Consider the following 144,179-nt stretch of genomic DNA (forward strand, 5'->3'; position numbering starts at 1 on the left):
CCTGGTAATGATGGTTAGCTTATATGGTTTAATTGAAAATGGACAAATTTGAAGCAAAATATCACCCTCCTGGGCCTTTTATTTTTATTGTAGGGGAGTGCAAGGAAGGAAAGGCAGGTTTTAGACTCAATTAGAAATTATTAGAAAGGTGGATAGGGTAATATGCCGTAAGAACCCTCCATGCCGAACAGTCTGCTGCTTGCCTGGTGCTAGGGTTCGGCATGTGGTGGAACGAGTGGGCAGATTATTGGGAGGGGCTGGGGGAGACCCGGCAGTTTTGCTACACATAGGTGCCAATTACAGAGTTAGAGGAGTTGGTGAAGTCCTCAAGAACGATTTTAAAAAACTAGGTGTAAAGTTGAGGGTGAGAAATTCCAAGGTAATTTTCTTAGAGATATTACCTGTGCCATGAGCAATGTTAAGAAGAGAGCGGGAGCTTAGGGAGATTAATGCGTGGCTGAGAGATTGGTGTAGGGAGGAGGGTTTTGGGTTTTTGGAGAACTGGGCTGATTTCTCAGTCGGCCACAGGCTCTTTGCTAGGGATGGGCTGCACCTCAATGGTGATGGTGCAGCTGTTTTGGGGGAGAAGATGGCTAAAGGGTTGGAGGAGATTTTGGCATGGGGGGGGGGGTCAGTAAAGCATTCCGTGGAAGACAGGTTAGATAAGGTAGTGGGCAAAGAAAGGGAAAATAGGGGAAGAGATTTGGTTGGAGGTACTGTTAAGGATAGGGAGGACCAAATGTAATATGTTCAATATGGTAAAAAAAACCTCTAACATTACATAAATTTTAATTTTGATAATGCGTCCCATGTGCGCACCACAATATGTGAGGAGTGACTCCATGGCCATGAGACATGTATTTCAGTAGTATATTTAAAGTACAGGTATGGGATCCGTTATCCAGAAACCCATTATACAGAAAGCTCATAATTAAGGAAAGACCGTCTTCCATAGACTCAATTTTATCCAAATAATCCAAGCTTTTAAAAATGATTTCCTTTTTCTCTGTAATAATAAAACAGTAGCTTGTACTTGATCCAAACTAAGATACAATTAATCCTTATTGGAGGCAAAACCAGCCTATTGGGTTTATTTAATAATAATATTTACATGATTTTCTAGTAGACTTTAAAGTATGAAGATCCAAATTATGGAAAGATCCTTTAGCCCAGGTTCGGGCATTCTGGATAACAGGTCCCATACCTGTATATTGTTTGAGTTTGTTTGAACTATTATGGTATTAATATGGTGAATGGGGGCAATTCTAATTATTGTACAGGTATGGGATCCGTTTTTCGGAAACCCATTATTCCAAAAGCTCTGACTTAGAAAAAAAAACATCTCCCATAGACTCCAATTTAATTTCTCTGTAATAATAAAACAGTAGCTTTTACTTGATCCCAATTAAGATATAATTAATCCTTATTGAAAGCAAAATCAGCCTATTGGGTTTATTTAATGTTTACATGACTAGTAAACTTAAGGTATGAAGATCCAAATCATGGAAAGACCCTTTATCCGGAAAACCTCAGGTCCTGATCATTCTGGATAACAGGTCCCCTACCTGTACTACTGTTGTAATTTTACACTCAGGATTTTTTTTAAGTGTTTGTAAGGCTAAGCCTATATCCATATACACAACAGCTGAAAGCTAACAATAGGCACAATAGACTGGCAGTGGTAGTAACACGATCAGCAGAAAAAACTGATATTTTCTAATATGCAAGAGGCTTGTAGATTTCATGACATACAGCCAATATAATGGCTGGTAAATGATGACATTACAAATAGGAGGATTGCTGATGGTGAGCACAGAACATTCTCTCCGTGCTTGCCTTGGCCAGGACCTATGTGCACATTAAGCAACTTCTTTCACTCTCTAACTAAGCTTCTTGAGAGTGTTCCAACTGAGGCCTCTTTGCTAGACGTCTAAGTACTTTATATGTAACGGCTTTAGACATTCTGAAACGTCAAGAGAAATCACTAGATAGCACTAAAAAACTGTTTAACAGATGAGAACAGCAGGACTAGGTTTGCAGGAGGAATGAGCAGCAAACGTGGGCAGAACATACAAGCAGAAGGACGAGAAACTTTCAGGCAACATGAAAAGACCCATAAAAGAAATTGAGATATAGGTATGGGACCTGTGCTCGGGGTTTGCCGGATAATGGATCTTTCCTTAATTTGGATCTTCATACCTTAAGACTACTAGAAAATCATGTAAATATTAAATAAACCCAATAGGCTGGTTTTGCCTCCAATAAGGATTAATTATATCTTAGTTGGGATCAAGTACAAGCTACTGTTTTATTATTACTAGGGATGCACCGAATCCAGGATTTGGTTCGGGATTCGGCCAGGATTCAGACTTTTTCAGCAGGATTCGGATTCGGCATAATCCGAATCCTAATTTGCATATGCAAATTAGGGTCTGGGAGGGAAATCGCATGACTTTTTGTCACAAAACAAGGACGTTAAAATGGTTTTCCCCTTCCCACCCCTAATTTGCATATTGCAAATTAGGATTCGGATTCGGTATTCGGCAAAATCTTTCGCAAAGGATTCGGTGGTTCAGCCGAATCCAAAATAGTTGATTCGGTGCACCCCTAATTATTACAGAGAAAAAGGAAATCATTTGGATTATTTGGATAAAATGGAGTCTATGGGAGATGGCCTTCCCATAATTCTTTCTGGATAACGGGTTGCTGGATAACGGATCCCATACCTGTACTAAAAACCTCTGAATCCCAACTTTTTGCCCAATTCTGCTGTTTTGTTTTTACTATGGCATTTTCCTAATTTACCTGGGACAACGCTGGAATTGGAGAGCGATGCGCAGGGATGGCACTTCTTTATTCCTGTGCCCCTCAGGGGGGATGCAAGAGTTTTGAATCCCGGAACTTTATTATTGTTATACCCGGGCATTTGTTTTCTCCACCCCACTGCTGTATGTAAATAGAATGGAGAGGATGATCTATACAAAGAAAAAGAGCATATAGAAGATAAAAGGGGGAAAAAATACTGCTGGGTGAAAAGTAGAGAAGCGATAGAGAAGTGTTATATCAATGAAGATGGTGGAGGCAACAGAGAGGGTTATAGAGAACAGAGAGATGAAAAAAATAAGGGAAAAAAGAGAAAATGAAGGTAGAGAAGGGTACAGGTATGGGACCTGTTATCCAGACTGCTCAGGACCTGGGGTTTTCCAGATAACAGATCTTTACAAAATTTGGATCTTCATATATTCAGTCTACTAGAAAATCTTGTAAACATTAAATAAACCCAATAGGCTGGTTTTGCTTCCAATAAGGATTAATTATATCTTAGTTGGGATCAAGTACAAGCTACTATTTCATTATTACAGAGAAAAAGGAAATCATTTTTAAATATTTGGATTATTTGGATAAAATGGAGTCCATGGGAAACGGCCTTTTTGTAATTAAGAGATTTCTGGATAACGGGTTTCTGGATAACAGATCCCATACCTGTACTTTGAATATACTACTGAAATACATGTGTTTCATGGCCATGGAGTCACTCCTCACATATTGTGGTGCGCACATGGGACGCATTATCAAAATTAAAATTTATGTAATGTTAGAGGTTTTTTTTACCATATTGAACATATGGGGCCCATTTACTAACAATCGAATTTCATTTTTTTCCACAAATCTCTAAAATGTTGTAGTTTCACTATTTTTTTTTTTATAAAGCTCTAAAAATTCGACATTTATGACGTTTAAAAACAATGAAAACTTGGGCAGGTAAAAGTCGTCAAGTTCCTATAAAAGTCAAGCTTTATGATCCAATTGGACTGTTTTAAATTAATTGGACTTTTAGAGGTTTTCAGATTTTTTATCACTAGGAGTTGTCCAAAAACTCGAATTTTAGAGGGTTTTAGAGGTATTTGTATTATTTTCAATTTGTACTTTTTTATGCAGAACTTTTTTTTATTCCAGTTTTAGAGAAAGAGAGTTTAGTCGTAGCTTCAAAAACCTCTAAAATCTGACCTTTAAAAAATAGGCCTCCACTTCTCTAAAACCACGAATGGCAGGAAAGTTATAAAAAGATCAGAGTATAAAAAGGACGAACAGAAACATACGCTGAATGATGCGCTGAAAAATGCCAATATCTCTAAAACCTATAAAAATTCGGACAATTACTTGCGAAAAAATCCGAAACCTGAATTGTTAAATTGTTAAATGTCCAATAGGATCAGAGCAGCTCCCATTGACTTCTTGGGTACATCAACTGCTTCTACTTGCTGAAGTTTTGTATTAGAGTTTTTTTTTTGTGGTTAGAGAAAATATATGATGTGTGATAAAAAGGAAATCCAAATTTTAGTAAATAGGCCCCTTAATGTAACATTCTTTAGGGGGTTATTGATAAAAGGTCGAATGTTAAAGGTTTTTTTACCTCGAATGCACTAGAAAGTTTAATGGTGTCTTATTTAAAGGGATACTGTCATGGGGAAAAAAAAATTCAAAACACATCAGTTAATAGTGCTGCTCCAGCAGAATTCTGCACTGAAATTCATTTCTCAAAAGAGCAGTTATTTTTATATTTATTTTGAAATTTGACATGGGGCTAGACATATTGTCAATTTCCCAGCTGCTCCCAGTCGTGTGACTTGTGCTCTGATTCAGTCACTCTTTACTGCTGTACTGCAAGTTGGAGTGATATCACCCCCTCCCTTTCCCTCCAGCAGCCTAACAACAGAACAATGGGAAGGTAACCAGATAGCAGCTCCCTAACACAATGTAACAGCTGCCTGGTAGATATAAGCACACAGTAGTAAAATCCAGGTCCCACGGCGACACATTCAGTTACATTGAGTAAGAGAAACAACAGCCTGCCAGAAAGCAGTTCCATCCTAAAGTGCCAGCTCTTTCTGAAAGCACATGACCAGGCAAAATGACCTGAGATGGCGCCTATACACCAATATTACAACTAATAAAAAAAACACACTTGCTGGTTCAGGAATTAATATTTTATATTGTAGAGTGAATTATCTGCAATGTAAACAGTGTCATTTAGAAATATAAAAACCCGATTCTGCAAGTTCAAGTCCTGCAACCTGAAAACTTGAATTAATCGAGTTTTCGGGGGGAAAAAAATGATTTGAGTTTTCGGGCAAAACCCTATGAAAAACGAATGCAGGTTATTAACGTCTTCAAATGGTTCAAGAGACCTCTGCAATTGACTCGTACAGGACCCTGACAGGGTTTAGATGGTGTATTTTTGGATTCTAGCTATTTCCAGGGTCGGGGTATAATCAATATCAAATATTCAAGTTTTTTTAAACTTGAAAAACTCGAATTTTCAGAGAAAACACAACTTGAACCTTAATAAATCTACCCCTAAATGTGTGTTCTTCTAAAATCAAACTCTATATACCCCAGTCGATTTTTCAAAGGAAAAAGTGATTTCAGCCCCACACACACCATCTAAATAGCGAATGTGCGATTATACACTTTCAGTGAATGAAGTCTACACTGTTTCTTGGTGTCCCTTATCCTTAAGATCAACATACTGACAAAGCAATTATATGTAACGATACGCATGGAAGGCTAATGTGAAACAGCCACCTTTTCCAATAGCAAAATGCCTGATTTTATTGTAATTATAGCCAGTAACATTGCAGGGTATTTACTGTAAGTGATACAGCCCATAGTCTGAGAACATGGGTCCTGCATTTTATAATTAATGTTCTGCTTCTTGTTTTGTTCTCTAGCAACCCTGCTTGTTTAAAGTGTGTGTGTGTGTCAGTATAGTTTCAAAATGTTATTTTTGGATGATGCAAACACGTGATGGAAGAAAGAGAGCCAACTGTCATTTCTGATTGGAAACAATAAATATAATTTCAGAAGGCAGCAATAATAAAAAACATGCCGAGTTTTTCATTGTGGCTCCTCTGATCTCTGTTTTCTTCCTCCAGTTGTTAAATAAATCAAAAGCCTCTTGTGGTTTTGACCTGTAATTGTAGACCTCCAAAATGTCTGAACTCTGCTTTCAGCAATCATTCATAATAATGTGTCACAAATGACAGCCAAACCTGGACGCAAACGGCTCTGCGGGCCTTTCCAATCCCAACAATCATTAGAAGACAATTCATCAAACACTTTTTCTTCGTGGAGAGCACATTTTAGTACATTTCCACTTATTTCCTGGAACCACTAGAAAAGATTAAGAACGGTCAAATCCAAAAACATTTCTAGTGGAAAAAAAGGCAAAGAGGATAAATTTGTTGGATTATTTCACTGATACACTAACTTAGCCCTCACGTCTCATAATGTGCAAGTTCAGCAAAAAAGTGTCATCGTTGGCTCATGTGTCATTAGGTTTATTGGATATGGGGTAGAGTCCTGTGTAGAACCAATTTTTGAAACCCGGACCTGCATCCAGCATTTTTACCTGCTTGGACCCACTACCCGACCCGCGACTGCCTCACCCACAACGTGATTGGCGACCCACCGCCACCATTAAACTGGAAGTGGTGTTGCTGCTGGAAGTGACATCAGCAGAGGTGGGCAGGGCAGAAAATTTTAGTGGAGTAATATATCAATAATATAGACAATATAAGATATGAAATCTAGATATGACTCACAACCCAAACTACAACTCTCCAACATCCAACTTACCCACGTTTTTGCAGGTACCCGACATGCTGCTGGACTCCAATATTGAGTGTTTCAACAGACCTTGAAGACTAAATACTCACTTGATGGGAGTTTGGTTTCTCATGTTCTTCCTCCATGTGTTGTCCCGTGTTCGACTGGCCTTAGGAAGAAACAACCCATTGGGTCATCTGTCTCACCTATTTACACATGGCTTGATCCATTGTTAAAAAGTGGTATGGGATCTGTTATCTGGAAACCTGTTATCCAGAAAGCTCCAAATTCTGGAATGCCCATCTCCCATAGACTACAAATAACAGAAAGACCCCTTATACAGAAAACCTCAGGTCCCGAGCAGGCCCGGACTGGCCATCTGGCCATTCAGAAGATGCCGCTCCATGAATGGACCGCTGAAGTGAAGCTGCCGAATGGGAGCCGAAGCCAACGAGAACGAAGAAGCTAATGTTGCCTAAGAGGAAGAAGACTGCCTGTCAAATTTTAATGGTAAGTTTCCACTGAACAGCATTTTTTTAATCCCTGGCCACAGTGGGGTTTTTTTTAAAAAAACTTTTATAGGGGGAGAGCCCTGACCACCAATTTTTATTAAAATTTTTTTATTTTAATTGGGGCCCTAGCCACCAATGTTTTTTTAACTTGGGGGGTGGCCACCAATGTTTCTTTTTAACTTTTACGGAGGAGAGCCCTGACCACCAATTTGTATAACTTTAATAGGGGGCCCTGGCCACCATTGTTTTTTTTTTTTGTTGTTTTATTGGGGGGCCGTTACCATCAATTTTTTTTTTTACGTGTAAACGGGGCCACCATTGTTGCACATTTATATATGGGCTTTTTTGCCAGGGCTGCTTTTTACTCCCAATCCAGCCCTGGTCCTGAACCACCTGGATAACGGGTCCCATACCTGTACAACAGAATTTTACACTGGGCTTCACATTAATTACACACCTTGACAAACAGATACAATTTTACACAGTGTAGCATGGTGTTAAAGTGGGGATACAGTACGTTGTGTGTTTTTATTCCAATACACCTTAATAAATAGACGCCCTTGATTTGAAAAGCCTGAAACTTTTTCATGGTTATGGGGGAAAAAAAGAAACTTACTTTGTTCTTCAGTCACCATCCCGGCGAAATAGACTTGACGTAGGAGTTTGATTTCTGTATGAATTTCATTATTTTATGTTTGTAGTTTGTTCAAATACACGTGTGGGAACAATGGGATAACTGGTAGCATTTCTGGGTTAGAGGGAATCTATGCTTAACTCATAACTTGTTTAAAGGAGAAGGAAAGGCTTGGTGCACTTCGGGGTACCAAATATTAGGCACCCCCAAGTGATTGTATTGACTTACCTGAAATACTGGGCCGGTGCTCCTATCAGCAGAAAACTGCACCGCCCCGGGGTTATCACAGTGAGCGCTACGGAGCAATCCACTTCTGTCTTCTTATTGCTTCAAATTTCCCGGGGCAAACACATGCACAATTGAATGAAATAGCTGACTTTTTAGATAAAGTTCCCATTCGTTCTACACGCAAAGACAGAGGAAGACGGAAGATCATCGCTCCGTGGTGCTCACTGGTATAACCCCGGGCCGGTGCAGTTTTCTGCTGATAGGAGCACTGGCCTGGGGTTTCAGGTAAGTCAATACAATCACTTGGAGTGCCTAACATTTGGCACCCCCAAGTGCACCAAGCCTTTCCTTCTCCATTAGAAAAGACCATTCCTGGCTGAAGTGTGTAAAGTAAACTGATACAGGTATGGGATCTGGAAACCCGTTATCCTGAAAACTCCAAATTATGGAATGCCTGTCTCCCATAGACTGTTTTATTCAAATTTTTGAAAATGATTTCCTTTTTCTCTGTAATAATAAAACAGTAGCTTGTACTTGAGCCAAACTAAGATATAATTAATCCTTATTGGAAGCAAAACCAGCCTATTGGGTTTATTTAATGATTCCATGATTTTCTAGAAGACTTATGGTATGAAGATCCATGTTACAGAAAAATCTGTAAACCCCAGGTCCTCAGCATTCTGGATAACTGGTCCCATACCTGTACTTGCATAAGCAATGGAAAAAAAGTGTATGGAAACCCTTCAATATAAAACATCAAAATATTAAGAAATTAATTTTACCTGAAAACAAATATGAAATATCGTGGGAAGTAATTGTTGTTTGGAAAAAAAAAGTGGTTAATCTTACCTTGGAATCCCCTACCTGGTTTCATGGCAGGAATAATATATTTGTTCAGGAACAATTTCTTTTTTTTATTGCATCACCGCTTATATCACTGTGGGATCACTTTTATTTATTGCAGTAATTTTATGTTTTTCCATGTTGTTGATAACTTGTTTTTTTACCTATAACAATTATTATATCACAGTGAAACAAGTGAATATTTACCACTAATCTCATTAGACAACGACTTTTGAAATGAATTGCATTTTATGAAATTTTTATGGCCTGAGTGTTCAATGCCCGTGTTGCACCTGCACTTCTTTCTCGAATTGTCACTAAATTCTCCCCATAGACGCGACGATTCTTATTCCCGAACGACCGATTTTAGCGAAGTCCGACCAATCCTTCGAAATTATCGTGCGGTTAGTTACGATTTTTCGGGCCGACATCTGTCAGGAAATTGATCGGCCAGGTCAAAAAATGTTTGTCGGTCCCAGTGCAATCTATCTATGTCTGCAGGGCCAAGCACGCAGCTCCCCTTTGTTTTCCTGGCAAATTGGTCTTTTTAGTTGATGGTAAATTCGTACGATCGTTCCGAGAAAATCGTGGTCTCACAATGAGGATCTGATCTTTTAAAAATCTCAACATCTATGGCCAGCTTAACACTCAGCAAAAGCAGCAATTCTGAAGACACTGCAAGAAAGTTACTTTGTGTAAAAAGCGCTATTATGATTACAAATACATTTTATATAGATGTTTGCAGTAATCTGCTCCCTTTGTTGGGCGGATTAATCCTGTTTATGATATTCTGATGATTCCCATCTGATCGGCATCCTAATCTGTTGTGATTGTTCTCTTTGGTCTTTCTCCTGGAATCACATATTTTTCCTGCACAGACTTCCCGTGACTGAGAGGGGAAGAAACAGTCACATCTAAGGGATACATTTTGTCTGATCTCATGTATGTAACATTTCAGTCTGTAAATGATTCAGTGGAAATGGGAATAACAGTGCGCTGGATTCTAGATATGAAATGGGTTTGGATAATCCTGCTCAGATCTGCAGCAATGCTCTACTGCCATTCAAGTACCGTGGGGGTGGTTCATATTTATGTTAACTTTTAGTTATAGATTGGCTAATTCAAAGCAACTTACAGGAGTATCTAGGTGAGCATGCTAGTATTTCTCCTAAATGTCACCTCATCTGGCCTTTACACTGTCCACTACTGGGGCTCGTCCAAGAATTTAGGAGCAACTGCTCTAACCAATTGTATATTCACTTTTATGGGATCTCTTTACAAAAATTGAAGCAAAAATCTACAGTGGCTTAAGGTGGCCATACACGGGCCGATAAAAGCTGCCGACAGACCGTGTCGGCAGCTTATTGGCCCGTGTATGGGGGCCCCCGACAGGCTTCCCCGATCGAGATCTGGCCGAAAGTCGGCCAGATCTCGATCGGATGGGATTAAAAATCCCGTCGGATCGCGGCCGCATCTGTTAGTTGATGCGGTCCCGCGATCCGACCGCCCGTTTGGCGAACGCTAGGATCCGATCGTTGGGCCCTAGGGCCCACGATCGGATCAGCCCGATATTGCCCACCTCAAGGTGGGCATATCGGAGGGAGATCCGCTCGTTTGGCGACATCGCCAAACGAGCGGATCTATCCGTGTATGGCCACCTTTAGTCTATAGTTGCCTCCTTGATACACTGTCCAGCATATCTCCTTAAAAAATTCTTTCAATCTCCCATCTGCTGCCTTCTACAGTCCACCAATTGATCTGGGACTCAGTTGGAACTGTAAGAGGCACTGTTTTTTTTGGCTTATCTATTGACATAACAAAAGATCTATATGACAGTGGAAATGGTCAGATTCACTAATGAGCAGTCTATGGGGCAGATTTACTCAAGGGCCAAAATTTGCCAGCAACCGATTCGCAGCCATCACTACACTTCGCCAGGTGAAAATTTGCTCAGACAACTTACAATTCCCTGAAATGCGGAGTTTCGTCATGGGCGATGAACGCTGTCATTTCTGCCTAGCGCAAATTCGCTAGAGGTATTCGCTGAGGCTAATTTAAATAGGCAAGTCTGGCAAAATAGGTAACGTTCAGTAAAACCCGCATTTTAGTGAACTTGCGGAGTAACGTCAATTCGCCAGACAGAGTTGTCGCCTGGCGATAAGAATGCGAATGAGCACTAGCGTCTGTCTCTTTCACTAGCGATGTGATGCCTGCGCCCATTAGTAAATTGCGGCTGCAAATTGACGCTAACATTAGCCACTTCACCCTCAAGTAAATCTGCCCCAAAGTCCTTTCCCTTGAACTATAGTAGAGTACTGCACGGATTTTTGAAACCTGGACCTGATCCAGACATGCAACCTCCATTTTTACCCACTTGGACCTGTACTTGACCAAACTGTAACCTAATCCACAACCAAATGACCATCATTAAAGGAGAAGGAAACCCCCTGGGAGCAAAACCCCTCCCCCTCCCCTGTGTTGCCCCCCCCTCCCTCCTGGCCTACCTGTCTCCCTGGGCAAATGCCCCTAACTTGTTACTCACCCCTCTGCGCAGGTCCTGTCCACGGAGTTCATAGTCGCCATCTTCTCCCACGCGCGTCTTCTTCCTGCTTTGACCGGCATCTTCTGGCGCATGCGCAGTAGGAACATTTACCGGTACAGCTCTACTGCGCATGCGCCGAATGTCACGAAGATCGGAAAACTTTGAGACATTCGACGCATGCGCAGTACCGGTAAATGTTCCTACTGCGCATGCGCCAGAAGACGCCGGTCAAAGCAGGAAGAAGACGCGCGTGGGAGAAGATGGCAAATGTGCACTCCGTGGACAGGACCTGCGCAGAGGGGTGAGTAACAAGTTAAGGGCATTTGCCCAGGGGGACAGGTAGGCCAGGGGGGAGGAGGGAGGGGGGGCAACACAGGGGAGGGGTTTTGTGCCCAGGGGGTTTCCTTCTCCTTTAAGCAGGTAGTGCTGTTGCTGCAAACTGGAAGTGACATTGTGTGGGCGGGGCAGAAAAAGCATTAAAACGTGTGAAGAAGTAAAACCTTCTATAGTTAAGACAAGCAAGCCGACATGCAAACCCACATCTATACCCGCATCCAAAAGCCGTAGCGCAGCTTGCAGATTACCCACTATTTTGCAGGTTAACAGCAGGTACTCGAACCCTCTGTAGGACTCTACACTATGGATTCTTGGTCTCCTCTGGAAGCTCTTTAGATTTAAGTGTTGTCTGTCAGACATGGTACAGTATTGTTTAGTAGGATCAGATCACATTACATAGGAGCTATGATCAAGATCTCTGGGAACTGAACACTTAGCTAGAAAGATGGACAGTAACAATATTTATTTTGTGCAGCAGTTAATTACAAGATGGCCGTCTCATTTGCTCCTTATATTAAAGGAATAGTTCAGTGTGAAAATAAAAACTGGGTAAATAGATAAGCTGTGCAAAATAAAAAATGTTTCTAATATAGTTAGTTAGCCAAAAATGTAATGTATAAAGGCTGGAGTGAACAGATGTCTAATAAAACAGCCAGAATCCAACTTCCTGCTTTTCAGCTCTATAACTCTGAGTTAGTCAGCGACTTGGAGGGGGGCCACATGGTACATTTCTGTTCAGTGAGTTTGTAATTGATCCTCAGCATTCAGCTCAGATTCAAAAGCAACAGAAATGACCCATGTGGCCCCCCCTCAAGTCTCTGATTGGTTACTGTCTGGTAGCCAGGGTAACCAGTCAGTGTAAACCAAGAGAGCTGAAAAGCAGGAAGTAGTGCTCTGACTGACTTGTTATACATGAAATCACTCCAGCCTTTATACATTACATTTTTGGCTAACTGACTATATTAGAAACATTTTTTATATTGCACAGCCTATTTATTTACCCAGTTTTTATTTTTACACTGAACAATTCCTTTAAGACTGAGTACAAACTCTCTCACTTTGTTATAGTGTATACTGAAAGTCCAGACATTTTTATATAAACTATTTTATTTTCTGTTTTTTTGACGCTTGAAATTGCTGTGTTTTGTTCTTCACAGATTTAAGCAACATGGACAGCGCTGGGTCTGTGCCCTTTTTCTGTTGGGTCTCCAGTTCAGCCGCGTGCCTCTTTACTGCCTCGGACCGACTATCCTGCTCCTTCTCTCTCCTCCGGGCTTTCTCCTCCAGTACCCTGCCCATGGCTTTGGTCTTCTTGTAACTGGGATCCGAAGGGTCGATATTGTAGAAGTGTGACGTATACATGGCCTGAAATCTGGAATCCTCTACATTTATCTGCAGAGAGGGATGGGAAAAAAGTGATATTCTCAGACAATTTGCAATTAGTTTTCATTTTTTAGTATTTGTGAGTTATTTAGCTTTTTATTCAGTAATAATCTCCAGTTTGCACGTTCACCAATCTGGTTGCTAGGGTCCAAATTCCCCTAGCAACCATGCACTGATTTGAATAAGAGACTGAAATATGAAACATGTATTGTTATTGTTAGCAATAACAATACATGTGCAGCCTTACAGAGCATTTGTCTTTTAGATGGGGTCAGTGACTCCCATTTGAAAGTAGAAAGAGTCAGAAGAAGGCGGCAAATAATTCAAAACTATAACAAAAATAATAATAATGAATTCTAATTGAAAAGTTGCTAAGAATTGACCGTTCTGTAACATACTAAAAAAATACCTTAAAGGTGAACCACCCCTTTTAAGCTTTTTCTGCCCTGTCCTTGCCCAGGTCAAAGAGCAGGGGGTGCTCAGGTCAGACATTTATACAATTTATAAAAACTGCTAATATTATCAAACATAAAAACAATAGAACAAATGTAAAAGTGGCCAGCAGAGCAATTTTACATGAAGTTATAAGTAGGGGTTTTGCCCACTTTAAGCAATTTTGTTGAAACCAGACTTTTGACTTAGGGTCAAGCCCTTGAAAGTCTTCTCTTAACCCGAACCATGATATTGGGTGAATTAAAGTGGTGATTTAAGGGGTAGAACATGTAGAGAGACTAACTCCTGATTTATACAGCTAAATAATCCACTATGTGATAATGTATCAATAAGTGAGAAACACTGGCTATAAAGATAAAGTCAGCAAATACATTGTGCCTTACATATCACAACTTTCCTTTCCAGTTTGCATTTTTTTCAAGGAGTTTTAGCCATTTTTAAGATGAACTTGAACACCAAAATATACATTTATGGGTATTGCTGGAAGAACGTCAGACGTCACGACAACAGGGTATATAGTTTGAAGCGGATGTTAAACGTGCTGTGTTGCACAAGCAGATGTATGCTTTGCATTAGCTAGAATTGCACGTTATGGTAACTGTTTAAAAACAATACAGGGTGGGGCGGCTTGCTGGAGGAAGTGAATAATAGCACCCGTAATAATCAAATGGTTTCACTTCAATCAAAATGATTTTACCAGCGCCGTCTGCCAAGCAGCTTCACATCAAACAATTTGAAGGGAAATTCCTTATTTATAAGGAGGATTTATCTGCCTTTTAATTTTCCCTAAGGCCGGGGCCAAATGAGCGACTTTACACGCCACACAACAGAAGCTTGAGATGCCAAGTAGGGCCCCGTCTGGCTGAAAATGACCTGCAGCTCCAACACCGACCTGCATGGAGTGTAAACTCCTCGCTGCTTGTTAGTAGGGAAACGTAGCATTAAACTGCTGTGTAACTTGTGTGTAGTGTATTGGCCCTCACACCTCTCTCTTAAGCTGCCCATACATTGAAAGGTCTACTCAGAGAAGATCTTTCCCAGTATGCCCACCTTGAGGAGATAGACTGATTCACTCATTTGTAGGGATGCAATGAATCCAGGATTCGGTTCGGGATTCGGCCTCTTTCAGAAGGATTCGAATTTGGTAGAATCCTTGCTCCTGGCCGAACCGAATCCAAACCCTAATTTGCATATGTAAATTAGGGGCGGGAAGGAAAATCACGTGACTTTTCTTCACAAAACAAGGCAGTAAAAATAGTTTTTCCCCACTTTTTCCTTCCCCGCTCATAATTTGCTTATGCAAATTAGGATTCAGATCGGTATTCAGCCGAATCGTTCAGGAAGGATTCGGCCGAATCACAAATAGTGGATTCGGTGCATCCCTATTCATTTGACCCCAGTGCTGAACAATCGCATTACAACAAAGGGGATATAGGCTATTGGGATGAGGGATATATCAACTAGCTGTTGTGGTCATGTGGGTGATGCAGAGTTTTTTAAACCTGTCCGATTAATATGTGGATAATTTTCAGGCAGATATCAGCGGGGTAGGCCTGTGGGAGAGCCCCATACACGGGCAGATACACATTCGGGGAGATTTTGTCGCCTGGCAGCTAATCGCCTCGTCTTTTGAGCGATTATCTCCCCGAACTGCCTCAGCGTTTTTCCCCATAGGCTACAATGAAAAGTCGCCTGCGCTTATGCACACGCGGCAATGCGTTTTCAATAGTCGTCCAAAGTTGCCAGGCGACAAAATCTCCCCGAATCTCTTCGTGTGGACTAGCCCTTACTCACAGTACTACTCAAAATATTGTACAGCACTAAAGATACCTGGAATTCATCTTCTACCAGCTCTTCTTTCTTCTTCAGCTGTTTCTTCTTTCTTTTGCTCAGATTTTGCTGTTCCACAATTTGGTCGTAATTGAAATGCTTGCGATCATCTTCAACGTCATCCATCATGAGCAGAGCGATCTGGGCCTGCAATACAGACAGATGGTTAGTAGGTATACATAGTGAATAAAGTACCCCCTATTGTAAAATATAAGGATATTATAAGTCACCGAGGAGTTCCATGACCATATAAAAACCCGAGGCCGAAGGCAGAGGTTACTTCTAATATCCTCATATTTTCCTACAAGGGGTATTTTCTTTATTATAATACACAAATTTTAGTGAGTCATGTGACAAAAATGACATCACTACCCACCTTTTATAACTGATGACATCACTAGTAACCATTTATAAGGATATCATTTACAAGATATTCATGGCTTTTGTGTATTATAAGTATATATGCCCAGCAGCGCACACTTACATTGTCTTTTTAACATACATGCCCAGCTATACTGAAACACTCAGACACACACACACCACATTTTACTAAGTCCTGTCGTAGCTCCAACTCTCTGTAGCAAAACGTCACGTTCTCCTTTATAAAAAATATTTTTGAAGTTAGACCCCAAGATGTCACTGAACTAAACATCCCAGCATTCTTCCTCTTTTAATCGAGGTTTAAAGAAACTGAACTCCATCATCACCTTGGGACTCGAGGTTAAGAAACAGAGAGCTAAGCAGAATTTGGTAAAATCCATATCCTGCAAAATGTACTTGGATCTCTCCCAACTCACAAGCTTAAAGGAAAAGTATACCCCTCAAACAATGTAGGTCTCTATAAAAAGATAATGCATTAAAGAGCTCATATGTAAAACCCTGCTTCATGTAAATAAACAATTTTCAAAATAGTATACTTTTCTAGTAGTATGTGCCATTGGGTAATCATAAATAGAAAATTGCCATTTTTAGGGCCGCCCCCTGGGATCGTAGGATTCACGGTGCACACAAACAAACCATACATGTAAGGTCACATGAGCCAATTAACAGACAGAGTTCTGTCTTTTGCTTCCACACTTCTTCCTGTTACAGTTAGAGTTGTAGTATTTCTGGTCAGGTGATCTCTGAGGCAGCACACAGACAATCATAAAATGGTGGTTCAAGGCAAGAAATGTAAAAGGCCAATATTTAATATAAACTGTCTGTTGCTCAAGTATTCATTTTGGGGGTATAGTTTTCCTTTAAGCCAAAGCTAAAGTCTATGCCTAAACTTCTTCACTGAATTCAGTGCCACGCATGCACCCAGCTTCAAGGGCACAGGGGATGTCTGGGACGCCGAACATAATGGTAGGGTGGCACCCAAGTAAAGGTACCCAAGGCCAGAGCATTTGTTGAAGAGGAGGAGCGGCAACTCATGGTAGTAGGTAAACAACTAGAATCACTGGGGTGTGCTAATAACCTGGCACCCCCTCAATTCTACCTTTGCTTCTCCTTTAAAACACGTGACCCTCCTCTTCAAGTAGTTCCTCCCCAATCCAATAAGCTCCCAGTGCACGAGGGGGGACATGTTGATATGAAAGGAAATTGTGAAGGTCACAAAGGGGCCTGTGTATGTGGCTCCAATCTGGGGATCGTCTATAGAAATGATATGTGGCAGGTATGGCTTGAGGCAGAAAGTTTCTCTAATTGGATAACTGGGTTGTGGCCTCAGCGGTCATGAAAATGAACTCCCCGGGCACCGACATGTTTCATTTGTGTAGTAGCGAGTGTCCTGCCCTGCTGAGCTGTAACTAGAGCGGACTCACCTAAGTACAAGAGACAAGAAGTCTCCCAGTGAAATAAGTGAACATTTTAAGCCTGTGCAGCGTTTACCCGTCTGAAAATAACCATGTGATACAAGTAATTATACAGTGTAGTACCGCTGGCAATCCACAGGCATCTCACATCATTCAATGGAAAAATAAATAAAATGGGGGTTTTACTGTATTTAACTTGACTGGAGTTTTCCAGCCTTTCTATAGGGACCCTGTTCCTCGTTCACCTGCCATAACGCAAATAAAAGCAACACACATATAGTGAATACAAATATCAGTAAATGAACCCCAGTGACTCACCACTGTAATAGATTCCTCCCATAAAGCAGCAGTAAACCCCCCCCGTCCATGTTCAACATGAGTGCAATGGACATACTTTTTGCCGATTGTTTTAATTACAAAAAAATCGATGTGGTTTTTTTAATTAATATTTCTTGAGCTAAACAGGAAAATTGCAGCTGCAAAACCCACCCTTTGTTGTGACTGTTTTGATAACAGGAGTTGATGCAGGGGGATTATTTTTTCTCTGGCAGTTTAATTACCTACCTCACAGCCCAAGAAAATAAAAAAAAATAAAAAAAAAAAAGATTTTTCGTGATTGAAAATCACAAAAACCCTAGGGCATGGACGTTCATTGAACTCATGTTGAACAAAGGGGTACACTGCCCTGTTAATTTCAACATTAAGGTGCAGATTTATTAACGGTCTAATTGAAAATTCTAATTTTCGATTTTTTTTTATGGCCAAAACTCTCAAATTCAAATTGTGAATTATCCAAACTCAATTAGAGTTTTAATTCAAATTCGAATTTTGAAATTTATCACACTCGGCCCTTTAAGAACTCGAATTTGACTATTCGCCATCTAAAACCTGTCGAGTTCATGTATAAGTCAATGGGAGAGGTCCGGTGCCATTTTTATGCTGTTAGTAGCCTTCCTGACAAATCAAATTTGTTTCCAGTTTTACGGGTTGAGAATATTTGTCTGAATTTTAGATATTCGATTGATTTTTTTTATAAATAACCCCCAGTCGAATTTCAAGTATATTTGAATTTAATAAAGTTTAAAATAAAGAGAGAAAGGGAAATCATTTTTAAAACATTTAGATTATTTGATTACAAAGGAGTCTATGGGAGACGCCTTTCCGTAATTCAGAGCCTTCTGGACAATGGGTTTTCGGATAATGGATCCGATAACCTAATAATAATTCAGTAGCTTGTACTTGATCCAACTAATATGTAATAATCCTTATTGGAAGCAAAACCAGTCTATTGTATTTATTTAATGTTTACATGATTTTCTAGTAGACTTAAGGTATGAAAATCCAAATTACGGAAAGATCAGTTATCTGGAAAATCCCAGGCCCCGAGCATTCTGAATAACAAGTCCCATACCCGTACTTTCCCATGATTTAGCTTTTTAATAAATGCGTAGGCTTCAGAGATAATTATGGCTTAGGTCAATGACACTCACATACCTTCTGTTTTTCCTTTTCAGCTTCATCTTCTGAGGACACATTATCCTTTTTGCTGCTGGAAGATTTTGCCTTTAGACCTATACACATGAATGAGAGCAATGATAATGCATGAGCAAAACATAATCTAAATGAACATGCCTATAGCTCATGGGATTTCTGTACTACTGCCAATATCAGGATCGCCACGAGAGGATCACGTGCTGATAACTTGGCTTGGCTTTATTATTTCCCCAAAAATGATTTGTCACTAAAAGAAAAACACGGCCCAATGCATTGGATGTTGCCAAGTGCCCTGCTCATGTGGCTTTGGCACCGAGCGCAACATAAATGAGAAGCAGAATGTGCTGAGCCCGGAGTCAGTTGTGCAAAACAAGCCTTGATCTCAGAGGAATGCACTTTGCTTCCATTTTCCGTGGGGGCGGAACAGAATCCTGGAAATTCAGTTGCACTGGCAGACTTCAATTGGCTCCCGTCAACTCTGTGTCAAGTCATTGGGGAACGTTCACTTTGTACATGTGGGGGGCCCCCCAGCAAGAGCCGAAAACGCACAGGTATAAGAGAAATGCATAGAGGGTAGTATATATATATATATATATATATATATATATATATATATATATATATATATATATTTATACACAGAGAAAGGCCCCTAGGTGGGACCGAAACATCGGATACAATGCTGTGTTACCAATAAAAAACACCTCATCACAATGAGTTTGCCGATCTATTATCACTGACTATTATGAATATTGATCCTGCACCTCTACTCTACCTAAGATTGAGTGCAGACACCCTGAGCATCTGCATCTCTCTCTTCGAGAGAGCGAGAGAGAGAGAGAGAGAGAGAGAGAGAGAGAGGCCAAATGATTCACAGTCATGCCTTACATTCACTCACTGGTGGGAAACCTCAGCTATACTGCACCGTCCTCCACTGGTGAGATGTGGACGGTTACTATGGTGCGCAGTATGCTGGTTTCCAGACAGATGGTGGTCCGTGAACTGTGGTGGTTACTGGTCTGGAGGACAGTTAAGTATAATGGCCTGCTAGGTGTTTTAGGGTCTTCTAACATTCTCCGCAGGTTTAACAGGAAAGGGAGGCTTGTTTGCAAGTGGAATGGCCGCAAAGGAGACCATCAACACAAATGGTGTGTGTGTGTGTGTGTGTGTGTGTGTGTGTGTGTGTGTGTGTGTGTGTGTGTGTGTGTGTGTGTGTGTGTGTGTGTGTGTGTGTGTGTGTGTGTGTGTGTGTGTGTGTGTGTGTGTGTGTGTGTGTGTGTGTGTGTGTGTGTGTGTGTGTGTGTGTGTGTGTGTGTGTGTGTGTGTGTGTGTGTGTGTGTGTGTTAACACCCCTATATACTACACATTGGATAGAGTATTTGCATTAGGTGTACCCCCTTTCAAATTAAACTGGAAGTAATCCACAGCAGCCAATCAGAGTTTTGATTCCATTAGTTAAAGGCCTTCTGCCCACTGTATGTGTTTGTATGTGATGGTGGCTGATCCCCCTGCTTCTATACAGTGGACATACAAGCAGATAAGTGTCTTCGCAGGGGCACCAAGCACTTGCATCTATTCCATAGAATGGCCATGGCAAGTATAAATATATTTTTAAGGCAAGTCTGATGCCCCTGCAAGAGTCCTTCAAGGACTCCTACTGATATGAGAGCAGCCGGATGGACTACAATCACATGTTAAATGCACATGTGCTAGAAGCCTAATTGCAGTTGACAGATCAGAGCTATTTGTGAATTGGTGCAACTCGTTACTACTTAGGGCATAAATGTTTCACCTTGTTTTTTTGTTTAATTCCCCCCAGGCGACTACAAAGAAAAGCGTGAGAACGTGTTCGGCATCTCGCAACCCAATCCTGCTCATCTGCATTAACAGATTCTAAGACTCGTGCCAACGGGATATAAATGCCACAGCGTGTTTCCTAATTCTGTGTGGCAGCTGCTGACAGTTAAACAGGCTGCTATCAAAATGCATTTGGCTTATGGTCACCCCACTGAAGAACCACATTAATAAGCAACGTGTCTCCCCCGGGCAGGAGGTAGAATGATGCCGAGTGCAGAAGGGGAACGTGGGAGTTCTTTTATACCAGTGTGTATTATTTGCATGCAGGTGAGGTGCTTTAACTGATATCCCCCCTATTCATTCCCTACCTGGCTTCTTTAACTCCTCTGAGAAGTATGGATCATTTAAATCCACATCTGAAGGTATTGCATCGTCATCATCTTCTTCTTTAGCATCCTCCTCCTCTTCTTCTTCTTCTTCTTCTTGATGCTGCTGAAAAGAGAAAGAAGAGGGTTAGAGAATTACATAGGGGTCGCCTGTATCTCCTATATCCGCCAGTATTTGTATGGTTGGTGTATACACCCTCATTGTACAGCACTGTAGGATAGTCACATAAACAAATACAGGTATGCGACCTATTATCCAGAATGCTCAGGACCTGATGATGGGGATAACTGATCTTTCCGTAATTTGGATCTTCATACCTTAAGTCTACTAGAAAATCATATAAATGTGAATTAAACCCAATAGGCAAGTTCTGCTTCCAATAAGGATTAATTACTGTATATCTTAGTTGGGATCAAGTACAAGCTACTGTTTAATTACAGAGAAAAAGGAAATTATTTTAAAAAAATCAGGATTATTTGGATAAAATGGAGTCTATGGGAGATGGCCTTTTCGTAATTTGGAGTTTTCTGGATAACAGGTTTCCAGATAAGGGATCCTATACCTGTACAGGTATGGGATCTGTTATCTGGAAACCTGCTATGCAGAAGAAGCAAGAAAGCTGTCTCCCATTTTAATATAAATAATGGAATTTTTTAAAACCGATTTCCTTTTTTCTCTGTGATAATAAACCAACACATTGTATTTAATCCCTTTGCTGGGATAGAAATGGCCACTTCCAACATCTAAAAGCTAAAATGTTTCTGTTTCAGTACACAAGTAGTTCACGACTAATACAGGGCTTTGCTGTATTTTTTACATCCTGCCGATTCCTTCCCTGCTTATTTGCATTTATACAGTGACGTCTCCCTAGGGTGAAAGAGCAGCATTCTTTTATGGCTAGAGATGCTGTTGATATATAGTGTTATATAGACAATAAACTGACTGACAAAAGCAATAGGACATGGCCAAACAGTTGCTTGTTAGAGGTATAAACATAAGTCAATGCCATTATGGTTTTAACAGTAAATAAATTTGGAAAAACATCAGAAAAGTGTTGAAAAGGTTTGTTCGCCTTAAAAATTAACTTTAGTATAATGTAAAGAGTTATATTCTGAGACAATTTGCAATTGGTTTTCATTTTCTATTTGTGGTTTTTGAGTTATTTAGCTTTTTATTCAGCAGTTCTCCAGTTTGCAATTTCTGCAATCCTGTTGTTAGGGTCTAAATGACCCTAGCAACCACACATTGATTTGAATACGAGTCTGGAATATGAATAGGAGAGGGACTGAATAGAACGATGAGTAATAAAAAGTAGCAATAACAATACATTTGTAGTCTTACAGAGCATTTGTCAGTGACCTCCATTTCAAAGCTGGAAAGAGTCAGAAGAAAAGGGCAAAATAATAAAAAAAAGAATAAAAAAGGTCAATTGAAAAGTTGCTAAATACTAAAAGTTAACTTAAAGGTGAACCACCCCTTTAAATCTGTCGCAGCGTTATGAACGAATTTGCCTTTGATTAATGGCAGAGAAATGCGGGAAAATAGCAACTCTATTGCTACTTTTTATTACTTTCTATTCAGGCCTCTCCTACTCATATTCCAGTCTCTTATTCACATCAGTGCATGGTTGCTAGGGGAATTGGGACCCTAATTTGAAAACTGGAGAGCTGCTGAATATAAAGCAAAATAACTCAAAAAACACAAATAATAAAAAATAATAAAGAATGACCACTTAGGGCAGAGACACACAGTCAGATTCCGGGAGAATCTTCTTCGGGGTGACTAATATCCCCGCAATTGAAAAATCGCCGACGGGATGGCACTTGGAGCGATTTGTTTTCCGAAGTCGTGCGAAATTGCCTCACCAGGAAACTGATCACTCCGACTGCCATCCCGCCGGTGATTTACATTCCAGCTGGCGGGAAGGCAGTTCGGGGAGATTAGTTGCCCCGAAGAAGAGGAGATTTGTCGGCAGGCGACTAATCTGCCCGAATCTGAGTGTGTGTCTCTGCCCTTATATAGAAATTCTGGATTACTAATGCCAAGAGTGGTAAATAAAAGAGAAAGTGATCTAATTAAGGCTCATTATTTATAACGACTGCTGCAAACACATGTGATGATCACTGCATAAGATGGAAAGCACAATGGCTAACACATTCTGAGGGCAAGATGAATGGGGAGGGGAGAATATGAAATAAATGAGAGATAAAGAGGGAGATATTTATGTGGGATTTGCTGCAATTGTGCAGCCCTGGGCCTCGGTCAGCCCGGCAATCATTTCAGATCCCGTGATATATTCTCCTACATAAAAAAAAAAAAAGATCTTTCTGAGGCCTCTCCAAGATTCCGAAACATAACAAAAACAAAGGATCAAAGGGTGAGAATGGCTACAGCAGTAACAAGCGTATTTTTCACTCTGTCACATATGTTTGTGATTGATGTTCAATCTGACTGCCAGGAGGAGATGAAAACACGTGGCCTCAGTCGTACACAGTTTGTGCAGCTCAGGGAGATGTCTGGCCTTGGCGCTTAAAGGAACAGTTGAGTGTAAAACTAATAACTGGGAAAAAAGATAGACGCAAGGGGGGCCTCTCCTTCTAAATACATTTTTCTTCTTGGCAGAACTGAATAGCAGGTGGAGCGGTTGCTTTAATTCAATAAGAAGTATAAAATTGCTAATATCTTGAGAACTAGAAAAACATTTGTGAAAACTACTTAGAAGAGCAATGTTACATGAATTTTATTATCAGGTTTACATTGACTTTACAAAGCTAAAGGTGACTAATTTAGAATGGCAGCGCTACCAGACTATGAAAAGTACCTTTTTAAATAAGGATCACTAAACAGGACAGTAAAATAGTGTTAAATATTCTGGGCTAATGCAATCAATGTTTGAATTCACTTACCTTATCCTTCTTCTTCTTCATTTTCCTTTTGTCTTTCTTTTTCTGCAGGTATTTCTCCCATGGAGTCTGTTGGTCCTTGCCGTCCAGCTTGCTTTTAACCATTTGCTCGGCACTTTCTTTAAGCCCTTCACAAAATGCAAGAAAATAATTAATATTGCACTGTAAAGGAGACATATGTAAAAAAACAAGAATGTGCCAGTGCATTATACGCTCTCAAATATAGAAGGAATCAGGGGCATAACTACAGAGGAAGCAGACCCTGTGGCTGTAGGGGGCACAGGAGGTATAGGGGCTCCATGAGGTCCTAATTCATTTACAATTTCAATAAATATTGGTAAACAGGTCAACTTCTGGAAGGAATGCACTGCAGTTTCTGGTTACTGAAAATTTCTGTGAAAACCCTACTAGTCCCGCCCATCTGTACCACTTCCTGCTGCCTCCTTACCCAGGCTGTGCAGGGATGCCGGCAGCACTCAGCACACTGCACTGTAGGCTAGGAACCAATCAGCAGCTAGGCTGATCTGATAGGGAACTGAAGCCTGCCTTTGCTTGTGTGACTGCAGGGCTGTGATTGGCTGGCCCTGTCCTACTGTGCATCTGACAGTTAGGAAACGCACATTGCTCATTTGAAACACAGGCAGGGAGCGTGGAAGATCTAAAGGGAGCTCCAATATAAGAGCATTTTTAAAAGAGAATATTAAAGGTGAACTCCACACAAACATAACTTAAGCTTTCTAAAAAGTAAACATAATTTCAAGCAACTTTGCAATATACATCAATTAAAAAATATGCAGACTTTTCACGATTTTAATGGTTTCTGACAGTTTCCTAAGCCTAGCCCCCTGCTCTCCTGCGCTGATCTGTCTGACTACTTTGCTGAGCTGGCTGACTGGGGTTTCTGTTATTTGAGCCTCTTTATCAAATTTGGTTTGGAAGCCTGATTTCCTTTTAGCCCTAATATTATTCAATACTGCCTACAAGATTAGGATAGGTTTTAAAAAGGCAGAGTACTGGCCTGAGATGTCGCATTTTTCCAGATCAAAAGTCATGTGATGGGTATAAAGGCTTTTTAATATATTCCCTTGATAGTGCTGTCTTTACATTGTGATATTTGGAACTTGCTGAAGTGGTGACGCCGTGTGACTTGAACCCTCTTGAAAATGTAAAGTTTGCCGAGTGCTGAACGTTTGCTTGTTGGCTTTTAAGCTTTGCTATATGTCTCCTGTAAGCAATAGACAGCAGCCTAACAATTGCATATCTCATGAATAACGATGGGCGAATTTCTCCCAAAATTCGCAAAACGGCAAAAAATTCGTGAAACTCTTAAATTTCTGACGCCGGCGTTAAAGTCAATGGGCGTCCGAATAGTGTTGACGCGCAACGTTTTTGATGTGAACGACTTTTCCAACGCGCGAATTAGTGGCGAATTTTCACAGGACTTTTGCAAATGCATTTGCCCGTGGCAAAATGTGGAAATTCGCCACTAATTCGCTCCTGCTGAATTTATTCGCCCACCACTAGTCATGAATGCATGGTATCCTCATGTAAAGACAACCTGAATTGTTCTCCCCAGGACATTTTCTCTGGGTGCATGCACTTGCTTACTGCCACCCTACTCCTCTCCTACCCGCACCTCTAACGCTGTAATCTAAAACTATTCAGACACTGGTTCCCAATCTGTAAGACTACACCCTCTACCCCAGGGACAACCTGGAGCGATAGTAGATGATCTTAAGGCCAGTTAGGATCTGAATACATCCAAAAGTTTTGGGGGAAACAATTATGTGATCTTCTATATATTTAAAGAAACAGTAACACCAACAAAAATGAAAGTGTTTTAAAGGAATGACAATATAATGTACTTTTGCCCTCCACTCGTAAAACTGGTGTGTTTACTTCAGAAACACTACTGCAGATTATATAAACAAGCTGCTGTGTAGCCATGGGGGCAGCCATTCAAGCACAGTATACACAGTCAATTGCAGGTAAGTTCTAAAGAATCCCATTGTATACTACAGAGCTTATCTGTTATCTGCTGTGTATCCTGTGCCTTTTCTCCTTTTTCAATTTTGAATGGCTGCCCCCATGGCTACACAGCAGCTTGTTTATATAAACTATAGTAGTGTTTCTGAACCAAATACACCAGCTGTACCAGTGTAGCTCAACAGTACATTTTAATTTCATTACTTTAAGCCGCTTCCACTTTTAAGGGTTACAGTTTCTTTAAATTATGGCTGAATGGCCAATACACCAATGTTCTCCCATATCTGTGGGCTGGGTATATCTGAGGACCCTGACCAATGGTTGGGCTCTCCAAGGGGGGTTTTTACATAGATAAAACGGCTTGAAAAAAGACAAAGTCCATCACGTTCAACCACTCCAAATGAAAACCCAGCATCCACACACACACCCCCTTCCATACTTTCACATAAATTCTATATACCCATACCTATACTAACTATAGAGCTTAGTATCACAATAGCCATTGACATTATGTCTGTCCAAGAAATCATCCAAGCCCCACTTAAAGGCATTAACAGAATCATCACAACATCACCCGGCAGTGCATTCCACAACCTCACTGTGAAAATTATAGAGTCAGCCATTTTTTTCAACCGCTTTTCCCAAGCCAAGCTCCAATATCAAAATATCTGCAAGTCTGGGGCAGTCACTGGTCAGTAGCCCAGGAGTATAAATCGCCCTATGAAGGCCTGACTGATACATAATTTCTATACATATATGTAACACAGATCATCTCCTCTAAAGATTTGCAGGAGGTTACACCAGGCATATTCTAATGGTACTACGGTACCTCCCCAAAATCCCGGTTATCCTTCATAACTCTTTACTTTAAACCCCGCTTTTCCACTTTGAATCGAGACAGTTTAGTCTATTTTCATTTTGGCACTATAAAAAGTGGACTTATTCCACAAGTTGGGTTCATAAATCAGTTCAGTAGAAGCCTATGGGAACCTTGCTCAACTCGAGAAGAATTTTCTTGGGCGTCTTTTGTGCTCTCGAAGGAAACGTGTCAAAAAATAAATCCAGGAAATAGACTTTCACTAAACTTTATTTTCCTATAAATGTTTAGGAACGTTGTCCCTCAGCGTAGGAGCCAAATGTAATAGGCAAACTCTTATATAGAGGCAAGACATATTCTCAACCCATTAATAACTTACAGGGTTGGCTTGCTGCAATGGCTCCAAGAACAATGGACATTACACCAGTGAAACCACCCAACAGGGAAAACTCACACTTGGAATTCTAAACAGCAGACCATGGGTAGTTGTTCATTTATTGTCTTAACTAAAGCTATAAGGATTTTTCAGTAATATATACATGCTTTTCTTGCATTTGATGGCTTCTCTAATCTCAAGCACTTCGCAGTCTCTCTCTCTCTTTATTTATATATTAGAAATGAGCTTTTAGATTTTGCCAATATATTTAATTGGCAGATCTTTTGCAGCGGCTCATTTAGCAAAGAAGATGGAAATAAGCTGTGCAAGGCAAAGAAAATCAATGACATTTTGATTACCTGTGTAAAACAGAGAAGCTTTCAGAGTCAAAAGTTAATGAACCATTTTTTAGGTTTTTATTTTGGATTTGATTTTTCTAACATATCATGTAATTGGCAAACGTTTTCAGGCCAACATGATTTTAAGGGGTCGTTAGCATTTTTTTGCCCACACGAGGGGCCTTTTAAACACCATTGTGCTCAACCAGAGAACAGCTCTCCCACCCCTGAGGAACGTTTCTGCAAAACTCACTGTATGGCATCCGTTATCCGGAAACCCTTTATCCAGAAAGCTACACTTTACGGAATGGCCATCTCCCATAAACTCCATTTTAGTCAAATAATCTGCATTTTTAAAAATGATTTTCTTCGTAAAACACTGAACTATATAGACAGACATCGCTAGTTTTAAATGTGTAGTGGAGTCACGAAGTCACTAATCACACTCACTAAGGGGCAGATTTATTCTGTGCTGTAAAAAACGGCGGAATGATTCGCCAGAATGATTCGCCACACATCAACGTATAAAAAACAAAAAAAGGCATAAAAATAGCGTAATTTTTTTCCGTGCATTTTCTTTGAGCAAATTCCGCCAAAACTTACTTACAAAGGCCTGAAGCAGTGTAAAATAACAGCGGCAAATCTGGGGTTCACATGGCGTAAAAAAAAAAACACACCTTGTTAAATCCACCATTTACTTTACACAACTTTTCACACCCTTTATTTGGCAAATTTTGTTTTACATAGTATAATAAATAGACCCCTAAGTTGTTTCCGATTGTAGGACAAACCTATGCCTGCCAACAGACTCTTCTATTCACCAGAATAGGACACCCAGTTTAGCAGAAAAGCTCATGTTTAGGGGGTTCTGAGTCAGTCTAGTGCCCTAACCCCCACACAAAATGATACTCAACTAGGTTAGAAATTGCTACAAACTGGTTAATGCCAAGGGCCAAGCTGCCATTTATAATCAGGGTTGCCACCTTAAAGGGATCCTGTCATCGGAAAACATGTTTTTTTCAAAACACATCAGTTAATAGTGCTACTCCAGCAGACTTCTACACTGAAATCCATTTCTCAAAAGAGCAAACAGATTTTTATATTCAATTTTGAAATCTGACATGGAGTGAGACATTTTGTCAATTTCCCAGCTGCCCCTGGTCATGTGACTTGTGCCTGCAGAGAAATGCTTTCTGGCAGGCTGCTGTTTTTCCTTCTCAATGTAACTGAATGTGTCTCAGTGAGACATGGGTTTTTACTATTGAGTGTTGTTCTTAGATCTACCAGGCAGCTGTTATCTTGTGTTAGGGAGCTGTTATCTGGTTACCTTCCCATTGTTCTTTTGTTTGGCTGCTGGAGGGGAAAAAGGGAGGGGGTGATATCACTCTAACTTGCAGTACAGCAGTAAAGAGTGATTGAAGTTTATCAGAGCACAGGTCACATGACTTGGGGCAGCTGGGAAATTGACAATATGTCTAGCCCCATGTCAGATTTCAAAACTGAATATAAAAAAAATCTGTTTGCTCATTTGAGAAATGGATTTCAGTGCAGAATTCTAATGGAGCAGCACTATTAACGGATTTGTTTTGAAAAAAATGTTTTTTCCCATGACAGTATCCCTTTAACGACCCATGTGGTGGAGGTGGGACAGAGGGTGCGCTATGATGCCAATGGGGGCGGAGCTGGGACATTGGTAGCCAAAGGGGAGGCAGAATCAGAGAGAGAAGGATTAAAAGAGATAATGAGATAGATGGAGGGGGAGTCGGGGTGTGGCTATAATGCAAATGGGGGTCGGAGCTAGGGTTGCCACTTTTTCTGGAAAAAAATACAGGCCTTCCTATATATTTACGTTTTTTCCGTATTAATAAAATTGGGATCAACCGGCATTTTTACCGGCCAGGTGGCAACCCTATTGGTAGCCAAAGAGGAGGCAGAATCAGGGAGAGAAGGATTAAAAGAGATAATGGCTGAAGGGGAGTCGAGGGTGGAACAGGGGCAGGCCAGAGGCAAAACAAATAGGTTTTACAAATTTATTGGCAAGTACATAGAGGGTAAATTTGTAATACCTGCCCGACCCTGCCACTGGCTGGGGTTACCTGCCAGCGAAATACCGGCAAGGTGGCAACTCTATTTATAATAAGCCCAGTCTCAACACAACCCCTACATGCCTCACCTGAAACATCATGCAGAACACAACAAAGTATAGGTATGGGACCTGTTATCCAGAATGCTTGGGACATGTTTTCCATATAAGTGGTCTTAATTTGGATCTCCAAATCTTAACTCCCTTAAAAAATAATTTAAACCCAACAGGCTAGTTTTGCTTCCAATAACAATTAATTATATCTCAGTTGGGATACAGTACGAGGTACTGTTTTATGATTACAGAGAAAAAGGAAATAATTTTTACAAATTTGGATTATATGGATAAAATGGAGTCTATGGGAGATTAGCTTTCTGTTATTTGGAGCTGTCCGGATAACAGGTTTCCGGATAACAGATCCGATAACTGTATTAAACACAGTTCTTTTGTTGGTAATACAGAAATGTCTGAATTAGAAAAACATTTGTGTACGGATGATTCAGGGGACCCATGCAGTTGTGGAGATTCTCTCTTGTGGAGATTACCTTCCCATAACGGGTTTCCGGATAATGGTTCACATACTGCATTTAATAGAGTTCTTTTGTCGCATTAGGAATACAGAAATATCTGAATTCATATACGTAAGGATGATTTAGGGGACCCATGCAGTTGTGAAGATTCTCTCTTGTGGAGATGACCTTCCTGTAATTGAGAATTTTTTGGATAACGGGTTTCCGGATAACAGATCCTATACCTGCACAAACCAATGCACAACTATTTCCACTTAATGTGTGGTCTCCAAGTTCCCCTAAAAAGCATTTAGTTGCAGAAGTTGGCTGCACATTTTAATTTAAGGTCTCCAGGCTAATCCTTAAGGGGGAAGAAGTTTCCTGAATTAACGAGAATACCTAAACGATGCAATTTATGGCTTATTTGCCGAGTCTCATCATATTGCCTGTAAATGTTCATTTTACATTGAGCAGCGATGCAGGCTGACGGATCAAAGTGCTCCAGAGGAACTTTTCATTCCTCCTTTGGAGGTGCAATTATCAGTCCACGACTTACACCCAATTCTCTCTGGTGTCCTATTATCAAGCCTCTTTTCCAAGAGGGGAAAAAAAGAGAAAACTATGATTATATTAGAGTTTCCTGTACTGTCAACAGTGAGAGAGGCTTGATGTCAGGCACTGGGTAATGTTGAGGGATACTTCCTCTGCTTTTAACATTTGAAGACGCATGACTGCCCAGGGAAAGTTCATAATTGGATACACCAATCCCACAAGGTTCCCAAAATAGACCATGTAATGCTAATCCATGCTCTGTACACAAAGTCAACTAGAGCTCACCAGCGACCTTTGTGCAATTCCCAAATCAGCCATGTGCGGATGGTTAAATGGAGAAAAGACTGTTTTTTTTTTTTGTTTTTTTTAAACAAAATTGACAAAATGTCAAACTTTTTTTTTCTGCAGCAAAGCTTTGTTTAATACAGGTATAGGACCGGTTATCCAGAACGCTTAGGGACTGGGGTTTTCCAGATAACGGATCTTTCCATAATTTGGATCTACATTCCTGAAATCTAATAGAAAATTGTGTAAACATTAACTAAACCCAATAGCCTGGTTTTGCTTCCAATAAGGATTAATTATATCTTAATTTGGATCAAGTACAAGCTACTGTTTTATTATTACAGAGAAAAGGGAAATCATTTTTAAAAATTTGGATTATTTGGTTAAAATGGAGTCTATGGGAGACCGCCTTTCCGTAATTCCGGATAGCAGATCCCATACTGTATTAAATAGTTAGAGTGAAGGAGTGCCACTCAAACACATATGCCTTGGTAGTTCGGCATGACATATCATGCAGCAAGGGCCCAGAGCATTAAAGATACAGCCCTCCATGACCCTTTCACTGACCAACAGACAATGTTGTTATTATTGTTAAACGGAATGTTTCACCTTTAAAGGAAAACTATACCCCCCAAACAGCATATTGCATAAAACAGCTCTAATGTTAAAATCCTGCTTCATGTAAATAAAGCATTTTCATAATAATATACTTTTCTAGTAGTATGTGCCACTGGGTAATCATAAATAGAAAACTGCCCTTTTAAAAAAATAAGGGCCGCCCCCTGGGATCGTACAATTCACTGTGCACACAAACATACCAACAAACCATTCTTAGGTCACATGGGCCTATTAACAGACAGAGTTCTGTCTTTTACTTCCAAACTTCTTCCTGTTACAGTTAGAGCTGCAGTATTTCTGGTCAGGTGATCTCTGAGACAGCACACAGACCATCACAAAATGGTGGTTCAAGGCAAAAGATATAAAAGGGCAATATTTACTGGAAAAATATATTCCAGTTTGGTAAGATTCTTTAATATGCCACTTAATACATTATAAACTATCTGTTGCTTAAGTATTAATTTTGGGGGTATAGTTTTCCTTTAAGGTAACTTTTATTACATTAAAGAACGGCAAATTCTAAGCAACTTTTTCAATTGGTTTTCATTATTTATTATTTATAGTTTTATAATTATTTGCCTTTTTCTTCTGATACTTTGCAGCTTTCAAATGGGCGTCGCGGACTCCCTTCTTAAAACCAAATGCTCTGTAAGGCTACAAATGTATTTTTTTTGTTACCGTACTTTTTATTACTGATCCTTCTATTCAGGCCTCTCTTCTATTCATATTCCAGTCTCTTATTCAAATCAGTGCATGATTGCTGCGGTAATTTGGACCCTAGTTACCAGATTGTTTAAGATGCAAATTGAAGAGCTGCTGAATAAAAAGTTAAATAGCCTTTAATAATAAAAAATGAAAACCAATTGCAAAGTGTCTCAGAATATCACTCTCTACATCATACTAAAAGTTATCTCAAAGGTAAAAAACCCCTTTAAAGGTGATATGGCCCTTTCTGTATCTTATCCTACCCCCTGTATTCTGTTCCACGTCAGTGTGGATACACACAGAACCAATGATAGAAGTAATTATTCAGCAGGAGGTTATTATGGTTACTTCCAAACAAATTCTTTTATTTTTAAAACTAACATTTTAGGATTTATTAAAACTGGAGACTCCATCTCAGGATTACTTAATTATAGAAATAACTAAACTATAGACATTTTCAGTCCAATGCCAGCGCAAAATGACAATTTTCAGTTCTTTTCTAACCTGTGTGTATTGTGTGTTCTAATAAATGCATGTTTACATCCCCCAATTAGTGCATAGGTCATATTTGTACTAGGGGCAATTACAGCAAATATTACATGGCCTGTATATGTCGGCACAGGACGAATCAACATTCACAGTGAGATCATCTGTTTCTGAAAGGGTAAACAATTTATAAAATCCAAGCAAATTATCCCCAAAAGTCTTGTTAACGAGACATCATATTGATAGAATATACTTATTTTAAGCTGAAAATGGCAAAAAGGTGATATTTAATGGCAAGCAGGGTTTTCAGCAGAAATAGGTGAATTTCATTATGATAGGACCAATTAACCAGAATCCCGCTATACTGAAATATCCTAATTATGGGAAGGCCGTCTCCCATACACTCTAAAAAATAATTCTGTCATTTTTTTTCTCTGTAATAATAAAACAGTATTTGGTACAGGTATAGGATCTGTTTTCCAGAATGCACCAGACCTGGGATTTTCCGGATAACAGATATTTCTGTAATTTGGTTCTTCATACCTTAAATCTACTAGAAAATAACAAAAACAATAGGCTGGTTTTGTTTCCAATAAGAAATAATTATATCTTAGTCTGGCTTAAAGAGATGCTGACACCAGAAAATAACTTTTTTTTTTATATCTAACATATTATTGTCTTTGCATTCGATTTATAATTTTGCCATAAAAATATTTGGCAGATGCTTTTACATTACCTTTCTTACCCCCATGTTCCTCTATGAGGGGGCTGCCATATTTGTGCAGCAGGAGTCTGTTAGAATTAGAATCTCTAACTGTCAGGCTAAAAAGGGACAGTCAGGTTGGCAAAACAGTCAGGTTTAGGAACTTCAAGTAACAATTACTTACAAAAACAGAACTATCAGTGAAAAATGATCAACATGACCTATAGGTAACTTTTAATGTAGATTAATAGTTTGAAAAGAAAATTTTTATTGTCAGTATCATTTTAAGTAGAAACTACTGTTTTATTATTACAGAGACAAATCAAATCATTTTTAAAAATTTGGATTAAATGGATTCTATGGGAGATGGCCATTCTGTAATTCGCAGCTCTCTGGTTAACGGATCCCATACCTGTACTTGAAAAATTGTGCGTTTCGGCACCAAAATCTGCAGAGTATGTTTGTGATGTATCTGACATAAGGTTTCCGGACCCGAACACAGAAGAGAATTCTGCTAGTGGTCGGAAGTTGAAATCGGCCTGGGGATATCAGCAGGCTGATTTCTGCCGGCCCGTCTGGCCCTAGCCTAACCAGAAAACCCAAGCATTCTGGATAACAGATCCCATACCTATATAAATTAAGCTGCATATTCAACTGATGAGATCTACACAAACAGGAGTTATTCAGTAAATAGAAACGGTTGACCATTCTACTAACCTATAGCAACTGTTCAGCAGTTAGTTACAGGCACAGTGCAATTAGAATGTTGAAAGCAAATGTCTGATTGGCTACAGGGCCTTTGCAAAACTTTACTCTATGGTATTACATAGCCAACCAACATGCCTTAAATTGGTTCTCATTAGTTACACACAGTAAAGGGGAACTGGTCATCAAATTTAGCTCAACCCTTGGCCAGCAGCTGCCAAACCCACTTTATAACTGTGCAGTTAGAGAGCGGGTACTTGGACTTTTTCACAGCCAGTAATGCGTTTAGGGAATGGGCAAAGGATCAAAAATGGAAAGTGGGAGTTTAGTTCTCCTTTAAATGCTATGGCAAAAACATAACAGTATTTATTTCCTAACAAATATTCCACAAATGAGTTAGGAATGCATCAGTTGCGTAGCTGATAGCGAGCATTAACCAAAAGCAGAGTTAAGGTGGCCATACATGGATAGATCCGCTCGTTTGGCGATGGATCCGCTCGTTTGAGGTGGGCAATATCGGGCTGATCCGATCGTGGGCCCTAGGGCCCAACGATCGGATCCTAGCGTTCGCAAACGGGCGGTCGGATCACGGGACCGCATCAACGAACAGATGCGGCGCGATCCAACAGGATTTTTAATCCCATCCGATCGAGATCTGGCCGACTTTCGGCCAGATCTTGATCGGGGAAGCCCGTCGGGCTCGGTCTGTCGGCAGCTTTTATCGGCCCGTGTATGGCCACCTTTAATAGCAAGAATATCTGCCAATATAAAATGCTTGCATGGATAAATGTGCACTAGTGACATGCACTCAGATGTATGCGTGTCTGTGCATGTGTCCAAGCATGTGAAACGAGAATCCTGGCTTTATTTGGAAGATGACAGCGACACTCGGTGGTGACTTTTTTGAATGACACCCTAGAAGTGTGCTTTGTAAACCATACAATACTGATGCAAGAAAACCTACGAATTTGGTGGGGCATCGTTATCCACAAAAATGGGACAAAAAAAGAAAGCTTTCTTGAGGAAGATAACCGGGTATGAATGAAATATACAGTATATTTGATATATACACAGACATACATACCAGGAACCCATTTAATTTCCATCTCCATATCATTGTCCTCCTTTTTGTCCTTATTGTTTATGCTTTTCAGCAGCTCCCTGTAACGGGTTATTTGCTCCTCGTCATCCTTTGAGCTCTTCTTGGACTTTGTGTCTTCGTTCTCTCCCATATCTGGTCAGGGACACAAAGAGAATCAAATGGAATAGGAGCTAAGTGTGAAAAAGCATCGACACTGGATGTGCTACTACCGATGGAATACCGAATGTACTAAAGTGCTGTTTCTATAGAAAATAAATTATTCACAAAGGTTTTGCCGGGGAAAGAAGGGATATTGGATCAACGCAATAAAGGGGAACTCCCACAATAAAGGGGAACTCCATAACAACATTGCTGGCATAATGAAAGAAAATGGCACTCATTGTAACGTAACTTCACAGTTGACCTGCAATGTGTCTGTGACTAGGGATGCACCGAATCCAGGATTCAGTTCGGGATTCGGCCTAATCCTTCTGCCCAGTTGAACCGAATCTGAACCCTAATTTGCATGTGCAAATTAGGCTTCGGAATCGGTTCAGCCGGGCAGAAGGATTAGGCCGAATCCTCGAACCAAACCCTAATTTGCATGTGCAAATTATGGGAGGGGAGGGAAGTCGTGTGACTTTTTGGCACAAAACAAGGAAGTAAAAAATGCTTTCCTTTTCGGTTCGGTATTTGGTTGAATCCTTTGCGAAGGATTCAGGGTTTTGGCTGAATCCAAAATAGTAAATTCGGTGCATCCCTATTTGTGACTATTGATGAATTCCTATCATTGCTTCGACGATTGGTCTGCATGACAGCAAAAGAGGCAGCAATTAGCAAAGAGTCTATTTGTAGCCCAGTGAGGCGCCTTAAACAAGGCTAAGTAATTCTGTTGTTCAAATATTTTATTGGATTTTACACAAACTAAGTAATTCTGTAGTACCAGTCTCTCTGTAGTGAGTTAATACAGACTAGGCGACAATACCTGGGTGAGGCAAGCTTCATTGCTACAGACGAACCATATGTTACTCTTGGCATTCGTTTCACTTGTAAGTACAGGTATGGGACCTGTTATCCAGAATGCTTGGGACCTGGGGTTTTCGGATAAGGGGTCTATCGGAAATTTGGATCTTCATACCTCAATTCTACTAGAAAATTATGTAAACATTAAATAACCCCAATAGGCTGGTTTTGCTTCCAATAAGGATTAATTATATCTTAGTTGGGATCAAGTACAAGCTACTGTTTTATTATTACAGAAAAAAAGGAAATCATTTAAAAAAATCTGGATAAAATGGGAGTCTATGCGAGATGGCCTTCCCATAATTCAGAGCTTTCTGGATAACAGATCACATACTGTAACAATAACACTATAAGGCTGACAGCACCCCTAATATAAATGGCAAACACTGCTAATTAAAAAGAAGCTATTTATATACCAGCTGATCCAGTATATATATAAAAAAGTATTTAGTTCATATGTTTAATCACTTGTCTCAATGGTTCAGAATACAAACCAGTGGCTTCCTGTTTAACCTTAACTCAGGAAAGGCTGGAACTAAATATTATGTGCGTAAAGGAAAGGTAAAACCTACCTGGATCACTGTCCTCCTCCTCCTCTTCACTAGATGATGCTAAGTAAGCCTGAAAATCCATGTCCAGTATCTCGGTCTTTTTAAACGGTCTGTTCAGAGTGGTTATTCTGTCGTGGTCTGTCTCATCCCAGGTGATTTCTACCTTTATACACATGGCAGTAAAACACAAATACAGACATAAATTCTTACACAGCCCAAAACTGGCTACACCAGCTACTCACTTGTAAGCAGTATTATATTGGCCTCACTAGCGCCACCTTAAATCATCATTTTTTTCTATCACTGTCCAGACAGGGGGTTATGTATCAAAGGTTGAATTCTAGACTTTTTTATACCTCGAATGAACTCAGAACTCGAATGGTTTCTTATTTAAGAAAAAAACTCAAAATAAAAAAAACTGAAATCAGCGAGTCCAGGGTTAACAACCATAAAACTCCAATTGATCGAGTTTTGGTCAGGAAAAAACTTGAATCGCTTGAGTTTTTGGGCAAAATACTTGAACATCGTGAAGGCTATTAACATGGTTCAAGGGACCTCTGTCATTGACTTCCACATGACCTCGAGAGGTTTTAGATATTTTCAGATTCAAACTATTTCCAGGGTCGGGGTATAATAAATCTCAAAAGATTTGAGGGTTTTTTTTTTACCTGAAAATGTGAATTTTGACCAAAAAATTTTTCCTGGAAAACACAACTCAAACCTTAATGGCAGACACACCTGGTCAGATTCGGAGGGATTAGTCGCCCGGCGACAAATCTCCTCTTCTTCTGGGCGACTTATCTTCCCAAACTTCTTTCCCACCAGCTAGAATGAAAATCTCTGGTGGGATGGCAATCAGAGCACTTCGTTTTCCGAAGTTGCCCGAAGTTTCCTCGTGAGGCAACTTCGAACGACTTCGGAAAACGAAGGCTAGACTGAAAAACACCAGCAGAAAGGCAGAGGAAGGCAGCTTGGGGAGATTAGTCGCCCCAAAGAATAGGAGATTTGTCGCCGGGCGACGAATCTCCCCGAATCTGACCGTGTGTCTCTGCCCTAATAAATCTGCTCGAAGTATTACACTATGTTATCTTTCCACTCCATGAACATACAGGCAGGATATTGCTTTCTGATAAAATCGATCATAGTGTGTGTGAATAGGAACCTACAATTGCAAGCTTCACTGGGGCAGGGATTGATGTAAATCATGTATAATCCTTGTAAAAGGAAATCAGCACTATACTACTACTACTACTACTACTACTTCTAATAATAATAATTTAATACATTCAAGAATACAGACCCCTATTCCCTTTGCAAACCAAACAAGTAGCCCTAATAAACATTAGGGCCTAGGTGATGTTTTTAAGGTAAAGGAAGAAAATCGAAGTAGACTGTGCGTAAGTTCATATGAGATACAGTTCCAAAAAAAACTGCATGTCCGACTCCATGGATACGATCTGGTATAAACAGACATGAGCCAGTACCTTGGATGTGGCCACAGCAGCAGTGGTAAAAAGCTTGGGTTTGTAAGCAGACAGGTCAACATCAACGGCAGAGTCTTTGGGCTCATCACTAAACTGCACATCATTAGGGATAAACCTGCAAGGCAGCAAAAGGAGAATTCTGTTATCTGGAAACCCCATAGACTCCATTCTAATCAAATAATCCAGATTTTTAAAATTGATTTCCTTTATCTCAGTAATAAAAACACAGAACCTTGTCCTTGATCCCTAACTAAGATATAATTAATCCTTATTGGAGGCAAAACAATCCTATTGGGTTTATTTAATGTTTACATGATTTTCTAGTAGACTTTAGGTATAAAGATCCAAATTACAGAAAGATCCCTTATTCGGAAAACCCCAGGTCCAGAGCATTCTGGATAACAGGTCCTATAAATGTACATACTAGTGAGAGGTATACAATGGAAAATGTGTGTGATACACGGACAATGGGGACACTCCGAGGAAAAGCGATATTTATTATAAACAATGCTTCTAAGCAACTCCACCCCAATCTACATGACCTTTGTTATCCATAGCTTAGAAATATCACCATTTAGCTTTTACCTCAGATCCACAAAGGAACAGCTGCTTTCAAACTCCAGACCATCGCATTCTTCATAGATTTTATTGGCTGTCTCCAGAGTGTCGCATTCTACCACGGCATAGAAGTACTTCAGTCGTTTAAACTGGTATTCCCTCAGTTTTTCCTTAAGATTCCTAAAATAAATGAAATCAACTTTATAGCATTTTAAGTATTTTTTAAAAAAGTCGCTCCACTATGGCACGGCACATGCATGCTTGTGGCCGACCGGGTTGCCTAAGCACCTGGTCTAGTGATGTGCGGGCCAGCCCGAAACCTGTGGGTCAGGTATGTCCGGGCTAGCAACTGCAAAAGATATTAGGGTCGCCCACAACTTCACGGTGCCGGCTTTTAGCTTCCAGCCCATCGATTTATAACTCGCACCTGCCCCGCCCCTTTTGTGGCATTGCTGCAGGGCGGGTCTATAAATAGAGGGGACAGTGTTCCGGGCCAGGTTCGGGTTGAGAGGGGGCGGGTGCAGGTTGAGGAAAACTCGACCCACACATCACTAGCCTGGGTGGCTTGGCCCAGCCTTGATATAAATATTATACATTATATCTCAAACAGGACGATATAAAACATAAAGGCCGTGATTTTCTTCTGTACGACAGTTCCATTTGTACAATATAGGAATGTAATCATTCATTTACTTTTAAGAATGTGTTAGGAGAATGGTGGGTAGCACCTTCCATTGATTGAGATACTGTATGTAAACAGGTAAGTGGTGTGCAGGGTCAAATGATCTATAGAAAGATCAGAAGAAAGCATGAACCATAGATTTGCACCCTACCACTGACGGAATGTAGAGAGTTAGATTGTAGCTTGATTGATGGTATCAATTAGTACAATTTCATCTCATAATAAGCAAAGTTTGGTTAAATCATGTGGTTATGGCGAAGTCAGTGTAATAGGGATGATAATCACCCCCCGTACACATTCTTAGGTATTGAAATAATGCCAAGAAACATGGTTTGTGTAGAGTGTTAGCATTGATTCTTAATGTGCTTGGAATTCAGCACCACTGATTTAATATACACGCTTCAATTCGCCCATTGTACTTGTAATATCGCCCACACAGTAATACAAATGCACTTTGAATAATATACAGCGGGGTTCGCCGCACCGATCTCTTACTGTGCTGGAATTGAGTAACCCTGATTACGCCCACACAGTTCCTTTAGTGTTCCTTCCAGGTCTCTTCAGCCTTTTTGTGGCGCGTGAACTACTGGGATTCCAATGCGTTTAGGATCAAACACCTTGGATTCCACCCGCACTGAACTGTAAATATACCATTAAAAACTAGTTGCACCCTCATAGTGCTTCTAGTGTGTGCGTCAGCAGGTACTATAGAGGGAGGTTTCTAGGTCTCTGTAGGTACAGACTCTGCCTCTTACCGGCGCATGATCCACCCGCTTCCTCCCGCACTAACCCTTCCACCCATACACCAATCAATTGCTCACGGACAGTCTCCCTGCCTAATAGATTTAAAAAGTACAGGAGCGCCTGACACGCGTTTCGATTGCTTGTGCGCGAGCTTTGCCAAAGGCTAATGGTGTAATCCACGGTGCTGAAATTCAAGCACACTACTAAGGGTAGGACTCGACGACGCGATTGGAGCCGACACTTCGCAATGCGACTAAACACCTGCGACATGTCGGATGTTCTAAAGAAAACTGAAGGAGAAATCACAGGTAACAACTAAATTTATCCGACTGTCCAGATGAAAATGCAGCGCACCTGTTCAATACCTAAGAATGCGTACAGGCGGTGATTATTATCCCTATTACACTGATTTTGCCATAACCACATGATTTAACCAAACTTCTTTTATGAGATTATTAGGAGATGAAATTGTACTAATTGATACCATCAATCAAGCTACAATCTAACTCTCTACATTCCGTCTACAAGCTGATGACCTTTGAGTCGGGACAGCTTTCTCCTCCGAATCTCCTTTTAATTGACTTTCAATATTGGTATTTATTTTAAAATGGTTAGAATTAAAGGTTAGGTTTTATCCTAATTCCATGGTGGGAATTCAGACGATACAGTGGGAGGGTGCAAATCTATGGGTCATGATTTCTCTCTTCTGATCTTACTTTTAAGAATGTGCTGCATGTTTCCTACTAAATCACACAAGACACTGTAGGCCCCTCTGCTAGAAGGAACATGTTTGATTGTGTGCAGAAATATTCTGTATGTGGCTGCTGAGCTGCACAAGAACTCATGCTACACGGCATCATTATTTAGATGGGGGTCCAGTTCACCCCAGTTTTGCAATAAAATAAATTGACTTGACTAATTGACAATCATACAGATATATCTATGCAAATCCATGCAAATAATGTTGAAAAGCTTTCATATGAACAACAAACAAGAAGTGTTAAAACAATTAGACCTGTTCTCTTCTTTATGCCCCACTGTCAATATAAAACATGTACAAGGCACTGCCCTGGCTACGGATTTTTTTTCTTTTTTTAATGCACCAGCAGCAGTAGGTAGAGAGGAAAAGTGTAACGGGAGGCAAGATAAACACAATTATAACACACTGAAAAGCCATATAATATGCATTATGCCAATCATTTTTAACACCTATGAAATTTGAAACCCACAGGGAACTTTTTTTCTGGTTTTGCTGTCAACAGAGAACATAAGGTGCAACAAACTTACCCCTGCTCATCTGCAACATCTTCAGAAACATTCTTAAGTTCCTGGGGGCCGTGAAGTTCTTCTTCCTTCAGTCTCTCTTTCCCATATTCTGAAGGGTAGATCTGAAAGATTAAGAAAATGGGCAAAGGTCTCTCCAGTACCTGCCTGCTACATAATACAGGTATCAAAACACAGAACAGTACAATGCTGTGCTGACAGTTACCCCATTCTCTAAGCCAGGGATCCCCAACCTTTTGAACCCGTGAGCATCGTTCAGAAGTAAAAGGAGTTTGGGAGCAACACAAGCATGAAAAATGTTCTTGACCTGCCAAATAAGGGCTGTGATTGGCCATTTGGTAGCCCCTATGTGGATTGTTAACCTACAAGACAGACTTTATGTTGCGTTATTCAGCATAGGAAACTATTTAGCTGTGTAGTGAAAAGTCATTGGCTAGATGTTCATACCTGCACCTCTACCTGGCACAATAGTTTGGGAAGGTTAACAGCCATTGGTGGACAGGAGGCATCAATCACCCTGTATGGACTCACCATTAAAGTTGAAATTGTAGGCAAAATTTCTTAACCTACTGTCGGAAATGTATCACAGTAATATAAGTATATCCAGAGGATGTAAAACTGCATTATCCTCTTTCCACAACTACTGTCCCATTAAAAGGAGTGTATAGATCAATATGGCACAGCAGATATATATATATATTGGCCTTACCTTTACGGAGAATATGATGCCCCCTTTTGGTTTGAACGAATTAAACAAGGCAAGCAGGTCTTTAGCTTTCAATCTATCCCAGTCCATGTTACAAACAGCTAACCGGTTGGTGACCTTGAGACAAAAAGTAATATAAAGTAGCAATTAAAATACATTTGTAGCCTTACAGAGCATTTGTTTTTAAGGTGAGGTCAGTGACCCCCATTTGAAAATGGGAAAGAGTCAGAAGAAGGAGGCGAATTATTCAAAAAACTATAAAAAATAAAAAAGAAATGTTGCTTAGAACTGGTCACTCTATAACATACTAAAAGTTAACTTAAAGGTGAACCACACCATTAAGGTTTTATAATTGTCAGTATTATTTTTCAGGTTCTGAAATCTGACCCAAAGCTTCGGCAAAAGGAATATTTGTAATGTTGTGTAATTAATTAAAAAAATAATGTCAAATTGATGACATTTCCATACCAAAAGGCTCCTGCTGTGTTTAAAAGAGCACACGGCAGAGTTAAGCCACAATTTCATTCAACATTTTACGCTTCAATCAACTTGGCAAGGTCCACTGAAGAGTACAGCAGGGAAGTCAAGTAATCTTGTATAGTAACCAATATATTTTTAAAAATTGCATAGAGACTATGGTAGCTATTATAAATTATATGAACTATGACAGCTAAATATGATTTTTTTGAAAGCACAAAAAATGGGATGTGTAAAAAAAGTATAGGACCTGGTATCCAGACCTGGGGTTTTCTGGATAACGGATCTTTCCATAATTTTGATCTCCATACCTAAAGTCTACTAGAAAATTATTCAACCATTAAATAAACCCAAACAAGCTGGTTTTGCTTCCAATAAGGATTAATTATATCTTAGTTGGGACAAGGTAGTTTTTTATTATTACAAAGAAAAGGGAAATGGTTTAAAAAAAAATGTGAATTGTTTGATTAAAAAGGAGTCTATGGGAGACGGCTTTCCCGTATTTCTGAGCTTTCTGGATAACAGATTCCTTACCTGTACATATAAGTATGCAGCAGTGAAAGCAGGACTAAGTATCTGTGCTTAGTTACAATTTGCTACTTATAATAATGTTAGGAAAATGTATCGTGTAAGTGTTGTCATTTAGTCCCCCCTTGATAAGAAATTACATTTATTTGGTGCTGATGTCTATGCAAATTGCCTTGGCTGCAGCAAAGTGTCAGCTGATACTTCTATAAAATCAAGTATTGTGAGAACATGTGTTCTGTGCCAGGGACACTTTATTAAAAGAGAGGAAACCTCTGGGCCTGATGTGTCACCATAGGTTGTTGCGGTGTTTATACAAATAACCTGTAGGTGTCACTGTGTATTGTGCTTTATTTTACATGGTACTTTCTATACTGCTAAAGGTGTAGAGGTTCCTGCTAAATGGATGAGCAGAGCTGTTAAAGGGGTGATTCACCTTTAAGTTAACTTTAAGTTTGTTACAGAACGGCTAATGCTCATGGGCTTCTTCGTCTGACTCTTTCCAGCATTCAAATGGGGGTCATTGACCCCATCTAAAAACAAATTTGGCAAGTCAGAGAAACAATGATGCACATGAACACCAGCACTTTCATCTATAAGACCGTATAGCAGAGACTATTATGGGGTTATTTATCAAAGGTCGAATTTTAGAGCTACGTGAGCTTTTTTAGACCTCGAATTAACTCAACTCAAATGGTTTTTAATTTAAAAAAAAACTCAAATCAGCAAGTTCGGGGTCAACAACTCAAAAAAAAATTTTGTCTAAAAAAAAATCTCAAATTGATTGAGTTTTTGAGCAAAACCCTCCAAAAAAACCCTCTAACATCATGACGGCTATTAACATCTTTCAATGGTTTGACAGGATTTGGCTGGAGTATTTTCGGATTCTAGCTATTTCCAGGGTCAGAGGATAATAAATCTTGAAACATTTGAGTTTTTGTTTAAACTGAAAAATAGATTTTGACTCAAAAATAACCTCAAAAACACAACTCAAACATTAATTTCGAAAAGCTGAGATGTTGGGATGCAGTCAGAGTGGGGGCTGATGTGTAGAGTACAGCCAGGAGGCTTTCTCAAGTCAAAGATGGCCTTTGAATAACTGAGGGTCTGCAGATCAAGCAGGAGATAAGGGGGGAGGGGATTGGTCTGCATATGCAACTCTGATATCATAATAGTGTCCTGCATCCTAGGGGGACACTTTAAGACCACATTTTCTGTGTCCCCCATACATGGCATAAATATATTACTTCATTGTGGTCCCAACCAGACCAAACCCTAAGCCAGCAATGAAACAAAAATGTCCAAGATGGTAAATATATCACCCTTTTAATGGCCTGTGTCTAAAGACAAACTTTCATGTCTGTCCTGCATCTTTATGGCTTCTAATAATATGGATCAATAAAACCGACGCAACACTGCACATGTCAGGTCAGGTAAGAGATGCCTGTGAAAGATACGGTGCGACTGTCTCAAGGCAGATGTTTGGGAGTAACCAACTGCAGCACAATACAGATGATTTCGGTGGGCATATAGCAGGTCTGCCTTTCTTGAACTCTATAATCTGCTCTGCATTAACAAATAAGCACTACGTCTCAAGCAATAGTTACCTGGTCACCACGTGGTGCATCCTTGTCCAGTTCTCTCCAGTCATGTTCAATTTCAGGCTCCTTCTGGAGTAACTCATTGGTGTCATCTTCATCTTCGTCTTCATCTTCCGAGCTAGTTTCAATGTTTCCTTTTCCTCTGGCCAGATCAGGACCACTATCACTCTCCTCTTCATCCTCTTCTTGAGAACCTTCTTCATCTCCTTCAGATTCTTCCCCACTTTCATCATCAGATTTGGCCTCCTCACTCTCTGCATCACTCCCAAGGCTCTGCCCTTCAGAATCTTCACTGTCTGACAGGCTCTCTGATTCACTGTATCCTTCACTCTCGGCCTCATCTCCTGTGCATATAGATCAAAGATTCAGCATTCCCCTGTTTGCCCTTTATTTTTGTTTTTTTCCTTTCCCCATTTCTCCCCAACCTTTCAAGTACAGTATAATATATACGTGACAATGCCTCAAGATGTTGACTTTGACTCTTGTACTACTATTATATCACTGTGAATAATTAACAATTGTTTGAGCTGGCCTGTACCTCTATCACAAATCCAGGATTCGGTTCGGGATTCGGCCTCTCTCACCAGGAATCGGCTTCGGTCCGAATCCTTCAGCCCAGCCGAACCAAATCCCAATTAGCATATGCAAATTAGGGGTGGGAGGGAAATCGTGTGACTTTTTGTCACAAAACAAGGAAGTACAAAATGTTTTCTCCTTTCCACCCCTAATTTGAACATGCAAATTAGGATTCAGATTTGGTTCGGTATTCGGCCGAATCTATCACGAAGGATTCAGGGTTTTGGCTGAATACAAAATAGTGGATTTGGTGCATCCCTACATTTCAGAATTGTTTGCTTCTTTTAAGACAAAATAAAAAAGATTCATTCTGCACTTGCGGCCTACTTTACTATGTCCAAGATATTGACATGCAGAAGGTTTGAACTGAATTGGCATTTGTTCTACTTCCTGTTGTAAAATAGAAAGACAGAATAAATCACCTTGGAGTTCTATGACCTCTGTTAGAGCCCTTGACCTGCACCCCCTTGGCCACTAACATCCTTTTATTTTACAACAGAGGTCACATTTTTCATTCAACAATGGAGTACAAAATAAAATCACAAGCTCCCTAATTGGATTGCACAAAATATACTGTGCAGGGTATAAGAAAACATAGGGGGTTATTCCTGCTGGAGCTAAGGTTACTGCTGTGCATTTTCAGCTGGATAAGGCTGCCTTCCTGCTTTTTACTTTAGACCACAATTCCTCTTCTGAAAAAAAAAACACTGGCCAGAGGTAGTTACACTTAAAGTACCATAATCCATGATTATATATTTCTTCACTGATGTATATTGTATAGGATATAAAATATTCAACCAACCCAATTCTTCTTCCTCAGTCTGTGTCACGCTTTTGGCACTTGCTACTGATGTGATTTTAGTATCACTCCGGAGGATGTGTGTGTCCTTTTGCTTGCTTTGGATGAGTCCAGCCTTTCCCTTTCCTTTAAGACGTGGCTCACCTTCATCTCTGCTGCTTTCTTGTGTTGTACTTAACTTGCCATTTTTAGCCTTAGATTCCTTCGCTTTTGTTTTCCGAGGCTCACTTTCCAAATCTTTATGTGTTTTAGTTTTCCCTTTCTGCTTCACAGTTTTGGAGCTTGAGGGTCCCCTGTCCTTCTCACCCTCCTCATCAGAATCTGACAGGTCGTAGAATCGCTTCAGATCCTCAGTTGTGTTGTGGTTAATAGGCCGGCCCCTCTTATCGACGGTGTACTTGAGATTAAACTTCTTGTCGTGGAACATGCCTTGGAAACGTTTGTCAATTTTGATTTTCTTGTCTTTTTCAGGCATTTCCCAAAACCTGGGATCTTTTGTAACTCGGCTGAAGCGCTGGTCTGACGCAAGATTCGGTTTGGACGTCATCTTTGCAGATCTATTTTCTTCTCCAAATGCAATAAAACTGAACCTAAATAATATAAAGAACAAGCAGTTATTTACTTGCAGCTCACAGTTCTTCACCTAGCACCCTTAGTTTAATTAATGTCTAAAATATTCTTTAAAAAGAATGCAAACCCAAAAAAAAAACTTTTCATAACAAAAAAAATGTAATTCTTAGCAACCTTCCAATACACATTCATAAGAATGTCTGTAATTTTAGAATAAATGTATTTGCTATTGAAAGCAGTGTTGGTCTGTTAATTTCTATCCCATGCACTGTTGGCCCAGACTGTTGAAACAATGTAGCATTAATCACCTGATAACTGCCCTGCGAGGAAGCAGGCAAGGCACTGAATGGAGATAGTCAACTCTGCTCCAGCTGTTTCAATCAGAATCAGGAGTACAGAAAAAAACTGCTTTCAACTGATATTGACAGTTTTTAATTAAAGTATATTGGGAGAAAACTGCCTATATTAGGCACAATTTTATGTTTGGGTTCACGTCCCCTTTGATTCAGTTTTTGGTTAACATTTGGCACAAATGTCAATTTTGTTTTGTTTAATCATGCATTATTTCTATGTCAGAATGTAAGGGATCTGGCACTTGCAGGGCCCAGGGTATTTCATACTGTCTTACAGTTGCTGATAGCATTGGGGCTTAGGTTCATAATTTATCCATTTTCCTTTCACTTAAAGGAGACCTATAGGATAAATGAAAAAAAACTAATTTTGTAGGCAATTATAAGTAATATTTTGTGTTGCTTTTACATGGTGTTAAAATTAATATTATCTTTAAAAATAGCCCCTTTATTAGAGCTCCTTATAGATGTTCTCTGGTCCCTGTCTGTGTTTCAAATGAGGGGTTGGAGTGTCCTAACGGTCCCTGGCAGAAGTACAGTAGAAGGGGGAGCCAATCACAGCCCTGCAGTCACACAGGCACAGACAGGCTTCAGTTCCCTATCAGGTCCTGCTAGCTGCTGATTGGTTCCTGTCCTACAGTGCAGTGAGCTGAGAGCAGCCGGCTCCCCTGCACAGCCTGGGAATTCAGGGAGCAAGAAGTTGAAGAGAAGGGAGGGATTATTAGGGTTTTTGCAGAAATATTCAATAAATCAGCCTGAAACACTACTTTTTCAAGCACAATTCTTCTATATCTAAATGACTATAATGCACTGGTACTTTCTTAATTTATGCACAAAATGTCTCCTTGAGGGCAGAGACAGACTTGTTGCCCGGCTCTTCTTCGGGCGACTAATATCCCTGATCTGCCTCCCCGCCGGCTACAATCTAGATCACCAGCGGGATGGCACTCGGAGCGATTCGTTTTCCAAAGTCGCCCCCGAAGTTTCCTCCTGAGGCAACTTTAGGCGACTTCAGAAAACGAATCACTCGGAGTGCCATCCAGCCGGCAATTTAGATTCTAGCTGGTGGAGAGGCAGATGGGGGAGATTAGTTGGCAGAAGAAGAGACGATTTGTCTCCCGGAATCTTCTCGTCTGTCACTGCCCTTAAAGGGGCAGTACACCCCCTATTACAACACAAGTGCAATGAATAAGGCTTGGGCTGAACATACTTTCCACCTTTTGGCATTTCTTGATGTAAACTAAAGGGAAATTGTAGGTAGTGCATGTTTGGTTCTCGTGAGGCAGATAGATTGCCAGTGCATGATGCAGGGGACATAAACACACACGCATCAAACAAAACTACTTATTACAGATGTTAGTATATGTTTATTATTGTGGAGGAGGGGCAGAGAGAACCCTGGTCAGGGTTGCCAGCCAAATTGGGCTACTAATTTAAAGCCCATTGGAACGTCCGCACCACTGAAGCTGTCGTCGGACTACATATCCCAGAATGCCCCCTCGATAACCAAGCGGTTACAGCCAGCGATTAGCGTCCAATAAAATGCCTCCTTACAATATAATACAGGTGCTTGTGAAGCCCGTACCACAGCTACACGGCTCCCGGCACAAGCCTAACATATGATTCCCTTACCTGCTCGCAGCCCTGAGCCTTCCGCTCTTCCGAAGTTTGAACCACGTGCTTCCTACCCACAATCCCTCGCGCCGACGTAACCTCGCCTCCGCTGACTGTAGCCGAGAGGGGTCAAAAATATAGAAGCCGCATACTGTAGTGTCCCTCTTCAATTAATATAACACTGTGTCCTTGGATAGAGGTCAGATTCGGGGGGCACTTGTGAGTAACGGGGAGTCGGTGTCTGATAGTAGTGGCACATGCAGGTCAGTTGTGCAGAGAGACTGCTGAATACAGTGACTGGGTCAGGACTTGTTATACAGCAAAGGGGCTACTGAATACAGACAGGTGACAGCAAAGGGGCTACTGAATACAGACAGGTGACTGGGTCAGGACTTGTTATACACAGCAAAGGGGACTGCAGAGATGCTGTATAGCAGTGCAGGGAGGCTGCAACAAGTGTGTGAAAGCTGCTTCAGACTTTGTAGTAGATTGTATATAGTCCCCAGCACCCCATGGTTGCAGAGGAGGTTGCATGTGGCCCCTAGCACCCAAGGGTGGCACAAGAGATTGCAGGTGGCCCCTGGCACCAAAAATTGTCAGAGGGCTCCTATGGGATATGACAGAGTATTGGGGACAGGGTGGAAAACCAGCTTATCCTGCAGAAGGTCAGGCAGCTCCAAAGCAGGCAATGTGCTCAATGTGTTTGACAGACAGATGAAGAGAAGACAGAAGGACTGGGCAGTATCCCAGCCAGGGGCCCATCAGTGCGACTATCTGAGAGAAGAGGTAAGTGGCTCTCACACTCAGAATATCTACATTCCCTGCCGTAAGGCAAAGCTGGGCTGATTTTGTTTTCCAGAAAGGAAATAGATCCTACAGGTAGGCATAACTGTGCCAGAATTTTTTTACAGCAATATAAAATAAGTAACCACTTGTATAATTTAGTGGTGTGTGTGTTAATTCTCCATTGTCACTGTGGCAATTTTGCCGTCTTTTCTAATCTTATATCAGAGAACCCTGGCATTATCAGTGATGGGCCCTATCCATTAGAAGGTCCGCACCACTGAAGCTGTCGTCGGACTACATATTCCAGAATGCCCCGTCCTATATAGGCTTTGCACCTCAGTCCCTTTAATAAGTGAACACTTAACCCTAATGATGCTGTATGGATTATAAGCAGTTTATAAAATGCCTCCTTGTCTGCAATAAGAGCAATCTTCTGCATGTATCAAATGAATTCATTGCAAGCCCATAATGTTCATTTCTTTCCACCTTGTACAGGTAGGAGAAAGAATTGCTGATCGAGTGTTTGATATCGCAAGGTAAGAAACCACAGCATTTATACTGTTCATAAAGACTGTGACATTTGGGGGCAGATTTATCAAGGGTCGAATTTTCGAGTTCATGGGAGTTATTTAAAACTCCCATGAACTCGAAATGCAGCCAATTGAAATTCATAAAAAAAAAAAATCTAAAAGTCGGGTGAAAGGATCGACCCGAAAATTCGAATCGAGTTTTTTCTGGGGAAAAAACTTGAATGTCAGGAAGGCTGCAAACAACTCCAAATTGATCCCAGGAAGTCTTCCATAGGCTAAAACAGCGATTTGGCAGGTTTAAGTTGGCGAATAGTTGAATTCGAGTTCTTAAAGAGCCAGAGTATGATAAATCTCAAAAAATCTAATTCGATATTTTTAAAAAAACGCAAATTGAATTTTAATGATTGCCTAGTCGAATATGACAGTTTTGGCTATACAAAAAAAAAAACTTGAAAATTTGAAATTCGAATTTTCTCTTCGACCCTTGATAAATCTGCCCATAGGTCTGATTTCACTCATTATGTCAGACTGTTCCTGTTGCCTAGCAACCAGCTGATCCAGCGGCAAACGTTGAAAGGTGCTTTATGTTGCAACCTTGGTCCAACTTGATCAGTCTCTCGGGGGAAACTGCATCTCCATTCAGAGAGTAATCAAGAATGAAAAACAAGTAGTGAGTGATGTTGACTCTCTTATGCATTGCCTGCAGGCAGTATTCTGCACTGACTGACAGAAGGCATTACCATTTCTAGGTGTCTTTGCTTACTGTATATCAGTACTAGGGATGCACTGAATCCAGGATTCGGTTCGGGATTCGGCCGAGATTCGGCCTTTTAAACCAGGATTCGGCCGAATCCTTCTGCCTGGCCGAACCGAATCCTAATTTGCATATTAGGGGTGGGGAGAGAAATCATGTGACTTTTTGTCACAAAACAAGGAAGTAAAAAAAAATTCACCTTCCCACCCCTAATTTACACATGCAAATCAGGGTTCAGGTTCGGTATTCGGCCGAATCTTTCGCAAAGGATTCGGGGGTTCGGCCAAATCCAAAAAAGTGGATTTGGTGCATCCCTAATCAGTACTAGCATTTCTCACAGGCAATACAGAAATATCCCTACCCCCCGGATAGAGATTATTATTATAATACACAAGAGCCATGAATATCCTCTAAATAATATCCTTATAAATGGTGCTTAGTGATGTCATCGGTTATAATTGGAGCTTAGTGATGTCATTTCTGTCACATGACTCACTGAAACGTGTGTATTATAATAAATAAAGTACCCCTGTTGCAAAATATGAGGATATTAGAAGTCATCTCAGAGTTCCATGATCTGTTTAAAAACACTTGGCCTTTGGCCTCATACATTTATATGGTCATGGAACTCCTCAGTAACTTATAATATCCTTATAGTTTACAATAGGGGGTACTTTATTCACTATAGTATCTGGTTTTTGGAGTGTGGGAGGAATTTGGGAAACCCATGGGAAGAACATACAAACTCCCCTACCTGCCCAGACTGGAAATGAACCTCAGGACCCCAGAGCTGCAAGGCAGAAAGGTTAATCACCAATCCGTTCAGACGCTCCTATCAATGTGAGCAGAATATGCCTGTGATCTCTTTGAGCTGCATAAGCTTCAGTGCAAGTCATGGAGTTATTTGTGTAAGATAAAATTAGTAGGTAAAAAGGGCAACATGTAAACAAATTTAGAAAACTTTTTGTATGTCTTTTGTCATTTTCAGGACATTTCCTTTTGCTTTAGATCTCGGAAGTGGAAGGGGTTATATTTCACAGCATTTAACAAAGGTAAGTGTAATATTGTGTATCAACGTGATATTCAGTAGAAAGGCTGAATATGACGTTGATTTCCAACAGGTTTTCCAACATTAGCCCCCCTTATTTCATCTGATTCACCGCATGGGCTCTGCAGCTGTTTTTGCTTAGGAAGGGACCAACTCATGGTATACATGTATGGGATATAGACACACACTCACGTGCACACCCGAGCCCTAAGGAGTAGTAGACCTGGTGCTCAGACCCTAGGAAGTCGGCACTTCCACGATACTGCACGAAAGAAGGAAGCAGGTACCGGCACACAGGTGCAATTCAAGTAGGGGAATTAACCCTTACGTGTTTATTCAGTCGACACACAACGTTTCGGGGGGGCACTCCCCCTTCGTCAGGTGATACAGCCATACAAGTGAAACAGGTTTAAATACCCACAAGATACTCCCCCCAGGATCCCATTGTCCAATGTCCAGAACGGAATGCAAGATTGTCCAATCCTGGGGCAATCCCAATTAGAAGTTTCAGCACCATATGTGAAAAAAATCCAAGGTCCTAAACGAAAAAACCTGTTTCCAAAACGAAAAAGCGTAAACAAAAACCAAAAACATTTTTTATAAAAAAACATTTAAAACAGTAATCTAACGAATAAGGAAGATAACTTTCCCTAATAAATAGAAAAAATAGAAAAAAGGTTATGCCTCACCCTGGAAGTACATGTCATGTTTTTCATTCTAGTATCTGAAAAAAGTAAAAAGAAGATGGTTAAGCAAACGGAACAATATATCCAGGAGTCCTTATTATATAAAGCACATTAAACTGAATTCCTCATTCAACCCTTTAGGAGTCTGAGTCTGTAAGGTCCATATCCAATAACTTTCCCGTTGTAATAATTTCTGTTTGAAATCCTGTCCATGTTTTTTATTCACTTTTTCCAGGATTTGCCAACGCAACTGTGATACCCCATGTTTGTGCTCATAAAAATGTTTTGCCAAAATCGTTTTGTGTTTCTTCTTAATTTGTGTATTCCCTACCTCTGGTTGGTAATTGCGAATTACGGATTTGTGTTCGTTCAGGCGCACCTTTAAAGATCTTTGTGTCTGGCCTACATATGCCATGCCACATGGACATTTAATACAATATACGATCCCTTGTGTGTTACACGTATGTATCCCATTGATTTTATGGGGAGTACCTTTCAGGGGATGCATTACCTTATCACCTTTAATGATCCCATTACAATGGCCACAGTTTTGACATGGATAGGTGCCGAAAGGGATCTGCCTTACAGTTGGAGGGGCCTTTTTTCGCTTAATTAGATCCCCAATATTTCTCCCTCGTTTGTAGGAGAAGATGGGTGGAGATTGGAAACAGTTACCAATTTTAGGGTCGTTCCTAAGGACCCCCCAATATTTTAGAATGGTTTGTTTAACAAAATTAGAGTTTCTGTCATAAGTTGACACAAATGGGATTCTCTTAAATGTTTCTTTTTTCTTTTGTTGCAACAATGTTTCCCTGGGGATTTTTGCTATTTCGTCTCTCATTATTTTAAGAGACTCCTGTTTGTAGCCCCTTGCAATGAATTTGTCCATCATATTATCAGATTCTTGTATGAATAATTCCTCCGTAGAGGTAATTCTTTTAACCCGCATCAGCTGGCTTTTAGGTAACCCCTTAAACAGACCTGGTGCATGGAAACTCGTTGGTCTCAACAAATTATTTCTGTCAGTGGGCTTAGTATATAAACTTGTATAAAAGGTTCCCTCTTTCCATTCTACACTTACATCCAAAAAGTGAATATTCTTAGCATTGCATTCAAGTGTGAATTTAATTGTAGGATGGACTGAATTTAAATACAACAAGAAGGAGTCAAGCTGATCCTTAGTGCCTTTCCAGATGAAAAAGGTGTCATCCATATAGCGCATATAGGAGTCAATAAATTGGACAAATTCATTGTTAGAGAAAATAAATGCCAGGGAAACATTGTTGCAACAAAAGAAAAAAGAAACATTTAAGAGAATCCCATTTGTGTCAACTTATGACAGAAACTCTAATTTTGTTAAACAAACCATTCTAAAATATTGGGGGGTCCTTAGGAACGACCCTAAAATTGGTAACTGTTTCCAATCTCCACCCATCTTCTCCTACAAACGAGGGAGAAATATTGGGGATCTAATTAAGCGAAAAAAGGCCCCTCCAACTGTAAGGCAGATCCCTTTCGGCACCTATCCATGTCAAAACTGTGGCCATTGTAATGGGATCATTAAAGGTGATAAGGTAATGCATCCCCTGAAAGGTACTCCCCATAAAATCAATGGGATACATACGTGTAACACACAAGGGATCGTATATTGTATTAAATGTCCATGTGGCATGGCATATGTAGGCCAGACACAAAGATCTTTAAAGGTGCGCCTGAACGAACACAAATCCGTAATTCGCAATTACCAACCAGAGGTAGGGAATACACAAATTAAGAAGAAACACGAAACGATTTTGGCAAAACATTTTTATGAGCACAAACATGGGGTATCACAGTTGCGTTGGCAAATCCTGGAAAAAGTGAATAAAAAACATGGACAGGATTTCAAACAGAAATTATTACAACGGGAAAGTTATTGGATATGGACCTTACAGACTCAGACTCCTAAAGGGTTGAATGAGGAATTCAGTTTAATGTGCTTTATATAATAAGGACTCCTGGATATATTGTTCCGTTTGCTTAACCATCTTCTTTTTACTTTTTTCAGATACTAGAATGAAAAACATGAAATGTACTTCCAGGGTGAGGCATAACCTTTTTTCTATTTTTTCTATTTATTAGGGAAAGTTATCTTCCTTATTCGTTAGATTACTGTTTTAAATGTTTTTTATAAAAAATGTTTTTGGTTTTTGTTTACGCTTTTTCGTTTTGGAAACAGGTTTTTTCGTTTAGGACCTTGGATTTTTTTCACATATGGTGCTGAAACTTCTAATTGGGATTGCCCCAGGATTGGACAATCTTGCATTCCGTTCTGGACATTGGACAATGGGATCCTGGGGGGAGTATCTTGTGGGTATTTAAACCTGTTTCACTTGTATGGCTGTATCACCTGACGAAGGGGGAGTGCCCCCCGAAACGTTGTGTGTCGACTGAATAAACACGTAAGGGTTAATTCCCCTACTTGAATTGCACCTGTGTGCCGGTACCTGCTTCCTTCTTTCATACATGTATGGGATCCCTTTATCCAGAAAGCTCCAAATTACGGAAAGGCTGTCTCCCATTGACTCCATTATAATTAAATAATCCAAAGTTTAAAAAACTTTCCTTTTTCTCTGTAGTAATAAAACAGTAGCTTGTACTTGATCCCAACTAAGATATAGTTAATCCTTATTGGAAGCAAAACCAGCCTATTGGGTTTATTTATTGTAGACACGATATTCTAGTAGATTTAAGGGATGAAGATCTGAATTACGGAAAACCCCAGGTCCCGAGCATTCTGGATAACCGGTTGTATACCTGTACAGTGTATTTATAATATTAAATTCATGCTCAAAGGTTATTAGTAATTTATTGGGATTCGCCTCTGAATGAAATGCTAGTGTATACATTCTGCATCAGAAACGATTGATAGTCATCTCTGTGCCATGAGCCTCTGTGATAAATAAAACTTTATTCCTGCTAATGTTTTGATGATTTCAGACGACTCCTAAATTTGACTTCTCTGCAGTAGCCCAGGACATACAGAGCATGTGCACTGATACTCAAACAATGAAACCAAAATCACATTTATTTATGCTGAACATGAATATATATTGTAGTTAACAGTGAAGTTTATAGATTTATAAATATAGATTTATAAAAATTATAAATGGCCAGTAAAGTAAGTGGTCATAGGGCATTCTGTATTGAACTTAGAGTCTACTTTTTTTTATTTTTATTTGAGAGACAATTTATTACTTAGAAATGGTGTTGAGTGTATTTATAGGATTTCCAGTGCTGTAGTGGGAGAAATCTGGGGCAGATTCCCTAAAGGGCAAAGTGAAAATTCACCAGCGCAACGTCATTTCGGAACTTCGCCAGTTTTCTAACGGGCGCAGGCGTGACTTCGCTAGTGAAGGACGCTAGCGTTTCTTCGCACTGTAACGCCAGGTGAATTTTCGATCTGGCGAATGGACTTTACTCCACAAATTCACTAAGATGCGGATTTTACTGAATGTTACCTCATTAACCAGACTTGCTTTCACCAGCTCAGACCAAGCGAAGTGCAATGGAGTGCATTTTAGTGAATTGACGTTGTCCAAGTGAATTTACGCCTGGTGAAGTGTTGCGATGGCTGCGAAGCCGTAATTTTCGCCGGTTAGGGAATTTGCCTCTGTGTGACTTCTGTTAGAAGTAGGGTGAGATCAATTGCTTATATTTTCTTTTCTCTTTTGTTTTCTGTTTCTTTGCAGGATATCGTAGAGAGATTTGTCCACACAGACCTGTCTGAGAAGGCTTTGGTGAGACGATTGCCCCATTCCCCAATGTTGTGTTACACGTCTTCCACTTGTGCTAATTTCTCCTACTTGTTCTTCACAGAGAAATCTGGCGGTGTCTGAAATTCCATCCGTGAGAGTTGTTGTCGATGAAGAATTCATCCCTTTTAAAGATAACACGTTTGACCTTGTCGTCAGCAGTCTGAGGTATTATTATTTATTTTATAACTTGGCTTTCATTACTTTCCAGTTTAGGGTGAGATGGGCAACCTCTGTAGACCACATGACTTGAGATCTATGATTGTGGCCATCACTGTGAGTTGTACAGTGCTCCAGAGACTACACAGAGCTCACAGTCATCTCCACTCTTTGGACTGAGCTGGAAAGCTTTGGTTGCACCGAGCATGTGTCTGTGAGCTTTAGAAGGCTCAAGAAGTCGGCCTTAGAATTCGTCATTTTGTGTTTGTGTGTGTTGTTGTTATTTAGTTACATGGGATGCACAGAATCCACTATTTTGGATTCAGTCGAACACGCAAATAATTTGAGAAAGATTCAGCCCAATACCGAATCCTGATTTGCATATGCAAATTAGGGGTGGGAAGGGGAAAACATTATTTACTTCCTTGTTTTGTGACAAAAAGTCACACAGTTTCCCTCCCTGTCCCTAATTTTCATATGCAAATTAGGATTCAGATTTGATCGGCCACGATGGAGGATTAATATTCCCGCTTTGGTCCTTTTTCACAGGTAGTGTGAGTAAATCTCTACAAACATTTACATCCCCTGCTCCCCTTTGTATAAAAAAACAATGTTTCCAAAATGACGTTATTAATAAGTGCAATTCACAAAAGGTGTTTGCCATAGGATATAATAAGTTGTGCAATATTGCAAGTATCCACATGGTGTTGCTGTTTATCCTTAAGTTATAAATCCATTTCCAAACATGTTAGTGTTTCTTTTGACCACCAACATATGTGAATGCAAGCAGTTACCATTATTAGTATTAATATCTAAATAATTACAAAATTGTTACCTCTGCATATATACAGTAATGCCCATTTCTTTTTACCTAAACGATAACCGTGAACCTTAGTGGTTGAAATGTTGGAATACTCACATACACTCAACATAATCTTCACCTTGGGCACCCAGATGTTGCTAGGCTACAGTTCCTCGGAATATTATCAAGGGTTTATGAATTCTGGGCATTGAGCCCAGGAACATGTGGGGACCCGAGGTTAAGAAGCAGAATCTCGGTTCTCAAACAGGCAAGTGTATTGCACAAGGTTTAGTAGGCAGAGGCCGTCAGGATATGAAATATTCTTCATCATTACTGTTAATATAATGTGGGATAAGATAAAAGTAATAAAGTTGATACTACAGGTGTGGGACCGGGTTATCCAGAATGCTCAGGATCTGGGACTTTCCAGATAATTGATTTTTCTGTAATTTGGATCTTCATACCTTAAGTCTACTAGAACATCATATAAACATTAAATAAACCCAATAGGCGGGTTTTGCTTCCAATAAGGATTAATTATATCTTGGGATCCGTACTGTTTTTTAATACTACAGAGAAAAAGGAAATCCTTTTTAAAAATTTGGATTATTGGTTTATAGGGGAGTCTATGGGAGATGCTCATTCTGTAATTCAGAATGTTCTGGATAACAGGTTTCCAGATAACTGATCCCTTACCTGTATTAAGTTTTATGTGGCCTATTGTCTGCATTTGTGTCTCCCGACCATAGACAATGTGTGCTAGTTACCCTGGCAATGCATCTCCTAACTGGGGAGATAAAAACAAAACAGGAGTAAATTGTGTTTCAGATTAGTGTCCCAGAGCCACTGGATTTGTGTTTATCTACAGAGCTAATTGCTGAGGGATTAAGGGTCAGTCCACACGAGCAGATTCAGGGAGATTAGTCGCCCCAGCATCAAATCGCCTCTTCTTCAGGGCGACAATCTCCCCGAACTGCCTTCCGCCGGCTAAAATGAAAATCGCCTGCGGCAATGCACACGCGGCGCTTCGTTTTCGAACTTTCCTCGTGAGGCGACTTCAGAAAACGAAGCTACGTGTGTGCATCGCCGCAGGTGATTTTCATTCTGCTCATGTGGACTGATCCTAACACTGATCCAGTTTTGTGTACACCTAGGGTTGCCACCTTTTTAATAAAAATTTACCAGCCAGTGGTGGGGGCGGGAACTAAAGGGGCGGGCCCTGACACAAAAAGGGCAGAGACTCAAAAGGGGGAGGGGCCACGTCACACGAGGGACAGATGACGAAGAAAAGGTACGTTTTCACCGGAGGACAAGGGCTTTTGTTAAGGGTATTACAAATTACCAGCAGATACATTGCTGGTAAATTTGCAATCCCGGCCCTGGCAGGTGTTTTACCGGCTAGGCCGGTAAAACACTAGCCGGGTGGCAACCTTATGTACATCCCAGTATCTGTACATGTCTGTGCAATTCCACACACCCAGCAGAGATGTTAGACTGCTCAATGGGCACGGAAAAAAACACACTATTTCACACTAACACAGACATTCACATATTCATATGGCGAGAACTTTTAGCCTCTTTCATAGTACAAGTATGGGATCCATTATCTGCAAATCCATTATCTAGAAAGCTCCGAATTACGGAAAGGCCTTCTTCCACAGACTCTATTTTAACCAAATAATCAAATTTTTAAAAATGATTTTCTTTTTCTCTCTAATTATAAAACAGTAGTTTGTACTTGATCCCAACTCAGATATAATTAATCCTTATTGGAAGCAAAACCAGCCTATTGGGTTTATTTAATGTTTACCTGATTTTCTAGTAGAAAGGGTATAAGGATCCACATTACAGAAAGGTCTATTATCTGGAAAAGCCCAGGTCCCTAGCATTCTAGATAACAGTCCCAATACCTGTATACATTCCCTATTAAAACCAAATTAAATCCATATGGTGGAAAATGTACCGACTACTGCCTGACTGGACTGGAGCAGGAATAGCTAGAACTTGCAGTAAGCTCTTGTTCCGGCCATTACATCAGTAAGAATGCTGCAGGTTACTGCTAAAGTCACAAATAAAGCAGAAATAGTGCCATTCTGGGCTAATCCTGTCCCATTAATTTGTTCAATGGCTTTTCTCCCCTCCCTTCAGCTTGCACTGGGTCAATGATCTCCCACGAGCTTTCCAAGAGGTGAGTGTTGTTTAAATAAATGCCTCACAGTGGGATTTTCTTTTCTATGATCTTCTTTTGTTCATCACTTCACTCTTCTAATACCTCTTTCTGATTTCCCCTTGTACCTGCCTTATTTGTAGTCCCTGTGTCTTTAATGGGGTGGTTTGCCTTTACATTAACCTTTAGTATGTTATAGAATGGCCAAGTCTAAGCAACCATATACTTGGTCTTTATTATTTATTTATTATAGTTTTGGAGTTATTTGCCTTCTTCTGATTCTATCTAAAAAGCAAATGCTTTGTAAAGCTACACATTTGTTGTTCTATATTCCAGTCTCTTATTCAAATCAGTGCATGGTTGCTAGGGTAATTTTCTGAAACTGCAAACTGGAGAGCTGCTGATTAAAAAGCTAAATAACTAAAAAAAAACACAAATAATTATTAACATTTATTTATATAGCGCCAGCATATTTCACAGTGCTGTAAATAATAAAATATGAAAACCAATTGGAAATTATCACTCTCTACACATCATACTAAACGTTAACTTAAAGCTGAACACAACCCCTTTAATTTACATTTTAATTGCTGGCTGTCAGTCCCCAACTGCCAGTCTCCTTTACTTTTTTCACAGTGAACCATCATATTTCCATCTCCTCTTTACCTGTGTCAATTCACCACCATATATAGACATATTCTCCTATAATGATTAGTCTCGTTATGACTAGCAGCCATGAAGTCGGCAAAACACTTACCATATATCTAACTGTACTGACCTCCTATTATACCAAGACTCAAAGCTGCACAGTTTCATTCGCACATCATGTGACATTTATGAATGTTGTAAAAAAAAAGTCTTTCTACCAAAATTACAGGTTCCCAACACAGCCTGTCTTCCTACCTGATGGTTACATAATTAGCACAATTACCTTAACTTTGCTGCTATTATACAGCTTTCATATTCGTCTGAATTAACTTGTAACATTATCCTTTCCACCACCACCACCACGTTACATCTATCAGGGCTCATTAATATCTTTTCACCACTAATGAATGAATAGACTTTATGTAGGCTAATGGCTGATTGCAGTGAGTTTCCAATAAGTAGTTTCAAGCTCTTAGAGCTGCTTTTTAGGGCCAGGGCACACGCAGCTATTTCGGGAGATTAGTCGCCCAGTGGCTTCTTCTTCGGGGAACTAATCTCCCCGAACTGCCTTCCCGCCGGCTAGAATGTAAATCGACGTTGGGGTGGCACTCGGAGCACTTCCTTTTCCGAAGTTGCCCCACGAGGAAACTTCGGACGACTTCGGAAAGTCAAAGTGATCCAATGCCATACTGCCGGCGATTTACATTCTAGCCAGCGGGAGGCAACGTGTGCCCTTACTGTTAATGATACTCTGATACATAGTCTGGCTGTGCTGATTGAAGTGAGTCTACAGGTTAAAGGGGTTGTTCACCTTTGAGTTAACTTTTAGTATGACGTAGAGACTGATATTCTGAGACAATTTATAATTGGTTTTAATGTTTTATTATTTGTGGTTTTTGAGTTATTTAGCTTTTTGCAGCTCTCCAGTTTGCAATATGGCTGCTAGGGTCCATATTACCCTAGCAACCATGCATTGATTTGAATAAGAGACTCTAATATGAATTGGAGAGGACCTTACTAGAAAGATGAGAAATACAAATTAGCGATAACAATAAATTTGTAGCCTTGCAGAGCATTCAGCGATGCCCATTTGAAAGCTGGAAAGAGTCAGAAGATAGAGGCAAATAATTATAAAACTATAAAAAATAAATAATGAAAACCAATGGTCAATTTGCTTAGAATTTTTACTTAAAGGTGAACCACATCTTTAAGTGCTCCGTTCTCCTGCAGCAGGCCCTTGTTCAAATTCCAGTGGCATCTCTGGAATCCCTGGGCAAGTCACTTAATATTCCAATGTCTCACCAGCCTTAGTGTTTGTGGGGTCACTGCCTTGAGTGCTGGAAAGACCTAGGAATGTGCCAAGCCAAATTGGAGAAGATATAAATATTTTAAATTATTCTCCTTTGCATTTTTGCAGCATCTTTATTGAGTGTTCTACACATGATTATTTCTGGGTTTAATCTCTTCTTCCCCCCCCCCTTGTTGTTCAACATTACACTGCCCCCCATTATCCCTTAAAGTGCAGTAAAGCTTTGACCTTCAAGTCAACTTAAAGGAAAACTATACCCCCAAACAATGTAGGTCTCTATAAAAAGATATAACCTAAAACAGCTCATATGTAAAACCCTGCTTCATGTAAATAAATCATTTTCATAATAATATACTTTTTTAGTAGTATGTGTCATTGGGTAATCATAAATAGAAAATTGCCATTTTAAAAAATAAGGGTCGCCCCCTGGGATCGTAGTATTCACGGTTCACACAAACAAACCATACATGTTAGGTCACATGAGCCAATTAACAGACAGAGTTGTGTCTTTTGCTTCAGCACTTCTGTTGCTTAAGTGTTCATTTTGGGGGTATAGTTTTTCTTTAATTGTTCCTGCTGTCCGTCATTTTGGGCCGCTACAGTTTGCAAACCTCTGCTTCATATCCTATATTCATGTCTGTCACTTTATAATATATGTCACATCTTTCAAAGCCCATAGTAGCTGTAGTCATTTAATTGTTAAGATGAGTGAAGGTAAGTAACGACATTCTCAACCATATAAGCCAAGATAACGTCATGGGGCTGAATGGTAGAGTTACCCTTAGCAACCAACCAGATTTAATTGTCTTGTAATAAAATATAATTTACACAATATGCCCCTATAAACCAGTATAATTTTCTTCTCATCCTCTAGATACATCGTATCTTAAAACCCGATGGAGTGTTTATTGGCGCCATGTACGGAGGCGAGACCTTGTATGAACTGCGCTGCTCTTTACAACTGGCAGAGATAGAAAGAGAAGGAGGATTTTCGCCCCACGTATCTCCACTCACTGCAGTCACTGACCTGGGAAACCTAATGGGACGCGCCGGCTTTAACATGCTGACTGTGGTAATGCACAAGTGAAATGTTGCCCCTCCCCCATCATGTAGAGCATCATATAGTAGCGGCGTGTGAGCTGAGATCCCCTATGCTACAAGTGTACACAATTCACCAGAATCTATAGCTCTTCACATAGGGGAGGCTAGTGTAAGAACAAAGGCAGATTATTTAGATGCTGTGTTTGTTACATTATATTTGTAGTTGTTCTGGCCACTGCAGAAAGTGCTGTTCTTAGATCTAGTGTAGTAATACCAGCTTGCACACCCTGGCTCTCCGTGTCGCGAAAGCTCGGTGAAGAAGACTTCGGTATCCTCCAATACAGGTAAGTATAATAGATACAACCGGCACACGGGTCCAAAATCAAGCAGGGACAAGCCCTTGCTGCGTTTATTTGCAAAGTGCAACGTTTCGGGGTAAACCCCTTTGTCAAGCTTGAACAAGCTTAAACGCAGCAAGAGCTTGACCTTGCTTGATTTTGGACCCGTGTGCCGGTTGTATCTATTATACTTACCTGTACCAGGCAGCTGATATCTTGCATTAGGGAGCTGCTATCTGGTTTAGGGATGCACCGAATCCACTTTTTTGGATTGTGCCGAACCCCTGAATCCTTCGCAAGAGATTCGGGAAAATACCGAACCAAATCCTAATTTGCATATGCACATTAGAGGTGGGAAGGGGAAAACATTTTTTACTTCCTTGTTTCGTGACAAAAAGTTGCGCAATTTCCCTCCCCACCCCTGATTTGCATATGCAAATTAGGATTTGGTTCAGCTAGGCAGAAGGATTCAGCCGAATCCGAATTCTGCTGAAAAAGGCCGAATCTTGGATTGGGTGCATCCCTAATCTGGTTACCTTCCCATTGTTCTGTTGTTAGGCAGCTGGGGGGGGGGAGAGATGGGGGTGATATCACTCCAACTTGCAGTACAGCAGTAAAAAGTGACTGAAGTTTATCAGAGCACAAGTCACATGACTGGGGGCAGCTGGGAAACTAAAAATAGGTCTAGCCCCATGTCAGATTTCAAAATGAAATATAAAAAAAATCTATTTGTTCTTTTGAGAAATGGATTTCAGTGCAGAATTCTGCTGGAGCAGCACTATTAACTGATGTGTTTTTGGGGAAAAAAGCATTATTTCCCATGACAGTATCCCTTTAAGTAGAATAATAAAGGCAGTAGCTGATTCTGAGAAGAGATTTGATGGTAATCTAGGGCCCAGAGCTTCATAATAGCATGACTAGCAGTGTCTTATGCCCTTTATTGGTCTAGCTATAAAGATCAGGCTGGGTATGTACGACTTATTAAAGGGTGGTTCACCTTTAAGGTAACTTTTATTATGTTATAGAACAGCCAATTCTAAGCAACATTTCAGTTGGTTTTCATTATTTATTTTTTATAGTTTTATAGTTATTTGCCTTTTTTTTCTGACTCTTTGCAGCTTTCAAATGGGCATCGCTGACTCCCTTCTAAAAACAAATGCTCTGTAAGGCTACAAATGTATTTTTATTGTTACTTTTTATTCCTGATCCTTCTATTGAGGTCTCTCTTATTCATATTCCAGTCTCTTATTCAAATCAATGCATGGTTGCTAGGGTAATTTGGACCCTAGTTACCAGATTGGTTAAGAAGCAAATCGAAGAGCTGCTGAATAAAAAGCTAAATAACTCAAAAACCTTTAATAATAAAAAATGAAAACCAATTGCAAATTGTCTCAGAATATCACTCTCTACATCATACTAAAAGTTATCTCAAAGGTGAATTACCCCTTTTCGACTATTTTATTCTTCTACCATTGACCCCCAAAAATAACAATACATTTGTAGCCTTACAAAGCATCTGTTTTTTAGATGGAGTCAGTGACCCCCATTTGAAAGCTGGAAAGAGTCAGAAGAAGAAAGTAAATAATTCCACAACTATAAAAAGGAAAAATAAAGGCCAAATGAAAAAGTTGCTTAAAACATATTCTATAACATACTAAAATGTAGCTTAACGGTGAACCACCCCTTTATCTGTACAGGATACCACCGACATACGTTCATGTAGAAAACCTAACCTAAACCTAAAGTTTTCTTTGCTGACCCTCCGTGTATAATCCATTCTCTGTTCTGTGACTGTGCAGGATGCAGAGGAAATCCAGATTCACTATCCAGGGATGTTTGAAGTGATGAAAGATTTGCAAGGTAAGTACTGGGTATCAGAGCTACTATTTCTGCCCGAGCCTCTAGCTGCACATCTAGCTGACTATGAAAGCAACGATGGGCTGAGGAAAGCTGCAGTTAGAAGTACAGAAGCTTTGGGTATTAAAGGTGAAGTTTAAAAACCACCGATCACTCACAGACACAGTGCCACTCGTCACCAATGCAGTAACCCTGGCTACTAACCAGCAACTGAATCTTGTCTGTCACTACTAGGGTTGCCATCTTTTCTGGAAAAAAATACCGGCACACATATATATATATATATAATTTCCCTATTAATTACTACACATACTGTATCTAATACAATCTACGCCTCCTAATACATAGAAATTGTATAATTTTATATATAACCCTTTAGATTTTGTTCCACTTTAGTCCCCCTGCCACAGTTGCCAGTGACCTCATAAAGCAGTAGCGCTCCAGGTTATGCTTTAAAGGAAAACTATACCCCCAAAATGAAATAGATAGAACAGACCACAGAAGTGGCATATTAAAGAATCTTACCAAACTAGTATATATATATTCAAAGGGGTTGTTCAACTTCAAGAGAAGTTTTAGTATGATGCAGAGAGTGATATTCTGAGACAATTTACAGTTGGTTTTCATATTTTATTATTTAAGGTTTTTGAGTTATTTAGCTTTTTATTCAGCAGCTCTTCAATTAGCATTTTAAGAATTCTGGTAGCTGGGGACCAAGTTACCCTAGGGCCTGAATAGAAAGACGAGGAATAAAAAAGTAGCAATAACAATACACTTGTAGCCTTAAAGAGCATTTGCTTTTTAGAAGGGGTCAGTGACGCCCATTTAAGAGCTGCAAAAAGTCAGAAGAAAAAGACAAATAACTATAAAACTATAAAAAAGAAATAATGAAAACCAATTGAAAAGTTGCTTAGAATTGACTGTTCTATAACATACTAAAAGTTACATTAAAGGTGAACCACCCCTTTAAGTAGATATTGCCCTTTTACATCTCCTAACATTGTGTGCACCGTGAATCACATGAGTTCTTAAAATGGCAATTTTCTATTTATGATTACCCAATGGCACATACTACTAAATAGTTATAATATTATGAAAATGGTTTATTTACACGAAGCAGGGTTTTACATTCAATATTTCATTTACATGAAGTTGTTTTATTCAATATATTTTTTATAGAGACCTACATTGTTAGGGGGTATAGTTTTCCTTTAATTGGAAGCTAACGAGGCTGCGCTCTTGCGCATAGTTTTACACAGAGCAGTGATCTTCATCTTGTTGCACTACATCTCCCACTATCCCACCAACAGCCCCAGTTCCTAGCTGATAGTGTTAATCAGACTCCGTTACCAACACAGGACAAATATGCACCTGGGCAATAACCTATAGCAGCCAAGCTTATTTTTGCTTTCCTTGTTTGCCCTGCAGCTGGCTGAACAAAGGTAATCACATTGGTTGCTATGGGTTAATGCCCTGGTGAAGCTTTGCCCAGTGTTAGTAAATGATCCCCATGTGAATCTTTTCAGTCTGTTAAAATTCCAAATTGGAAAACTTCCGAAGAGCACATTTCATTAATTGAGCAATCACTAATTTATTTTTAAAGATTATACTAATTTATACAATCTATGCCGTAACAAGTCAGGTGACTGTTCTCATTTATACTATTTTATTCTAAAGGCCTGGACCATTACTGCTATAGGAATAACCTCTAGGCTGGGGCAGTAGGTTCAGTAAATAAAAATATGGCATTTGTAGCCATATTTGTTTTAGGGTTTAATGAAAATGTAAACATTTTCATTATCCTTCATCAGACAGGAGATAACGTTCAGTATCATTTTTGTTACTATAAAAATGTTCCCTGAAAACCACATTCATTGAAAGAGGAATAAATTAGTTTTGTCAGATACTATTAATTGTGACCACTAGATGGCGCCTAAAGTATTTCATTCCACAAATACTGTTGTCATGATTTTTGGCTTTGGCCATGTGAACATTTGTGTGCCTCCCCCTGGCTGTCCCACCTCAGTAAAGTGCTGCTCAATGCAGGCAGTGCTGTATTCATTAGGGATTGCAGGTCCTTCACCCACATAGTGCAAAAATGCAAAAACTTTGACCTTTGCGTCCTGCCCCATGCGAGATTAAATGAACATTCTGATTTCACCATGGACACAATTTTCCTCCAAATTTAGATTTGAAAATAGTTTTCAACTTTCCCTACACTACAGGGTGTAAATGGACAAAGAGAGCACCAATTTAAAGATAAGAACAGACAAGATTGTAAAGCAAATGAAAAATTGGAGAGAACCCTACACCACATAGACCCCCTCCCTCCTCGCCCCCAGCATAGCTGCTGCCCCGGGCAAATGCCGCTAACTTTTTACTTACCCCTCGGAGCAGATTCAGGGATCGGAGTTCACGGCAACCATCAAAATGTGGATTATTTGGATAAAGTGGAGTCTATGGAGACGGCCTTTCCGTAATTCAGAGCTTTCCGGATAACGGATCACATACCTGTAGTAACCTTTAGCAATCAGATGCTTGCTTGCTACCTGCTGATAGGTTACTATGGGAGTTTTTGCACCTCTTAATAAATACCCCTCCCCAAGTAGTAAATTCACGGTCTATTTGCTCCTATGGGAGGAGAGGGGATGCCTTACCAAAACAATCAGAAATGTATGTAACTGCCTTTTCCTGCATTAAGTTTTAACAAAATCTTTTCAATGATATTATATGGAGTAGTTGTAATAATATAATGAGTGACAGGAGTGGATTTTATGGTCCAGGCGTAGAACACAATAATAAATATCTCATCAGCCCGTGATAAAACTGCATGTTGGACGACTGTGATGTAAAATGTTTCTTAAAGGAATTGTTCAGTGTAAAAATAAAAACTGGGTAAATAGATAGGCTGTGCAAAATAAAAAATGTTTCTAATATAGTTAGTTAGCCAAAAATGTAATGTATAAAGGCTGGAGTGATTTGATGTATAACATGTCAGTCAGATCACTACTTTTCAGCTCTCTTGGTTTACACTGACTGGTTACCCTGGTTACCAGACAGTAACCAATCAGAGACTTGAAGGGGGGGCCACATGGGTCATATCTGTTGCTTTTGAATCTGAGCTGAATGCTGAGGATCAATTACAAACTCACTGAACTGTTATGTCCCATGTGGCCCCCCTTCATGATGCTGACTAACTCAGAGTTATAGAGCTGAAAAGCAGGAAGTTGGATTCTGGCTGTTTTATTAGACATCTGTTCACTCCAGCCTTTATACATTATATTTTTGTCTAACTATATCAGAAACATTTTTTATTTTGCATAGCCCATCTATTTAAACAGTTTTTATCTTCACACTGAAATATTCCTTTAAGGCCCAATAAAAGCTGCCGACAGACCGGCATCTTATTGGCTCATGTGTGGGGCCCCTCCAACAGTCGTCCCCGATCGATATGTGGCTGAAAGTCGGGCAGATGCCGATTGGGCAGGGTCAAAAATTCTGTTGGATCGCGGACACATCTGTTCGTTGATGTGTTCCCGTGATCCGACAGCCTGTATAGCCACCATTCTGATCCTATTTTTAGGCCCTAGGGCCCACTGTCAGATCAGCCCGATATCGCCCACCTCAGTGGGGGCATATTGGGGAGAGATCCACTTGTTCGGCTACACCTAGGTCCTGCGGGCCTAATAGTATGGACATAGTTCCATGTTTCCACCTTTAAAGGAATAGTTCAGTGTGAAAATAAAAACTGGGTAAATAGATAGGCTATGCAAAATAATATAATGTTTCTAATATAGTTAGTTAGCCAAAAATGTAATGTATAAAGGCTGGAGTGAACAGATGTCTAATAAAACAGCCAGAATCCAACTTCCTGCTTTTCAGCTCTATAACTCTGAGTTAGTCAGCGACTTGAAGGGGGGCCACATGGTACATTTCTGTTCAGTGAGTTTGTAATTGATCCTCAGCATTCAGCTCAGATTCAAAAGCAACAGATATGACCCATGTGCCCCCCCTCAAGTCTCTGATTGGTTACTGCCAGGTAGCCAGGGTAACCAGTCAGTGTAAACCAAGAGAGCTGAAAAGCAGGAAGTAGTGATCTGACTGACATGTTATACATCAAATCACTCCAGCCTTTATACATTACATTTTTGGCTAACTAACTATATTAGAATTTTTTTTTTATTTTGCACAGCCGATCTATTTACCCAGTTTTTATTTTTACACTGAACAATTCCTTTAAAAGTGAGTATTTCTGTAATGGCAGGTGTTGTATGTTTCAGGTATGGGGGAGAGTAACTGCGCATGGAACAGAAGATCTTTGCTTCACAGGGATTCAATGATAGCGGCCGCTGCCATATATCAAGGTAACAGCCCAGCCACAGTAATCGTTCCCAGCTCTCAAATAGAACATTTGGGGTACAATTAAATCTAACTGCCACCTTTAACAGGATATAGCATTTATATTTACTTTGTTTTTAAAGGTAAAACGTTTCCTGATTTTAAACAAATTGAGAGGCTTAAGCCTTTTCTGACTTGTTCTCTTGATGAATCTCCTTGTGAAGCCCTGAAAGAAATGGCCAGCAATTGTTTCACATTAAAGTGATGAGAATTTTATTTCCTGCTATTTATATAGCACCGACACATATTCATTGCGCTTTACAGAGATTTTGCATCAGTCTGTTTCCCAACAGAGCTTACAATCTAAGGTCCCCTATCACATTCACACACACAGTGGGGTCAGTTGTATCAGGTGCCAATAAACCGGCGGGAATGCTTTTGGAGTGTGGGAGGAAATCCATTCAGGCACCTGGAGAACATACAAACTTTTTGCAGATGGGGATTCAACTATTGTTTTCCATATCCACAGACATGTACGGAGAGGAGGATGGGACAGTGCCGGCAACCTTTCAGGTTTATTATATGATTGGTTGGAAGCCACATGAGTCACAGGTATCCGTGTGGATTTTTTTTTGTATGACATGTAGAGGCACATTTATCATTGGTCGAATTTCGAATTCATTTGAGTTTTTTTTAAACTCCCCTAAACCCCCATAAATTCGAAATTTGACCAATTGAAATGTATTATTGAAATAAAAATTTTTAAAGTTGGCTGGATTGAATTGACCCGAAACCGCGAAACGAAATAGTTTTGAATTATAAAAACAACTCTAATCGAATTTAAAAAACTGGATTCAAGTTTTTTTTCTCCAAAAAAAAACCTGAATGTCAGGAAGGCTGCAAACATCACCAAATTTATCCATGGACCTCTCCCATTGACTTATAGAGTAACTCAGCAGGTTTTAGGTGCCGAGTAGTCAAATTCGAGTTCTTAATGGGACATGATAGATCTCGAAATTCTAATTAAAACTCGATTCGAGTTTGGATAATTCACAATTCGAATTTGAGAATTTTAACCACAAAAAAAACATTGAATTTTCACTTTGACCCTTAATAAATCTGCCCCGTAATATAGGAAGTTAATTTCCCTGTTGCCCTAATACAGTGATCCTCAAACATGTTACTCACCAACCCCTTGGATGTTGCTCCCAGTGGCCTCAAAGCAGGTGCTTATTTTTAATTTCCAGGCTTGGAGGCAAGTTTTGGTTGCATAAAAACCAGGTGTACTGCCAAATAGATTTTTCTGTAGGCTGCCAGTCCACATAGGGACTGCCAATTACCCACTCACAGCCCTTATTTAGCATCCTCAGGGACTTTTTTCATTTTGGTGTTGCCCCCCAACTCTTTTTACATTTGAATGTGGCTCACTGGTAAAAAAAAGGTTGGGAAACCTTGTCTTAATATATAGTGAAAACATGGTTTTAGTGTCCCACCATAAAGTACTACTTAGGGCACCTTCCTAAAGTGGTCTATGTGACTAGCCATGGCTGCTACTATGTAGTGATGTCCTGTAGAAGGTCAAGACGTTACCTGACATGGCCTATCTTTGCACAATAGGAGCCCATTGTGGACTCATTAGGAGGGAATGCATGTCCAACCTTTCTGATCAATATCTGAACGAGCCCCAGTAGGATAGCCGTTGGGGAGGCCATCGTTTTGGTGCAGCCCAGCAAGCTGCCGACTTTTTCAGGAGTGACCCAAGCAGTCCTTTATAATCCATCCAATGCCATTTTTTTTACTTTAGCTTGAGATTCTCTATTTGTCTCCTTTATGAATTATCTATTACTCTTAATCTGTGAATTAATTAAACACAATTAGGGGCAGATATATTAAGGGTCGAATTGTAAATTCGAATTTTCATTTTTTGAGTCAAAACTCTGATTCGCATTGGGAATAATCCAAACTCGATTTGAATTTTAATTCAAATTCTAAAATTGAGATTTATCAAACCTTAAAGGAAAACTATACCCCCCAAACAATGTAGGTCTCTATAAAAAGATATTGCATAAAACAGCTCATATGTAAAATCCTGCTTCATGTAAATAAACCATTTTCATAATAATATACTTTTCTAGTAGTATGTGCCATTGGGTAATCATAAATAGAAAATTGCCATTTTAAAAAATAAGGGCCGCCCCCTGGGATCGTAGGATTCACTGTACTCACAAACATACCAACGAACTATACATGTTAGGTCACATGAGCCAATTAACAGACAGAGTTGTGTCTTTTGCTTCCACACTTCTTCCTGTTACAGTTAGAGTTGAAGTATTTCTGGTCAGGTGATCTCTGAGGCAGCACACAGACCATCACGAAATGGTGGCTCAAGGCAAGAGATGTAAAAGGGCAATATTTACTTAAATATATATTTCAGTTTGGTGAGATTCTTTAATATGCCACTTAATATGATATGAACTATCTGTTGCTTAAGTGTTCATTTTGGGGGTATAATTTTCCTTTAACCCTTAATTTGAATTTGACTTCACCACCTAAAACCTGCCAAGGTGGGAGAGGTCCAGCGACCCTTCTTGACATTCGAGTTTTTCTTTCTGAGAAAAAACTTGATTCGAATTTAGTCAAATTTGATTTGAGTTTTCGGGTCGGTAATAGTTTTTAGATATTCAATTTTTTTTTTTTTTATTAAATAGCCTCCCAATCGAATTTCGAGTATATTCAAATCTATTTAAATAAAAAAAAGTCACATTAACTTAAAATTTGACCTTTGATAAATGGGCCTCTAGATACTGTGTAACTTGTAACTGAATATTGTTCCAGGCCAAGCCAGCCAAGAGGGGTTCTGCGAATGTATCTTTTGGGGATTTGCAAAAAGTGAAGGAGACGGTATCTGAAACAAGAACAGAAGAAAAATAGTCACGCTTGCCTTTCCTTCCCAGCGTTCAGGTTAAGAAAAAGAAGCTTCAATTCATGAAGTATTTATTTTCTATGAAAATAAAGTAAATTAAGAATTTTTGTTTTTTTGAAAAAAGCTTTATTTGTACGTCAGAATGTTTTTCAGATAAAATGGCAGATTTATCAAAATTTGAAAAGTAAATACTGTTCTTCTTTGCAAATGTTGCTCTCGAAAGATGTTGCTAACCAATTATTGACTTGCCTATTTATCAGTCACGGGACTAATTTAATTACATTTCTCAACCTAGAAAACAGTCAAAATTTTTGGCAATTTGCGCTTTTTTTTCCCTGATGGAGTTTAACGAGACTGACTCGTTCCAACTGCGTGTGGGGATGCATCAATTGTTCATCTAAAACACGTGTTGATGTTTTCATTGGTGTGAATGGATCTGAGCAGGTTTCAGCTGACAAATTGTTTTTGTTGCCAAAATACTGCAACAATACCAGAAAAACAAAAATAAAATCAATTTGTGCAAATTGTTTTGTCAAGAAACTGCGAAAATGCTTGAAAGAATTTATAAATACCAAAAAAAAGATGACCTGCTGAAGTTTATCTTTGAGATTGAGTGTTGAGGGCCAGGGGCACTGCTGCTATGAAGGGAGTTGAGAGAGTTGCCGCAGCAGCACTCGTTACCAGGGGAGGAAAAAATCTGCTCCTGGTAACGTAAGGTGCAGAAATTCCAATTTTTGAATCAGAAAGGGCCGAGACACACGCTCAAATTCTGGAAGATTAGTCATCCAGCGACAAATCAGGGCGACTAATCTTCCCAAACTGACTCCCACCGGCTAGAATGTAAATCGCCAGCGGGATGGCAATCGGTGCACTTAGTTTTCCGAAGTTGCCTTGCGAGGAAACTTCGACCAACTTCGGAAGACTAAACGTTTCGGCAGTTTGGGGAGAATAGTTGCCCCCCGAAATAGAGGCAATTTATCACAGGGCGACTAAATCTCCCCGAATCTGAGCATCTGTCTCTGCCCTAAGCTGTTCTAGCTATTGCGCTCTCTGCATGAGTCGCCCCCCCATGAGCCACTCCAACGTGGAAAACATAATGCGCCATTGACTTGACTGCCTTAAGGCGGCAGTGAGGCTTAAAGGGCACAGTCAGAGATAAGGTGCCATACACAAGCAGAATTAAGATGCCAACTTGGGTCCTTCAGGCCGATTTGGCAGCTTATCTGTCCATGTATGGGGCCCTCTGGCAGGTCAACGTGACCGATATTTGGTTAAAAATTAGGCAGATGATAATCAGGCAGCTTTTTCCTATAGGATAAAAGACCGCATTGGCTATTTGATGTGGTCTTAACTGTGACGGTTCCCATTTCTGTCACTGTAACCTGATCTTTTAGCCATAGGGCCAACAATCACATTAAGCCCAATTTCACCCACCTTAAAGGGGATGTAAAGGCAAAAAAAAATAAAATCCCATTTTTACTTTAATGAGGATGTGCATGGTCTTGGTCTTGCAAAGATGTATAACAAAGTTACAAGATGATGACCCCCTGCGACCAACTTTGAAAGCATAAATCATTCCCGCCTGCAAGAATGTAAATCGTTGGTGGAATGGCATACATATTGATTTGGTATTCTGAAGTTTCTTGGTGAGGCAACTTCGGGTGACTACGGAAAACTAAACGCTGCATATGCCATCCCTCCGGCTATTCGCATTCTTGCAGGCGGGAAGGCATTTGGGGAGATTAGTTGCCCCCAGTAGAGATGATTTGTCACTGGGCGACTAATCTCCCCCTCTGCCACCACCCTTAGAGATGAGACGGCCCCTGTCAATGCAAGAGAGCTGATCCCAAGATATGCAGGGGTCCCTTTAATAACGGACTGTTGCTAAAGATTACGGAAGAGCTATGAAGATATGTCAACTTTTAACTACATTGTAAACAAATCTGTCAGCAGAAGAGCAGCCTCTGCTTCAGCTCTATTTTCTCCTTAAACAAGAGTGAAATTTACATTTGCAAATAACCTCATTAACAATTAGATCTGATTAATATTTATAGACAGTCCATTAATGAACACATCTGAGCAATCTTGATAGACTTCCAGTTTGTTACGTTCTAAATTGGACAAGTTGCCTAGGAATGCACAATTACCCTGCAAGGTGATTACTTGCTTTATTAGATGGGAAAGGCAGAGCTGTCTCCTTAATGGCGCTCTTTTTTTTTTTTATCACTGCCTGTCTAATACATTTCCTACTTCATTATATGATGATTTGGAAAATTAAAATCTATGATACAGTTAAACGGCTATCGTTTGTGGCTTGAAGCCAAATCGCAGACTATCAATCAGATTATTAGCAAACAATGAGGAAATGCAGAGCACAATATGGCTTTCTGGCTGCACTCCATTCCGCCATGGCCATTATATTTCCATAGCAATGTAAATGACCAAACGCAAAACCGTGTGGGCTCTCGAACAATATTGTGGTCCCCAAAATGGAGGTATATATATATGTTAAAGGTTAAAATAGTATTGTTATGTAAAACTGGAACTGAAGTGCATAAAACACATTTCAAATAGGGATGCACGAAATCCATCATATTTAAAAATACCAAATTTAGTTCAAAAAGATTTGATTCACAGAGGACTCTAAAAAGTGCTAGGATTTGGACAAATCTAAACATTAATTTGTATATCCAAGTTTGAACAAAAAATGCATATGTTTTGAACATTTCCAGGTTGACTGATTGAAGCAGAAGGAAAGCTACTGAGGCAGTTTATTGCCAATAGATTAGTTACAATAGTGCAAGCTCGATTGCTATATTTATACTGTAGAATACTTTACAATACCTGTGTAAACAGCTCTAGAAGCTCTTTGTTTGTTTAGGATAGCAGCAGCCATATTAGCTTGGCGTGACATCACTTCCTGCCTGAGTCTTTCCCTGCTCACTCATAGTTCTGGGCTCAGATTACAGCAGGGAGGGGAGGGGGAGAGGAGCAAACCGAGCATGCTCAAGCCCAAGGAAGGAAGTCTGATACAGAAGCCCATGTGTACACAATAGAAAGAAAGAAATTCAGTATTTCTTTTAACAGGGGACTCAGAGCAACATTACTTTGAGGGTTTAGGGTAAGGCCAGACGAGGAGATTCGGGGAGATTTTGTCACCTGGCGACTTATCGCCACGTCTTTTGCGCGACTATCTCCCCGAACTGTCTCAGGCTAGAATGAAAAGTCGCCTGCGCTAATGCACACGCGGCGATGCGTTTTCAATAGTCGCCCAAAATTGCCTCACTGAGGCAACTTTGGGCGATTACTGAAAACGCATCGCCGCGTGTGCATTAGCGCAGGCGATTTTGCGCTGTAGCCTATGGGGAAAAGACGCTGAGACAGTTCGGGGAGATAGTCGCGCAAAAGACGTGGCGATAAGTCGCCAGGCGACAAAATCTCCCCGAATCTCCTCGTCTGGCCTTACCCTTACTGTATATTTAGGTGGACCTTTCTGATAAGGCTTACTTAGTTTTAACCTTTCCCTCTACTTTAAGGATATTGATTCAGGTAAGAATGATTAAGGGTATTGATTCTGCTAAACACTATCCTGTAAAAAGCGCTAGAATTTGGCCGAGTCTCAAACCAAATCCTTATGAAGGAACGTGGTGGGGGAGTATTTCATGTCAGTGTTTCCCTGTCTAATGGTAGTGGCAGTGAGAACAGACTTTGTGACATTTGCCTCAATCTATTTTTCCCTGGGAAGCCCAGCTCCTACTTGTCTCCCGTGCCTATCAATGCCATCAGGAAAGGTCACTGATAATTAAGCAATCTGATTTGCCAGGAGATAAGACTTCTGGCAGACCCCAGATAGAGAGAGGTACGACTAGAGGCTTTGGAAGGGCTTCCAGCAGAGACTGAGAGCTACAAACTACATGAAGAGACAGATCCACTACCAGGTGAGCTGTAAGATGACCAGACGTTGACCAAGAGCAATCCAGCCTTAGAAAATAATGGTTACTGTAAATAGAATGGAAATATTGAATAAATGGTTTTTCTATTGCACTGTTTATCCTAGCTTCTATAAACATGTTATTCACTCTGCTTTCACTCTGCTATTCAGTCTTGCACAGAAACTTCACCTTTTTCTTGCCATTACCTTCCCTATATCCCATGTTAATAAACTGACACCTCTATATACAGCAGACCAACCTGTTAATTTGCAGAATTATGAGCAACTGAGTTCAGTACTTTGCTACAGGTGTTAGAGTTCAGTCGACAATACGTTCTCCTACAGGCGTTGTCTAAAACGGTAGAAAATGTTACAATCAAAAAGCTTTGTGAATAGGAACTATTGTTACCAAGGAGGATTGTTGGAGGAAATATAAAGCCTCCATTGCTCTTCTGAGCACTTTTGCAATGTGCATGAATTATTTTTATAACTTTTCAAGATGTTCCCAATCTTTTACATATCGGTTGAAATATAGTCCTCGGAGTATCGTTTTTCCATCAACATCAGACTTTCTTCTTTGGAAAATTTCGTTCAACTGTCAGGCTGACCAGCAGATGTCACTGTTGCTTTCATTTCATTATTTTAGCAGTGTAAAAATTGCTAATATCCTATAAAGCAAAGGGAAAAAAAATGTAAATCACAAAAGGGCTCAGAAGACAACTCCAAGAAATTGTTGTTTTGAGACTTTCCATTTTTTAATAAATGAATCCCAAGATCCTGCATAGGCTATGCTCTGAACTGAGCACCGTTTAGCAGTAGCGTTTCAGTGGATGTGAGAGTATCGTACTGCTGTGTCTGCCTGCATTTATAAGATTATACTTGTCTGCTGATCTCTTCATGCTGCTGTGCCCGGCAGTTTCGCGCTGGTGCCTAGCTGAGTAATCACGTAACTGGCAGTTGCTGTATTAGCTGTTATCGTTTTTAATATGACATCCGGCACTTTTTTCTTTCCTCAGTATATACCAAGTTACCGTCTAAAGGAATATCCTGAGACTTGTCGACTTCATGATCCTGGTACCTGGAGACGGCCCTCTGCTTCTAAACAGACTTGAGAAACGCAATTAAAAAAAAATTAAAAGAAGCGGAGCAGTAGAGAAATGCAGACAGACACAGAAGTAATTAAGTCAAGGAGTTTGAAAACAGAGTTTACTACATACAGTTCATATTCTGCTGATACAATAAATTTGCTCTAATATAAAACTGCCTGTTATAATCTTACCACTTACTGCTCATATATTAAACCTCAATGAAATTCTAGGACTGTTCTTCCTGTAACAGAAAAAATCATCTTATAGTGAAAAACTCTACTGATCATTCAACCCCAGTGTTTGTAAACTCTTCAATCTCTTGATACACAAACTGCAGAAAACGACCATCCCCCACTTCTTTGCAGCTTATCAGCTTCATCCAGCACCAACCACTTCAACGCTGTTCCATTATGTTTGGCAGAAAGTGGCAAGATACTGGTGTGTCTCTTGAGGAGTTTTTAAACTGTTTGAGGAGCCTTTTAAATTCTTAATATTATTTCTGTGTTTTTTAATTTGTTCTTTAACCGGGTGTAATGAACATGAACTCTTTCTGCATATCTTTAAAGAGATACTGACACCTGAAATTAAACTTTTTTTTATATCTATTATAATATTAGCTTTGCAAGCTACTTCTAACTTTGCCATAAATTATTTGCATGATGCTTTTACATTACCTGTCTGATCCCCATGTTCCTGTATGAGGGGGCTGCCATATTTGTGCAGCAGGAGTCCGTTAGCATTAGAAACTGTAACTAACAGGCTGAGATGGGACAGTCAGGTTGGCAGAGTCAGAGAGTCAGGCTTAGGAACTTCAACTAACAATTACATACAAAAACAAACCTCTCAGCAAAAAATGATCACCATGACCTATAGGTAACATTTAAAGGGGACCTGTCACCCTAAGAAATAATTTCTAATTCTTTTCTATCATGTTAGTTGAGCAAAATAAACTTTACTTACACTGTATTTATTATTTAAATTTTGTTTCCTTTTGTTTTGGAATTATACAATCACAGCAAGCAGGCAGCAGCCATTTTGTGGACACGGTTATTAAGGGAAATTGTGTATCACCCCAAAATCTTGTGTATGCACCAGAATGGGGGACCTAATGCCCATGTGCAGTGCCCTACACAATTATAGAGCCTGAGGAGGAAAGGGGGAATGTGAGGAGAGCAGTGACATGTAGGAAGTGCTGAATGGAAAGTGAAAGCAATTGATTGCCCCTCCTCTATGCCACGGGCATAGAGGCGGGGCAGGTAATATTTGATTAACAGTTTAGATATTTAAACGCCTTTATAACAGGTATGGATGTTTTAATGAAAAATTTTTTTGGGGTTTCATATTTAATTTGCAAAGGACTTTCATTATGCAGCTTTTTATGTGTAGGTGACAGGTCCACTTTAATGTACATTCATATGCTAAAATTCATTTTTAAGTGTCAGTATCACTTTAAGGGCATTCCCTTGTGTATAGCAAAACATAGGACTTTCCATACAAAATGTACCCACAACTGTATCACCCAGAAATTGCTTTTCACATTTATCCACCACTGACTTTCTGCTTTCACCCAAATTCTTTTTTTCTCCTCCTTTTTTACAATTTTTGTCACCTCTTCTCCTTTGTTCTACTACACCCTTTCTCTTTTCTTTCTACTTTTGTTCTTCTCTGACCCAAACCATTTTGTGTTCTTTTCTTTTCATTACCCCATCATCTCATATAATCTCTTCCCTTTCCAATGGTCCCAATACTCTTGTACTCTAAAGGCCCCCATACATGGGCAGATATAAGCTGCCTACAGATTAAGTTGCCCAGTGTATGGGACCCTCTGACGGGGGCCCCATACATCCCCCAAAGATGTCGGTAGGCCTGGCTTATAAAACCCATTAAATCCAAATCGGTGCGGTCCTTGATCTGACTGCCTGTTTTTGCTCATTGTGATCCCATTGTTCGGCTCTAGGGCCTGAAGGTGGACATATCAGGGAGGAATCCACTCGTTTAGTGACCTCGCCAAATAAGCCAATCTCCATATGTATGACCAGTATTACTTTCATTCTGCCTTCTATGCATCCTTTCCAATTTCTTTTCTGCCTTCTTCTTCTTCACCCCTTTCATAATTTGTTTTTGCCCACAACCTTTTTATCCTTCATTTATGTTATCTTCTCTGCTGTCACAGTTTCTACTCTCCATCTACTTCCCCCATCTATTTTCCTCTCTCTTTTCTTTACATTTTGCTCTTACCTTCGACTCCTTTTAATCCTTAATCTCTTCCCATCTTGCAGTTGCCTTTCTCTTTAACCAACATTCTAATTAAATGGGTTGTTCACCTTCCAAAAACTTATTTCAGTTCAGTTGATTTCAGATTGTTCACCAGAAGTAAAGACTTTTCTATTGTTTTCCAACTTTTATATTTTTATGATTTTTCCAAATTCTTAGTTTAATGTTGTATGTCCGTGTCTCTGGTGTTTCAGTCTGTCCCCTCCCCCACCCAGAGCTGCTTTAGACAGACATAAGAAAGTGAGAAATTAAATGTTACACTTCAATATTAGAAAAAAGGTCAAAAACATAAAATAGGAGGTATTTCAAAAAAGTTCTTTATTTCTGGTGAACTATCTGAAAACTAAACTGAAAGAAGCGTTGGAAGATAAACAACCTGGGACCCTGCCTCTCATAACCTTTAATTATCGTACCTTTCTTCTGCCTCCTTGAAGTGTTCAAAGTACCTGCAAATCAGCAAACCATGTGAGTACTGAGTATGACTGCAGTCTGAACCTCCCACCAATCCATGCCAGTTCCTTGTTTTTCACTGTCTTGAACAGAACGACTCAAAAGAGGCAAAGGCTACTTGTAGTAGGAAATGGAAAGATGGTAAAGGGCCAAATAGGGCACAACTGCAGGGACATTCTACTGGTATGTGATCTGTTATATAGAAACCCGTTATCCAGAAAGTCCATTTTATCCAGACTCCATTTGATCCAAAAAATCTAATTTTTTAAACATGATTTCCTATTTCTCTGTAATAATAAAACAGTTTTGCATTCCTTGATCCAAACTATGATATAATTAATCCTTATTGGAAGCAAAACCAGCCTATTGGGTTTATTTAACATTTAGATGATTTTCTAGTAGACTTAAGGTATGAAGATCCAAATTACAGAAAGGTCGCTTATCTGGAAAACCCCAGGTCCCAAGCATTCTGGATAACAGGTCCCATACCTGAAGACTAATAAATATAGATAAGAGATGTCTCAGTGGAAGCCTCAGACAGCTGTTGTCCACTGGGCAGGCACAAAATGGACATGATAGATATAAGCACTAAATAAATAACTTTCAAACTACTGCACTCTTATTAGATACACTATTTGAAATGTAATTTACCCAAAGCAGCTATAAAGGATCTAATAAAGAGACAGTCTTACTGCTTTGTGGTGCTCAGAGCTCTGTGCTCTTGTCTAATCAGGCTCTGGTGAATCACTCAGTCGCATCAAGGAGAATCTTCAAATGAAAAAAAAAATCCAGCCTTCAAATATCCTCCATAAAAACATTTTTTTTTATTTTTTCTCCTATGGGGTAAGGTTAATGTTTTAAATATGTGGTTTGAGGAATTCTGGCTGGCTGCTGATGAGACTCTACTGCCACTAAACACATCCGGCTGTTTTTAGGGAGGATAAATAATAAAGTTGTATCTTCCTTGATGCCCGGCTGGACTTTTTTTAATGCGTTTGTTTGATTTCCCACAAAACTCTGGCCCTTTATGTGTTTCCAGGCACACAATATTTTGTAATTAATTAAGAAATTAGAGTGGACTTGGCACCCAGGGTACCTTTAATAGGTATTTGCCTGTGTTTTATTCAACAGCAGGGTTTTCCACCAAAACAAAGCTTTTCTTGGTACAGGTATGTGATCCTTTATCCGGAAACCTGTTATCCAGAAAGCTCAGCTTTACGGAATGCCCGTCTCCCATAGACTCCACTATAATCAAATCAGTGTCGGACTGGCCCGGCGGGATACCGGGAAAAAACCCGGTGGGCCCCGACCCTCGTGGGCCCCCGCCGGGCCAGAACCCTTATAGATATTTCCAATCGGCAAAAATAATTTTTTTTTCGGGCGATGCGCGCCGAGTGGCGCGCCGAACGGCGCTGGTGCGCATGCGCGCCGAACGGCGCTGGTGCGCATGCGCGCCGAACGCCGTTCTTGCGCATGCGCGCCGAGCGGCGCTGTTGCTGGACCGACGCGTTTTAGTAGGGGGGCGGGGGTCGGAGGGGGGCCCCTGGACAGCAGTCCCGGTGGGCCCCGGGCCCCCCAGTCCGACCCTGAATCAAATAATTCACATTTTTAAAAATGATTTCCTTTTTCTCAGTAATTATAAAAGAGTACCTTGTACTTTATTTAAACTAAGATAAAATCAATCCTTATTGGGGATGCACCGAATCCAGGATTTGGTTCGGGATTTGGCCAAGATTTGGCCTTTTTCAGCAGGATTCGGATTCAGCCGAATCCTTTTGCCCAGCTGAATCTAATTTGCATATGCAAATGAGAGGGGAAATCACGTGACTTTTTGTCACAAAACAAGGGAGTAAAAAATGTTTCCGCTTCCCACCCCTAATTTGCATATGCAAATTAGGATTCTGGTTCATTATTCGGCTGAAACTTTCGCAAAGGATTTGGGGGTTTGGCCGAATCCAAAATAGTGGATTCAGTGCTTTCCTAATCCTTATTGGAAGCAAAACCAGCCTATTGGGTTTATTTAATGATTACATGATTTTCTAGTAGTTTTAAAGTATGAGGATCCAAATTACAGAAAGATACCTTATCTGGAAAACCCCAGGTCCCGAGCATTCTGGATAACAGATCCCATACCTCTACCTTATTCCTGGGGAGAGCACTCACTGGCTACTCCTGCTCTTTATCCACCAGTGGTGACTTTCAATCCCAGCTCCTGTACTGGCTTTTCCAGCCTTAGCAAACACAGTTTATTCTCCACATTCGCTCCGTCTCTATATATTATACCTTCCCTTCCGGGTCTTTCAAATACAGTATACTGTGGTGATCACCAAAACAGGCCTGACATATCTGTAAGAAGTCTGTGTAGAGTTGTATACCTCATTTTCAGTAAGATAAGCAACAGCAGTGAAAGTGAGAAAGCGTTTCGTGAAATTGCGGGTCATTATTTCAGTTAGGTTCCATTGTTTGCAGAATGCAGTTGGGCACTTCCATGGTTTTATTCCTACAGACTGAGCTGCAGGGAATCAGCTTGATAGAACACTCATCCTGAATTATAATACTTTCTATGGATTGTGCCTGACAATGGATTCAAATTTTATTTAAAAAAATTAGAAATGCATTTTACATATTATACATATATATGCTTTAAAGGGGAAGCTTGCCTTTGCACCTTTTAGTATGTTATTGATGGACCTATTCTAAGCAAACTTTCAGTCTTCTTGATTTATTTTGTCAGGGGTTAAATGATTAATCTTCTTATTCTGGATCTTTCCATCATATAAATATTCTGTTTGTTGGTGGGGGGGGGGGGGATTAAGTGGAAATAAGTGGGATAGGGATTGCAGGTAGGAGGATCTGCAGACTGCACCTCTTCACTATAAGGTCAGTAATGAACACTGGAGTGTGGAACCAATAGAAGAAAGTAAATGGGCTGGTACAGGTATGGGATCCATTATCTGGAAACCTGTTATCAAGAATTAGGGTCGGACTGAGACCAGGAGGGAGGTCAGGGGGAAGCCAATAGCGGTTGTAGGCCGGTGGAGCCCACCAGGTTTTTTCGTGGTGTCCCGTTGGCCCAGTCCTGTCCAGAAAGCTCAGAATTATGGGAAGGCCGTCTCCCATAGACACCTTCCTATCAAAATAATTCAAGATTTTAAAAGTGATTTCCTTTTTCTCTGTAATAATAAAACAGTACCTTGTACTTGATCCCAACTAAGATAGTAGTTTCTTCTGTACAGTAGTATTTAAAGCTATACAGGTATGGGATCCATTACTAGAAAGTTCAGATTTACAGAATGGCCGTCTCCCACAGACTCCATTTTAACCAAATAATCCAAATTCTTAAGAATGATTTCCTTTTTTTCTCTGTAATAATAATAAAACAGTAGCTTGTACTTGATCCCAACTAAGATGTAATTAATCCTTATTGGAAACAAAATCAGCCTATTGGGTTAATTTAATGAGTGCTGAGGATTATCGCTCCTTAGAATGCAGCTGGGCGACATTTTGCCGCTACAATCTTGTCTTCCTAGGCCTGAGCCTTTGTGGCCTTGCCACAAATCCAGACCTGAAGGCATGAAGATCCAAATTATGGAAAGATCCATAATCCGGAAAACCCCAGGTCCGGAGCATTCTGGATAAATGGTCCCATACCTGTACTGCAAATGGAAGATTCCCCTAGTGGGGCTGGTGTTTCAACGTTCCACAGAGCCCCCCTGGAAATGTTTGCGACCCGCCCCAGTTCCAAAACAAATGCAACTTATATAAGTTTTGGTGCTGCTTGCCTGTTAAGTGCACCCAGGTAAGCTTAAAGGAGAAACAAACCCCTTGTTAAAAAAAACCCTTACCCACGTAGACCCCCCTCCCTCCTCCCCCCCAGCCTAGCTGCTACCCCGGGCAAATGCCCCTAACTTTTTACTTACCCCTCGGTGCAGATTCAGGGATCGGAATTCACGGCTGCCATCTTCTGGGTCTTTGTGTCTTCTTTCGAAATCCAGCTGAAAAAGGTTGAATCCTGGCCCGAATCCCGAACCGAATCCTGAATTTGGTGCATCCCTAGTAATAATAGGAATGTCGGACGATGTCACGTGCATCTGACACAAGACTGTCAGATGAAGACGCAACGTGCAGCGTTCGTATCCGACAGTCGTGTAGTGTTGTATGCACGCAGCGACAATGTCTGACATTCCTATAACTTACCTTAGATTCGGCACATCTGACGTGACACCTGCGATTCATCTCATCGTGTCGGAACAGATGCTATTGTAGGTAAAAGCTCTCGTGTAGTTCTACCCTTAGGGAATATGGTCATTGCTGGGCCTACTCAGAGGTGCTTAGGATTGAAATAATACTGAGGGACTGTACAACTGCACTAAAGATGTAGAGACCTGTTATCCAGAATGCTCGGGACCTGGGTTTTCTGGATAAAGGATCTTTCTTTAATTTGGATCTTCATACCTTGAGGCAAATTCACTAAGCGCCGAAGTGCCTAACGCTAGCGTCAATTCGCTAGCGTTGTTTATTTTCATTACGTCGCAAATTCACTAACGAACACTGGCGTAAATTCGCTAGTGTTACTTCGCACCCTTACGCCTGGCGAATTTTCGCAACAGACGTAACTACGCAAATTCACTAACACGCGCATTGTACTCAACGCTACCATTTACGCTAGACTTCCTTCGCCACCTCAGACCAGGCGAAGCGCAATAGAGTAGATAGGGATTGCTTCAAAAAAAGTTCACATTTTTTCTAAGTCCCAAAAAACGCTGGCGTTTTTTCTATATTATGGGTGATAGGCTGAAAAAGATCAAAAAATTTTTGGGGCTCCCCTCCTTCCCCCCTACATTTCCTAACTCATGGCAACTTAACTATACAGTGGGCACATGTGTAGGGCAAAAAAAAAAATTTATTTGATGTTTTGAAGGTTTCCCAGGCATTTGTAGTGATTGTACGTATTCCTCCATTGAAATTTGAATTTGGCGCTATATGCAAATTAACCATTGCTAGCATAACTTCGCTTCGCTTAGCAAATCAATGCTAGCGCAACTTCGCAACCTTACGCTATCCCTGAGCTTAACTTCAGATTTTAGTGAATTAGCGAAACGCTGGCGAAACTACGCCTGGCGAAGTGTGGCGAAAGTGCGGCGAAGTTACGCCTGGCGCAACTACGAATCTTAGTGAATTTGCCCCCTTAAGTCTATTAGAAAATCATGTACACATTAAATAACCCCAATAGGCTGGTTTTGCTTCCAATAAGGATTAATTATATCTCAGTTGGGATCAAGTACAAGGTACTGTTTTATTATTACAGAGAAAAAGGAAATTATTTTTAAAAATTTGGATCATTTTAATAAAATGGAGTCTATGGGAGATGGCCTTTCCGTAATTTGGAACTTTCTGGATAATGGGTTTCCAGATAACGGATCCCATACCTGTATATGTTTGTGTATGTGTAAAGAACGGGATTCATTTGTGTCTCCAGAGTCTGTTGGAGTTTTTTTTCCCCAGTAAGAATGCCAATTTCATTGAAAGTATCAGGTTGTAAAGGACGGTAATAGTAACATTACATGTGAATGACATTAGTTTTTAAAAAAGTAACGCCGCTCACAGATATTCCAAATGATCCACAAAGCATCGCTCTAGGCCTAAATGCCTCGTCTTTATCAGTTATATCACTGCAAATTGCTGCTGTAAACGTCTTATTTATCAGCGCATTGAGCAAACTGCCAATAATATGCTAAAATCATCTGACAATTTGTATCCTTGTTCAGGTTCATCTAAAGTACCATAGAAAGGCAATAGAGCAGCGCAGGCAATAATACCAGCCCAAGGGACGAGTTATTACTAAAAATCTAGGCACAGACAAGTACTTACTCATTCTTCTTTGCTTTGCTCTTTGATTGCTCCAAAATGCTGATCCTTCTGTATCCTGAATAACAGGCGCCTGTTCTCAGCCTTTCGTTAGCCGCTCCTTCTCTATTAGCGGGAAAAGATGAAGAAAGAGTAAATGATTGCACACTAAGGGCTTCCAAGGACGTTTTTCAAAAGTCATAAAAGTAGAGTACGGCATCATGACTTTCTGCAGATATATAAATATATATATAGTGAATATAGTACCCCCTCTTGTAAAATATAAGGATATTATAAGTTACCGAGGAGTTTCATGACCATATAAAAACACGAGGCCGAAGTCATATTTTACAACTGGGGGTACTTTATTAATTATAATACACAAATTTTAGTGAGTCATGTGACAGAAATTACATCACTACTCACCGTTTATAACTGATGACATCACTACTCACCGTTTATAAGGATATAATTTACAGGATATTCATGGCTTTTGTGTATTATAATACACAAAAGCCATGAATATCCTGTAAATTATATCCTTATAAACGGTGAGTTCTGATGTCATCAGTTATAAACGGTGAGTTCTGATGTCATTTCTGTCACATGACTCACCGAAACTTGTGTATTATAATAAATAAAGTACCCCCAGTTGTAAAATATAAGGATATTAGAAGTTACCTTGGACTTTCCTGACCTGTATAAAAACACTCGGCCTTCGGCCTCGTGTTTTTATATGGTCATGAAACTCCTCGGTAACTTATAATATCCTTATATTTTACAAGAGGGGGTACTTTATTCACTATATAATACACAAAAGCTATGAATATTGTGTAAATTATATCCTTATAAACAGTGAGTTCTGATGTCATCAGTCATTTCTGTCACATGACTCACTGAAGTTTGTGTATTATAATAAATAAAGTACCCCTGTTGCAAAATAGGAGGATATTTGAAGTTACCTCTGAGTTCCAAGACCTGTATAAAAACACTCGGCCTTAGGTAACTTATAATATCCTTATAATTTGCAAGAGGGGGTACTTTATTCACTATATATACTCATCTCTGGACTATGAGTGATAAGCCCATTGCACTTTCATTTTGATAATCGGCAAAGAATCGATTGCAGATGAGTTTGTTTTCCTTGTGGTTCTGATCTCTAAGTCACCTAGGGTAAAACTCATTCCCACTATACCTTGATATACAAGTATAAGACCTATTATCCAGAATGCTCGGGACCTGGTGTATTCTGGATATGCATCTTTCAATACTTTGGATCTTCATACTTTTTCGAATGAAAAAAAATTAATTTTGAGCTATTTTTTGTGCACTTCAACTAGGGAATAGTCCAAATTCAATTCAAATTTGAAGAAAATTCGAATATCAAAATTTATCATGTCCTGTCTCTTTAAAAATTCAACTTAGACCATTCGCCATCTAAAACCTGCCGAATTGCTGTTTTAGCCTATGGGGGACCTCCTAGAACTTATTTGGAGTAAATTTTTTGGGAAAAACTTTGAATCGAAATCGCTATTCCTTCGATTCGTACGATTCGAATTCGGTAGAATACGGAACCATTATATCAAAAACGGACCTATTCAACCAAAAAAAAACCTTAAACTTAATTTCGGGTGGTCTGTTTGAATTCGAAATGCGGAAGTGCCGAAAGTTCCAAAGACCCAAAGCCGCGAAAATAGCCGAAGTCCTGAAGCAGTGAAAAGACCCGAAGTCACGAAAACATCCGAAATTGAAGTCCTGAATTGGCGAAAAGACCCAAAGTCACGAAAGGAGGCAAAGTTGAAGTCCTGAAGCCACAATTCCTCTGAACACCAATGTGTGTTTTTTTATTTTTTTAATCCCCTGGCCACCAATGTATTATTTTAATACTTTATAGGCCCCTGCCACCAATGTTTTTTAAAAAAATATTCTTTGGGGCCCCAATTTTTTTCAACTTGTAAGGGGGTCCTGGCGCCAATATTTTTTTAAAAGAATATTCTTTGGGGCCCCAATTTTTTTATCTTGTAAGGGGGCCCTGGCGCCAATGTTTTTTTTAAAAAAAAACTTTTATGGGGGGGCCCTGGCCCCAATGCTTTTTAAAAAAAAAACTTTTATGGGGGCCCTGGCGCCAATGTTTTTTTTTAACTTATAGGGGGGCCCTGGTCCCCAATAGCTTTTTATGACTTGTGTGTGGTCTTTTAACCATGATGTGAAGTGGGCAGGATCTGGGGTGGGGCTTGTGGGCTGGGATGGGCGGCCCCGAAAATTTTGTTGTATGGGGCCCCGTGATTTCTAACGGCGGCCCTGTGCACTTTTCATTGCTCTTGTTCCCATAATTCCGCTGTCTAGAAATAGAAAAGCTATTTGAAAAGCCATTTACATGCAAAATGAAGCAGGAATGATCATCAATAGGCAACATAATTATATCGCCGGCCTAATACGCAGTAAAAACATATATGCATCATTTATCCCGTGAGAATTTGGACGCCATATTTAAAATACGCAGCGTATTTACGCAAATTGTGGTTTCAAACATGCACATCCCATAAAGTCTATTGATTTGGCAGTTTCTTGACATATTGGCGTTTCTGCTGAAAATCCCCAATTCTGTCGTCCCGTGGCGGATTTCGGCTTGCAAGCGCTCTGTGAAAATGTCCATAGTGCGTTTTCCATTCGTTTCAGTGGTAGTGCAGTTTATGCGTATTTACGCCCGACGGAGCTTTTTTAAAAAAACGCAATGTAAAAACGCCCCATCTGGAAAGGGACAAAAGAAGAAGGCAAATAATTACAAAAACTATAGAAAATAAATCATGAAGACCAACTGAAAAGTTGCTTAGAATTGGCCGTTCTATAACATACTAAAAGTTACACACACACATATTCAATATAATGAAACTTTTTTTTTTTTTTTGTGCAGGATACTTTTCAAACTGTTATAAATCTGTGCTTTATCAATATGAAAGGATTTCTAATTACAGCCAAAAGCAAAGACATTTGGAAATATCGTCTAATTTTCCGGTAATCACCATCAACATAAATCCATGCTGAGGATCCGCCGATAAGATCTTCTATATATCAGGGCAGATAATTGCAGGAGGGAGAATGTTTAATGGAAATCCGAGAGAATGTTTGCGGATGGTCTTAATCTTGGCCAGGTGACAAAATCATTATCTGGTGACAACGAGAGGTCCAATCCGTATGAGAGTCTGCGAGACGCCACTGCTGGAAAGGGAGACAAAATCCTTTGATTTTCATTTCTTACAGATACAAAGATTGCAGAACTAGATCTAAGAAAATCGATGAATACAATCTTTGTGGTCATATTGTGATATCACAGGAGAGATCTCCATTATAAATATAGACACTGCCAGTACATATAAACTGCCAGGACAAATGAGGGCACATTATACAAAGAAATGCCACTGATCTTTAATGCGACATTAAGCATGATCTTTATTTAGACTGCGCTTCAGCAACCAGAAATTAAAATGTGACACATCCAGGCCAAATATTTCTAGTGCCTACACAGCAATGTGTGGTGAATAAAACACAGGTGCCGTTGTGAAGGGAATGGATAGGGGTTTCAGTGGAGGCATCTGAGTCTAACCCTAAGGAGCAGATTTACATAGGGTCGAATATCGAGGTTTAATAAACCCTCGATATTCGACTGCCGAATGTAAATCCTTCGACTTCGAATATCGAAGTCAAAAGTATTTACCGCAATTAGTTCGATCGAACGATCGAACGATTAAATCCTTCGAATTTTAATCGATCGATTGAGCGATTTTTCTACGACCAAAAAAACCTTAGAAAGCCTATGGAGACCTTCCCCATAGTCTTATAGCTTGCACTATTGTGGCTAATCTATTGGCAATAAACTGCCTCTGTAGCTTTCCTTCTCCTTTAAATACACTCCATCTAACATTCCCAATATGAGTTTGATATTATTTGCAGACTGAAGCATAATGTATACTGTATGTTATCAGGGTCGGACTGAAGGATAATGACCAGTGTATATGTTATCAGGGTCGGACTGGGCCAACGGGACACCGGCAATAAAACCTTGTGGGCCCCAGCCTTTGTGGGCCTGACCCGCTCCCTGCACCGTGACCCTGCAGCTGCTTCTGACCTTTTTGCCTGGCCCCGCTGCAAGAAGAAAAACGTATGTGCGGGGGTCGGAGGGGGGTTGCAGCTGAGGAAGGGCGCCAGAGGGGGCCTTTGCGGCTTCTTTGGTAGGCTCGGGGCCCCCTAGTTGGACACTGAGGGGATTATTTACTAAACTCCAAATTTATCTCTTATTTTATAAAAAAAAAACCATGACCAGACTTCCATGCCTGATTTGACCTTATTTATTAATAAAAACAACTCTAATTAATTGGTTCGGGAAAAATCCCGTTAAAATCGTGCAAAACCGCAAATCATCCATTTTTTTCTGACTTTCTTCCTGAATCGATCGATTTTTTTTTTCTTTTGCCGAAGAACCTCAAATTTTTCGGATTTTCGAGCTAAACTCAACACAAACCACGATATCGTCAAATTGAGATAGGTTCTTTTCCTATTGACTTATAGTGGACCTTGACAGGTTTGAAATGGCGGATTTTCGGATTCTGGCTTTTGCAGCATCCTGGTATAAAAGAAATTTACGTTTTTTTCCAGTTTTTGCCCCAAAAAGCCAGACTTCTAAGCCAGAATTCTAAGTTTAGTAAATTACCCCCTGTATGTTATGATCGGATATCAGACAGTTAGAAGTAAAATGTCCTCTTATATCCCATGTGTTCAGCTCCCTGGAATTAACCCTTCTGATTGCTGCAGTACAGGCTATACAATATATATATATATATATATATATATATATATATATATATATATATATATATATATATATATATATATATATATATATATATATATAGTTCAATATGAGACACCTGCACTCTATCCTCTGTAGTTCCTTGCCGGGTGCTCGGTCAAAAGGATATGTATCAATTGAAGATGGACCAGCACTCCGTTTTCTTTATCAAAAGTGTTTATTCAATACACTGTGCATCCAACGTTTCGGCCCGCATTGGGGCCTTTATCAAGGATAAAGGCCCCAATGCGGGCCGAAACGTTGGATGCACAGTGTATTGAATAAACACTTTTGATAAAGAAAACGGAGTGCTGGTCCATCTTCAATTGATATATATATATATATATATATTCCCCCATCATCCCTTGTCAGTTACCATCTCACAATGCCTACAAATGGTCTCCATCTGCACATAACCTGAAAATATAGGTATGACCACTGGTTTTGTAGCTAAATCCCTGTTTGTTTGTTTTTTTTATCTATAATTTATTCATCTTCGACCACAGTGAAGACCTGCTTATCTTAAATTGTTATAATTGTTTCTTTGCTTATCTTAAATTGTTACAAAAGTATCTAAGTAGATACTTACTTAGCATTTTATTCAGAAGCTCTCCACTTTGCAATTTTAGCAATCTAGTTGCTAGGATCCAAATTACCCTAGCAACCATGCACTGATTTGAATATGAATAGGAGAGGCCTGACAAGAAAGATGAGTAATATAAAGTAGCAATAACAATAAATGTGTTGCCTCCCAGAACATTTGTTTTTTAGATGGGGTCAGTGACCCCCATTTGAAAGCTGGAAAGAGTCAGAAGAAGAAAGCAAATAATTAAAAAACTATAAGAAATAAAAATTGAAAAGTTGCTTAGAATGAGCTATTCTATAACATACTAAAAGTAAACTTAAAGGTGAACCACCCATTTAAATAGTTACAGTTCTGCTTTTGCTTATCTTAAATGGTTACAAATGTATCTCAGTGCAGGTGCTGAGTATTCTGGGCTCTTCCCTCAAAAGCCTCTTATTTAATTAAGTTTTAGAAACTTTGCATCTTTTTCTTGTGTCAGTGCAGGAGATCAAAGAAAAACTTGGGACATTTCAGTAAGAAATCAGGGCTGCAGGCTGAGCTATCAAAATCAGGACAATCGGGAGATATGTATATGTTCAACACACAGAACACCAATTTGGTATATTCTGCCAACATAAGTAGAAATCTTAAGTACAAGTATATTATATCAGAGTCGGTTGGAAGCTTCCATCCCACGACTGAGTTCAGGAAAGTTAAAGGAAAACGATTTCCCCCAAAATTAATATTTAAGCAACAGATAGTTTATTTCAAATTAAGTGGCATATTAAAAAGTCACCATTTTGTGATGGTCTGTATGCTACCTCAGAGATCACCTGACCAGAAATACTGCAACACTAAGGGGCTGATTCACTAAGCTCGAGTGAAGGATTCGAATGAAAAATACTTCGAATTTCGAAGTATTTTTTTGGTACTTCGACCATCGAATTGGTTAAATTCGTTCGAATTCGAACGAAATCGAACGAATCGAACGAAAAATCGTTCGACTATTCGACCATTCGATAGTCGAAGTACTTGCCCTTTAAAAAAAACTTCGACCCCCTACTTCGGCAGGTAAAACCTACCGAAGTCAATGTTAGCCTATGGGGAAGGTCCCCATAGGTTTGCTAATCTTTTTTTGATCGAAGGATTTTCCTTCGATCGTTGAATTAAAATCGTTCGAATCGTTCGATTCGAACGATTTAATCGTTCGATCGAACGAAAAATCCTTCGATCATTCGATCGAAGGATTAGCGCTAAATCCTTCGACTTCGATATTCGAAGTCGAAGGATTTCAATTCGAGGGTCGAATTTCGAAGTATTTTTAACTTCGAAATTCGACCCTTAGTGAATCTGCCCCTAAGTGTCAGATTTATTAAGGGTTGACATGAATTTAAAAAAATTTATGGTCAAAACTGTCAAATTTGACTAGGGAATTATCCAAACTCGATTTTAATTCAATTTTCAAGATTTATCATACTCTGGCCCTTTAAGAATTAGACTATTCACCACCTTAAACCTACTGAATTACTGTTTAAGTCAATGGGAGAGGTCCAGGGATCAATTTGGAGATGTTTGCAGCCTTCCTGACATTCTAGTTTTTTTCAGAGAATTCAATTTGAGTTTTTTAGTCGTTTCAATTCGTATGTGTTTTAAAAATTCAATTTTATTAATATATTTCCCCAAATTGAGTTTCTCACATGAAATCGAAATTTGACCCTTGATAAATGTGCCTCCCTCTTGTAACAGGAAGAAGTGTGAGAGCAAAAGACACAACTCTCTGTTAATTGACCTAACATGATTAGTTTGTTTGTGTGCACCGTAAATCCTCGGATCCCAGGGGGCGGCCCTTAGTTCTTAAAATGGCAGTTTTCTATTTATGATTACCCAATGGCACATTCTACTAAAAAAGTATATTATTATGAAAATGGTACATTGTTTGGGGGGGGTATAATTTTCGTTTAATTGTAACAATGAACACAGTGCTCGTGCAGTCGTGATCCAGTGTCAATATCCTGGTTCCTTTTCAGGAACAGAGCATACGGAAAAGCAATTCCATTACAACATGTTAAATATTTCAAGGCAAATTGCCAGACGTGCAACAGGCTCTGCAGACTATGATTTGCTATAGAAACCTATAAAGTGTTGTCGTCATTGCAGATTCAGCTGAAAGAACTAACAACCATTCTACAGAACAGTACAAATTGTACCCATTGTAGGTATGCTATACAAATATATATACTGTATATACAGTATATATATATATATATATATATATATATATATATATATATATATATATACATAAAATCTGTAGCCTATTTCATTACAGATCTAAAATTCTAATCCCCAATAGCAACCAATAAGGTGCTATTAAACAAATGACCAGAAAATGCTTCCTGCTGATTGGTTGCTATGAGTATCTGCTCATGGGCAAACTTTTATTAAATAACGCCATAAAATTAAATACGTATGTATGGATTGACCTATCCCCCATATGTTCATTTTAAAATTAGGTACAGCTATAGGACCTGTTATGCATAAAGCTGTGTTTTTCTTGATAAGGGGTATTTCTGTAATTTAGATCTCCATACCTCAAGTCTACTAAAAATAATTTAAACTTTATATGATGGTTTTGTATCCAATAAGGATTAATTATATCTTAGTTTGGATCAAGTACAAGCTACTGTTTTATAAATAAGGATAAAGGGAAATTGTTTTTTAAAAGTTTGAATTATTTGATTAAAATTGAGTCTATGGGAGAAGGCCTACGTGTAATTCTGAGCTTTCTGGACAATGGGGTTTTTCCAGATAAGGGATCCAATAAGGATTAATTATATCTTAGTTGGGATAAATGATAAGGTACTGCTTTATTATTACAGAGAAAAAGGGAAAAAAATTTAAAATGTGAATTATTTTATTAAAATGGAGTCTATGGGAGATGGTCTTCCCATAAATCGGAGCTTTCTGGATAACAGATCCTATACTTGTATTAGCCAAGAGTAAACATGCAGTTAAACTTTTTTCCACATGTGGTGGTGCAGTTATACAATATATTACATATTTGTGCGCCAGATTATATTAAAATGATGAAGACTATCAAATTGTCACCGAACGAAGACCATCGAGCAGTGTAGGCTGTAGAATACTTTTAACTTTCCTTTTGGCAATAACAACCCACGATGGCCTGTATTTTATTACACATTTTATAAAAGATATACCACTTGACCAGACAGATGTTAAAGTTTTAATAAGAAGTTCCAGATTTCCAGTTCTGTATAGAAAACCTGTGGAATAAAATCCTGAAATCTCCAGGCCCCCAGCTTAGCAAGGCAAGGGATGTAAGAGCATAAGGATAGCAAGTCCACATTTTAACATATAAATTAACATGCCACTTCTTATTCTGCACGCAAGGCTGATTACTAAGCACATCGCAGCCCATGTAATACCGTATAGATACAAATCTGTAACCTTGACCTTGAAAGGCGCATGTTAAGAAATACATATGGGATCAATTGCACTTGTGCTCAAAGTGCCTGCCAAACTCTTATGCTCTCTAACTAGCAGGATTCACGAAGACAGGCCGTTAAATTAAATAAAAATAGAAGTAGGCATGCCCTTGAAAACAGTGAATCAGGAGAAAACTTAAATCGATTATGGTGCCTTCTTTTATTGAGCTAGAGGAGAAAACATAAATAGGTCTTCTTTAAAGGGCTACTGTCATGGGAAAAAAAATTCAAAATGAATCAGTTAATAGGGCTGCTCCAGCAGAATTCTGCTCTTAAATCCATTTCTCAAAAGAACAAACAGATTTTTTTTATATTCAATTTTGAAATCTGACATGGGGCTAGACATATTGTCAATTTCCCAGCTGCCCCAAGTCATGTGACTTCAGTCACTCTTTACTGCTGTACTGCAAGTTGGAGTGATATCACCCCCCCTCCCTCCCCCGCCCCAACAGCCAAACAAAAGAACAATGGGAAGGTAACCAGATAACAGCTCCCTAGCACAAGATAACAGCTGCTTGGTAGATCTAAGAACAACACTCAATAGTAAAAACCCATGTCCCACTGAGACTCCTTCAGTTACATTGAGAAGGAAGAACAGCAGCCTGCCAGAAAGCATTTCTCTCCGAAAGTGCAGGCAAACATCACATGACCAGGGGCAGCTGGGAAATTGACAAAATGTCTAGCCCCATGTCAGATTTCAAAATTGAATATAAAAAAATCTGTTTACTCTTTTGAGAAATGCATTTCAGTGCAGAATTCTGCTGGTGTAGCACTATTAACTGATGCGTTTTGAAAAAAAACATGTTTTCAGATGAAAGGATCCCTTTAAATGTTTTAAAATGTTTACATTTTAATTGGTGATATAACATCCAAAAGGAAATGAATTATATTTTTTTCCAAACATCCTTTTATATCTAAACTTGTATTCATTTTTTTTATACAGCAACAAAATCTTTTATCACACATATTTCAATTGTTTTATAGATTGCGGTGGATCAAATAATGTATGACATTAAGTTAAATGAATTAAAAAAGGGGTTCTTGCACCTACTCCACAGTGCAGCGGGACTTTATCAGCCCTTGTGTAGTTCAAGCATTAAGGCAGTGGATGTAAAAGTGTTCCATTTCAAGTTCCATTTGAAGGTCCAACATTTGATCATGGTCCCCATTTGAAGGTCCAACTTTTGGTCAGGAACCAACCTTAGCTCATAGAATAAGTGCTGATTTAGGAAAATATTAGTGTATTGGTCATTCAGTCATAGTGTTCAAGAATACGTATGATAGCAAATACATATTCACTCCAAATCTCCCCGTAACTGTCCCTCAAGCTGGACTTTCAGATGTATCTAGGAGAGCAAATATTCATTCTTTCCCTAACTCTCCTTCAAGCTGAGCTTTCAGATGTATCTACTTGAGCAAATATTTATTCTCTCCCTAACTCTCCTTTAATCTGGGCTTTCAGAATAATTTGCCTTCTGCTTCTTCTTCTTCTTCAGCTTTCAAATGCTCTGTAAAGCTACACATTTATTGTTTATTACTCATCTTTTTATTCAGGCCTCTCCTATTCATATTCCAGTCTCTTATTCAAATCAATATATAGTTGCTATGGTAATTTGGACCTTAGCAACCAGATTGCTGACATTACAAACCGGAAAGCTGCCGAATAAAAAGCTAAGTAACTAATAAAATAATAAAAAATGAAAACCAATTGCAAATTGTCTCAAAATATCACTACCTACATCATACTAAAAGTTAACTCAAAGGTGAACAACCCCTTTAATAGTACTCCTCCAGCAGAATCCTGCATTGGAATCCAAAGTGCAAAAACATTTTATTAGATTGAATTTTGACATCTGACTTGGGGCGAGACATGTTGTTAGTTTCTTAGATGCCCTCAGTCATGTGACTTGTGCTCTGATATACTTCAGTCACTGCTTAGCAAGTTGGAGTGACTTCCCCCCTCCTCCCCCCAGCAGCAGCCCATCAGCAGAACAATTGGAAGGTATCCAGATAACAGCTCCCTGGTAGATACTGTATGAGAACAGCACTTGCGACTCCTCCAGTTACATTGAGTAGGATAAACAATGACTTATGTGAAAGCAGTTCCATTATGAAGTGCTGGCCCTTTCTGAAAGCCCAGGATCAGGCAAAATGACCTGAGATGGCTGCCTACAGTCCACTATTACAGCTAAAAAAAAATTAAATGGAAGAATTAATTACTTGCAATGTACATACCATAAGAATCATGACAGAATCGCTTAAATAACTCATTGTTTCCATCCTGTCACTAACCACAACTTGTCCATTGGAATTCAGTGGATTGTAATAGTAGAAAGTGCACAAGCAGTGGTGGACCAGGCCCCCCCACCCAAGAGAAGAAACTTTGGGCGCACTGTGTCAGTCACTACCTCCATCCCCGCTGTCACCTGCCTGCGCTAACTCTGCTTCTTTGTTTGCGGCATCTGCAAAAACAATTAGAAGGCAGAAGGGGCTGGAAGAAAGAAATTCCATACAGTAGATCCTGCAGACTGGTCCCCCTTGTTCCCTGCCCCCCCCCCCGCAGCCACAAGGTCTGCTGTATGGTAGTTACCCAGTGTATACAAGACTCCATTGATTCCCATTCATTTGCTCTAAGGCAACAGATTATTGGGTCACTATCATTATTTCTAGGCATGTAGAACTTTGTGCTGTTGAGCAATACTTCTGAAATATTCATATAATATTAGGTATATACTACATAAGACATGGTAGAGGGCTGTTGACCACTAATGTGAGTAAATAATAGGGATTTAACTAATCCATGATATGAATATTCATCTAAATATTGGTCAACGATAAAATCTTAGTTCTAATTTGAATATTCAATATTTAATAAACTCAATTAAAAAAAATGTAAATGAATAAAGCTGGCATAAATGATTTAGCCTTAGCCATAAGTTTAGCCTTTATTTATTCTTTTTATTAGTTTATTTATTTAGTATATAGTTAATTAATTCTATTAACACAGCTACATCTGTTATTAAGGTTAACAATATTAGGTATATATATTAGGTATCATATATATATATATATATATATATATATATATATATATATATATATATATATATATATATATATATATATATATATTATATACATATACATATATATATATATATATATATATATATATATATATATATATATATATATATATATATTAGTCCGAATTGGGTGCACTCATAACCAATAGCTGCAACAACCTGGGTGCTGGTTAAACAATAATTGCATTCATGTATAGTAGTAACAAACCGCACTCCAAGGAATTTCTTGTGGAAAAAATCAAAAAACTTTTATTTCAACGTTTCGGCTCCTCTACTGGCGCCGTCTTCAGGAAGTAGAGGAGCCGAAACGTTGAAATAAAAGTTTTTTGATTTTTTCCACAAGAAATTCCTTGGAGTGCGGTTTGTTACTACTATATATATATATATATATATGAATATAAGTTGATTTCCTGATAATGGATCCCATACCTGTATATGCATTGGGGTCATTTGGAGGGGCTCAAATCAATGGTCTTTTTTTTTTTTTTTTTTTTAAATAAAAACAAAAATGACAGTGAAAACATTTCTTTTGGTTTCTCCATGGAAAAAAATTCTCATAAGAAAGAAAATGTCCCTTTCTTATTCTAAAGAAAACCAATGCCTAGATCAGCACAGGACATGTATGTGAATACCCGGATGCTGTACTTTTGGTTTCTAAAACAATCTAGCCCTTTATGGAAGCAGGCTGACTCATATAGTTGATAAAAGCAAATATGTGAAACAGAAGTAGGAGGGAGCTGCGGACACTTTTACTTTCGTTTCTGCTGATGCCTTATCCATGTGCCGGGGTGAGGTCTCAGCAGAGTGCAAAGTGCAAATGATGGATGCAATCTGACTTTTGTTAGCACTTTGCAGTGTCCGACTGGGATGCCAGGGGCCTACCAGAAGATGTTAGATAGAGGGCTCACTTTCCAAACTATTATACCTCCTCTCCTCAGTCAACCTCTTTATTTTCCTAGTCTTCTTTCTCTGCATACTATACTCTATTATTCCATTATTAAGGGGTCCGTTTACTAAAGTGCGTTAAAAATATTCGCACGATATATAGACAAAATTTTCGCCAAATATGTTATCGCCAGTTTACTAACCTGCGGTAAATATAAATTTGCGAATTTTCTTGCGCAAGAATAATTGTTCGCCAGTTATCGCATTTGCTGAAAATAACGCTACGTACACATTAACGCATGGTTTACTAAACAGCGAAATGTGCTAAAGACAAAATTAACGCCAGAATATTCGCAAACTTTTACCGCCACATATGAAGTGGCGTAAAAGTATTTTTTCTGCCAGAAAATTCTCAAGGGGCAGGAAATATCCCATAATAATGTTTTTTTTTTACCCATCATTCTTTGCTGACAGGAGACAGATCTGTAGCTATTGCTGACAGGATGTTTTGGCTTCTGCTTCTATCTGGTGCAACAGCAGCAGTTTCAGCTCAGAGTCGTATTATTGGCAACGGCATCACAGTCCAACGATTCGTCAGCCTCTACGCTTTTTGGTTTCATTGGGATTGGCTACATTAAACTGTGCATTTCTATGAAGCAAAGAGATTGACTGGTATGATTTCCTATGATTCTATTGGCAGAAGGGTTTATATGATGCAGACATGTTTGATTGGTGTTACTCTGGAGATGTTGTTGGATGGTATAATCATCAGTCAATAAAGTTTATAAGTTTTGAAGATGCATTTCTGGCCATAAATGTCACAGTAAAAATTGCCATAATAACCGCCATAAAACAAGACTATTTTATAGCATAAATATTCGCAAAAACTTAATTTTTCGCCAGAAAATTCGCAACTCGCTAAAATTACCGCTAACGTAAGCTGGTTCCTTAACGTAGTTACCGCAAGTGATCGCAATGACTTCTGAGCGCATCGCTGTTTAGTAAACTTAGTCGCTGCGAATATTCTGGCGTAAAAATATTCTCAGCGATAACATGCGGAAACTTAAAGTCAGATTTACCGCACTTTAGTAAACGGACCCCTTAGCCTCTGTTCCCTTAAAGAAATAGGGAATGACCTTGAAATAGGCCAAATGGTTAGAAGCAAGAGGCCCAGTGACAACTATGCCCACCGGCAGTCAGAAGCGATCCTAGAGGGGGACGGGCCCTGGTGTGTGACACGCTGCCCCCTCCGTACGGCCGCATTTGGCTGCATTTTTAGCGGCGAACAGGGTTCAAACAGAGTTCAGACATGAAAGCAGACAGACAGCAGCCTATGGCAGGCACCATTTCACACTGTGCTCTGAGCCATGCACTGGGTTTTTAATCTGTAGCTATGTGCAAAGCACAGCAATAACCCTGGGCAGACGTGCGCTCTGAATGAGACTTAAGGGGTTGTGCTCTTGTGCCCTTTAGTCAGTGGTATAACTAGGGTTGCCACCTTTTCCAAAATTTTTCATAAAAAGGGGGCGGGAACAAAGGGGCGGGTCCTGATGTAAAAGGGGCGAGTTTTAACATACAGGGGTGGAGCCACATCGTGTGATGACCAGAAGGCGGAGAAAAGTTACATTTCAAATGGATTGGGGGTGGGCCAAGGGCTTTTGTTACGGGTATTATAAATTTAAATTTGTAATACCGGCCTTGGCAGGTGTTTTACCGGCTAGGCCGGTAAATTTCCGGCCAGGTGGCAACACTGGCCTGGGCTCCCCTGCAAAAAAAATCTTCAGAGCTCCAACTGCCCTTCTGTCAGCCCACTCCCTGCCCCATGCCTACCCACACCCGCCTCATTCAAACCCCCTCTCCCCCACACCAGAGTCTTCCGGCCACCTTCATCCTCCTTCCCTGCTAGGGTTGTCACCTTTTCTGGAAAAAAATACTGGCCTTCCTATATATTTATCTTTTTTCATTGGGATCAGCCATAATTTTTACCGGTCAGGCAGGTAAAATACCGGCCAGGTGGCAACCCTATTCCCTGCCGAAGGTAAGAAAGCAGTGGGGGGTGGGGGGGGGTCCTTGTAACTCTAAAGTAAACAGACCATGTGGCCAAGGCCCCCACCCTTGACCGTGGGGTCTGATACCTCTATGGTTTTGCCACTGCCCTAAGTGTTTTTACATTTCTGCAAATGTAGAGAAAAAGAAGGGAGATTGATCAATGCACATTCCTTGGTCCACTGTCTCATAAGTAATCCAGTATCTATGCAAGTACATGTATTAACTCTTTACATTCTTACATTTCTGCATAGGGTCATAGTAGATTCCCCCTATGGTCTTCTCAAGCATCCTAATTCCACATTCAGGCTTCACCTTCCAGCAGTATTTAGAACACATCACTGCTTTGGCCATGCATATTCACAAAAACTTGCACTTTACTCCCTTTCCAGTATGCAATTAAAGATATAATTTTTACACCAAATAAATATTTGTTTACTACAGAGGAATTCTGACATGTGTGTAACTGGCAAAAACAGTAATATCCTGAGCTAGATTACAAAATGAATGAGTCGTCGCTAATTATGGTTTTATTGAATTAGTGTAGATGTGTATCTTGTCTCTTTGGGGTATAGTTTTACTGAATAAGCAAGCGTGTAATATCTTCAGAAAGAAAGTATATCCACGCCGTACTTTCAGCAAAGAGCAGTGGGAAAAGAACCAAACTCAGAGCACAGAAAAAGCAGGTTTAACAAATAAAATAAATCATCAGCGGTAACACCTTCCGAACTTTTGCCAGTTAAAGTAATATTTAGATGTGGATAAAACCTTGTGTGGGTGTTTGACACTATGAGAAAAACAGATCATCAGTTTGAATTTCAGAAATCTGTGTGTTATGGGTAAGCGCTGCTGTTCCCAAAGCTCAGAGGTGCTCACTAAATAACAATGTAATGTTAGCTCCGACTGCCCAGTAATGCTAAACTCTCTCATTATCGACTTATATGGATCCCACTCTTCAGTTTTACATTGTTTTAAACCACTTTCTATTCCAGAGCTGTTTTGAACTGGCAATATATGAACTTATAAAGGCTAATCCTTCAGCTACGATATGTCTTCTACCTCATTTTCATACTTTAAATATTTATACAGATTCAGAAGCATGAAGCCTTGCTATCACTTCTAATTTTTACAATTGTGGTGTTTATCTCAGGCGAATAGACATGATCATTTGTAGTAAAGTTCACAGTGTTTCTGGGAACGTACAGAGTAAGAGCTTTTAAATATATACGCCATCATCTTTAGATCTCACAGTGCTCCCAATTCAGGTAATGACTGAAGCGCAGGCATAACAAGATATTAAAAAACAATGGTTGGGGAAATTTCAACAACATCCCTACTGTCAAATGCAGAGGGCTCCTATGAAATGAGCTTCAGTGTCACTGACTGACCATATAAAGGGTACTTCTAACTTTACACAGGTATATGGACTTGTGTGTGTGTGTGTGTGTGTGTGTGTGTGGTGGTGTGTGGTGTGTGTGTGTGTGTTCTGTAAATAATCACAATGAGTACATGCAGTCAAAAAACAGTCATAGGAGTCTAAACCAGGGTTGTAAAAGTGTGATAATCCTATAGTACTCACCATCCTAAACTATTCCTGTTAGTGCACATTGTTAGCTGAATATTTTGCATCACCAATATTTATAGTAGGGTAGCCATGCTCCTAATATATTCAAATGTGTGGGCCCTTTCGTAGCCACAAATCATTTATTTGACTAAAGCTGGCCATATACAGGGAGATCCACTCGATCCACATGATGTTGCCAAACGAGCGGATCTCTCCATGATATGCCCACATTGAAGTGGGCGATATCGGGCTGATCTGATCGTGGGCCCTAGGGTCCAATGATTGGATCAGAATGGAAGCCAAACGTGTGGTCAGATTGCGGGGACGCATCAACGAAAAGTTGCGGCCGTGATCCAACGGGATTTTCTAACCTGCCCGATCTGCTTCTGGCCAACTTTCGGCCAGATGTTGATCAGGGGGTTCTACACACTTGGTATGTTGGCAGCTTATATCTGCCTGTGTATGGGAGCCTAAAACCTCAACTCACAAAGAAAATACATCCTCAACACCAGAGGATTTCAAATGAGAAGAAAAGGAGAAGCCGGCCTACAGTGATATGGCCGGAGTACAGTTGAGGCAGAATTTAAAGGAGAACTAAAGCCTAAAAATTTATATGGAAAATGCAATATTATCAACTTATTGCACCAGCCTAACGTTTCAGCTTCTCAATAGCAGAAATTCAAGCTTGTCACAAGGGGTCACCATCTTGGAAATTGTCTGTGACACTCACATGCTCAGTGGGCTCTGAGCAGCTTAAGCTTAGGGGTCATCACAAATAATCAAGCAGAAAATGACGTTGGTCTGTAATATAAGCTGATGCTACAGGGCTGATTATTAAATTCTGATGCTAGTTGCACTAGTTTCTGTGCTGCCATGTAGTAATTATCTGTATTAATTACTAATCAGCCTTATTTTGTGACATTTCTATTCTATGTGTACTGTATATTGTGAGTGGGTCCCTAAGCTCAGTAAGTGACAGCAGCACAGAGCATGTGCAGTGATTCAGCAGAAAAGAAGATGGGGAGCTACTGGGGCATATTTGGAGGTACAGATCTTTACTGCTAAAGGGCTGTGTTTGCCTTGGGCTGGTACAGAAGCACAAAACATGATGTACAACATTTCTAGCCTGCTTCTTTAGTTAGGCTTTAGTTCTCCTTTAAGAACTTGCAACATACATGGAGTACAGTAACAAAATTGGCCAAAGAAGACAGAAGTGGAATTCTTTTCACGCCAGTGGGCATGATCATATAAGATGATGACAATGGCTGCAAAAATCATGGGCTCTATTTATAATAGTACCCCAGGCAGATGCATTTGAATGAAGAGGAGAATGGGCCCAGAGTCCAAGGTATGAGATTAACAATGGGGGGGGGGAGTTCTAACAAATTGGTACTCCCCTGCAAGTGATTAACCCTTTCATTCTACTTTAAGAATTCTAAATCAAATATCATTTTATAAACACCAAGAATGACGGAACTGATTGGATAACTTCAGCTATTGGCTGCTGCTGGATGCCAGGAGATATAGTACAGCAACAGTTGGAGAGGCAGTGGATGCAGATCCATGTTTTAGAGCTGCATTGGCATTGCAGAATAATAATGAAAATAAATATCAGTTATAGATTGGATTCACAGGGATTTGACTGCAAGGGATTCTTTTTCCCTTCAACGCTAGGACCCTGGCAATTACGTGTTTTATGTTTCAGCTCTTTATTCCTCTGTGTACCTAAACAATGCTTAAATGCAGCAAAATGTAGCTGACGGGCATCAGGTTCTGTCAGCTTCCCAGAAGTTTCTCCCCACGTTGTATAATATATTCAGCCAGTAAGAAGCTATTGCTGGAGGGGAATGAAGAGGAAAGCTAATTGGAAAAAATGAAATTATACAATACCTGTTCTTAAAAAAAATAACTCTGGAGATGAAATTGTTTGACAAAAGCTGCAGCATGCAGGAGCTCCTTTCCTCTAACTGTGTAATAAGAAAGAAAAGGTTTGAGTGAGCTTGTTTAACATGAATGGGGCATTTTCTAAAGCAAGAGAGAATTCATCTACTCCAGCATTATCAACTAGATCACTGGCGGCGCACAGCTCACCCACTTGCTTCATGATAATATTTTACTCTGGGTACTTGTCAAAATTGAATATTAGCAAGTATGCAGAAAATGTATGGTTTTTTTTTTTTGCTTCTAATTAAATAAAGATATCCTGTGTGCTAATTGCTGCAGGGCTAAGCAAGCATCAGTACCAAACAGATCAATTGAAAGGCTAAGAAGCAGCAATATCAGCCAGGCTTTCATCCATCAGACAAACTAAAGAATAAAAAAATCTAACTGACCGGCATTCATAGCAGGGCAAAGTTTGCTTGATGTCGGTTTGATTCTGACCAGGGTCCCACCTACCTATGTTTCCTCTAGGTGGCCAGTTTTCCTATTATACACCAAAAACATACTTGGAGTGATCTTGAGTGATATGAACCCTATAGGTGTGAATGCAATATGAAATAAATATAGATTTTCAGTATGTAGTTTAGTTTTAGTATATAGTTTATGCGAAACGTGCCTCCATGGTGAGTATTGATCATGCTAATGTTGAGGGTTTTTCTTTGTTTATTTACACCTAGGGCCTTACTCAAACTTGCAAAAATTTTGATTCAGACCTGCGAAACATTTTGGTAAGAACAATTTAAAACAATAAAATATTTTTGTCAGTATCATTCGATGTTTCGTTACACATATTAACAGGAAAACTCCACTAATAGGCAAGAAACCGCACATAAATTTCCCAAGCGGACTTCACAAACCCCCATTTACAGGGCTCTCACTAAAAGGCCTATTTATCAAAGGTCGAATTTGAATTCATGTGAATTTTTTTAAACTCAAATATATTCACAATTCAACTGGGAGGTTATTTCAGAAAAAATTTGAATGTCCAATATTCAATTGAATATTAAAAAAATTCAAATTGTATTCGATTCGAACAAATTAAGTTTTTCTCAGAAAAAAAAAACGTTGAATGTGAGGAAAGCTGTTAACATCTCCAAATGGCTCCTCTGCCACTGACTTGTACATGAACTCGGCAGGTTTTGGCAAATATTCGAATTAGGACTGTTTCATGAGGTGTGATTAATCTCACATTTAAGGTCGATGTGTGATAAATCAATTTATGAATTTTGACACCAAAAAAAAAAACGAAAATTGTGTGAAAATTTGCTCAAATGGAAGAATTGCCAATATCTTTTTCAAAAGAAAGCGGCGACAACCATTGGAGATTTCAAACAGCTTTTTCCACATAACAAGGCACTTTCAATTTTAAAGTTAATTCTTCTGGAACCAGAACAGACTGGTCCACTGGCAGTCTGCAAATATATAGGAAACTTGTGAGGTTACCTTTAAAATCGCGGTCCTGGTGGGGACGCCTGTGCCGAATCTTCTTTGATGCTGCACTCGCTGCTTTCAGGCTGCATCTGACGTCATTGCACTTGGCATGAAATCCAAATATTTAAAGGCGCCATAGCCCAATATAGGTCTATTTTCTTAGTTCCTGGGTGCAATTTCTAGTTGTCTTATCTGTTCCTAATCTTGCCTGTACCTGACCATTCCTAGTTTGTTGCCTGTCCTGACCACTCTCTTGGATCCTATTACTGTACTGCGATATTAGTGCTATTGACTCGGCCTGTGACCTCGACTACGCTCTTGTCTCCTGATTTGGTACTGTGCTGCCCAATTGGTATAGACTCAGCCTGTCCCTTGACCACGATCACTATAATAGCTCACTACTGGCAGCATCTGAGTAGCGGAAGGCTCCTCCTGAAGCAAAAGGCAGCAGTTATAGGCAGAAGGGTGAGTTGAGGCCAGGACATAAGGTTTGTTCCGGGCTTAGGAAACCAATTGTAGCAAAACTGCTCTTGGATAGCGTCTCAGTCGCTATTAAAGGTATTGTTCACCTTTGAGTTAACATTCAGCATGATGTAGAGAGTGATATTCTGAGACAATTGGTTTTCATATGTGGCATTTTTAGCTTTTAAGAGACTGGCATATGAATAGGAGAGGGCCCAAATGGAAAGCCGAGTAATAAAAAGTAGCAATAACAATACATTTGTAGCCTTAGTTTTTTAGATGGGACCAGTGACCCCCATTTGAAAGCTGGAAAGAGTCAGAAGAAGGAGCAGGGCAGCCATCAGGGGGGGGGCAGGGGGGAGAGTTGTAGGGGGCCCCGAGGGTAAGGGGGGCCCCGGCCACGACACACTTACTTTCTGAGAGCTGCTGACTTCGGGAAGGCATGGACGTTTAAGGGGCCCTGGCCACCAATTTTGTTAGAATGTGGGGGGGGGGCCTGGCCACCATTTTTTTTTTCTCATGTGGGGTCCTAGCCACCAATATTTTTTTATGGGGGGCCCTAACCACCAATATCTTTTTATTTTATTTTTTATAAATGTCTTTATTTGCACCAAACAAACATTACAAAATATCACAATGAAACATGCCAATGCCCTCTGAAGTAGGGCAGGACAACAAGGTAGGGGGTGGTCTGCACACATTTTTTCGACCACCCCAACAAACAAGAACATACAGAATTTGCTCCCGTGCCCTTAACAATGAATAAAGTACAATACGAGCCTTCCCCAAACCCCCTCCCCATCATTTCACCTCAGCCTGTCAGGGAAAAGGTTATCAGGGCCAACCCAAGCGTTTCCTTATAGTCGCAATGACCTTAAAGGGTCCCTCCCCGCTAGCTCCTCAGACATATACCAAGTGGTAAGCTGAAACACGTAAGAGATTTCTAGTTGTCTGGTAGGGGATAGTGTGTGCACATATTTGGACCAAGTAGCAAAAAAGGTTGTCACCCTACCCTCCTTATTGAGAGTGGCCTCCAGCCAGTCCATACGGTAAGCAAAATCAAGTTTCACAAGCATCATGTCTAACGAAGGGGGCAGGTTGGAGATCCAACAGTGTAATATGGCTTTTCTGCTAACTGCCGAAACAATGTTCGCTAATTTCTTATCTATCTTTAAAACTGTTGTGGTATCGCCAAAGATAGCCCAGAGTGGAGTGAGACTTATATTGATATGCAGTGTTAGTTTACAATAACGGATAACTTCATTCCAAAATTGTGTAATCCGAGGACAGGACCAGAGGCAATGATAAATGTCCGCTTACGGGGCCTGGCACTTTGGACAGGCATCTGACTCAGACCAACCCACTCGTTTTCGCAACTCAGGGGAAAAATACCCTCTATGCAATATATTCAAAAACATTACATGGAAATGACTTGAATTAAGCACTGACAGAGATTTGACATGCAAGGTAAATAGTTTATCTCGCGTAAGGTCAGGGATTTGTTGTAACCATTTTCCTACACCCCTCTCAAAGTCCCTGTCTGACAATGGAGCTTTTAAAGTTCTATACAGCAGAGAGATAGAAGGTCGTATCGTAGCAGACCGAAATATATTATCAATTGCATTGTCGACTTCCTGGATTGGAATGGCACGGCTCACTACCTGTGCATAGTGTCTAGCTTGTAAGTAAGAGAAAAAGTCCCAGGCCACCAAGGGATATCGGTCTCTAAGTTCTGCTAATGAATACGGAATCAATGGAGTCCGCATAAAATGTCTGATTTGCGTGAGCCCCTGTACTGCCCAAACCTGAAATGGGAGTCCATTGTAATTATTCAAAAATTGTGGATTGCCTAGAAAAGGTAGGAAAGGGGACAAATAGGGAGAAATAGACAATCTATGACGTGCTGCCCGCCAGGCTCTAATTGTGGTATATATCAGTGGATTATCCTTAATTAACTGTGGTATTTGTCCCTCCCTTAAATGCAGAAGAGAGGCCAGAGAGATATTAGGTAGGAAAGCCTGTTCTAAAGAAGGCAGTGCACAAAACTCTCTATTATTAACCCAGTCTGCCGCATAACGTAAATTGCAAGCCAAATTATATGTCTGAATATCTGGGAGATTTATCCCACCTTGGGACTTGAGCTGCTGGAGTTTATTTCTACTGATCCGAGAATGTTTACCACCCCAGATAAAGTGACTAAGTGCTGTGTTCAACCTAGTCAGATCTTTACGGGTAAGAAATAGTGGGAGCATTTGCAAATAATATAACAAGCGAGGGAACCATATCATCTTAATTAAGTGACATTTTCCTAGATAATTCACTGGTAATTTAGACCATGCAGTAAGTTCATGGGTCAGTTTGGTAATCAGGGGGGAGATATTTAGGGTATACAGTGTGTGGATTTGTGGGGGGATCAAAGCGCCCAGAAATTGTATTGCCTCTGTGGCCCACTTAAACGGAAAATGGCCTTGCCAGGTTTTTTTCAGAAGGGGATTGAGGGGCATAGCTACTGTTTTAGCCAGGTTCACCTGAAATCCCGCTACCCTCCCAAAGGTTTCAATACTAGATATAAGGTAAGGAATTGCCACTGATGGGTTGGTCATGAATATCAATATATCATCCGCAAAGGCATTCAGTTTAAGTTGCTGTGTACCAATCTGTACCCCCTGGAGTACTGGGGAAGTAAGCAGTATCCGCAAGAAGGGATCCAGCGCGAGATTAAATAGTAATGGGGAAAGCGGACAACCCTGTCTGGTACCTCTTGCGAGAGCAAGCGGAGAGGAGAGACACCCATTAACATAAAGAATAGCCTGAGAGGGGCGGTATAACAACGAAATGGCTTTAATAAAGAGGGGTCCAAAATGCCTGAATTTAACTAATCTAATCAAATGTGAATGAAACACCCTATCAAACGCCTTATCGGCATCCAGGTTAAGCAGAAGTGTTTGTGAGTTTCGCTTCTGGGACTCAGTGTGTACGGCTGCAATAGCGGAGCGTATTGCTTTTACAGATTGCCTATTGCGCGTGAAGCCGAGTTGTTCCGGTATTATAAGGTCAGGTAGGATATTCTGCAATCGGCAAGCCAACAATTTAGTAAATATTTTGTAGTCATGGTTAAGCAATGATATAGGCCGATATGATTCCACTCGATCCGGTTGCCTGTCCTTTTTAAGGATCAATATAATTTTAGCATCACCGAATCCATGTCCAGCTTCACCAGATTGCAGGATATGTTGATACAGAGAGTGGAGAATGGGGGCGAATGATTCTCTGAGGATTTTATAGTATTCGCTTGAGAACCCATCAAGGCCTGGAGCCTTGTTCCCCGCAAGCGACTTAATTGTATCACTTATCTCCTGTTCAGATAAAGGGGCATTAAGTATATCTCTATGGTCTTGTGACAATTTAGGCATGTCTGCTGAGCGAAGATACTCCACACCCTCTTGCAATACATCTGTGGGCGCCTGATAAAGAGTCCGATAGTACGAATGAAACTCCTGTAAGATCTCTGCTGTAGCATGTTTCGTTCCCCCCCCTGAGCTAATCGTAGGGATAAAAGTTGTACCTTTCGCCTTGCGTACCAGGTGAGCTAATAGGCGACCAGATTTATTTTCCCATCTATAGTATTTATTCCTCCGGTATTCTATATTCCTCGTGGCCCTGTCAGAAAGCAAGGTATCTAAATCTTGTTTGGCTGTAACATAAGCTCTATGATCCGATTCCATGGCTGTGGTAAGATACCTACGATAAGTGAGCATAAGAGTATTGTTTAATACAGCATATTTTTCTCTGAATTGTTTGTTCAATCTACCTGTGTAAGAGAGGACATGTCCTCTCATAACCGCTTTAGAAGCTGCCCAAAATAATGAAATATTGTCTAGATGTTCCAGGTTATCGTCCACATAATCAGCCCATTTATTATGCAGGTATAAACGAAAATCCTCTGAGTTAGCTAGATGGGCAGGAAAAGACCATTGTTTAGACTTAGGCTGAGTTGAGCGAAGGTCCAAGACCACAGAGATCAACGCATGGTCAGAAATGGAAATATTATATATTTTAGCAATCCTCAACACGTCAACTAAAGTTTGCGAAAGCATGATATAGTCTATACGGGAGAACGATCTATGCGGGTTAGAGTAAAATGTAAAATCTCTGCCGTCTGGATTCAAAAGACGCCAGCTGTCTATGAGTCCAAAATAGTTACCAAAACGAGCCAGATCCGAATCGCTCCCCGGAGGAGAATTGGCCAATGGGACTGTACGATCAAGGATTGGGTCCCACACAGCATTCATGTAACCCGCAACTATGAGCGTGGAAGGGCCCCATGCTGCAAGAGAAGCAATAAGCTCCGTATAGAAAGTTGTAGAATTCTCATTAGGCCCATACACGTTCACAATAGTATATTTTAATTGATCAATAAGCAGATCAATGAATATATATCTGCCCGCCTCATCAGACCTGACCCTTAATACGTTGTAATTTAGTGATTTATTTAAAAGTACAGCTACTCCCCTTTTTTTCTTGTCATAAGAAGAAGCAATACATTCTCCTATCCAAGTGGCCTTAAGGGTAGAGGGTTCCAGAGTGGACCAGTGTGTTTTCTGTAAACAAATAATATGCGCATGGAAAGATTTAAGGTATTGAAGAACTTTTTCCCGTTTCAGGGGAGAATTGAGCCCTTTTACATTCCAGGAGAAGACCTTGAGAGTGGCCTTAGGAGTGACAGACTGAGTAATTCTCCCTGGGGGGCTGTTACCATGGGGTTGTGACATTAGACCCAATAAAAAAAGTAGCACAGCAAGGTGCACATGTATTGATATACAGAAGTGAGTACCCCTGTCCCAGAAAGCTGGGGGCCTCGCTCAAAAATATGGGGGCTTCGGGGGGGCCCAGCATGTGACATTCAACTAAAAGGTGCATTTTCTTTTTTTCCAAAATCATAACTGGTATACAACTGAACATAAACAAAGACAAACCAAAATACTCATAAATCCAAAACCATGATTTGTACATAAAGTCAAACCAATTCAAATCAAATAGGTCCCCTATTCGAAAATGTTGCAATCACATCTCTGAAATCGGGTTTCTAGACATTGGACTTCAGCAGAAGAAACCAACGGCTGGGATAATTCTGAAACAGCGTAGCCAGCATTATTGTAAAGCAAAATGGCTAATAACATCTTCCGGTCTCTCAAAGAAACGTGGTTTACCTTCCTCCATCACCCTTAACTTAGCCGGATAAAGCAGAGAAAACTTATGGCCGGACTTAGAAAGCATTTTGCATACTGGAACAAAGGCCCTCCGCCTTGCTGCCACCACGGCCGAGAAGTCCTGAAAGATGAGGAGCCATGACTGTTGACAAGTAAATGATTCCTGCTTTCTGTACGCAGCCAAAATTTGCATTTTGTCGGAGTAATTCAGCAGTTTCATTATCACTGGCCGGGGACGATTATTAGAAGGTTTCTCTGGGCCAATGCGATGGAATCGCTCAATAACCAGGGACGCAGTCTCCTTGAGATTCAGGGCCTCTGGTAGTGACTTTGTTAAGAGGCGGTCCAGCTGGCTGCCATTGATGGATTCAGGAATCCCGATTATCCTCAAATTGTTGCGCCTACTCCAGTTCTCCAGGTCGTCTACTTTTTCAGAAAGGATGGTTATTTCACGATCCTGACAATCAATCTACTGTTTGGCTTTTTCCAGATCATCCTCAAGGGTTGAAATACGTTGCTCTGCTTCCTGTAATCTATTGGTTTGTGAAGATACTTGTTCCAGCACTTCAGTTAGTTTAGTGTCCAAAGAAGCCAGTTTTTGATCCAATAACGGACCCAACACCGCTGCGAGGTCTACCGCTGTGGACCCATATAGTGATGGTTTTGGGTTAATGTCCATTAGTGCTGCTGAAGGCTGACCTTCAGAGCAGGCAGATGGTGAGTCCAGCCACTCAGCTGACTCACGGAATGGAGGGTCCTGAGGTTTTTTGGATGGTTTGCTTTTACCATCCCTTTTATCCTTGGGAGGATCTTTATTTGATGGTTTAATGGCCTTTTCCTGCTTGGATGGCGAGTGGTTAGCCAGGTATTTATGCATAATAGCTGAAATTGCAGGAAAAGGAGAAGTAGTGAGGTCAAACAGCAGATAGTAGTAGACTGTACTGGAGTGGATCTAGCCGGGGATCATAGAGAGAAAGGGATATTATTCCATCTTGTCGTACGCGGTCAGCTCACGTGACCACTTAAGCTGATTGCACATTAGTGTTTCAGCGAACTATTACTGTTGAGCTGTAACTGTCCTAACTGTGGCAGAATTGACAAACCAAGTATTACAACAACGTGATCAATAATGCTGTTAAGTGTCCTGCAGTGTAAAATAGGATCCGTTTATGAATAACAGGGTACAGGGAGAACAGTGATCAAATCCCTGTTGAAAGCAGTGAGTAATGCAGAGTTTATAAAAGACACCAAATGAAGTAACAGTGCCACGTCTGAGATGGGGTTCTGCACTTAGGTGTTGCAAATGGTAATGCGATCCAAAATGGCCGCAACACTGCAGCCCATGCACTGGGATGGCCTCTTCAGTAAAGAGAGCAATCAGGTGGGCTCAGTAAGGGAGCAAGAAGGTGAGAAAACAACAGCCTCACACTCACGTAAAGTCAGCTCGCTGATTATTGCGACTCGCAGGGAAGCGTGTCAGCAGGGAGCCTCTCACGCAGCACCAAGAAGATGGCAGTCGGAGCGTTACCCGCTGTTACTCTGTGTATCGCTGTCGGGCTTCCGGGGAAAAGGTTTCAAACCTTCAGTTACTGGGTCCGGTTATATTCACGGACGTTGAGCCCGCAGCAGGTATATGAAGGGCACCCACACGGCCTCGAATAGAGTCCACGAAGCCGGAGCTAACTAAAATGCGGCCATTACGAAGGCCCGCCTCCCGGAAGTGATCTTTTTATTTTTTATTAACATGTGGGAACCCTAGCCACCAATATTTTTTTTGTGTTTTTTACTGTGTGGTGGGGGGCGGACCTGTGGGGTGGGGAGGGCGGACCTGTAGGTGGGGCTTGCGGTGGGCGCAGCCCAGGGGGCCAGGAAATGTTGTCGTATAGGGCCCTGTGATTTCTGATGCCGGTCCTGAGAAGGAGGCAAATAATTTAAAAAAACTATAAAATATAAATGATGACGATCAATCAATAACCTGCACTAAAAGTTAAGTTAAAGGTGAACTACCCCTTTAAGGCAAATGGTTCTTGGAAAATGACTCACTCTCTTTTAACTTCTCTCCTTAGCTATGTCAAAAACTGCACAAGCTCATCACTTACTTCCTGGTTGTTACTTCATGAACAAAAATCTCCCGTCCTAGCCCTGTAACCAGTGACTTGTTTATTTATACCTCCCAACATTCCCAGCTGTAGACCTATAATGGGATGTTGGGAGAAACAACTGTATAGCCTCATGCTGCACATCCCTGCTATGAACAGTCATGAACATCCATCTCTGATATAAGAGAAGAAAATTAGGCTTGAAGAGCTCATTGATTGCCATCATTTATTATGCTAATATAAAGCCCAGTAGTATATTATGATGTTATTTATCTGATGGTTTATTATATGAAATGTTCCCAGGCTTTCTATTAAATCTTCTTGTGTATTCTGTTTAGCATTTGATGCTTGGGTTTCGGACATTAATTCAGCTGTATTGTAGCTTTTCTCCCGGAAATTGACAATGAACTGGCCAGATGCTTTCCATTTGTTCTCGATGTTCTCCTTAAGCGCAGAAACAATGAGCTTTGTATTCCCTTATTTCAAGTGCATATGAAGCCATTAAGATGATTTGTTCATTATTTATTTAAGCAATTAGTTTAAATTCTGCCACTGAGATTTAAGCCGTGCTACTGTCTCTGTTACAGTTGTATGTTTATTAGATTTCACGCAAACCCTTGCACATTAGTTTGAAGGTAGTAAGTAGCCTGCAGCCTAGTTCAGGTTTGTTGACACACTTTAAAACACAGATTTTTAAATGCTCATAAAATTTCATTAAGATAATGACATTTAGAGAATTTTCTTTTAATTCTTGACATGATAAAGGCAACAAAGTGCAGTGCAGATGTGACAGGTATCTTGCATGACCATTCCTCAAACTGTAACATCTACTGCAAATATTTTGATATTGGCATTAGACCCTTGTTTATCTGAATCCAATTGAAAATACACCTTACACTCTTCATAACAGGATCTCTGTTATATGCTAGAGTTTTTTATGTTACTGAACTGTTGCTAAAGTCTGATCTCACTAAAGGCAACAGGAGAACCAAGACAACATGAAAACCCTCTTCATAACATAAGTGCAGTGGAATAATTAGTTCTATATGTTATCCTTAAACCCATTATCCAGAAAGATCCAAATTACAGAAATATAGTCTTCCATAGACTCCATTTTATCCAAATAATCAAAATTTGTAAAAATTTTTTACTTTTTCTCTGTAATGATAAAACAGTACCTTTTACTTGATCCAAACAAATATATAATTATCTTATACCTTATTTGGAGGCAAAACCAGTCTATTAGGTTTATCTAATGTTTACATGATTTTCTAGTAGACTAAAGTTATAAAGATCCAAATTATGGAAAGATCCATTATCTAGAAAATCCAGGTCCCGCGCATTCTGGATAACAGTTCCCATCACTGGTTTGATTATGCCACAAAAGGAACAGATCTTTGCTTATTTTGGCTAAAAATAAACAGAATGCTATTTAATGTTTTTAATTTGGGGATCCTGCCAAGAAAGCTCAAAATTTCGTCTCCAATAGACTCCATTTTAACCAAAAAATTTCAAATTTTTATACAACGATTTCCCTTTTCTCAATAATAATAAAGCAGTCCTATGTACTTGATCCTAAAAGATATAATGAATCCTTGTTGGAGGTAAAACAATCCTATTGGGTTTAATTAATATTTAAATGATCCCATACCTGTACTGAAATGCACCTCCTGCTCTAGAGGACACATTAATACAAATGATATCTTTTCCTAGTATAGCTTGTCTACTGGTAATTGGTAAAATACACACTGCCGCTATCAGATCAATGCAAAAAATTATTCTATATTTAGAAAATTATTCTGCACAGATTCAGCAGCACAGTGTCTGATTTTACATAATATATGCATAAAGATGTGTCAATTAAAGGGCACCTGTCATCTGAATTTTTCCCCCACCAGAGGTGCAGACTAACAGAGTCAACACTTCTGGTGCGGAAAAACATTCAGGTGACAGGTGCCCTTAAAGCACCAACAGTAGCACTAAATTATTAGAGAGGCACTTGAGAAGGAAAAAAAAGCAAGGGTTGAGGCAGGCAGCTATTAACAGAGTCAATGTCAGGCCTAGGACAAAAACCAGGAGACCAAACTAAAAGGTGACAATCAGAATGGGAATAGGAGATGTAGAAACCAGAACCTTAATGAGAGTCAGGAAAAGAATGCAGGAATAGGGTAGAAACAAGGCTAATTACAGACTATGTACCTATACTAAATGACCAAGACCTAGGCCCTAAATAAGGGAATGTCAGACCAGGGCTTTAGATGTGGAATTGGTACTTAAAAGGCACCAGCATGTTCTAAAATAAATGAGCATGATGACATTTCCCGTGTGCATAATTTCCTGAGATCCTCACAAATTCATAGCAAAGGCTGTACAATGTTTGTTATTATATGAACAACCACAAGTCTGAAGATAGAATAAATACAAGAGTCCTCTGCACTCAATCCATTATCAATATATTTAAGACACAGAGACATTTTGTGCATACTGCTACTGAAAAATGCCTTACCCTTTAAACAAAACAGGGATTGTTTGTCCATATATTGCAATATATTTAAGCTGGCCAACTACGTCAAAGTCATCCCATATCTACGCTCAATTTTCATCTGATTCATTAAGAATTCTATTGCTTCATTAAGCAGGGGACTAAGTTTTACCTGCAACTTACTAGCTGCTTTCAAAGTAAAACTCCCAAACTTGGCTGCCCTTTTATTAGACACCAGTGGGATCACCTGACTATAGCTGGGAAGGGTGGGAGCTACAACATGGAGCTGGTCACTGCTCCTGTATAACTATAACAAACAAGGGAAAGTTGTGCTCACCACTTTTTTTTAAAACCATTAGGCGGGGGTGCAATGAGGGTGTGACCATAAAATACATATAGTCAACTACAAGAGGTCCTCTGCACTCAACCCATTATCAATATATTTAAGACAGAGACATTTTGTGCATACTGCTACTGAAAAATGGCTTACCCTTTAAACAAAACAGGGATTGTTCGTCCATATATTGCAATATATTTAAGCTGGAAGATAGAATGTTACGGTTAGCAATTAGCATTTCTAGGTAAAATATTCTTCATTATTTGCCAGTATTCATTTCCTATGGCTCTGGGTACCCAGCGTTTTCACTGATGCGATATTCTCAGGGAGAACAATGGAGGTCAAAATGCCCTTTCTTGCTGACAGCTGCTTCCCATTTATTTCAGTGGGAAATGTATTGTCTACAGCAGATGCTGGTGCTGACAGGCACAGATCTCTCAGGAACACTTCGATGTTCCTGAGATGTCCTCGCCAGACAGTGCCAGCATGTACCATAGTTTGCGTATTTCAAACAAACGAGAAGCGGCTGCCAGCAAATAAGGACATTTTGGCCATCACCATGTACCCAGCTCCATGAGCACAGCATTTTACAGCTCTGTATAAATATATATATATATATATATTGGATCCGTTCTGAATTACATAACGTACATCTCATTGGGGCAAATTCCCTAAGCGGCGCAAATTCGCTAGCGACCGATTTGCCCACTTCGCCAAGCGTAAATTCACAGGACAACGCTAGTTTCCTAAGATGCAAACTTGAATCCAGGGCGCAGAACATTGGCGGAGTTGCTAATTTGCATACGGCGGGAAGTGAAAGTTGAATGGACCTATATGTTGCAGCAAATACATTACATTACACAAGGCCAGGGAACCTTTGTAAAATAAAATTATCATTTATTTTATTAAAATGTATTATTATTGTCATAATGCCCTACACATGAGCCCAGTGTATAGTTTATGTGCCATATGTTAGGAAATGTAGGGGGGAACCTGGGTACCCAGAAAAAAAATTACTCAGAAAAAAGGAAATGACGCCAGCGTTTTTTTGGGACTTAGAAAATTTGTCGACAAAAAATTGAGGAGGTCCTATCCACTCCATTGCACTTCGCCTGGTCTGAGGTGGCGAAGGCAAGTCTGGTGAAAGAGGTAACGTTCAATAAAATCCACATCTTAGTGAATTGGTGTTTTGTGTATCTCTTTTACTAACTAGACAAATCTAAATCACATGCAGTCATAGCAACTGTTTGGTGCAGAGGGAGAAAGAACATGCACTACTACTGTCAATGAGTAATATCATCTTACTGCTGCACTAGTCAAAGTAACACAGACACACTTGAGAATATTTGTCATTTCCCATATGCAATGTTTACAGCTGCAAAAAAACCCCTCTAAAATGTATTTATTCATGTATGCATACTATACTTACTATACTGATTAGTTCAGTGGGAAATACACATAAAATATAGATGTTAAAGACCTAACACCACATATTGACTTACAGAAGCTGCAGACATTCTCTGATGTTTTATTCAGGGTTGTTAAGACCTTCAGTCAAGAGACAGGCAGTTAAAAACTAATTTAGGTTTAAAAAAGGCACTAAATAAACAAGAGGAAAGCATAAGAAATACAAAATATGAACAATAGGAAATCAGAAATGTCAAAGCCAATGATAAGTAATCTGTCATATGGGTCAATATCTAATCTGAGGTAGGATAGTCGTTCTTTGTAGATCAGCATGGTATATGAAACATGTCTTTCCTTTGGATCCAATGCCACCACAAATATTAGAAAAAGGACCATATTTACCTTCCCTGTCTATCAAGACTTTCCTTTATCATTAGATTATCTTCTTCCTTTGGAAAAATCTAAGTTTAACTCAAAATCCATGTTACAAAGGTTGATCTTGGGTGGTTCAGGTGCACCTCCAATCATTTAAATAAGCTTTGGAATCTCTTTACAATCCATGAATTGAAACATTGAAGCTAGACTCCAAGAATATGGCTCTTACCTCAACAGTAAGAAGATCAATGTAAATACAACTCTGGAGAGCAGACTCTGCTTCACAGATCAACCTTTGTACTATTTGTTCTTAGAAACCCACCAGCATACCCTGGACACTCCATTATTTAACTGTTTTGTCAAGTAGAAATTGACACCTTACCAATTACAAATAAAATAAAAATCCAGCACAGTATAGCAACTGCAAACAGGAAATCACCTGTGTGTTTATTGTGTCCTTACGCAATGTTTCAGGGCATGTGCCTTTCTCAAGCATATAGATCCATTGTGAAAATGCCTTTTGTGTGAAAATAAAAAAGGAATAATATGATTTTAACAAAAGTCACAGTCCAAAAATCTGGTTAATAAAGTTAGTCCGATGGTAAAGTTCTTATTTAAGGTCGGGTAACCACACAATTAACTGCCTTACCATAATAAGTGCGGGAAAAACATTACCTTTCCCTATTTTCTAGGTAATCAGTATTCATTTCTGCAAAAGAAAGCACTACAATTAAAAATATGCAACAATTTACTATAAAAACATGCCACATTAACATCTTCATTTATTCCATGTGTGTCTTTGGTTTGTAAAAACTAAATCCAAAAACACCCCCTTTGGAACAGTTTCCTTTTTTTTTTTGTTGCAACCCTGTTTTTTAAAGATGCCTTATTTAAAATCTGTCCCTTATTGGCAAATCCTAGTTCAAAAAAAATGTTTGGCTGGAATAGTTTCCTCTTTCTTCCTCATTCATTCCCTTAAAACTCACAACTACAATTTTTTACCTGTTTCACCAAATTACCAGTATTGCTGGTCTTCTTGAATGCGACATACACTTTTTTTTACTGTGCACCTGGGTAATAAACAGTTAAAGCGGTGTGCCACCCTACGGAATATATATATATATATATATATATATATTAGGGATGCACCGAATCCAGGATTCGGTTCGGGGTTCGGCCAGGATTCGCCCTTTTTCAGCAGGATTGGTATTCGGCCGAATCCTTCTGCCAGGCCGAACCGAATCCTAATTTGCATATGCAAATTAGGGCCGGTAGGGAAATTGCGTGACTTTTTGTCAGAAAACAAGGAAGAATAAAATGTTTCCCCTTTCCCACCCCTAATTTACATATGCAAATTAGGGTTCGGATTCGGTTCGGTATTCGGCCGAATCTTTCGCAAAGGATTCGGGGGTTCGGCCAAATCAAAAATAGTGGATTCGGTGCATCCCTTATATATATATATATATATATATATATATATATATATATATATATATCTGCTGGAGAGGTGGCAATGTGATTGCTGTAAAAGAATTAAGGAGACATTGTTTTATAGATGAATATGTAACTTTAGTTTCAGCATCTTGCACAAATAGACTACCGTATGTCACCGTTAATGATTGTGTTACCAGCCGTTCTTTTTAAACATACCACATTCTATCTTCCTATAAAACACCTCATTCTGTACCTACAAAGCATAAAACCATTATTTAATATATCATAGATGTTGAAATCCTGTTTGGGTCTGCAAGATTGTTAGTACATTCTAGACACAGTGTCCTCTCACTCCTTTCCTTCCCAGTGTGTTATCCATCAGTTCACTTGTATCACTGGACTAATAATAATGTATTTGAACTAAAAGCTGGAAAGAGGCAAAAAAGGACAGCAAGTAATTTAAACCATATAAAATAAAATATGAAGACTAACTGAAGAGTTGCTAAGAATAGGACGCTCCATATGATTATAAAAGTTAAAGTAGCTGTTAACTTCCCCATTAATAACAGGAAGACATGGGCCCAGAGATCTCTGTGTTATAGCCAGAGGTATAGTTTTTGGGTTAAGTCTGGCTAAATCTGTACTAGTCAGTAAAACAACAAAGAAAGGTTATGAAAGTATAAGGCAGTGATAATTTATGTAATGTACTGTATCCCAAACCCAGAACTAACACCAAGGTTCCGTTCACGGCTCATTTTTCTGCCTATAACACACGCCTTTCGCTTCGGGAGGAGCACTACTTGGATGCTATCAGGTCTTAATGTGGGAGGACGAAGGACAGAATTCTGGGCAGGCAAGGGAACTAAACGCAGGGCCGCTCCGGCCATGAGGCAAGGTGAGAATCTTGCCTCAGGCGGCACGGAGCGGCAAAAAGCAGCCTTTGGTAACTTAAAGAGACGAATTTCCGTTTTTTAAAACGGAAATTCGTCTCTTCTAGTGCACTAGCGATGCGGCCCCTCCTCCACCCGCTCCAACGCTGGAAGTTAAAAGAGCGGAGCAGGAGGAGGGGCGGCATTGGGGCTGCTGCCTCAGGCAGGTATGATCTGATATTTTGTATGTTGACACGCTGCTTTTTAACTTGGATTATTAAAGTTTAATGATTTTAACACATCACTCCGAGTGCTCCGTTTTGGATAAAACTTCACAGCCCCTGAAAAGTGCCTGACTAAACGTGTACAAAAGGGACGAGGAACAAGCTGGGTCAATACCAAACAGACAGTATGGTACAGAATCAGGACGCAGAACTGTAGTCATGGTCACAGGCTGTAGTCAACACCAAACAGTAGCGTGATACAAAATCAGGATCTGAAGAACGGTCAGATGCATCGTTTACATAAAAAAACTGTAGCAGCATGAGTCTATAGCGCATCGGTGTGCAAAAGAAGAATAATCGGTCTAGCGTGCGTCTCCGCCGCACCACTATACCACCAGGTTTTCTCACAATTAGACTTTTATCATTCAAGCCCCTTCAATGAGTTCCAACATTTGTCCTTAGTTCATATAAAAGTTGAGAAGTATAGGAGAACATTGTTTCAACATTGAACAAGTGTTTCAGCCTAAATCTCATCCTAATTGACCTTCAATCTAGCCTTTTAGATGTATCTAGAAAAGCATGTCTATATCGATAGCATTTAGCAGGTATTTGTTTTCTAACAGCAGAATGGTACTTTGGTTGCCCCAAGTCACCAGGACTAAACTGTGCACTACATGTTATATTACTCCTTAATAGTCTTTGGGGTAAATTTATCAAAGAATGAAGTTAATAGTGAAGTTCCACCACTAGAGTGAAATTCCGCAGCTCTCAATTAATTTCTATGGGATTTTGAAGGGCGTATTTATCAATGGGTGAAAGTTCACCCTTTGATAAATACGCCTATAAAAATCCCATAGAAATGAATGGAGTGTGGCGGAATTTCACTCTAGTGGCGGAACTTCACTATTACCTTCACTCTTTGATAAATATACCCCTTTGATGGGCACCTTAAAAAATCGACTGGAGGTGGAAGTCAATGTTTGTGAAGAATTAAAAATTTAAACATTTTGTTAGGCAAATAATGCTTTGGTTGAATGTGTATTTCAGTCCAAAGACAACCCAAAGTTAGCCAGCAAACAGTCCCATATTGTGATTGTGTGAAAAGTGCAAAAAAATGTCTTTTTAGAAGAAGAGTTCTTTGAAAGCAAGCTGGCAGCCTACAGGCAAAAATATAGACAAACATTTGGCACCAAGACCTAAATGATTGCTTGTTATGCACGGCTGGCACAAACGCTCATCCTCCAATTCATCCAATCTGCTGCAAATAATTATTAAGCAATAGTAAGAAATTAGCGGTAATCAAAGGTTTAATACATACAATTTCAATTATTTAGTGCTAGTTTCATTACAACTATGAATACTGTCTCAGAGAAAAGATTCTCAATGTGTAGTAGTACATCATCACATCATCATGGGTGCAGGGGTTTCTGATTAACATATGTAAAAAGCAGAAAAGTGATTTCCTACAAATAGCACTTAAGTAGTGAAGATACCACAAACAGTGACCAAAGCTCCATCTGATTTGTATGTTTATGTAAGGATTTGCTCCCCTGTTGTTTAGTGTAGGGGAATTACATTTCATGCAGATCACTAAAACGCAACAGAACTTAGATTGCTATAGAGCTGAGTCCTGATGGAGACAAGCAAGAGAGCTAGATATCCAGAAAACAGGCCTAAAGGTGGCCATACACAGGCAGATTAAAGCTGCCAATATCGGTCCTCTAGACCGATTCGGCATCTTATCTGCCCATGTGTGGGGGTTCCCGACGTGTCCTCCAGATTGATATCAGGCCAAAAATCTGCCAGATATCGATCGGTCAAGTTTGATTTCTTTGTACAATCCAGGACCACATCGGCTAGTTGATGCGGTCCTGCGACCCATTGGAGCCCATTCATAGTATTGTAATTCGATCGTTCGGCCCCAGGGCCGAACGTTCGGATTCACCCAATATCGTCCAGCCGTTAGTGGGCACATTGGGTTAAGATCTGCTCGTTTGGCGACCTTGCCGAACAAGCGGATCTTATAGTGTATGGCTGGTCAACAAACAGCCAGGGGTCAAGGCAGGATTTAAGCAGACAAATCCAGAATATATGTTTGGTGTTAGGAAATGGAATCTCAGATCCACCAGATAAGGCAGCTAGACCTAAAACCAAGCACAGAGGACAATTTCTAGCATCCTTTGAAGATGAAAGGGTTACAAGCCATCATGTTTCCTGAACCTTCTACCCAGCCTACCTGTCAGTGAATGTGTGTGGAGGTCTGTAGGGCAAGGAGATGTGCCACCCTTATGAATAGTTTTATAACACACCAGTAACTATAGTTACAGAAACTATTATTCTAAATGGAATCTATGCAATCTTTTTCTTTTGCAGTGCAAGACAGGGCCTTGAGATTAATATCAGGCTTCACTGGTAGCATAAAGGTTACTCTTCTGCAGTTTGCAAGGATTAATCACGGTATAAGACATTTCTCGTAACACAAGATCGCCCTCAACCATATTCTAATATACTGCAACATCAGCGAATACTGCCGGTCTCCAAATGGATTGTTCTGCATAACAGGTTAATTGTTATATTATTTGCTTCAGCACGTCTTATTTGGCTGACAAGATGGATTAAAGTCAATGAAACCCAAGGGAAAAGTCAACTGCTCTGCCAAAATCCTATCTGTCATCAAAGTTATTCAAGTGAACCTGTTTTTCGCAATATAGCCTTTGCCGGCACTGCACTTGAAAGGGTTGCCTATGCCTAATCAGTGGACATTCTCTCCATTACAGGCAACTCTGGAGGCTTGTGCTTTTTCTTACATTCTAATGTATTATTTCATCTCTATTTCAATATATTCTGGTGTGTATAAATTTATAAAATTTGGGGTTTTTGGGCAGTAACCCAAAAAATTTAGTGATTTGGACGCCAAATCTGAAAAATTTCACAATTCGAGTTTACACTCAATTTTATTGATAAGATAAATTCGTGGATGGACGTTTGGTCGAACTTAGTTTTAATAAATAACCCCCTTAGTGTGTTATAGAATGGCCAATTCTAAGCAACTTTTAAATTGGCCTTAATTCTTCTTTTTTAAAGTTTTTGATTCATTTACTTCTTCTCACTCTTTCCATCTTTCAAATGGGGGTCACTCTCCCCATAAAAAAAACAAATGCTCTGTAAGGCTAGAAATATATTGTTATTTCTACTTTTTATTACTTACATTACTATTTAGACCCTCCTCTAATAATATTCCAGTCTCTTATTCAAATCAATGCATGGCTGCTAGGGTAATTTGGACCCTAGCAACCAGAAATTACAAACTGGAGAGCTGCTGAATAAAAAGCTAAATAACACAAAAACTACAAATAATAAGAAACAAAAAAACAAGAATATCATTCTCTACATCAAACTAAAAGTTAAATGTGAACAACTACTTTAATAAATAAGCAAATATTTTAGTTTTTTAATTCTTCAATGTAGTTTAATTCTTCAAAGTAGGAAAAACTCTAAAATGACTCAAATTGGAATTTTAATAAAAAGGTCTCTATATTTGCTACATCATACAGTTGTATCTTGTTTTCCCACATGAGAATTTCCCCCTATCCTGTATTTTTTTAGATTACTTCATAGATTTACTTTCAACCCCATAACCCCCGACGCTTCTTTAGTGAGTCCAAGTTACTCAACTAGCATTAACATCATATTTTTAAACAGTTGACCTTAGTGCTTGGTACTTTTACTCCTATGTCAAGTTGTTAAGAGCTTTTGGTCATTCTTTTGCAGACAGAATACTGACTGAGAACAGTATCCTTCTCCTTAAAGCACAAAGCAATCAAAGGTTACACAAGGAGAAAATATCAAGCATAAAAGAATATATTTTCCGCACTGTGGAGATAAGTGTATATTAATAGGTTTTCTTTGGATGAAGAACTGAGAACAAATTGTACTTATTACAGTTTGATTCTGAGTGCACTAATATGAAACAATGTGATTGGAGAGTGTGGCACAGAAGGAACAATTCTTCCTTCTTGTTAAGGATGTCTGCTTCGTCCTCAATAGCAATGCTTCAACGGCAGGTAGTGTATTATACAGTTTAAGGAACATCATGTCAAGCACACAGTGGTCAAGTCAGGACAGAAAAGTAAATAACTGGTCTCAGAGACCTTTTCCTTGGGAGAAAATGAATATCATTAATAAGGAAGACTGCAAAGTAAATACCAGCTGTGGGGTTAACAGCTTTATTTGCACCACTCATCACTTGTAACGGCGAAACTATTTAAATATTCATGATAATTTGCCTTTTGGGGAACTTTATCTTATTTATTAACATTGTGGATGGCTCATTTAGTGTAAAAGTTTAGCTCCGGAATGTTGCACCTCATTATGGACATTTAATATAAATGCTATAGTAAAAATTTTGATTATATGGGAAATCAGAATTTAGGGAAGAGTAAATTCAAGGAGGGCTCCTAAAATCCACTACAGGAGCAATGGGGCAGATGTATTATGGGTCGAATTTCATCAACTCAAAATTCTAATAAAAAAAGACCAATCAAAATGTATTAAAAAAAACCCGTCGTTTTTAACTTCATGTGAATAGGCTGTATTGGAATCGTTGGAATCGAAGTTTTACGAATGCGATCGAATTCGAATTGAAGGATTTGCCCCAAAAAACTTAGATTTTGCAAAGTCCACCAAATGGCTCCAAATAGGTTCTAGGAGGTACCCCTTAGGCTAACACAGCAATTCGGCAGGTTTTAGATGGGGAGTGGTCGAAGTTTTAAAGAGACAGTATATGATCAGTTAATTTTTTTTTGTCGAATAGTCGAATTTTGGACTATTTGATAGTAGAAGTACACTAAAAATAGCTTGAAAATGTAATAAATCTGATAAATCTGCCCCAATGTGAACATATGCTAGGCAAAAATTTGCTGTGACTAAACTCCCGATGGGTGAGGTTCGGGCTGGCTACCACAAAAAAAAAACTTCGGGACATTCCCTTCCGCTCTCCCCACCTGCAACATCACACTGACGGCTTCCAACATCTGAATTTATAAACGCATGCCTGTCCCTGTCCTGCCTAATCCACTCCATTTTCATGAAGTGTGGATTAGTATTGGAATATGCATTTGCAGGGAATCTAAAATAGGCAGCTGTGTAAAATGTAACCTATTCCCAATGGGAGGTATTTGTTCCTACTGGCCCAGAGGCTTCATGGATAATACTTGATATAAAAAAGGAGGAGCAGCCATAGTCATCCTCTTTGGACCCCCTTCATTTCGATGGGATGGATAGCTAGTATGAGTCTAATAATAATTAAGATTATGTGTAGAGAATGGTTCGCAAACACCAGAAACTGACCCAGAAGGAAAGCTACTGAGGCAGTTTATTGCCAATAGATTAGCCACAATAGTGCAAGCTGGAATGCCATATTTATACTGTAGAATACTTTACCATACCTGAGTAAACAGCTCTAGAAGCTTTATCTGTTTGTTTAGGATAGCAGCTGCCATATTAGCTTGTTGTGACATCACGTCCTGCGTGAGTCTCTCTCTCTGCTTATTTATAGCTCTGAACTCAGATTACAGCAGGGAGGGGAGAAGGGAGAAGGGCAAACTGAACATGCTCAGGCACTAGCCCTGGAGGTTTAAGATGAAAGAAGGAAGTCTGATACAGAGGTCCATGCAGGGCCGGCCTTAGGCCTATTGGACCAATTGGGCCCAATAGGGCCCCGCACCACAAGGTAGCACAGATAATATTTCCCTCAGCACATGATGCCAACTTTAAGAGTCCAGCCCATCCCCAAATCCATAGGTTCAGCCCACTCCCAACTCTGATAAGCCAGCCTATCCCCCAACTCCATAGGTCTAGCCTGCCCCCAACTCTCATAGGCCCAGCTTTCCTCCAACCTTGATAGGCCCTGCCTGCCCCCTATCCAACCAAGCCTGCTCCCAAGCTGAATCGGCCCAGCCTGCCCCAAACTAATCGGCCCAGTCCACTCTCCTATTTCCTCCCTCTCTCTCTTACCCTGTGTGCCCCTATTATGTGCCCCTATTTCATCCCTCTCACTCTCTTACCTTGTCTGCCCCTTTCTTTCCTTTCTATTTTGTGCCTGTATGCCCTTATTTTCCTAAATACTTGGTGTGTCAGTAGCCAGGAACACTTTGTCTAGGGGCCCCGCCAACATGGTCCCAATTGGGCCCCACATTTGATAGGATCAGCCCTGGGTCCATGTATACACAATAGAAGGAAAGAAATTCAGTGTTTCTTTTGACAGAGGACTCAGAGCAGCATTACTTTTAGGGTTTATGGGTGTATTTATATAGACCTTTCTGATAAAGCTTACTTAGTTTTATTTAACCTTTCATTAAATAAAATATTGCATAATACATTTCAAATACCATTTCCCAAATCCCCACAGCCAATGGCTGCATTTAAAGACAAATAATCCTCCAATAAGTATTCCGGCTGACCTGTTTAAATCTGGCTCCCTTTCCTTTGTACCTGCAATTGGAGTTGGAAGCTTTAAGTACATTTTCCCAGCACTTAGCAAATCCCAAATTCAAATCCTTTACCCTTTGTCAAGATTCCAGTGTAATATAATGAAGAAAAAAGGACATAATTATCCCTTTATGTAAAATAACAGCAAGATGCCTGACATCAGCATTTTCATTGGCCAGTTATTTTGCACTTAGTTTTTGATGAGAATTTTCATTGGTAAATTTCCCTGTGTCTATAATTATATTTTTCGGCAACTTCTATTGTTGGCTTTACAACTCCTTAAAGGGGTTGTTCACATTTGGGATAACTTTTAATATGATGTAGAGAGTGATATTCTGAGATAATTTGCTTTCATTTTTTTTATTATTGAAGGCTTTTTATTTAGCAGCTCTTCAATTTGCATCTTAACGAGTCTGGTAACTAGGGTCCAAATTACCCTAGCAACCATACATTGATTTGAATAAGAGACTGGAATATGAATAGGAGAGGCCTGAATAGAAGGATCAGTAATAAAAAGTAACAATAACAATACACTTGTAGCCTCACAGAGCATTTGTTTTTCAGAAGGGAGTCCGCAACACCCATTTGAAAGCTGCAAACAGTCAGAAGAATAAGGCAAATAACTATGAAAATATAAAAAAAGAAATAATGAAAACCAAATGAAAAGTTGCCATTCTATAACATAATAAAAGTTACCTTAAAGGTGAACCACCCCTTTAAACTGGTGCTTTAAAAGAATCTTTTGGGTATTGGATTAGTTTCGGTGAGGAGTATAAAAATTCTGTTGAATCTGAAATCTGCTAAATGTGATTCAACCAAATTCCAAACAGAATCATGGGTTGGGTGGGGGGAGTCCCTACTTTATGCGGCCCATTTATTAAAACTCAAATTTATCTGCTCAATGTTTTAAAAGGGAAAACTTGAATTTTTCAAGGAAAAAAATAGGACATTATTAGAGATTTATTAGTAGAACCCTTATTTTACATCCCCTGATTTAAAGTTCCCCCCCATTTTACCTTGTTGTTTTGTGGTCGCACCTATATATTATGCATGATTAATTTCCCTGATTTTAAATTTTCCTGGATTTTGCAACATTTTTTCTGGTCCCCTGAAAAACATAAAATGGGAGTTCTGCTGTAATCTGAAAAATCCGAATATATGAAAATACTCCATCTCAAACTTGTTGAGGTCATGTAGAAGTCAGGGTCTGACTGGAGCATTGGGGGCCCACTGGGGCTGTGACAAGGGCCCTCCTAGCAGTCACCCGGGGCCCCCTCTGGAAATCCAAACTCCTTGCCCCCTCCCCCAGTGCACATGTGCGAACACCGGTGCATTGTGGCTTATCTATTTGCTTGCATTTGCTTGAAACCGGATGCACATGCGCAAAAAGAAATGCTGAAACGCACCTATGCATCGGGGGGACGACCCTGGTAGCGGGTCTGGGCCCAGTCCAACCCTTGTAGAAGTCAATGGCATATGTCCCTGAAGTTGTTGGGAGTTGGGGTTTTCATCTGAAAAATCCCCAAAAAGTCGAGTTTTCGCACTGAAAATGTGATCAAATTGAGTTTTCAGAGAGTCAGTCGTACATTTCAAATTACTGCCCCGATCTTGTCACGTTTTCCCAACTTTTTCAAGGAAAATTATTGGTAAACGAGTTCAATTTGTGGAAGGGAGTTCGGTCGACTTTGTTTTAATAAAAAAATTAGATTAAAGGGGTGGTTTACCTTTCAGTTAACTTTTAGTATGATATAGAATGACCAATTCCAAGTTAGTTTTTAATTGGTTTTCATTATTTATTTTTTATAGTTTCTTTTATTGATTTGCTTTATTCTTGACTCTTTCCAGCCTCCATATAGGGGGTCGCTGACCCCTTCTAAAAACAAATGCTCTGTAAGGCTACATATGTATTGTTACTGCTGCTTTTTATTCCTCATCTTTCCATTCAGGGCCTCTCCTATTCCTACATTGCCGTTTCTTATACAAATCAATACATGGTTGCTAGGTTAATTAGGACCCTAGCAACCAGCTGGCTGAAACTGCAGACTGGAGAGCTGACCCTCTCCTATTCATATTCCAGTCTCAATGGTTGCTAGGGTATTTTGGACTCTAGCAACCAGATTACTTACACTGGAGAGCTGCTGAATAAAAACCTAAGTAACTCAACACCCCCTAATTGCAAATTGTCTCCGAATATCCCTCTGGACGTCATACTAAAAGTGAACTAAAGGTGAACTAACCCTCTAATTGGAGTTTTAGTAAATCAGCTATTTGTAACTAAACAATCTGCTCTCCCCAACGAGTCACTAGATAAATGAGCACATTTGTTACACAACCTTCTCAACACTTGGAACAAGTCTCAGTCATGGTCACCTATAGCTGACAGGGAACTACAACTCCCCTCATGTTGTCAACTTGCAGCAGGACTACAGAAAGGACACCAAACATTCCCTGAAATCGTTTAATGGTATAGCCCAGTCATTATACACCTTATCCCTGAGCAAACACCGACGTTATCCCTCACACACCATGCGCATGCGCGCTGCCTCCACTTGCATCCAACCCTAAAGCGCTATGACGCGCCCCAATCGGAGACAGTGTTGGGCAGCCGCGGGGCGTGTCCTAGGGAGGAGTCCGTTGTCTGACAGACGGAGGAGGGACGGAGCCGGGATATTGTCCTGCACATCCAACCGTGTAGGTGCTGAGGAAGCTTCGTGCGCATGATCCCTACATACAAACACATAAGGGTGCTGCAGCGGCTGCTTCCTAAGGAATCTCCCATAGTTTGTATCTGCAGTGCAACCCCCCTGCTCTCCCGTGTCTCCCTTTCTCCCCTTCTGAGTTCCCAAACACAATTTCCCGTGAGCCTGGGGAACTTGCAGCCCAAATCCAACAGCCACAGCAGCATGTACCAAAGCAACAAGAAGAAAAGGCTATGGAAGGAGGAGAAAGGTAGCTACCAGCTTCTTGTTCTCAGTGATTAATGATGGAGAGATACACTCACCCCACCCCCACCCACCCAGCATCCATCCCTCTCCCACCCCCTCTCATTGTGCCATGCTTTTGTTCATCTCCTCAATCCCAACCTGTGGCTCTTGGGGCATGCTGGGAGTTGTAGTTCAGCCTTAGGCTCTCAGGTTGGACATAGCTGCCAGCAAGGGTAATTGCATTTGCTCACCAGCCTCATAGGGGGGACAGGGTGTGGGTAACAGTAACAATTGTTAGATATTTTCATTTATAGCCGTTATGTGCCACCTGCTGCCCTCCAGCTACAACTTCCCATTTGTTCCACAAGAGTTGTGGGATGGACTTTCCTGTTTTCTGTAACTCTCCATCCCAACCGCTTCCCTGTAACCCCAAGGCCTTACCTGTACATTTAAATTGTAAGCTCTGCTGTACAGGATACACCCCCTGTGGCATTCTGAAAGAAAACAGACTGCCAATCCCAGAATCCTTTGGGAGGAGAGCACATGTCTCGCACTGTGGTGTTCTGGCTTGTGACACTACTACACACACTTGTTTCATATACTACAACTCCCAGCATCCCTTGTAACAACAGTAAGGGAGGCACCAGGCTTGAAGCGCCAGTGTTACAGACATGAGGAAAGAACAGCATGTGTGTGAACTTTATTACCCCTTTAGCTGTGGGTTCTGCCAGCAGAGTGTGTGTGTGTGACCGTTTGCTTATACCACATGTGACTTTCCTCTATTCGTTTCCTGGAAACACTTCATTGTAAACTCCAAACAGTCCATTGTAAACTTCATAAACTGTGCAATAACCGGTCTATATATCTATATATATACTTTTTTTACTTTATATTATATCATGTAAAGCAAGGCACTCGCAGGTCTTAAAATATGGGGAAAAAGAGCGAGAGTTTATTTGTTATTCCAATGTTTTGGTCTTCCTTGACCTTTGACCTTGACAAAGGTCAAGGTAGACCAAAACGTTGGAATAACAAATAAAATTTATCTTTTTTTCACCATATTTTAAGACCTGTGAGTGCCTTGCTTTACATGATATTCTATATGACTTTTCTGCAGTGTGCACCCAGGCTTTTTCTTCAGCAAGCGAGTGCAGCTATTTTTCCTTTTTCTATATTTATATATATATATATATATTTATATGTATATGCATTACTTGGTGCTCTCTCATATTGTTTAGCGTGTAGAAGTGTGGCATACAGCTTTTTTGGGATTTTGGGAGTTTTAATTCAGCTTTTAGGAGATTCTGGGAGTTTTAATTCAGCTTTTAGGAGATTCTGTGAGTTTTAATTCAGCTTTTGGGAGAATGTGAGAGTTTTGATTCAACTTTTGGGAGAGTCTGTGAGTTTTAATTTAGCTTTTGTGAGAGTCTGTGAGTTTTAATTCAGCTTTTGGGGATTCTGGGAGTTTTAATTCAGCTTTTGGGAGAGTCTGGGAGTTTTAATTCAGCTTTTGGGGTTTCTGGCAGTTTTAATTCAGCTTTTGGGGATTCTGGCAGTTTTAATTCAGCTTTTGGGGATTCTGGCAGTTTTAATTCAGCTTTTGGGGATTCTGGCTGTTTTAATTCAGCTTTTGGGGGATCCTGGGAGTTTTAATTCAGCTTTTGGTGGATCCTGGGGTTTTTAATTCAGCTTTTGGGGGATTCTGGGAGTTTTAATTCAGCTTTTGAGGTACTTTGGCAGGTTTAATTCAGCTTTTGAGAGATTCTGGGTGTTTTAAAGGAGAAGGAAAGCCAAATGTTAGGCACCCCAAAGTGATTGTATTGATTTACCTGAAACCACGGGGCGGTGCTCTTATCATCAAAAAACTGCACCGGCCCGGGGTTATACCAGTGAGCAGCGCTGTTTCTTACTAAAGAGCCGCCTGAGGCGGCTTCTGTGCTGCCCCCCCCGTCTGCTTACCTTTCTGGGGGGAGACAGCAACGCTAGTGCGGAGAGCGCAATTGCGCTTTCTCTCACTAGTAAAGCCGAATTTCTGTTTTAAAAATCGTAAATTAGTCTCTTAAAGGCACCAGGAGCAGCTTTTTGCCGCCCCTGGAAACCTACCTGGCGCTCCGCCTCATTGGCAGAGCGCCCCTGCCAGTAAACACCAGGGAGAGATCCTCTAACGTCTTCCCCCAAGCGCAAGATGACTTTCCTTCTCCTTTAATTCATCTTTTGAGAGATTCTGGGAGTTTTAATTTAGCTTTTGGGGGATTTGGGAGTTTTAATTCAGCTTTTGGGGGATTTGGGAGTTTTACGTGCTGGTGGCTCACCTTCAATGTTCTCTCATATTTTATATTAAATGACAACACAGTGTTATTTAGGGACACCCAATGCTTCTCAGCTCTTGCATTGTATATAGTAGAGCAGCCAGCTTCCCAGCACCTTGCTATGGGAGCGAGGCAGCAACATGAGACGTTAAAGTATTAGAAAAAAAGCTGATTTTTATATAACGGGTCCCATACCTGCACCTTTGTTTGTAAAAAACTGTAAATGAGCTGAAAATCGCCCCCTGATTTCTTTCAGTTGGAAAGAAAAGTTTTACACCTTGTGTTCGTCTGCAACATATGTGCTCAGGTTTTTGCTGGAGCGACTGAGGGCAATGTGGGACTGTCAGCAACATTATTTTGTCTGCTATAAATCAATAGCAGCTGAGCTGTGGTTGAAGTTAAATTAAAGTCACATAAGACCTTAAAGGGAAAGTAAAGTCCAGGTTATAGTGTCATTTTGGTTTAGGGCTGTTTTAAGGCTTTCCTGGGCCTATGAAGAGAAGGCTTCTTGAAACTCTAAGGGCTCTTACAGACGATGGTTTTTAGCTGTGCTCTCCTGCGTTCCGGTTTCATGATGCATTCAGCCGCAGGGGAGCGCAGGAGTAAACGCACTGAATTCTTTTCAGTGGGACTGTACTCACACAGACTCATATAAGCGCCGAACGCAGGTTGGGACGCAACATGTTGCATTTTACCGCTTCTCTGTAAGATCCCTTAAACTGTTCTTATACATATGCATGCACACATGTGGGCATCATTAAAGCTAATGAAGTGAACTCCACTTATGAAGCCACTACCTTACAGGTGCGACGTTTGATCTAGGCCTAGTTCGTATACCCCTAACAACAAATAATCAGCATTCACGGTCTGTTGCAGTAGTTTCCTCTTACTTTGTACTTAGTGCAGGGAAACCTCAACTTTAAGTGCCCTGATTTTAAGTTTACCCGCATTTTACATTTTTATTTGTGGTCCCTCCAATTTATAATGCATTTCCCTGGTTTTAAGTAATGTTTTCCCAGATTTTACATCAAAATTTTGTCTCGATGTACCCAAAAACTGATTTTTTTTTTCCCTCTATGAATGTTATTTGTGAAATAAAGAGGTTTAAAATACTAACCAGATGTATATTTTGCCATGGTTTTGCCTGTAAATCGTCAATTCCAATTAGTCTGCCCCTTATACAGTCCTGCACCAAGCACTTATTGCTTTAGGTTGTGTGTGTGACTGACAATGAGGTCTTACACATGCCCCCATAGTTTAACCCTTGTCATTAAAATAGTAAATATTGTATCTCAAAGTAAAATGGACTCCTGCGCTTATATCCTTTCAGTACTTGAAGAAAAAGTTACTTTAACACATTTCCCTGATTTTACATTTTCCTTGATTTTACATAATTTTTTTCTGGTCCCCTGAAAAATATAAAGTGGGGGTTCTACTGTTTTTAAAACTAATACAGGTATGGGATCTGTTATCCAGAAACAAGTGATGTGCGGGCAGGCCCGAAGCCTGTGGGACCTGCGGGTAAGGGCTGACACGCAAAATACAATGCCCCACTTTCCTGTCCTTATGCATCTATTTATGTAATGTAAGGGCACGGGTATACCCAGAAATGCTGAACTGGGGGCTGGGTCAGGTGGGGGTCCATATGCGTTGGGTGTGGGTCGATCTAGATCTAGAGATTCACATTACTGATACAGCCCTTATCCAGAAAACCCCAGGCCTCAAGTATTCCGAATAATAGATCCAATACCTGTATGTACAATAGCAAAAAAGAACATAGAAGGGTTGGCGAATGAGAAAAATCTTGATAAGCCTCTACCTTATAGGGCCCTGCCTGAAACTTTTTATATCTCCATTGTGCATCATATCAGTGTTCTGGCATTTGATCCAGACTGTGTGGGAGTGCCCTTTCCTTTACATGCTGAGCACCAGACTGTTGGAGCAGAGGCCAGGGCAGGGCACATAGTGTTTGTAAGTAGGGATGATAAGTCTGCCTTTAAAAGATTAGTTCACTTAAAGTTATCTTTTAGTATGTTATAGAATGGCCAAAACGAAGCAACTTATCTTTTAGTATGTTATAGAATGGACAAAACAAAGCAACTTTTCAATTGGTTTTCATTTTATATTTTGTGTAGTTTTTAAAATTATTTGCCTTCTTCTTCTGACTCTTTCCGGCTTTCAAATGGGGGTCCACTGACCCCATCTGAAAAAACAAAGGCAACAAATTTATTGTTATTGCTACTTTTTATTACTCGTCTTTCTATTCAGCCTCTCTCCTAATTCATATTCCTGTCTCTTGTTCAAATCAATGCATGGCTGCTAGAGTAATTTGGACCCTAGTAACCTGACTACTAAAAACTGCAAAATGTAAAGCTGCTGAATAAAAAGCCAAATAATTAAAAAACCACAAATAATAAAAAAATTAAAACCTATTGCAAATCGTTTCAGAATATCCCTCCCTACATCATACTAAATGTTAATTTAAAGGTGAACAACCCCTATAATATGTATGAATGTATGTATATTTTATTTCTATAGTGCACACAGAACTCGGGTTGCTAGGGTAATTTGGACCCTAGCAACATGCTTGGTGAAATTGCAAACTGTAAAGCTGATGAATAAAAAGCTAAATAACGCAAAAACCACAAATAATAAAAAATTTAAATCAATAGCAAATTGTCTCAGAATATCCCTTTCTACATCATACTAAATGTTAATTTAAAGGTGAACAACCTCTTTAATATGTATGAATGTATGTTTATTTTATTTCTATAGTGCACACAGGACTTTACAGCAGAACAGCCAATGAATAGATCAAACAGGGGTCAAGACAGTTATAAATGTAAAGTACAGTTACATTTAAAGATGAAGTGCTAAATGTTAAAAAGAGGTCCCTGCCCGGCAGAGCTTACAATATAATATGGTGGTATATATATTATATCACAGTCCTGTAAAATGGTCCTGCCTCGTGTGTTCAGTTTGTTAAACCAAGTGCCTAATGCAATATAATGTGTGTAGTCTGCACTTGAAAGACATCACCAAATAGCAGGGCATCACAATTATTTTCTGTTACTTGTTCTCGTTTAATTGCAAGAAAAAAATGTGCTGAAAGTGCTGTGATAACGTTGAGGTACTGTGCCTCTTAGGGTACACCATTTAAATCAGGCCCCAATGGTCCTTTCTCGACTGGCTACCCTGGGCCCCTATTAGAGTATAGTTGTTGGGCAGGGGGGAGGGGCAAACAACCAAAACTGGGCCAAGCGTGTCAGGGGCGAAAGATCCGCCCGTTAGCGAAATGCCAAATGAGTGGATTGTACGGTTTGCCAGTTTAAGGTATTTCAGCAGTACAGTAATTCAGTTCGGAAGGGGGTCTGGAAGCTAAAATGTTTGAAAGATTCAGAGCACATCCTTGTGAGGTTCTAGGCATCTGTATTTTCTTTAAGCTCCCTCTGTGAGCTCAGCAGGTAATCTTTTCTGGTATTGTTAAGAATGTCTTTGACAATAACAAAAACTAAAATCTGAACAGGTTGTAGAATAGCATTTTCCAGGGGTCTATAACTTGCAAATTACGGAGAATCTTTACACTCTTTGTCTATAGGTGAGATACAGTTACCCATGGAGCTATCTAACTACAGTAGAAATATAATAGCTAAAGGACATGTAAACCTTAAAAAAAAAACGTGCTTTTCCAATTTTTTTTTTTGCTTTATCAAAGCTATTAAGCTGTTTATTAACTGCTAATATAACAAATTTTATAAGAAGAGTGCCAGCTGCTGGTCAGTTCCTTTGACTGTACAGTCAGATGCACATTCAAAAGGAAAACGGAGAACTGCTCTGATGTTGCCTTGCTCAGGAAAGAGATCAGAGCAACATCAGAACAGTTCTCTCTGTTTTCCTTTTGGATGTATATATCTCTCTGTCCGTATAGTCAAGGACGTGACCACCAGGTGATGCTGCTGTTACAAAATTCATTATTTTAGCAGCTAATAAACCACTTAATAGCTTTGAAACAGAAAAAAATGCAGATTGCATAAGTGCTTATAAAAGCACCCTGAGGAATTTTGCATTCATTTTACATATACTCTGACAAAAAAAAAAATCGATCTCATATATTTGCACTTTTAATTTTTGTATAATATCAGAAAATGTAGTTTCTTTCCAATATTCATTAATTACAAATGTTCAGTGGTTATAAACGTATTTGTTATTGTTCCCATCAATAATCCCTTTCTCATGTAGAAGTCTGTTTTTCTCCAGGTCTTACTCAGCTTGGTTCTGCTTCATTGCCAGGCTCATACAACTTGGCAACCTCCCCATCTTTGCCATGTCAGGTTTTTGTCACCTTTCAGTATAAAATCTAACTGGCATTCAAAGCAGTTTTTAACTCCGTTCCTCTCTCTTCGCCATTGAACTTATCTCCATATACTCAGCAAACTGCTTGTTTCACTTCTACCAATCTACTACGCAACTTCTCACTCATTACCTCTTCACATACTCAAAACAAAGACTTTGCTAGGGCTGCATCCCTTTACTGGAATGCCCTTCCATGTTTAATCCAACTTTCCCCCAGTCCATCTGCCTTTAAATGATCTCTTAAAACACATTTCTTTAAAAAAAGTTTACCCTTATCTAGCCTAGTATTTTTTCAGTATACATTACTGCCACCTGTTATATGGAATGCTCAATGCCACATCTCTGTTTACTCCCTCCTGATCTTCCCCATCCCCACACTGTGTCTTATACCCATTCTCTCTTTAGATTGGAAGCTCTATTGCGCAGGGCCCTTTTTTCCTCTTGTATCTACTATATATTTGTATGTAATATATTTGCATAGAATTAGATCTTCATTATGCAAAAAGCTAATTTTGCTGACTTCTCTAAATCAAGTTTCTTAGCTAAAATGGATTTGTTGCTAATGTGATTGATAAACACTATTCTCACTTTTGAAGATTGAGGCCTTGTAGGAAATGTTCAGAACTTGTTTATTTTATATAGGGACTTGTCCTTTAAAGTGAGTATTTTGTGTAAAAGCCATCTTCGCTCAGCATTTTCAGGCCTAAAAGCACCGAGTCGTATGCGGCTAGGCCTTTCCATTTAAGTACACGCAAGCTGGGACTGGGAGAGGTGATTCTGATTACTTTTCAGCCAAATAAAATATTCCAAGCTGAAAAACTCCCAGTGTGATATATATATATATATATATATATTTGTCAAACTTGTAATGTGATGTACCTTGGGTGATAACTTTTGTGGTAATAGCAGAATTAACATAACTTCAAGTACACCCCACTGCTGAACAGAGTAACCACTTTGTTCAGTCACTAGGACAGCTTTTCTAGTTCTCAGTAGTTCATACAATTCTCCCCAGGGACTCCACCCTTCCCCTCTTAGGCAACTGCTTCGCTGCTGACCCCTAGTTCTGCTCTACAGATCTGACATACCTCCAACTCATCTAACTATTTGACTCACCTTGACACCTCTCTGAGGTACTGTAGCTGACCTCAGTCTCTGTGGCATCATCCACCCTTATCACATTACATCAGCTGAAGAGGAATTGGCCTAGTGTTCTCTCACTTATATAGCACACCTAGGGTAATGCCCTTCCCTTTTGAGTAAATCTGGCCATAGTTGTGCAGATGATAGCCTATGTCAAACGATCGTCCGTGCCAGTCTTCTGACCTGCAACTAACCATTCAGATTAATATGAAGTAAAGAGAACAAATCACACAATGCTCAGGCCATTAATTGACAGTCCGCAAAGTTATGTCCGACATATAGTAGTGACAATCTCCCATTGATATAGTCAAATAGGCAGAGATCTTATCATTTTCGTACAATGGAATCTTTGCGTCTATGGCCATCTTAAAGTGGACCTGTAACCCAGGCATAAGAAACATTTTCAAATTAAACATGAAATATAAATTCTTCAATTTATTAAAGCATTCATAGCTGTTGTAAACTCATTTAAAAATCTCAGTGGTCAATCAAATATTGGCTGCCCCTCCTCTATGCCTCAGACATAGAGGCGGGGCAAGCAATTACTTTCACTTTCCATTTAGCACGTTCTAGATGTTACTCCTCTTACACATTCCCCCAGTTCTCTTAAACATTTAATTGTGTAACCAGTGCATGGGGCTGGACATCAGGTCCCCCATTCTGGTGCACAAACACGACTCTGAGATGTTGCAAGGATTGTCTTAATAACAGTGTCCACAAAATGGCTCCTGCCTGCTTGCTATAATTATGAATTCCCAGACTGAAGGAAATAAGATTCAATTAATTTTTAAGTGTAATCAAAGTTAATTTTGCTTGACTAACATGATAAAATAGGATTTGGAATATTTTTTTTTTAGATATTTTAACCCCTTAAAAAACGTCCTGAAATCTTGTGTTGTGTTGAGTCCTTTGGGGCTTTGTTTCCTTCTTAAGTTGTGTCTAAATGATTTCATTATCAGCCGCTATATCCTCAACTATTTTATGCATTGCTTTGTTTATCGGCAGAAGTCATTTTCAGACCCACCATAACCGATAAGCCCACTCATATCCATTGTACAAATAAATCCATTAACCAGCATATAAGTAGCATAAATGATTCAGAACTGTGTTATCAAAACCTGAATAGCCGGACTAAGGCTGAAGGTACATTTTGTGTTTGTTATTTTGCTTGGGAACAGCCAGTTCAAGTGGAATGGTCTCTTTTGGGCATTTTAAAATTCATGTCGGATATAGAACCCATGCATAAAAGTATCCTAATAATATGCTCTCCTTTTTATAGTCTCATTAGTGAGGGAGATAAGTCTACTTGTTCTGTATCTTTGCACTTTTGCTAATTTTGTCTGTTTTTTGAAGGTTTTTTTCTGTGCTATTTTTTATTCTTCTTTTATTGTTAAACTGTACCATCCAGAACTAATTAAATAGTAGGAACACATTTCTTACTAAATCATGAGATGAAATATTCATAAAAAGTTTTTCTGCTATATTTTTTATTGAAATTGATTAAAACCAAAGTTTGAGATCATCCTTTATAAAGCAGCTGCTCCACTTTGTATTCATTTTTCAAGTGACTGTATAATAGTAAAAATAGCCTCTGAAATATTTAATTTTTTCTTTACAGAACGGCTGTTAAATATGACACGGGACGAAAGACGCAAGGAATACAGGGAATACGTTTCACTGGATAAAATTCCATCCCTAATGGAAGAGCTGAAGAGCAAAGCATCAAGTGATGGTAAGATCCATATTTAATATTCATGATACTGCTGGTGTTTATGCAAAGTGGTAAAATCTCCTTGTAGATCAAAAGGTTTTTCTCAATGGTTAGAATGTTTTTTCATTGCAGGGAAAGTAGCATGTATCTGGTCTTCTGCTCACCAAGCTACTATCCATGCAACTGCAAGTGTTCATACAAAGCATGAAAAAGCTCTGTATATACGACGAAAGGGGAAAAGCATAATTTCCTGGCAATTTTTTTAAAAAGGGTAAATGTAATTTTCCTAAGCTGCATTTTCAAAACCATAAAAATATGACTACTTGTAACAAATTTTTTTCACAAAATATTTAATTTTTCATAAACAAAATTCAAATTTTTCTTATAATGCATAACTCGACCCGTAGTAAATTTGCCCCCCAATTTTGTCCACATTTTTAAAAATGCAACATTGCTTATCTACAATCTAAAACCTTAGTTATTCCAATATTAGCATAAACAATAATGGTACCCTGAAAGGCACATTCTGCTGTATAAACCCTACAGCCTATAATTACCCTCAATTTATTCATACTTCATAACCAGATTTTAGACGCTGGTTTTAGAGGAATTCAATGCTTAAGGAATTAAAAACATAACACCTTAAAAAATAATCAGGTTTTTAATATATCTTTTTTTTTAAAAAAACATAGGCATGTCTTTACATTCTTCATTGGGATGAACATTTTACAATTTTCAGATTAAGTGGTCACCATGTGGCCAAAAGTAACTCGTCATTATACAAAAAGCTCCTTCAAACCCCACTTGCCCCCTTTCAGTTAGCCTGAGAAAGAGAAATGGCAGCATTGTCCGAAGAGGAGCAGGATGAAAGCACTAATTCAAAGGATTACTGCCTAATTCAAAGGATTACAAGTATAGGATCCATTATATGGAAACCCGCTAGTCAGAAAGCTCAGAATTACTGGTAGGCCACCTCCCATAAATTCCATTTTAATCAAATAATTCACATTTTTCTCTATAAAAAAAACACTTTGGGTTTATTTAATGTTAAAGGGGAACTACTGCGAAAATGAAAATTTAATATAAGTTTAATTGTACTGAAATACAATCAATTAAAAGTTCTGTATCTTTTCTGAAATAATCACGTTTATGTTAACTATTCTCTTCTCAGCATTTCTCTTCATTCTGTCTTCATGCAGCAGTTGGGTCAGATGAAAAATATATCTTATAGTGGGGCTCCCTTTCCTAGCAGAAGGGCTCACTCAAATAACTGATTCCAGTACAAACAAAGTCTAACAAAATAACTGCCTTTTGCACAAATTCTGCATGTAGAGAGACAGGATTTCTGATGAGTAGCGTGAGCTCCAATAAATCTACTAGTTAAAAGGATCCCTCCTATAATTTCGAGGGTTAAAAAAAACCTCAAATTCGACCCTAGAAAGTAAAATCCTTCGAATATCGAATTCGAAGGATTTTAGCACAAATACTTCGATCAAACAATCGAATAAAAATCGAGGGTTAAAAAACCCTCGAATTCGACCCTAGAAAGTAAAATCCTTCGAATTCGAAGGATTTTAGCGCAAATACTTTGATCAAACAATCAAATAAAAATCGTTCGATCGAATGATAAAATCCTTGGAATCGAACGATTTTAATCGATTGATCGAAGGATTTTTATTTGATGAAAAAAAAGCAATGGTGTCACTTCTGTGTAATTCTTGCAGTGGGAATTGTGCGTTTTTTTTACCAAATGTTTTTACAATAAAACTAAAATATAAATGCTACATTTCTTGTAGAGTGCATCATGTTATTTAACACTTTCCCTGCTAACAGAATAAAGCTGTTGGCTAGGGCATTAACAGGCTGCTGACAACTTACAGTTTACTTTTCGGCGGGAAAAGCGTGTTGCTACTTGCTGTTCCCAAGTCCGTGCTGAGGGGTGGCAGGAAAAAGGTTAAATATATAAAATTGTTTTTGTTTCATTTTGCTGGGCTTGCAGGCACACATCACAAATGTGTTTAATCCCTGCTGAATGCAATAGACCTGGCAGGGATTCATTTGAGGAAGGATTAAAATATAGTTACAGAACAGAATATAGCAACAGAACCAACACAATGCAATTAAAATCGGAGCTATCTACATATGGCCTATTTGCTTGTATAGAAAACCACTATATAGCTGTTCACGTTTCATTTAAAGGGGAACTATTGCGAAAATGAAAATTTAATATTCGCTTCAGTATACTGAAATAAGAAACTTTCTAAATGCAAACAATTAAAAAATCTGTAATAATTAAGTTTATCTTAACTATTTTTAGCATCTGTTTTTCCTCATTTTGTCTTCATTCGGGAGTTGGGTGTCAGATGAATAATCCAATATATATTATAGGATTATAATAATGCTCACTCTATTAAAATCACCAGACATCATGTCTCTCTACATGCAGAATTTGTGCAAAAAGGCAGTCATTTAGTTAGATTTTGTTTGTACAGGTTATGGGAGATGTTATCCAGAATGCTCATCGGGACCTGAGGTTTTCCGGATAAAGGATCTTAATGTAATTTGGATCTCCATACCTTAAGTCTACTAGAAAATCATGTAAACATTAAACAAATCCAATAGGCTGGTCTTGCTTCCAATAAGGATTAATTATATCTTAGTTGGGGTCAAGTACAAGTTACGTTTTAATCATTACAGATTATTTTTAAAAATCTGGATTATTTGGATAAAATGGGACACGAGCATTCTTTAATTCGGGATTCTGAATAACGGATCCCATACCTGTACTGGAATCAGTTATTTGAGTGAGCTCTAATACATCTGCTAGGAAAGGAGCCCCCCATAAGATATATTGGATCATTCATCTGACACCCAACTGCTGAGAGAGGAATAGTGAATATAAACTTGATTATTTCAGAAACAATGCAGAATGTTTGATTGTATTCAGAAAGGTTCTAACTTCAGTATGCTGAAGCTTATATTACATTTTCGCGATAGTTCCCCTTTAATGAAGGCTTCTAAAGGTGTGCCAACCAGAAACTCTGTTTTTACTGCATCAGTCCATAATTAATTTGCATAATGAAAGACAATGTGATTATAAGCAACTTTCTATTCGTGATCTAAAAAATTTTTGGGGTTTTGACATGTGAAATAATTTAGCAGGTGGCAGCTCTCCTCCAGCCAAGACTCCAGTTCCCAGAGGGCCTTGGGTTCTTTTTCACAGGTCTGTTGGCTTTTGCTCCATTGTTTCACAAGTCACAGTGCAGAGAATTTAAAGAATATAAAGGGTCAGAGTTATATGTGAATTACTCCATTTTCTCACTGAAGCAAAAGTCTTGACTTTTACATTATTGTGTTTTCAGTTTGCTGTGTATTGATTGTGGTGAAAACACAGCTCCACCCAGCCTACTGTGTTCAGTAAAGCCTTCGATTATACATATTCATAATCAGCCTTAGAAAAGTCTGAAATAACTTATAACGCTAGATTAGACAGGGAATTGTAGGTTAATATTGTGTCTTGTGGGGTATGCGTTCTTATGAAATAACTCAGTTACTGGAGTATTCAGGGCAGCCATAAGGCGCGGATTTCAGATGAGGGCGCCCGGAGGCCAGTGTCCTCCGGCGCCCCCTCCCTCCCACAAGATCGTGTAAGATTGCGCGCATTCGCATATTTTCTTAGTGGAGCACTAAGCGTTTATCGTGCTTAGTGCTCTGGGATCGGGGCAAATACACCTGCGGCTGCGAGGCATGCCTCCCCTTAATTTTTGACGCCCTAGGCCTGGGCCTTTGCGGCCTCGCTGCAAATCCGGGCCTGGCAGCCATCAATAATCATAGGTCATCATGCTACTAACTTAGCCTCTACCTCCTAGAGGGCCCCAATTTTTCAGCTGGATATAGCCTTCTAGTTGCCAAGTAATTAGTTATCTCTACGTTTGCCACCTCTTAATACTCCTTCTGTTAGAGATGGAGCATGTCTCTATTTTGCACTGCATAAAGAGTAGAACCCTTCATATAAAAAAACACTATAAACATACAAGAACCCACCAGTCATTAGAACTGCCAGATCACCATACTCGGCCTCCGGGGGAGGTAACAGTTTGGACTGCTGTGGGGCAGTGGTCCCCAACCTGTGTGTTCCGAGTACCATGATGCTCACCAACTGTTTGGATTTTGCTCCCAGTGGCTTCAAAGTAGGTGCTTATTTTTGAATTCCCAGCTTGGAGGTTTTGGTTGCATAAAAACCAAATGTACTGCCAAACAGTGCCCCCTATTGGCTGCCAGTCCACATAGAGGTTACCAAAACCAATCACAACGCTTATTTGGCACCCCCAGGGACTTTTTTTCATGCTTGTGTTGCTCCGAACTCTTTTTACATTTGAATGTTATGGGCAAAAAAAAGTTGCAGACCCCTGCTGAAAGGGTTCCAATAATATTGTGCTTGGGGGAACCTTGGCAGCAATATTTTTTCCTTGGGTCCTGCCCTCCCGTATGCTGGACACAGAGGGGTATATAGAAGATATATATGTGGCCCTGCTTGCATGTGCTTTCCTTTCTATGTGTAAAGTGACCTGCACCACAATAAAACATAAACAGATAAATAGCAGCATAAATAGTTGGTCAAAGACAAATGCAGTTGCAGGACAAGAGAACTATTCAGTGTTGCTGTTTATAACTAGGTACAGAACTGTATGAGAAAATAGACGTGGCCAATGTCAGGTTCAATGTGCCAGGTTAGAGCGTGTGAGAAATAACTTTGCAGTAAATGAGTTATTGTAGGTTTTGCTTCAGAAGTACTGGACTGGTTGGGCTCTGCAGGAGTGGCAGGTCCAAAGGTTATCTGCCCTGTAGTCGCATTGGTTGGCCACTTTCCAAAAAGCTTTGTGTGCAGAATCACTGTAAGGCCAAAGGTTTCCTTCGGTGAAGAACAAAACAACCTTTAAATGGAAAAGTAGTTATAAAAAATACAGGTATAATAATTTCTGGAATGATTTGCATCTGCATCTAAAACATTTAATTATTTGAATTTCAGAAGACACTTCTGTTTGGCAGTACACCTGGTTTTTATGCAACCAAAACTTGCCCCCAAACCTGAAATTCAAAAATAAGCACCTGCACCTGGGAGTAAGATACAAGGGGTTGGTGAGCGACATATTGCTCACAAGCCATTGGTTGGGGA

At 39.7% G+C, this 144,179-nt stretch overlaps 3 protein-coding genes across 6 annotated transcripts in view; 2 read left to right on the forward strand and 1 right to left on the reverse strand.

The window, feature by feature from the left end:
- Positions 1-12,793: 12,793 nt before the first annotated feature.
- Positions 12,794-48,678, reverse strand: esf1.L (ESF1 nucleolar pre-rRNA processing protein homolog L homeolog). 2 transcript variants are annotated; one of them, XM_018262798.2, is made up of 14 exons: positions 48,554-48,678; positions 46,005-46,591; positions 44,633-44,970; positions 42,027-42,140; positions 41,321-41,421; positions 38,635-38,787; positions 38,050-38,164; positions 36,587-36,728; positions 34,995-35,144; positions 23,751-23,875; positions 20,826-20,946; positions 18,661-18,737; positions 15,371-15,517; positions 12,794-13,096 (listed from the first exon to the last, which is right to left on the reverse strand). In XM_018262798.2, exons 2-14 carry the CDS (start codon positions 46,546-46,548, stop codon positions 12,806-12,808), a joined length of 2,418 nt encoding a protein of 805 aa, XP_018118287.1. In that variant the 5' UTR covers positions 46,549-46,591; positions 48,554-48,678; the 3' UTR covers positions 12,794-12,805. The 2 variants fall into 2 exon arrangements, with proteins under 2 accessions (XP_018118287.1, XP_018118286.1); XM_018262797.2 differs by having other exon boundaries at positions 20,826-20,949.
- ndufaf5.L (NADH:ubiquinone oxidoreductase complex assembly factor 5 L homeolog) lies at positions 48,666-72,239 on the forward strand. Of its 2 annotated transcripts, none has more exons than XM_041562625.1 (11): positions 48,666-48,798; positions 49,817-49,857; positions 51,594-51,657; positions 56,071-56,118; positions 56,198-56,301; positions 59,243-59,282; positions 62,093-62,290; positions 64,397-64,457; positions 68,735-68,818; positions 69,322-69,404; positions 71,628-72,239. In XM_041562625.1, exons 1-11 carry the CDS (start codon positions 48,793-48,795, stop codon positions 71,721-71,723), a joined length of 825 nt encoding a protein of 274 aa, XP_041418559.1. In that variant the 5' UTR covers positions 48,666-48,792; the 3' UTR covers positions 71,724-72,239. The 2 variants fall into 2 exon arrangements, with proteins under 2 accessions (XP_041418559.1, XP_018118288.1); XM_018262799.2 differs by lacking the exon at positions 48,666-48,798 and adding an exon at positions 48,941-49,321.
- Positions 72,240-129,178: 56,939 nt separating this feature from the next.
- macrod2.S (MACRO domain containing 2 S homeolog) overlaps positions 129,179-144,179 on the forward strand; it is a 1,492,323-nt gene continuing 1,477,322 nt past the window's right edge. The window contains exons 1-2 of one of the 2 annotated variants that reach the window (XM_018261753.2): positions 129,179-129,512; positions 138,911-139,024. In XM_018261753.2, coding sequence (XP_018117242.1) covers positions 129,281-129,512; positions 138,911-139,024 — 346 coding nt within the window. In that variant the 5' untranslated portion in view covers positions 129,179-129,280. 2 annotated transcript variants of the gene reach the window in all.

This window comes from Xenopus laevis, chromosome 5L, assembly GCF_017654675.1.
Source record: "Xenopus laevis strain J_2021 chromosome 5L, Xenopus_laevis_v10.1, whole genome shotgun sequence".
Lineage (NCBI taxonomy): Eukaryota > Metazoa > Chordata > Amphibia > Anura > Pipidae > Xenopus > Xenopus laevis.

Coding starts and splice junctions, on each gene's coding strand:
- esf1.L (XM_018262797.2), bottom strand. CDS start 46,548: ATGACGTCCAAACCGAATCTTGCGTCAGACCAGCGCTTCAGCCGAGTT. Junction 23,876..34,994: donor GGAAATTAAATGGGTTCCTG/GTATGTATGTCT, acceptor CATTTTGTGAAG/GGCTTAAAGAAAGTGCCGAG. Junction 18,738..20,825: donor AGAGGAGTTAAAGAAGCCAG/GTAGGGAATGAA, acceptor TCATGTGTATAG/GTCTAAAGGCAAAATCTTCC.
- ndufaf5.L (XM_018262799.2), top strand. CDS start 48,959: ATGCTGTATAGCAGTGCAGGGAGGCTGCAACAAGTGTGTGAAAGCTGC. Junction 59,283..62,092: donor TCCCACGAGCTTTCCAAGAG/GTGAGTGTTGTT, acceptor CTCATCCTCTAG/ATACATCGTATCTTAAAACC. Junction 62,291..64,396: donor GCTTTAACATGCTGACTGTG/GTAATGCACAAG, acceptor GTGACTGTGCAG/GATGCAGAGGAAATCCAGAT.